This window comes from Sus scrofa, chromosome 1 (assembly GCF_054392235.1).
Source record: "Sus scrofa isolate SSC_HxYL_T2T_F1_AM1 chromosome 1, Sscrofa_HxYL_maternal_Yorkshire_Landrace_v2.0, whole genome shotgun sequence".
NCBI classification, from domain to species: Eukaryota; Metazoa; Chordata; class Mammalia; order Artiodactyla; family Suidae; genus Sus; species Sus scrofa.
In genome coordinates this window covers 12,647,599-12,791,777 of record NC_139383.1, presented here as the reverse complement: position 1 = coordinate 12,791,777, position 144,179 = coordinate 12,647,599, and the positions used below count along the sequence as shown (strand labels likewise).

The 144,179-nt window shown below is 37.5% G+C and overlaps 1 protein-coding gene across 1 annotated transcript; it reads left to right on the top strand.

Annotated features, from left to right (window-relative positions):
* The first annotated feature begins 60,462 nt into the window (after positions 1-60,462).
* On the top strand, positions 60,463-128,577 carry OPRM1 (opioid receptor mu 1). Its single transcript, NM_001001538.1, is given in 4 exon segments — positions 60,463-60,981; positions 107,851-108,203; positions 109,058-109,578; positions 128,100-128,577. Coding segments are annotated over 4 exon segments (1,206 nt in total). The 5' UTR covers positions 60,463-60,688; the 3' UTR covers positions 128,139-128,577.
* Positions 128,578-144,179: the final 15,602 nt, after the last annotated feature.

The window sequence follows — 144,179 nt, the reverse complement described above, 5'->3', positions numbered from 1 at the left end:
TTTCTTTTCCTTTTTTTTTTTTTTTGCCATTTCTTGGGCCCCTCCTGTGGCATGTGGAAGTTCCCAGGCTAGAGGTTGAATCAGAGCTGTAGCCACCAGCCTACACCACAGCCACAGCAACTCAGGATCCGAGCTGCATCTGCAACCTACACCACAGCTCACGGCAACGCTGGATCCTTAACCCACAGAGCGAGGCCAGGGATCGAACCCACAACCTCATGGTTCCTAGTCAGATCTGTTAACCACTGAGCACAACGGGAACTTCAAGAGCGTGAGTTTCTTAAAGAGTCTATAACAATGTGATTCCTTCCACAGCTAAGTCACTAGCTTTGTTTGTTTTTTGGGTTTTTTTTTTAATTTTTTTAGGTTTTTATTTTTCCATATAGTTGATTTACATTGTTCTGACAATTTCTGCTATATAAAAAAGTGACCCAGTCATACACACACATATATATGTGTGTGTATATACATATATATGTATATATACATTCTTTTTCTCACATTATCCTCCATCATGTACCATCACAAGTAACTAGATATAGTTCCCAGTGCTATACAGCAGGATCTCATTGTTTATCCACCCCAAATACAATAGTTTTCATCTAATAACCCCAAATTCCCAGTCCATCCCACTCCCTCCTGCTCCCTGCTGGCAACCACAAGTCTGTTCTCCAAGTCTGTAAATTTGTTTCTTTTCTGTAGACAGGTTCATCTGAGCCATTTATTAGATTCCAGGTATAAGTGATATCATATGGTATTTGTCTTTCTCTTTCTGACTTACTTCACTTAGTCTAAGAGTCTCTAGTTCCATCCTGTTGATGCAAATGGCATTATTTTGTTATTTTTTTATGGCTGAGTAATATTTAATTGTGTATATATACCACATCTTCTAAATCCGTTCATCTGTCAATGGACATTTAGGCTGTTTCCATGTCTGCAATGAACATAGGGGTCAGAATGGCTATCCTTAACAAGTCAACAAATAACAAATGCTGGAGGGGGTGTGGAGAAAATGGAACCCCCTACACTGTTGGGGTGAATGTAAATTGGTACAACTATTATGGAAAACACTATGGTGATACCTCAGAAAACTAAATATAGAACTACCATATGACCCAGCAGTCCCACTCCTGGGCATATATCTGGACAAAACTTTTGCAGGGTCACTGAATTTGACGGCTCTGGAAAAAGGAGAAGGGGAAGTTCAGAGGAAGTATCTTAAAATTAAATTCAGATATGAGGTGTAATGCTTGTATTTGAACGGATGTTTATTTGCATGGTTTCAGGAACTGATGGTAACTGAGGTAAGCTAAAAAAACAGTTAACATTTGGGTTTGCCGTTGGTCACTATGGAAGGCTTTCAAGTTTAAAAAGCCTGTTGGCCTCAGTTAATTAAATCCAAGGAGGCAGAGAGATGGCACTCTCATTAAATAGTCCCAACCAATGTGTCATGACTTGAGAACAACCACAGTGCACATGACAACAAGCCTATAAAATGTGAAACCTATCTCACCACTGAGTAAACTACATCTGCTTCTTGGGGGTTCAATATTGCTCAAAACTGGGGCTTAAGCAGGATGTTTAAAGTTAGTTTAATAAACTAGTTAATATTCATTTTAACTGAAAGGCATATAAATATTCACACTACAACAAGCTCCAATTTTTCTCCATTGTTATTTATTCCATGGGGAAGAATTTTATAGACAGCAAAAATTAACAGACACCTTCTCTGGTTCCCTGCCACAGACAATATAAAGAGCAGAAAATATGCTTTGATTAAATAACACAATGCAAATTGGAGACATTTACCTCCAGGACTCATGACCAGTTTATTTTATAGAGTATTGTTCTCCTTTTCTTTTTGAGCGTTGACTTTAACAAATAATGCTAGTGAGATTCTTTGCTCTATAATTCCATTTGATGAGATTTTGGCATAAGAAACTCTGAGTTCAATGTCTAGGAAGTGAGGAAAAAAATATAGAAAAAGTGTATAAACTATGAACTAAATATGTTTGCCACTCCCCACTTGAGTATTAATTTCTTTTAGAATAAGCGTTTTGTCCACTTCAGATGTAACTTTTTGTGATCCAGTAAATTTGAAAGAACAGATTTAAAAGGCTCTTAAGTAATGTTAACTTCATTATATTTTATATCATTATTGAAAATTACAGAAAAATATTCTCTGCTCCCTGAAAATTATTTGCTCTGAACACACACACACACACACACACACACAGACACACACACAGACACAGATATACACATACACACATACCACTTATACAGAGTGATATAAAATATTGATGAATAATTTGGTTATTTTCATTTTATAAAAATAAAAATTTATTTAAACAGATAATAAGAACATTTGAAGCACTTGCCCAGACATTTTAAAGCATAAGAAAACTATTCTATTTGCTAAAATAAGAAAGACACGATTACAATATTTTCAAGCTTTAATAAAAACCCTAAGTCATTGTCTGAATTTTCTCCTTTTACAGAAGTGTGTTTGAACTATTTTACACTGATAAGATTCTAAGAATTGTTGAGAACAAAGGATGCATATTAAGGTATGGTTGAATACCATCTTCCAGACTCAGCCAAGATGTTCAAACAGTCCTGGCTATCTGATAAGTAGCATTTTGTCTTGCAATTAGGATAATAGCAGCTATTACAATATATCATGTGATAATTCTGGGTTCTATGATGGTAAGAAAATGAAATTCAATTTCTGTAACTTTCTGTTCTTTTGGCATATTTATGTATGAATTTTCAATTATCTATTTCAAACCCTTAAAAGCATAAATGCTACATATATTAAACATTTCTTCATAACTCATTCTGCTCTTGTTTAAGGCCTTAAGCTCTGCATGTCAGCTATGTACCAGGCAGCTGTTGCTAGGATGTATCTGTTTCCATAGCAATAGATGAACTCTTCAGATGCATCTAGAATTCCTCTTCTTCTTTGCTATCCCTGTATCCCTTGTCAAATGTAAATGAGTGCAACAGAATCATTTGAAGTAATAATACTCTACACTTAATACTCATATATGTGCAGTATAGTGCAATGCAATATTGGCCTTTTTTCCCCCTTAAGCTCTGCTTTCCCAAGCTGTTTAGACTGTAGAAATCCCTATGACTTGAAGATTAACACTGTGTCAAATTAATAAAGATCAGGAACATTTTCTGCTAATGCACTTTTCATAAACATCAATTAATAGGAGAAAACAACTAGGTGCAAATTGAATTCTTTCTTCTTCAAAGAAAATAATTCAATAGGGAACCAAGTATGTTATAAAACTAATGGACATAATCACCGCCCCATGAATTTGAGCCAGTTCATTTTGGACTCGATCTCAAACTGCACACATAGGTTAAGATTGACCCTTTTGAAGGGTTTCCAATGTTCTCGAGTTTTTGATGTATGGTGGCACCATAGTTTCTCTGGCTATTGAAGAAGATTGTCATGTGATAACTCCATCTGGGTCTAGAATTGCCACTACAGGTCTTACTTTCTGATGCTGTTGCTCAGGAGCTTCAAAAATCAGTAGGTTTTGTAAATTCACTCAACCATCTAGCAAGGTCCTAAAGAAATAGAGAGAGAAGCAGTAGTGCTATCACAAGATTCTTTTCATTAGGCTCTACAAGTTCTGACAAGTGCTACACAGACGGAGAACTTTGCAACATCTGGGAGAAATAGAAAAAGTAAAGACAGCGGAGAGAGAAATCTCCACAAGTAATATTGGGGTGGATTCTCGGAACAAACCCTTGTTCTGGGAGCACACCCTCGATACTGGTTTTTACACAACTTCATTCTTTCTGAAAGTAAACATCACTTTCAGTGTCATGTTGCTGTTCAAACACCAGCTCTTCCTTCTGTTCAGGAAGCATTCCCACTTCTCTACCTGTCTATCTTCCCTAGAGGGAAACACAAGGCTCTTAAACGAACAACGTAAGCTTTTTCTCCAATTATCTATGACAAAGGAACATATAATGGTTATGTTAAATCCATCAACACTTATTTTTTTCATTATGTTTCCTAATGAAAATACACTGACTTTTGTAGTAATCACTATTACCTAAAGAGAAAATAAATAGAAACTTTGAAAATAATCTTCCTAATATATCTTTCATAAAATAGATTTAGAGATAAAAAATATGTTATCCCATTTATATAAATATCTTAGGAAAGAAGTTGGACCCTTGAAGTAATGTGTTATTAATGTAATGTGATGTCTTCGATGTTACTTTTATAAATGGAAGTTAAAAAAAACAAATTGTATTTAAAAATACATATTACCTACTTTTTAATTGCTGTGCAACAACTTCCACAAATAAGTACTAAACACATTAGAAATAGCAGCCTTGCAGTTCCCTGGTGGCTCAGCAGGTTCAGGTTCTGGTATTTTCACTGTCGTGGCTCAGGTTGCTGCTGTGGTGCAGGTTTGATCCCTGGCCCAGGAACTTCTGCGTGCTGCAGGTTTGGCCAAAAACAATAAAGAAACAGCATCCTCTTCCAATTCCACAATTGGATCTGACTCTTCTGTAAAATTAAAATATAGTTGCTGTACACTACTATATGAGCTACAGGTATCCAGTAAAATGATTCGCAATTTAAGGTTTATACTCCGTTTATATTATAATCAAATATTGGCTATATTCCTCAGGTTTGATTTTAAGATTATGAATGGCAGAGAACTAGGACGTGTCTTCTCTGGATGAGGATGAACTGCAACTGCTTAACAACAGCTGGGGACTCTTTCCACCAGCATTTGGCAACCTGGTGGTGTCTCGTGTCATGTCCATTTCTCTTCTGTCCTCATTGTGAGAAAACAGCGGAAGATAATTTTCAACACGGATTATATTCCTCACTAAGAATTCGATTAGAAAAAAAGGAACTAGCTCAAATAAATATCCATTTCAATAAATGTTTCTCATAGATTTACTCTGTATCAATTTTTACATTCAACATAGAAAAAGAAAAGAGTGATTTAGAAATCCTGAATTCAAATTACTTCCCCAAACATAAAGTTTCATTCATTCAGGTTTAATCATTCCTTAAACAAAATTGTAGACCTACTATAATTCAGACTTTAATTAATTTTTTTAGGTCATGTAGTTGAGTCATATATAGTCTCTGCCTTTGAGGAGTTTTGTTTAATACTTTTTAAAAGGTATTGGAATTTCTTCCATTTATTATGTTACCAAGAAGAAATCATTCTATACAAGATATTAGAAAGGTAATAAAACATTCTGTGCAAAAGGCATTTTGACACTTTAAAAATTACTGCGTCTTGATTTCGCCATTGAATCTGAACAAGAACCTTGCTGGGTAGAGTACTCTTGGTTATAGGTTTTTACTTTTTATCACTTTATTTTTTATTTTATTTTATTTTGTCTTTTTGCCATTTCTAGGGCTGCTACCGCAGCATATGGAAGTTCCTAGGCTAGGGGTTGAATCGGAGCTGTAGCAGCCGGCCTATGCCAGAGCCACAGCAATGTCTGAGTCTGCAACCTATACTACAGCTCACTGCAACACCAGATCCTTAACTCACTGAGAGAGGCCAGGGATTGAACCTGCAACCCCATGGTTCCTAGTCGGATTCATTAACCGCTGAGCCACGACGGGAACTCCAACTTTTTTATCACTTTAAATGTATTGTGCCACTCCCTTCTGGCCTGCAGAGTTTCTGCTGAAAAATCAGTTAATGACCTTATATGGGTTCCCTTGAATGTTTGCAGTAGTAATTATTAGTATGCTAAATATATAAGATAATATTTAATGAATATAACTTTTAACAACATTCTTTGTAATTTAATGTTACATTTATAATGAAAAGGAAAAAGGTAAAAGTTAGATAATTTATAACTGCTTTCACAAAGCCTTAAGATGGCCTTCTTGTTTCTCGAATTTGCTTTAATAAAATCATAAGCGTTTATGAAAAGAAGAATGTACAAGAATAGAGATTGGTTAAAATGATGAAATATCCATACAATGGATTTAATTCAGCCTTAATGTCATAAGATAGAAGTGTGTTTAGCAACTTCTAAACTTACAAAATTTGTTACGCAAATAAAATGATTACATTTCAATCCACTTTTAAAAACACATCAAAGTGATAACAAGGTAGTTATAGTGATAGCATTATAGGTGATTTTTCTTCATTTTATTTTCTAATTTTTATAATGAACACATACAGGATTTTCTGTTTTATAGAAATAAGTACCTTATCCCAGCACCAGATATTCTAAGAGTAAGAAGTCAAGACATCACAATGTTTCTCGTGCTAAATTACCAAAAAATTGCATCTCAACCTGATAAACAAGATACCGGAGTTGCTTTCAAATCCACAATACCTGGTCTGAATCCTAAAATAAAGTAAAAATAGTAGGGACATTTATATGAAAAATCCATCAAAACCACAACACAAACTCTTTTTTTTTTTTTTAATCATAAATTTGATGAGAACTAGACAACATGGAAGTTCCTGGGCAACATGTGTTTACAAATAAACCATGGAGTTCCCATCATAGCTGAGCGGTTAGTGAACCCAACGAGCAACCATATGGATGTGGGTTGGATTCCTGGCCTCACTTAGTGGGTTAAAGGTCTGGGGTTGCTATGAGTTGTGGTGTAGGTCACAGACACAGCTCAGATACAACATTGCTGTGGCTGTGGCATACGACAGTGGCTGCAGTTCTGATTGGCCCCCTAACCTGAGAACCTCCATATGCCACAGGTGTGGCCCTAAAAAAGACAAAAAGAGCAAATAAATAAATAAAAATAAAAATAAACCATGCACTGAAGGTGGTTTGTGTGAGCATAGCTATATTTGCAAGGATATGTCCCTATCTCAGCTAATAGAAATGGAATTTTATGAATGGTCATCCAGTTAAACATAAGATTTACATTTCTGTTGATGGTTTGTCTGAAGAAGTGCTCCATGAGAAATCTGATTGCAAAACGCTCTCATTATTTCATTTGAGAATGGCATAAATCGCCACTCCCAGAGCACAATTTCCGGCCTCAAAATCTTTTGATCTTGCTGTTTGCTTTGCCAGAAATAATCCTCCAAATTTTGCCTAGAGAGACTCTTTCTCTTCTTTAAACTCAAGCCTGTTTTGTTCACTTCTGTTATTCCCTAGTGCATGAACCAAGCCTGGTACATAGTTAGAGTTAAATAAATATTTGGTGAATGAATGAATTATTGAAATACTCATTCTCAATGTCTTTCATTTCAGGCAAAAGTGTTTGTGCCTGCCTCAAAATACCTTTAATATTGTGTTGGTATTTTTCATAAGCTACCTAAAACATGCTGCCTAAAACTATTATTTTGTTCTTAGATAGATTCCTCCCCTATAAATGGAAAGACTATGAGTGACTACTGTTTTAATTTTATTTAAAGGAATTTGTTTAAGAATTTTTTTAGGGCCACACCCATGGCAGTTCCCAGGCTAGGGGTTGAATCTGAGCTGCAGCTACCAGCCTATGCCACAGTCACGGCAATGCAGGATCTGAGCTGCATCCAAGACCTATACCACAGGTTGTGGCAATGCCAGACATTTAACCCACTGAGTGAGGCCAGGGATCAAACCTGCATCCTCATGAATACTAGTCAGATTCATAACCCAGTGAGCCACAACAAGAACAAGAGATAATCTTAAATTAACTTCTCCGGCAAAGCTGAAATTTTAATTTAAGTCCTTAACAGTATAATTGGCTAAGTGAGATGCTACGAAGGCTCTATCTTGGTTGCCTCTCTATACACATTAGATGTCTCAAAGATTAGGAAACGTTCTCCCTCAAGACCTCTTGCCCATTCAGAAGAACTACTACTTGGAAATACTGTAAGATTTTCTTTGCAGTTTCTCTTTGTGCTGCAATGTGGCAGCAAATGAAAAATCATGAAACAATATTTAGTTGACCAAAGCCTCAAATGGTAAGAGTCAGGCCACCAGAAACAGACTTAAGAATTATTGGATTGTTATGATCATTATACAACTATAGATGTGACAAATTCATTTGAGTAATAAAAAAAAAAAGAAATGAAGTCCTGCTGTACAGCACAGGAAACTATACCCAATCACTTGTGATGGAACATGATGAAAGATATTATGAGAAAAAGAATGCGTATATATGTATAACTGGGGCACTTTGCTGTACAGCAGAAATTGCCAGAACATTGTAAATCAACTATAATAAAGAAATAAAAATTTTTTAAGTTTTAAAAAAGAATTATATGGAGCATGATAATGTGAGAAATAAGAATATATACATGTATGTGTAACAGGGTCACCTTGCTGTACAGTAGAAAATTGACAGAACACTGTAAATTAGCTATAATGGCAAGAATAAAAATCATTATAAATGGAAAAAAAAGAATTAGATGTGTCGTATAAAGAATGGAAGAAATAGCAGGACAGGACACCAAAATATGATCATTCAATCATGAGGAACAATAGGCCCATCAAAGCTATGTACTGAAAAACCACAGACAAGTGAAAATTGCCTTGATGCTTTTCAAATAACTGGGCAAGGAAAGATGAAATCCTGAATTCATAGTCCCCTGTGAGCTACTGGCATACAACATGACAATCTTATTTTTCCTGAATATACTTGTGATTCCAAGCAAACATGATTTTCTATCTATCTCTCAAGAACATACTAGAACCACTCATTGGCACCAACTTGCCTGAAGCTAATTCCTCAATAAAACTTTTAGTTGGAATTTTCAGATGGATGGGAATAGAAACGATAACATAGAAGATCTGAAACATCAAGTTTTTCATATTTTTAATCAACACTTGAACACTAAGTAATCACTGATCTTCAGTCCCTTCTGTCTCTTACTTTTCATTCTATTATGAAAAAAGCATAAGTTTTGAGATCAAGTCTGAGTCCCAGTTATTCTGTTAACTAGATAGATGGATTACTGTAGATGTATTCTCAAATTATATAATTTTTTAAAAAAATACTACAGTTGATTTACAATGTTCTGTCAATTACTACTGTGTAGCAAAGTGACCCAGTTATAAATATGTATACATTCTTTTTCTCAAAATAACTTCCCTCAGGTTTCATCGCAAGTGATTGGCTAGAGTTCCCTGTGCTATACAGCAAGATCTCAAGTGTTTATCCCTCCAAACGCAATAGTTTGCATCTACTAACCCCAAACTCCCAGTGCATCCCAATACCTCCCCTCCCTCTTTGGCAACTACAAGTCTACAAGTCTATTCTCCATGTCTATGAATCTGTTTCTATGCTGTAGATAGTTTCGTTTGTGCCATATTTTAGATCTGGATATAAGTGATATATGACATATGATACCACATGATGGTATTTGTCTTTCTCTTTCTGACTTACTTCACTTAGTATGAGAATCTCTATTTCCATCCATGTTGCTGCAAGTGGCATTACTTTGTTCTTTTACAGCTGAGTAGTATTCCATTATGTAGATGTACCACATCTTCTGAATCCACTCATTTGTCAAGAGGCGTTTAGGTTTTTTTCCATGTCTTGGCTATTGTGAATAGCTCTGCAATGAACATAGGGGTACATGTATCTTTTTCAATGAACGTTTTTTTCTGGATATATGCCCAAGAGTGGGATTGCTGGATCATATGTTAGTTCTATATTTAGTTTAATGAGGTACCTCCATACTGTTTTCCATAGTGGTTGTACCAACTTACATTCCCACCAACAGTGTAAGAGGGTTCCCTTTTCTCCTCACCCCCTCCAGCATTTGTTATTTGTAGACATTAATAGCCATTCTGACTGGTGTGAAGTGATACTTCATTATAGTTTTGATTTCTATTTCTCAAATAATTAGTGATGATTATTTTTTCAAGTTATGTTGTTTTTATGAGAGTTTCGTGGAAAATGATTTTAAAACGGAGTATTTTTATGTTATTCCTTTAGGTTTATGTGTTTACATTTTAAAAGGGGAATTTGAGAACAAAACAGTAAGCTCAAACTTGCACTTTAAAAAATTACAAGATGAATGTGAGCAAAACTTGGCTGCAATAAATCCTTAAATTACATTTTTAAAGCAATCTGTTAAACATACTCCCATTGTTCCTGAAGAAAAACACAGTTTAAAGCACCTTGATTATCTGGCTATACATATTGGCTTGCCTGGGTTCCATAGTTTTTCCCATATTTATCTGTTTATAGAAATCTTTGCCCTCCTTTGATCCTTGGATAACTCTTCTTTGCAGATATCTGAGCAACATAGTATACACGTCCAGCTTGAAATTCATCCTTGACAATAAATATTATTCTTACAAATGTATTAATTTTTTACCATTCTCTGCCTCATACTCATAATGTGCATTGGAGAGGTCTTTCCTTATTTGGTCAACATCTTACAATTTATCATTTTAATGTTTGTGGTATTCACTGTGTACCTAGAACCAGGTTTAGCAATTTGTGTGCTCTGAAGAGGCCACTTCGGTATTGATATTATGCAGCGTGTTGCCAGGTGTAGCAAAACAAAATATAGGGGATCGAGTCAAACTTGAATTTCAGATGAATAACAAAAAATTTTTTCATGTGTGACGTCCCTAATTATATTCCACAGCATTCTTCCTAAGCATATTCCTGGACCAGGTCTAAAGGATATTCAGATCAATATAATATTCAGATTAATATATTATAATATTAATACTAATATAGCATTACTTCTCTCAGATAAACTAGAAAATAGAGCAATATAGTCTATTCATGATATTTTCTGAATTTGTTAAAAGCCACTGTATATATATATACAGTAAAGCCTAAAGCATTCTTAATTTTAACTGTAGAATTTTATTTTTAATTTTTATCTTTATTTTTTATTTTTATGATTTTTATTTTTTCCATTATAGTTGATTTACAGTTTATTGTGCACTTTGCATTCTGTCCTAAAAGAATGAATGGTAAGCCAAATATAGAGTAAATTGTGAGTAGAAAGAAATAATACAAACCAACTTAAGAAGGTAAACTCTTAAAAAGTACTTAAACCTACATCAGCAATATCCATGTAGATACAAGTATTTAATAAATTTTTCAATGCTCATTACCATTGCTTTTTTCATTTTTTAATCTATTAAATTTATCTCTAAGAGATCATTACCCAGCAGATACAAATTACATACTAGTTCTTCCACTATGCATAAGTAACACTTCTTTTTATAATTGTGGAATTCAAAGTCCTATAATTCCCAACTTTTATTTACCTTTAAAGATGTTTTATTGTAATTTATTCCCATGAATACTAGAGGCTTTAGATTTGTATCAGGTAATTTCACAACTATCTTTTCTGAAGTTTGGCTGAAGAGTTTATGGATTTCTCTTAAGCAAGTGATGAATTACTTGTCCTCAAATAAAGGTTGGCAAATGGATACAAATATAATTGTATCCATAGATTCACATAAAAACACCTGTTTATGTGTCTTTAGAAACTATATGAAGATCTCATAGAACTCAGAGAACTAAAGAGAGTTTTAAAAGTAATTCACAACTCAAAACATAATAATTCACAACTGAAGAGTGAAGAGCAGAGTTTGTGTTATCCTTCAGCATCTACTAGGAATGTACTCCAAACTGTTCATCGCTTATAGATAGATCAAATATAGAAAAATAGAGAAACATGATTAATAGACAGGTAGATAGGCAGATAGATGATAAATATATAGATAGAGCGAACGATTTTAAGGCTCTAATTTAACCCACAAAATGAGTCAGAACAATGATTGAAAACTGGTGGAAATGTTTCCTGGTCTAAGCTTTTTATTCATTTGGGGGTTGGTAACACTAAAACACACTGTAAATAAGAAGTCCATGTATTCTTGGGAACTGTGCCTCTTTACTCATAAGACGTGGCTTTCCTTAAATGCTTTGTCAACTTAATTTCACTGTAAATCCTGAAATGATGTGAGTTTTCTTACTCTAGAAATAGGAAATCCCTGATATTTCTATGAAATTGAATTCTCTGTGTGTCAGATTCTGTTCTATCCATACTAAAATGTCTGATGTCACCAGCATTGTGTAGACAATCACATGCTGTTATCTCTGGCAATTGGAAGTCTTACTGTCCAAAATTTGGAAAGATTGGAGTTCCCGTCATGGCTCAGTGGTTAACAAATCCGACTAGGAACCATGAGATTGCAGGTTCAGTCACTGCCCTTGCTCAGTGGGTTAAGGATCCAGCGTTGCTGTGAGCCATGGTGTAGGTCACAGACGTGGCCCGGATCCCGCGTTGCTGTGGCTCTGGTGTAGGCCGGCAGCTACAGCTCTGATTCAACCCCTAGCCCGGGAACCTCCACGTGCCACTGGAACAGCCCAAGAAAATGGCAAAAAGAAAAAAAATTTAAAAATTGGAAAAATGTTGGGCAAATACTTGATGAATTCTTTACTATTCAAAATCTTCTTATCCACTCTATGAAATCCAAGACTCAAGTACAATTGGATATCAAAATATTCCCTTTATACCTGAGATCTTTATTGAGCATTTCCTTAATCAAACGCAAGAAATACAGATTTGACTATTGGGATATATTGCTACAAACAAATCAATGTAAATATCTCCATGGTGCAAGACTTTATAAGGTACCCTAATGTAGTCATTACGAAAAGACTACATGTTGGGAAAAGAAATTTCCAAGTCTCCATAATAATAAAGATCAAGCTCAATGTCTACTGAATATTAATTATTTTATAGCACACACAATTTCAATCAAAATTACCTGGTTTTCATAGCACATATAATATGTTAAAATAATCAGGAATTTTAATAATAATAATAATCATTGGAATTACTATATTTCTAAAAAGCAATGAATTCCTATTATTTTTTAAATATACAACATATTTGCAGCCTAAAAAGTATGCATTCATTTATCTCCTATAAAAAACTGGTTTTTTGTTCCCAGCTTAACTGAAGTAATAGATGAACAGCTACTATGTATTGCCCACTGCTCCTGTAGAAACATTTGGAAATTGGTCAAAGTAAATGAATATTATTAAATTCTCCTAAAGAACTGAAGATGCTGTCTTACCTAAGGAAAACAAGATGTTGTTTTACCAATGCAAATGATAAATTTATTTTAAAAAGTTACCTTTAAATAATAACCCAAGTAAATGAAGCAGAAACCACAGAAAAAAAGAGTATATTATTTAGAACTAATTTTATTAGTTTTCAAATATTGGGATTTTGTTAGGCTAAACTGATGTGAATGATTCCTAAATTTATCACGGTGTAACAGAAAACCTTAAGTATAATGTGAGTTTTTTAGAATATACAAAGGCTTCCTTTGAGACTTGGTTACTGATTTTCTCATGTGTTATAAAGATGAGTTTATATTATCTTTCTTGGATATCGATTCTTTCTATATCTTTTAGGTCAGTTTTGTGAATTATTTTTAAATTGTCCATATCTTGTACTTTTTGAGATTTATCTACTTCTCCTTGTGATTAGAGCTTATGCTTCATAAGGTCAAAGACTTTGCCTTTTCTGCCATATGTAACTAATGCTAAAATTTTGTTAAATGAATGAAAGATAAATTACATAAACCATCTCAGCACTATGTGGAGAAAAATTGACACAATGATTCTAAATATATTATTGAATAATAAAGGTACAATATGGCTAAAATTTGATAAATATTAGAAACAGTGGGTTTCACAGACTAACAGACATATTACAAAGGTATAAAAATTGATTTCTTTTAAACTTGATCCACAGCCCATGCTACTTTTTATTCTTTACATATTATTTGAAAAAATAGCCTATGCAAAGCTGAATTGTTTCCTTCATCTGAAATAATAACACAGAAACTATAGCAATTGAAAAAAAATGAGACTAGATATGAACAGGTAAGTAGAATTATTGAAACAAAGTAGAAAGTCCAAAAACAATTCTACATATGTTTACGGAAATTAGGTATAAAAGATGTGGCACTGCAAATGGTATAAGAGCTAACAGTTAAATACTCACTACATGTCAGATATGATTATGAGTTCTTTACATAATTAAGTCACAACTGTTCATAATATACAAGGTATTTTTACTTGCATTTAATGGATTAGAAAACTGAGACGTAGAGAATTGGTAAGATTTGCCCAAGCTCAGAAAATTGATACATAACAGAGCCAAAACTTGAAACCAAAACTTGACGTGCTGCCTTTCCCATAAATAGATGGAAATAGATAAATTATAAAATGTTGTTGGAAAAATGAATTCAAGCCATGGGAAAAAAATGAAATTAAAATTAGATCATGGAGTTCCCATTATGGCACACCGGAAACGAATCCAACTAGGAACCATGTGGTTGCGGGTTCGATCCCTGGCCTTGCTCAGTGGGTCAAGGATCTGGCGTTGCCGTGGCTGTGGTGCAGACCAGTGGCTACAGCTCCGATTAGACCCCTAGTCTGGGAGCCTCCATATGCCGCAGGTGCGACCCTAAAAAGACAAAAGGACTAAATAAATAAATAAATAAATAAATAAATTTAGGTCATTTTCATACCTTATTAAAGACACTATCCACAAAGTTTAAAGAAAAATATAAAATTCAAAACTGTGGAATCATTTTGATAAAATGTAAGAAAATATATTTCTGTGCCTGAATTGAAGAACAAAGTTTTAAGTATAAAACTTACTTCTAGCTCTGGGCATGATGGAGTATTATATATCAAATTTATCCAGTACCCTCAAAAACAAAATACATAAAGCACCCATTTTCAAGCATGGGAGAGCTGTGATGCTTAAGAGAAGTGAAACACATGAAATGATCTCAGGTTCATCTTGGCTTCCTGCCTGGTGGCCATTGTCAAACCATGGCCTAGAGAAGTGATATCCCAGCAGGGAGGACCAGCCTCCCTGAGTGGAAGAAATAGAAATCAAGTTCCAGAGAGGCTGGGTGACTAGAAATAGTGAGGCAGGAGATTCACAGAAAAGTGGATTACAAAAGATTCATGTTTTGGTCAAATAATACTAAGTTGCTCATACCAAGGCAAGGCTGCAAGGCAGGTAAAGACAGATCCTGAAGATTGTAGGCTGAATGAGGTCCAGGAGATTACAATGTTGGCAGAGATTATAGCCTTGCCCATCCAAAGTGGAGAGAAGCGCTGAACACCTGACCTTCCACTGAAACTTCAAAAGAGCCACGCCTTGAAAGTAGGGCTAATTTGGAGAGAAATAAAGAAAGAGAAAGAGAGAGAAAGGAAGGAGGGAGAAAGAGAGAAAGGAGGGAGGGAGGGAGAGAGGGAGGGAGGAAAGAAAGAAAGAGAGAAAGAGAGAAGAAAGACAGAAAGACAGAAAGAAAGGGAGGAAGGATGGAAGGAAGGAAGGAAGGAGAAAGAAGAAAGAAAGAAAAAGAAAGAAAGAAAGAAAGAAAGAAAGAAAGAAAGAAAGAAAGAAAGAAAGAAAGAAGGAAGGAAGGAAGGAAGGAAGGAAGGAAGGAAGGAAGGAAGGAAGGAAGGAAGGAAAGAAAGAAAGAAAGAAAGAAAGAAAGAAAGAAAGAAAGAAAGAAAGAAAGAAAGAAAGAAAGAAAGAGGAAGGAAGGAAGAAACTTCCATGGCATGTGGAAGTTCCCAGGCTAGGGGTCAAATCAGAGTTATATCCACTGGCCTACACCACAGCCACATCAATGCAGGATCCAAGCCGTGTCCATGACCTACACCACAGCTCACAGCAATGCCCGATCCTTAACCCACTGGGCAAGGCCAGGGATAGAACTTGCGTCCACATGGATGCTAGTCAGATTCATTTCTGCTGAGCCATGACGGGAACTCCATAGAAAGCAATTTTGGACAAGTGTTGATGCAGACCATTAAGTAATACTGAAATAGTTATTACATAAAGTAATAAGTCTTATGGCTAAAAAATGAATTCCTTGGGTATCTGTCAAAAAAAAAATAAGCAAATCTTACAAAGAGATTATAAATCAGGCTGGTTTTATATTTCACCACAAGCACACTCAATTCTGGAAGCAAGGAAGCAGAGCTTTCTCTACCTCAGTACTATGATATTTTGGGTTGAATGAATCTTCGTTGTGAAGGGTTGTCCTATGAGATGCCAGGAGCACACTGTCCTCCCAACAAATATGACTCCAGATTCATGATGTCACTGCTATGGTTTCAATGTCTGTGTCCTCCTAAAATTCATATACTGAAATCCTAACCCCAAGGTGATAGTATTTGGATGTGGGGCCTTTGGGAGGTGATTAGATCAGGAGGATGGAGCCCTCATGCGTGGGATTTATGTCCTTATAAAAGAAGCCCAAGGGAGTTCCCGTCGTGGTGCAGTGGTTAACAAATCCGACTAGGAACCATGAGGTTGCGGGTTCGATCCCTGCCCTTGCTCCGTGGGTTAAGGATCTGGCGTTGCCGTGAGTTATGGTGTAGGTCACAGATATGGCTTGGATCCTGCGTTGCTGTGGCTCTGGCGTAGGCTGGCAACTACAGCTCTGATTAGACCCCCAGCCTGGGAACCTCCCATAGGCCGCAGGAGCAGCCCAAGAAATGGCAAAAAGACAAAAAAGACCAAAAAAAAAAAGCCCAGGAAAACGCACTCGCCCCAATTTACACATGAAGACACAGTGAGAAGATGCCATTCATGAATCAGAAAATAGTCCCTAATCAGACAACAAATCTGCCCATTTCTTGATCTTAGTCTTCCTATGCTCTAGAACGGAGAAATAAATGTTGTTATGAAGCCACCCAGCTTACAGTATTTTGTTACAGCAGCTCTAACAGAATAAGGCAACCCTTACGGTGGAGGATGAGATTAAAAAACCCCTTCAGTTCAAAACTACTAAGCTAGAGTATAAAGTGTAGAGGAAAAGTATGGCCTGAGAGTACTGTATCGAAGATGACATACACTGCAAAAAATGGAAAAACGAAACCACACATCTCCTTGATCATTCACTTGCTGATGGAACATTTAGGTTGTTTCCGTGTCTCAGCTATTGTGAATAGTTCTGCTATGAACATGCGGGTGCATAGCTCTTTTTGAATTGTAGTTTTGTCTGGATATACGCCCAGGAGTAGGATTTATTACATTTAGAATGGATAAGCAATGAAGTACTACTGTAGAGCCCAGAGAACTATATTCCATCTCTTGAGATAGAATATGATGGACAATAACACGAGAAAAAAAATACGTATATGTATGCATGATTGGCTCACTTTTCTGTATAGCCGAAATTGGCACAACATTGTAAACCAACTATACTTTAATTTAAAAAAACATTAAGAATTGTTTTTAAATGAAAGAACCATAGGAAGTCATTCTTGAATGACTTGAATCATTCTCTTAAAAAAATAAAATCAAATCAACAATAGAATCCAGGTGACCAAAAAATAGGGGCATAAGTCCAAGTCAAAAATCTGGTAGCTTATGATTATTGACTCCATTCTAATAATAAAGAATAAATCTCAACAAATAAATCTAAAATATGCGTAAATAAATCTAATATAAATCTAAACATGGGATATATGCCCACAAGAGATAAAAGCTATGAATTGGAAGAATCTAAAATAATACTTAAGCAAAAAATGTGATATGGTGACAGAAAACAAATTGAAGAATATGTGTAATTTCATCATAGTTCTTAAAGGAAATTCAATAGCTCTTATAATGAATAAATTAAGGATGAATGGTGTAAGCCAATTAGATATATTTATTAAAAGAGAAGAAATAAAGTTTATGAAAAGGGCAGATGTAGTAAATTATGTTGATGTTCTTATCTTTCAAAATAAGACATTAATAGATGCACCTATGGTGGTTATACAGAGATATAGTGTTAATTGTTATAAAGATATTTACCAGAAGAAGTAAAACTAGACTAGAAACCTTAGAGTCACATAGAAACTCACACATTCACTCTATTCCACATAAAACAAAACAGAAAAAGGAAGTCCATCTAGCAAAAACAGAGTCCAGGAAACATTCTAAACAGAAAAATACGTTTTTAAAATAAATACTAGTTACACCAGTTTTATTAAAAATTTTAAATGGAAGGAAAACTAATTTATTGAAACATAGATTCATACCAAGTTTAATAAGCCAAAACAAGCTATGTGCTCTATACAAGTAACACAATTAAAGTGCTTCAGATACATTAGAAGTAAAAGAATGAAAATATTAAATCAAGAAAGTGGAGTTCCCATCATGGCTCAGCGGTTAGCAAACCCAACTAGCATCCATGAAGAAGCAGGTTCGACCCCTGGCCTCGATCAGTGGGTTAAGGACCCAGCATTGCCGTGAGCTGTGGTGTAGGTGGCAGATGCAGTTTAGACCTGGCATTGCTGTGGCTGTGGCATAGGCTGGAGACTACAGCTCCAATTCCACCCTATCCTGGGAACCTCCATATGCCACGGGTGTGGCCCTAAAGAACAAAAAGACCAAAAAAAAAAAAAAACAACAACAAAAAAAAAAACGAATAACAAAAAGAATATTAAATTACAAAAATAACATCAACTAAGATTGAATTCACAATAAGTAATGTTAAATCAAAAAGGGCACTAAATTTACAAATTAATGTAAACAATGAAATCTATCCTTTCTAAAACGTGGAGTTTTAAAAAGCAAGGTATTACAAAATGTATTTACATTTATTTTAGTGTCTTTAAAAGAGTTTTATCTTCTTTGAATTAATAAAAAGAAAACTAGATTTTTTTTTTAGTTACACAAACTTTTGATACAGCATTCCTACACTGGGGACTCTGTCTTAAGACATAAAATCTCCATTATGAAAGGTTTTGTATTGTTTACTACAGCTGTGTTAGAAGATTGAAAATACAAGGCATGTATGTCCAAGAGTAAACGACTGCATAAATTATGGCATATCAAAACCATAAACTACTAGGAATTGTTAAAAAAAAAATGGTTCGCATAAAATCTATCAGAATGCCCTTTAAGTTGCAGTTTGCTCGGTAACAGACAATTCTTAAATGTATGCGCAACACAATATTCATGTCCTATGCGCGCTTGTTTCTGTTTGACTACTCATAGACCAACTTGTGGAGCATATAAATCAAACCATTAATATTGCTTGTTTCTGGTAGAGGCATTTTATAGAATTGGTAAAGTGACTTTATTTCTATAAGCAACTCAACGCTTTGATTTGTTATAAAGAGCATGTATTGCTTGGGCAGTTTAAAATATAAAATCTTGAGGCTTCAAAAAGCAAATTTAAAAAGACTGTTTCCTGAAAGACTTATTAATGTTATTCTAGATCAGGAAGTGATGATTTGGTTCTGAAGAGCCATGTGCATGTTTTTCTGTTTTCTAGGTTAAGGTAGGCAAAAGTCATCTGTAAAGGGCCAGATTGTAAATATCTTGGGCTTGTTGAGCCACATGGACTCTGCACAACTACTCAACTTTTAAACACAAGAAACCACAGGCGACAGGTGGACAAATGACAGTGGCTCAGTTCTAGTAAACTTTATCTATAGCTGCTAAAATCTAAATATCACTTAACTTGCATTGTGCCATAATATATTATTGTTCTTTTGATATTTTTTTCAACTATTTAAAAAAGGAAAAACGTCCTTGGCTCACAGTTGCCCCAAAACGCGTTTCGACCCTAATTTCCAACCTTGGTACGAAAGAGTAGAAGTGGAAGTGGAAATACACCTACTGGAATTGGGTCCTGCTGTCCAGGCCAGTGCCTTTGGGACCCTGGTGAGCCCAGTGCAGAACTTTACCCAAGATTAGAGGTCATCACTCCTATAGGACATGATACATGAATTTGGAAAAATAATATCTCTCCGTGTTCTTTCCTGGTAAAAATGTACTTGACTGTTTTACCAGATTTAACTCTATACTTAGAAGTCTCATCATTTCAAAAAATAAAAAAAAAAAAAAGTTAAAATCCTAAGGGAGTGAAATGCATCAGGCTATGTTATCTCTCATTGTGTGGAAATGTGAAAATGATTTTCTCCTAACACCTATACCCAGTAAATGGGAGATGTAATGGGGTAGAAAAGAGAAGGAAAGCCCCCTTGTAGATAATAGATTGCTACTGAGAAAGGCTGTGTGAGCGGTGATGGTGGGGTGCTGATCAGGCAGAGAGACGGTGCATGAGAGAAGGGCAGGGAGGTGGCAGTGAGCATGGGCTGGGAGAAAACAGCAAAAACAAATGTAAATAACAGTTGGCCCCAGAAGGCATCCTGATTTTTTTTATATATAGTGATTTTTATTTTTTTTTCTGTTATAGCTGGTTTACAGTCTTCTACCAATTTTCTACCATACAGCATGATGACCCAGTTACACATACATGTATACATTCTTTTTTCTCACATTATCATGCTCCATCATAAGTGACTAGACATGGTTCCCAGTGCTACACAGCAGTATCTCATTGCCTATCCATTCCAAAGGCAGTAGTCTGCATCTACTAACCCCAAGTTCCCAATCCATCCCACCCCGTTCCCCTCCCCCTTGGCAATCACAAGTCCATTCTCCAAGTCCATGATTTTCTTTTCTGTGGAAAGGTTCATTTGTATTGTATATTAGATTCCAGTTATAAATGATATCATATGTTATTTGTCTTTCTCTTTCTGATTTACTTCACTCAGTATGAGAGTCTCTAGTTCCATCCATGTTGCTGCAAATGGCATTATTTTGTTCTTTTTTACGGCCGAGTAGTATTCCATTGTGTGTGTGTGTGTGTGTGTGTGTGTGTGTGTGTGTGTGTGTATCACATCTTCTAATCCAATCCAATTAATCTTTGACGAAGTAGGCAAGAATAAAATGGGAAAAAGAAGTCTTTTCAGCAAGTATCGCTGGGAAACCTGGACAGCAGCGTGCAAATCAGTGAAACTAGAACACACCCTCACACCATGCACAGAAATAAACTCAAAATGGTTTAAAGACTTAAGTGTAAGACAAGACACCATCAAACTCCTGGAAGACATAGGCAAAACGTTCTCTGACATCAACCTTATGAGTTTTTTTCAGGTCAGTCTCCCAAAGGGGCAGAAATAAAAGCAAAAATAAACCAGTGGGACCTAATCAAACTGACAAGGTTTGCACAGCAAAAGAAACCAGAAAGAAAACAAAATGACAACTTAATGGGAGAAAATAGTTTCAAATGATGCAACTGAATTGTTTAAAAGGCATTTGAAGGAAGGAAAGGAGAAAGGCAAGAATCACTTCCATTGGAATTCAGATTTGTGGCAAGGATTTTGATGTTTTTTGGTCAGAGAACTAAACAGGGCATCACACATCGATGAAAACATAGGGCTGTAGAGTATGAGTTAGAGGCAAACCAGGATTTCATGAAGTAGGGATGATGAGAACTCTAGTAAGAAAGGAAAATGTTCAGTTTCCAAAAAGTTGAAAAGAATGTGTCAAAGTTACTAAAGGAGGTTCATTTTCTGTAGGATATTTAAAGTCCTAAATATTCTCATATGGTTTATTAACCTTCAAAGGGAGTGTGTGTGTGTGTGTGTGTGTGTGTGTGTGTGTGTATAAAACCTCTCAAGATTATCCCCGCAAAACACTTTTTGGAAAATATGACTTTGGCTGTAATCTTCTATGAAAAAACGTTGTCCTAAGCCAGTAAAAATCACCAGGAACTTACACGCACTGATGTAGATGGAGAAACAAAATTTTTAACAAGCAGTGCATCGATATACATCTAAGAGAATTGTCTTCCTGTGACATAGATTGTGGGATATTTTCTAAAAGCAAAGAATTAAAAATACCAAAGGGATTTCACATTCCAAAAGTTCATTTGTGTTGCTCTTAATAACTCAGAATGTACTTTCTCATAGAAACTGATAAAAATGGTGGCAAAGTTCCCAGCCATGCCTACCATTTTTTAAAATAAATTTGAAATACAGTTACTGATGATACAGTAAAACTTTAAAAAAATGCTGTTATTGAAACCATAGTAGTTAAATAAAAAAGAGATGCAGAGATCTATTTTTAAAACATTGTATTACATGCAGTGATTCTAGAAAAGAACAAGTGAAAGGAGGTATAAAAGTCAAAAAAAAAATTGTAAAGAAAATTTTTTTTGCCTGCTACAAGGCTGAGGTATTTGTTTTTATTTCTAACAGCTTTATTTTCTTTCAAATTACAAAAAAAATAACGAAATATGTAAAATAAAAAAACATTGAATAATATAAAATCATCTGTAATCTTACCACACAGTAATTTGGTTGAAATATATACTCCCAGACTCTTTTATTTGTCTACATACATATTTATTAGAAAGAGATTTTGCCTCACTGTATTCCCTTTAACTGTTTTTATTTGAGTAGAGCAAACTCAGAAAATGTGTTCAGAAAAAAATATTCATCTCAGTGATTTATTTACAAGATAAACACCCTATAATCACCACTCTACAGAAGATAAAGTATGTATCCCAGAGTCCCTTTGAACTCTCTCTCAGTTACCACCCCCTCCTCACATATAACATGATCCTGAGTTCTTTTTTGTTGCTGTTGTTATTTTGTTTTTCTTTTTATGGCCACACCTGCAGCATATGGAAGTTCCCGGGCTTGGGATCCAATCAGAGCCACAGCTGCAGGCCTACACCACAGCCACAGCAATGCCAGATCCCAGATTCATCGGCAACCTATGCTGCAGCTTGCAGCAACACCAGATCCTCAACCCACTGAGTGAGACCAGGGATTGAACCCACATCCTCATGGACACTATGTTGGGTTCTAACCTGCTGAACCACAGATGGAACTCTTGCCCTTGAGTTCTAACATAATAGTTACTTTGCAAGTTTTTGAAATTGCTGAAAAGAAAAGCCATAGCATATCTTCTAAGTATGACTCTTTTTTTTGTTTATGAGATTTGCCCATGTAATTATATCTTGCTGTAGTTTGTTTCCTTTGTTGATGAATAGAATATCACTATATGAATATACTGCTATTTAATTATCTATCTACTTTTCTTTTCAGGTTTTGGTTCTTTTACACTAATATCTGGTTAATACCCATCAGTGGAATAGCTAAATCATTGGGACTAGGTACATTCAAATTTAATAGATAATGATACAGTGTTGCAAATTGATTGATCTAATTTATATTTTTCCCACAATTTCCAGTGCTTCATATTTTTGTTTACAGTTGGTTTTGTCAGCTTGTTGGATTTAGCCATTCTGTATATGAATGGAATGTCATCATGTTTTAAGTTACATTTCTCTAATCACACTTTTTATATTTATTCAACATTTCTAGATCCTCTTTCCTGTGCAAGATGCTTGCCCATAATTTTACTAGGTCTTCTATCTTTTTATTTATATTTTATTTTAATAATTCTTATTATAGCCTGGATAAGCCCCATTCTATTTTTCAAACTATTTTTTTTTATTTTCACATTTTGGTGAGTTTATCAGGAAAAGCTAGGCTTATGCTGAGGGAATAAATAATCCCCAAAGATCAGTGAATTGACACACAAATGTTTAGATTTGCTGCTGGTCATTGAATTTGGGAACAGCTACTTTTTTCCACACAGTCCCTCAAGAGTCTAGCGTGACCAGTGTTCCATCATGTGGAATGTTGCTAGTTGCTAAGGAAAAAGAAAGAAACTGGAGAATCTCACACCAGAATCAATATTTGTTATTTCTGCTCATGTAACTTTATCCAGACTAGTAACTCATTCATACCTGACTATAAAGAGATGGCAGCAACAGTCTCCCTGATGCTCAGGAAGGAAAGAATGCAGTGTTGTTGAGAACTAGCAACCTATCATACCTGGACGTTTTCCTTCTTAATAATAGAGATCTACTTTCCCAAATTATTTGCACAATGGCACAAGAAAAAATAACATTTCTATAGCAAAATGGGATAAATGCTGGAGTACCGAGTCATGCCAGTGGCATGTATATGGTATTTGATGAAACAACTGTATTGCACTTTCTTTGTATTATTTATTTTAAAAAATGAGTTCAGTCATATAAAGCATGATGACTTTCTGAAAACCAGTCAAATTATAGGTTTTCAAAAATGCAAATGAGAAATTTGAACATGTTTCTATAAACACGTATTTTTGACATCAGATTTTGCGCTTGAAATGGTAAGATGCAGTTTCTGATCAAGGTTTTTATTTTCATTTTTATTTTTTGTCTTTTTGGGGCTGCATCTGCGGCATATGGAGGTTCCTAGGCTAGGGGTCCAGTCGGAGCTGTAGCCGCATCTGCGACCTACACCACAGCTCACAGCAACGCTGAAAGGTTAACCCACTGAGCAAGGCCAGGGATGGAACCTGCAACCTCATGGTTCCTAGTCGGATTCATTTCTGCTGCACCATGACAGGAACTCCGGATCGAGGTTTTTAAGTGATAATTATTTTCAAGTTCTTGATGGGATCATCGATAAAATTTTGTTCACAAGAAGTTTGCGGAAAAAATTAAATTACCACAGGAGAAATTATATTTGAAGATTCCAACAGCACTTCTTTTCCTTTCATTCACAAATTAATATTGAAATTGCTTATGAAAATGTGGATGGGTTTTGAAAACCAATTCAACATTGTCAACTCAAATATTTCAAATTACTGATTAAGATGTAATTTGCAGAATACACATGCCTTATTAGAGCAATACTCTACAGCTAGCATAAACAGCGTAAAAGGGACACATCAGCCACAAAGGGATAAAAGTATCCCATATGTGTGAAAACAGAAGTTCAGAGATGTGGGCAGGTATATCCCACCAAGAGCCCCTGTCTACCTTGATACATCACACCTAGGACTGCATGCATTAACCCTTGGACACTTAAGCACTGCTCCTCCTAGCAACCACAGAACTCTGGATCCTACTGGGCAGCAACATACCCAATAGGATATGTGGGCGCATACCCAATAGGATATGTGGGCAGCTGGCTACTAATGAATTTGTCAAGGTGGTTGATGCTGACCAGTGTGTAGCAGTGAAGTCATTAGTGCCAGATATTGCTCATCACCCGAAGAGAACTTGAGTGTGTCACAGCCCTGCTCCAAGGAGCTCCACGGGAGCTATATGCTAAGGCAGAGGCGACTGACCCTATGTGTTTGGTTAAGCTCCATATTGCTGGACTCTATGACTCTTTCCACAATATTTTGGGCACCACTTAACTAGACCAAAACAGGAGGTTATAATGACGTTCACCCAATTTAACACATGAGGAATCTGGGGCACAGAGAGATCAAGTGACTTACGCACAGTGACACAGATTGCTAAATGGAAGTCAGGCGTTGAAGCCGGAGAATTTGGCTCCGTAATTGGCATTCCACATTCTAAAGATACTCATTGATTTTTCTCAAGATGAAACAAAAATGTCACAGTTGAAAAAATGGGTATGCTATGTTGATATTAACTCTCCTCCAGGGTAGCCCTGTTATCTACAGATCATAATCTGCAGATTTGCATTTAAAAAATATTTCAAATAGCCTTTTGCAACATATCATGACTGATTCTTCTTTACTTAACAAAATGAACTGAGGAGAATTAGTTTGCTGATAAGTTTAACGTGTTAGAATGATATGGTGAATATTGTGGTAGTTACAATTGTAGTTTGTACAGAATTCTTTAATTTTTTTCAGTGTTTTAACATGGCAAATCATATCAACAAAAATGTGTTGGATACTTTTTTTCAGGGTGAACGAAGCGAGTAGAATTTTAGTTGTCGGAATTGACCATTCATTGAATTAGAGCTTGAGTGGGTACATTAATTTAGTAACTCAACTTCCCTATTCTCTCATCACAATAAAAAAGTCACACTGACACTAAGGAAATCACAAATCATCCGAAGTAATAACATTCTGAAAATTATTACTCAAGCATACTCTCAATTTATTGTCTAATACAAGATTTGACTAGTTAATATGATTACTTAAGCTCAATCGATAAAATATTACTGTAGATTTCCATAAAGCATGTAATTATATTATAGGAGCTATACTAACAGATTTAAATTAGTAAAAATAAATCTAGCAAATTTTTCCAACATTTAGAAATCAGAAAATCCACATGGCATTATCTTTCTAACTGAAGCAGATCTAATCATATTTTAATTTCAATCCAATACTCCAAAATGAAGAAAACATTACATAAACTAAGAATAGATTGAACTTGAGCAAGATCCAGCAGCAAAGTGTGCTACAAACAATATTATTCTGATACGGTTCTTGCCTTGTTCAATTTGTTCATTTTTGATATGATTTAGCTCCACAAATTGCAACTTAAAGGAAATAGGAAATAGTTTGTTATTTTGTTGTGTTTTCTGGGAGGTTTTATTCTTTCGGACTTCAGGTGCATAGAATTCGGGCAATCAGCCACAGTTTATGGCACATTACAGTATTTGCTCTTGCTATTCTTTTATAAGTTAATTTTCATCTGGTTTTTTTTCTGTTTTATTATTACTAAAGTGTAGTTGATTTAGAATGTTTCATCAAGTTCTGCTGTACAACAAAGTGACCCAATCACATACATTTTATTTGCTTCCCCCTTCCTCCTTTTTTTCATCTTGAATATCACATCTTCACCCCAGCCCATCTTACCACCACAAATTGTGTGGACACAATTTACAAAATGGCTTGGAGCTATTCAACTCTTTATGCTACTCCACAATTTTAATTCAAAATATTCTTGTGAGTAATCCATCCTGTACCCTATAGATACTTCAGTGTCCTTTTCTCTGTAGCATAGTATTCCGTTATTGACAATACCACATTTTAGCTATTCAGTCCTTGTCGATAGGCATTTAGGTTGCTTCCCATTTTTTTATTTTTCTAGCAATGCTGCAGATTTCTTTGTTTAATATAGAATGGTTTCCTCAGGAGTACATATCAAGAAATAGAGTTGAGTTCTGACCTATGTACATATACAAATTCACTGCAAATTGCTCTGCAGAATAATCAACTTACTTATATTTCAGAAGTAGGAAGATATTCAGTTTCCCAAACTTAACTTTGATGGCAAAAATCGGCATTTCACTGTTGTATTTTAATTTGAAATTTTCTCTCACTAATGAGTTTGAATAATCTTTACGGCCTTTTAGGTTTTCATGTTTCTTCCACGGAATATAATTAATCTAGTATATCTTTTCTTGGCTAATTAGCTGTTTTACTGTGTGTTTTTTTTTTCTAAAGTGAATTTCTTATATATTTAAGATTTTAATCATTTTTAGTTGTGTATTTTGCCAGAATCATCTCCAAGTCTATGCCTGTATGCTAATTTTGTCCATGATGATATGACCAAGAAATCTTTACTTGTGTTATATTCAAAGTCCCCAAATTTTGCCTTTATATTTATGATTTTTTCATACTTTATTTTTTAAGGTTTTGTTGAAGTCAAACATGCATAAAGAACATAAATTTTGAACACACAGTTTGATGAGTGTTTATGAATTCTTGTACATATTTTTTTCCAAGTTCTTGAATTGGGTGCTTTATTTTCTTCTTTTCACATTTTTGATTATTTATTTATAGTTATTTTATTCCATCTGCATGCCAAAGGTTCATATATGTAGTCTTGTCTTTATTTTTATTTTTTCACACTGTAGACTTCCTCTTTTACCAAATTTTTTGAAAGAATTTTATCTTTTATTTTATTTTTCTGCTGTTTTGATTTTCTTTTAATGAATAAACTAATTTTTATTGAATTTCAATCAGAATATGCCCAAATGTCTTCTTTCAGTCAGAAACTTGTTTTTCACTTTTGCTAATGTGGCTTTTTAATGAATCGAGTTCTTTAATTTAGGCAAATTTGTCAAATGTTTTATTTATTATCATTTTATAATTTTTTTTTAATTACTCCTCAAAGGTAATACAGTTTCAGCCTTCGTTTTTTTCTGTTTTCATTTTGCTTTTGACATTTAATGCATAAATCTACCTGAAGTCAATTTTCATATATGATATGACATCCAAGTTCAATTTGCCCCATTTCCAATCTACTTTCACAACATAGTCTATTAATTTTTTCTTATTTTACAATTCCGCTTCTCATATCTGTTGATTTATATCGATTTATCAATTTGTCTTTCCTAAGTCCAACACCTCATGGGCTAAATTAACTACCATATCTCCATAAAGCTTTGAAGACCAATAGGGCAGTTTTCTACCTCTCATCTTAAATACCTTTTTAAATTTCACACACACACACACACACACACACACACACACATGCATTCAAACCTTACTGGAATTTGAATATCAATTGTCTCCAACTAACAGACCAATTTGGGGAAAATCAACTCTTATAACCTAATAATTCAACATATTTCTCAACATATTTCTCAACATATTTTCTTGACTTTGCATCAGAAAATGCTTACAATTTTTTCTACACATGATTTGTATATCCTTTGTTAGACTTAAATCTAGGTAACTTATATGGTTAGTTTTACCTGACATGTAATTAATTTTTTAAACTTAATTTCTGCTGTATAGAAATGCAGTGATTTTTTAATATATTAACATTATATCAGCTCTGTTCATGAACTCTCTATTTCTTCTAATGGTTTGTAAGCATAAACTTTAGATTTTATATGAAAATAATAAAATATCTGCAAATAATTACATTTTTGTTTCTTCCTTTTTTTTTTTTTTTTTTTTTTTTTTTTTTGTCTTTTTGTCTTTTGTCTTTTGTTGTTGTTGTTGCTATTTCTTGGACCGCTCCTGCGGCATATGGAGGTTCCCAGGCTAGGGGTCGAATCGGAGCTGTAGCCACCGGCCTACGCCAGAGCCACAGCAACGCAGGATCCGAGCCGCGTCTGCAACCTACACCACAGCTCACGGCAACGCCGGACCGTTAACCCACTGAGCAAGGGCAGGGACCGAACCCGCAACCCCATGGTTCCTAGTCGGATTCGCTAACCACTGCGCCACGACAGGAACTCCTGTTTCTTCCTTTTTAATCTGCAAATCTTTTGTTTTGTTTTCTTATCCTGCAGTGGGTAATAGTAATCTTACTCCTGAAATGAAACAAATTTTTAAAATACTCTGTCATTCTTGGAGTTCTCATCGTGGCCCAGTGGTAACCACCTGACTAGTATCCATGAGGACAAGGTCTCAATGTAGGCTGAGGATCTGGCATTGCCACATGACCTGTGGTGTAGGTCACAGACACAGCCGGGATTCTGCGTTGCTGTGGCTGTGGCTTAGGCCTGCAGCTGCAGGCAGCTCCGATTCAACCCCTAGCTTGGGAACTTCCCTATGCCAGGACTTTGGCACTAAAAAGGGCGCGCACACACACACACACACACACACACACACACACACAATATTTGTTTTTGGTTTATGTTAGTAGCTTTTGTCAAGAAAAGGAAGACTCATTTTTATTTTGCTAAGACTTTTATCATGAGTGAATGCTAAATTTCATCAAAAGCTTTTTTATATGTATCAATATGACCATATGTATTTTTCTTTCTAATACCTTAATGTAGTAGAGGATATGCCTTCTTGGGATGAATTCAACTTGCTCATGATATGTTCTTCTTTCACTCATAGATTTTACTCACTAACATTTTGCTTGGGGATTTCACATCTTGTTGAGTGAGATGGGACTGTAATTTTGTCCAGTGTGGACTTTAAGTTTCTATTGGATTCAAAGAATGAATTAGGAGACATTTTCTCTTTTTCTATTCTTTGGAATAGTTTGCATAAGATTGCAATTCTCTGTTCCTTAAGAATTTATTAGAGCTAACCCATAAAGCTGTCTGGTGCAAGTGCTTACCTTGCAAAAAAAAGTTTTAACTGTAAGTCAATTTTGTTAAGAGTAAAGGAGTTCCTTTTTTTATTAGCAGCTATTTCTTTTATTAGAAGATATTTCTTTTTAATAAATTATAATAAATTATACTTGTGTTCATTTTGTCTCCCTAATCTTATTTTACTTTGCCTAACATTTTTCTTGCCAGAATTCTAAAGATATTCTTTTATTTTTCCACAAAAGAACCAAATTTAGTTTTTGTTGAGATTATGTCATCTTTCATCTATTTCATTTAATTCCTACAGTAACCTTTTTTATATACTCCTACTTTTAAAAAATCCTGTTGCATTAGGTTCTTCTCTATTAGGAAATTTCAACTGTATGATACAGTGTTATCAACTGCAGTCACTATTTTATACATTACATCTTCAGGCGTTATTCATCTTTAGCTAAGATTGGTTTTGTTCTTCTAACTTCTTAGGCTGACCTCTTAGTTCGTTCATTTCAATTTTCCTTTTCTTCTCATACAATATTTTCAATCCATCAATTTACCTTAAATAATGCTCTTTTTTACATTTCATTATTTCGCTGTGTAGTATTGATTCTTTTTAATTTTCTGCTTTATTTTCTTATTGTCCTTTTATTAAGTTTACATATGTAACATATACATGCATATACACATATGTGTGTCTATTTGATTGGTATTTTGTTGTTATTGTTTTTACTGTGTTCTACTAAGATTACACTACAGTCAAAGAATATCATGTGTTCCAAAGTCACTGAGATAGACTTTAGGACTTGTATTGGGTCAATTTCTATAAAATTTCCATGCATATTTGAGAAGATTGTTCATTCTCTTAACAGGTATGGTTTTATAATTGTACTTTTAAAATCCTAAATATGTTTTCTAAGTTCTTCCTTTGATTAACTTCTCAAAAACTGAATAAAATCTAGTAAGAGTAAATTTTGTCAGTATCTCCCAATAGGTCTCCAAATGTTTGCTTTAAATATTTTGAGGCCATTTTATTTCATACACTATATTAGAATCACTACATTTTTCCAGTGAACTGAATATTTTATCATTAAGACTTGCCCTTTATTTTTAATAATACATCATTTCTTTGTTTAACTTTTTTTATTACTCAAATGAATTTATCACATCTGTAGTTGTATAATGATCATAACAATCTGATTTCACAGGATTTCTATCCCACAGCCCAAGCACATCCCCCCACCCCCAAAACTGTCTCCTCCGGAGACCATAATTTTTCAATGTCTGTGAGTCAGCATCTGTTCTGCAAAGAAGTTCCGTCTGTCCTTATTTCAGATTCCACATGTCAGTGAAAGCATTTGATGTTGCTGTCTCCTTGTATGGCTGACTTCACTTAGCATGATAGTTTCTAGGTCCATCCATGTTGCTAAAAATGCCGGTATTTCGTTCGTTGTAATGGCTGAGTAATATTCCATTGTGTATGTGTACCACATCTTCTGGATCCACTCCTCTGTCAATGGACATTTAGGTTGTTTCCATGTCTTGGCTATTGTAAATAGCTCTGCAGTGAACATCAGAGTACATGTGTCTTTGCGAGTCGTGGTTTTCTCTGGATAGATGCCCAGGAGTGGGATTGCTGGATCAAATGGTAGTTCTACTTTTAGTTTTCTGAGGAATCTCCATACTGCTTTCCACAGTGGATGCACCAATTTACAATCCCACCAACAGTGTACTAGGGTTCCTTTTTCTCCACACCCTCTCCAGCACTTACTGTTTGTAGACTTTTGGATGATGGCCATTCTGGCTGGTGTAAGGTGGGTACCTCAGAGTGGTTTTGATTTGCATTTCTCTTAAGAATGAGTGATGTTGAACATCTTTTCATGTGTTTCTCGGCCATCTGTATGTCTTCTTTGGAAAACTGTCTGTTTAGATCTTCTGCCCATTTTTTGATGGGGATGTTTGTTTTTTTGGTATGGAGCTGCAGAAGTTGTTTGTAAATAATACATTATTTCTTAATGTCTTCTTTTCCTGATAGCTACCTAAGTACCTCAGCTTTCCTTTGGATACCATCTGTACGTATTTTCTGTATCTTTAAACTCTATCCATATCCTTAAGTTTTATATATGTCTCTTGGAAACCACATATAGGGTGTTGTTGGGTTTTTTTTTACTTATTTTGCTTCATTTTATTAAAATCACAGTATTTTAATTAATAAATTATTTCCTAGGTTATTAACATAATTACTAATATCTACCATTATACTTTGAGCTAATTTTAAGTTTTTCTTTTTTTCTCTATTTAATCGCATTTTCCTATCTATATCTTTTTTTTTTTTTTTAATTTTCCCACTGTACAGCAAGGGGATCAAGTTATCCTTACATGTATACATTACAATTACATTTTTTCCCCCACCCTTTGTTCTGTCGCAACATGAGTATCTAGACAAAGTTCTCAATGCTATTCAGCAGGATCTCCTTGTAAATCTATTCTAAGTTGTGTCTGATAAGCCCAAGCTCCCGATCCCTCCCACTCCCTCCCCCTCCCATCAGACAGCCACAAGTCTTTTCTCCAAGTCCATGATTTTCTTTTCTGAGAAGATGTTCATTTGTGCTGGATAGTAGATTCCAGTTATAAGTGATATCATATGGATCTATTTCTTATATCTGATTTTATTCCCTCTTATCTAATTGGAATGTATACAATCTATTACTATACTTACTAAGCTTCACATTTCTATATTGTAGTTTTTAACTCTTGAAAATAACCCAGGAGCTTGAAATACTTAAGTATAGATAGATCAACCTCCCCCACCTTTCCTGCTATTATTGCTCAACTCTAGTGCTATCATATTGGCCCAAATAAAGGAGACATCACTAGTGTTACTATTTTTCATGAATTTCTTTTCACATCATTCTTTCCTACATCACAAGTTCCTTCTGAAATCATTTCCCCACTTCTGCAGATTTATCCTTTAGAATTTAATTCAGTCTCTATTTCTGGTAGCTATTACTAATATTCAGCAATGCCTTCTCTTTCCTGATACCACATGGTCCCTATGTAATTAGGTAGGGATGTTTGACTAATTATTGGCTAAAGAAGTGAGAGGCTCTCCCCACACCTGCGAAAGATCTGCCAAAATGGAGTCAGAGGATGTAGTATATTAATTCCTAAGTAAAACATTTGGAAATACCTACTTCGGAAAACCCCAGAAGCACAGCAAAATTTGTCTGATTAAGAAATAATTTTTTTTCATGTGCCTGCTGGCCATTTGTATGACCTCTTTGGAGAGATGTCTGTTTATGTCTTCTGCCTATTTTTTATCCAGTCTCTTGGGATAAAACATGATGGAAGATAGTATGAGAAAATAAAGTATGCGTGTATGACTGGTTCGCTGTGCTGTACAGCAGAAATTGATACAACCCCATAATCAACTATACTCTAATATAAATAAAATTTTGAAGAAGAAATAATGTTTTAATGTTTTCAGCCACTGAGATATGAGGTCAATTTGTACCGGATCCTAACCTAGAGTAACTCTCCAGTAAAATATATTTTATGATGAACCACATTGTTGTTTATCTGAAGCAGCCTTTATTTCTTCTTTGTTACTGAAAAATAGTTTTGTTAGGTACATAAATGCTAAGTTGTCAAATACTGTTTCTCTGAACTTCACTTATATTATACTATTGGTTTTAGACTTCAAATTTTTTTCCCGCTGAAAAGTCTATTAACTGTCCAAATTTTATTCCTTGTGGATGACTTGCTTTTTCTCTGACGGTTTTTAAGATTTTTCTCTACACCATTGGTTTTCTGCTGTTTCACCACAATTTATGTAAGTATAAATCTCATTGTGTTTATCCAGATTGGTGAGTGCTTGGCTTTCTTATAAATCCATAAATTTGTTTCTTTAATCTATCAAATTTTCAGAGATTACCTTTTCAAGTAGTTCCATTTATACACTTTTTCCTATGCTCTTTTTCTGAACGTCCACTTAATTAGAGTAAACTTTCTCATTTTTTCCTCCCTATATCTTAAACTTTTTCATATTTTCCATCTCCTTGTGATGATCTCAGTAGTACCTTCAAGCATGTTTATTCTGTACTATGCTTTTAAGTTATTTTAGCATTTTTCTATTTCTAGAAGTTATATTTGGTTCTTTTTCATATGTGCCTATTTTCCTAGTACCTTTTGTTTGTTCATTTTATGTCACCTTTTACTTCTTTAAACATTTCATCTACAGTTACAATGTCTTTTCTATTTCAAGGATTCTTACTCTAAGTGAGTCTATCTGAATTCTTCTGTACTGACAGTTTGATAATTTCTGGAGTCGCAGTTTTTTTCTCTCACAAGATGGTTTAAAACCTATTTAAAGCCCTCAGTGCTGCAAATGAGTAGTCAACTGTCAGACTAATTTTTTCCTTTGTAGACAACATATACTCTCTCTATTGACTTTTTAAGATATTTTCTGTATTCTTAGAGTTATTAAATATTATCAGAATATGTTTGGACCACTTAATTTTTCATCTTTCCTACAAAGAATTTAATAAGCCCTTTTCAATCTATAGATACAAATTTAGCTTCAACTCAGGAATTTTTTTTTTTCCTTTTTAAATAATGCATATCCTTTACCTGTCATTCTCTTTCCTTTCACAATTATTCACATGTTAGGTTCCTGGACCTATCAAGCAAATCTTTCATCTTATCCCTCATAAATGTTATCTCCTTGTCCATACTCTGAGTTTGGAGGTAATTTATGCTCTTTGATCTCAAAGGCTTTTAATTCTGGTCTCAACAGTGGCAATGTGTTCCCTCAGTTCATCTACTGAATGGAATCTATTTGGATAAGTATAATTCCCAACTCCAGGAAAATCTCTTGTGTGTTGCATTTATGTGTGAATCCACAAGACCTGAAGGATTTTCTTCCAATTTTTCATTTGCCTACAAAATCAATTCTCCTATACCAAGAGTATTAAACCTATTTGTTTTCATTGAGGACCATTATTCCAGCTGTTAGAGCCCCTTGGGTGAGACGTATCATTCTTTACTCAATCGTCACAGAAGCTGAAAAGCAAAATGCCTGTAATGAGGAATATGGCAGGCTTCCTGCCAATGCACCTGCAAGAGGCTTCCCTTACCCTCAGAGTCTTGAACTCTACGGCCTCAAGGACAGGAATGACTTGGTCCTTCAGCTCTGCTGATGATCTGAGTCATCAGAAGAACAGGCTCCCTAGTTGTTAAGCCCTACCCATTCTCTGCTTTTCAGGGCTTACCCCACAACTTCTGTACTAACTTATCACATACCCAATAACTTCTTGCCATTCTCTGGTTTGAGCTTAACCCCAGCCTGCGGACATTCACCAGTTCTGTTTCCAAAAGCTCAATTACATGGACTAAGTAGTAGTTTCTCTAGAGACACAGGGCTGAGAAAATTCTGGGTGCTATCACTGTTATTTCAAAAGCTAATTCCCATTCCACAAAATGAAATATTTATCCCCCAGGGGAGCCAAAGAAGCTAAAGAGCATGTTGAAATCATGTGCCCATTATCACTTCTGAATTCTTCTGCTGATCATTCCATTAGACAATTTAGTAACTCAAAGCCAGATGTTTTTTATCCCCAAGTGAAAAGTCCTACATTTGGTTGAAAATTACAAATACACCGCAGTGCAGAAAATGACATTCTGAAATTGGCCAGAGGGTTTTATTGAACATCAGAGCACTTAAAGCCTTTCTGAACTAGCACCACAAATTTATCTTTTATAAATATATTCTCTGTATCATTATGTGTTTCATGACGTTTCAATACTTACTGTTCTGGCCAGTGAAACTTTGTTTCCATACAGTTCTGGCATAAGGTAAATGAAGTTATGGCTCAAAAATAGATTACAATCCTTTCTTTCTTTCTTTCTTTTTTTTATTTTTTTTGGTTATGGGGAAGACAAATCACATTTCTTTGTCACTCCTCCATGGTTTCCCTCATCAGGTCATTTCCCCTCTTTTTTTTTTTTTATAATGTTGGATGTTCTGTTTGTTTTCGTTCGTTTTGGTTTTTTTTTTAATTTTTTAAATTATTTCCCCAACACATTTTTTTTCTACTGTACAGAATGGTGACACAGTTACACATACTATTTGCTTTTTAAAAATACAGTTAAGTAGGCTATTTTAAAACTCTAGCTTCTGCTAGCGATTTTTTTTTTTTACTTACCACTTGAATAATTGAATGATTATCTTTTTAAAAAGTTTATTTTTATTTATTTATTTATTTATTTAATTTATTGTCTTTTTAGGGCTAAACCTGAGGCATATGGAAGTTCTCAGGCTAGGCATTGAATCAGAGCTACTGGCCTATGCCACAGCCACAACAATGAAGGATCTGAGTTTCATCAGCAACCTACACCACAGCTCACAGCAACACCAATTCTTAACCCCCTGAGCAAGGCCAGGGATCGAACCCACATCCTCATGGATAGTAGTTGGGTTCATTATTGCCAAGCCACGATGAGAACTCCTAAAAATAAGTTTAAATGTATAATATATCCACAACTCTTAGTACTTAGGAATTTGAGATCTTCCTCTACTTCTGTGGATTTTCACTGATAAATGAGGAATAAGTCAGGAAAAAAAAAAAAGCTTTGTTGATAAATATGTGTTGACAAGAATTCTGGAGGGGCGCGGCAGAATGATAATACAGTAAGAGTAATTCATAGTCACCCAAAGAACAGGGAAACATCCTAAGAGGAGCTGCGTGACTTCAACGAGTCAGTGGGGGTAGATCACAGTTTCTATCTCAAGTATGAAATCATATCATCTGAAATAATAAGGCCAGAGGGTGTGTTTAAAACTTTCACAATGACAAAAATGTATTTCAGCCCATAGAGAGTTTAATAAGGACCCACCCTGAATCTATCCCCCACAGATATGGAAGTTGGGGAGAGCCACTCGGCCACATATATATTAGATCTCTGGCAACATTAATTCAGGACAATTTCAACCATAATTTTTGGGCACAACAGCAGAGTTTGTAGCAATAGGACAGAGCATCAGGATTGGATCACTCTTGTGTGGAAAAGCAGAAGCTCAGAACTTCAATACGCTTCCCCATGCCTAGTCCATTAGCTCTACTCAATGGATTATTTCACAATATTGCATTTCTCTTCAAAACTCCAACATCTTCTCCCCCTAATATCATTCAAAAAACAAAAACAGAAGCACTCAGGAGATAACGCCCTCATCTAATTCCATCAAATCCACCAAGATAAAATATCTGTTCTTGGTACACTGCTTCCTTCCCAAACAGTAAGTGAACAGTCTTTCTCTTAGATAAAGGCAATCCCTACAACCATTTTTCTGAATCTTAGCTCCTGAAATTCCCTATTTCATCTCCCCCACCATAAGTTTTCTCCATTCACTGAATTTTTCTCATGATACAACAAACACATGACATCATCCTGCTTTTAGCAATCCTCTTGCAACCCTACATACCTCCAATTTTGAATACTTTTCTCTGCTCTCTTTAGTGGCAAAGAAAGAAATAAAACCAGTGTTATCCTCATTGTCTCCATTATTTCATCACCCACTCTCTCTTGACCTTATCATTTCAGGTTTTTATCTTCACCACTCTACTGAAACTAATCTTCTTCTTGGCCAATAATGACATTCACATGGTCGGAGTCAATGGTTATGGTTGGTCCTCTACTCACAACCATCTCTCAGGAGCGTTTGACCCAGCAGTTCATATGTGCCTCTTTCAAACACTTCTTTTCCTGGACTTAAAGGTATCATCTTTTCCTGATTTTCTGTGCTCCCTCTGGTCATTTCTTCTTGGGCTCCTTTGTTTGGATTCTACCCATCTTCCTGACGTCTGGGTGCTGGCCTACTTGAGGGCTGCGTCTTGGACAACGTCTATTCTCTGACTGTAGTCGTTTCTGGATGATGTCATCCAGTACCATAGGTTACTGTCACCCATACGGTGGTGCCTCCGATAATTATGCTGCAACTCCAGAATTCCCTCTGATGCTCATCCAGCTTACATGGCATTTCTCTTCGATGTCTCATAGTCACATTAATAAGGATATCTAATAGCTAAACTCTTATTTCCCCTTCTTAAATTGATTTTCCCTGACTTGTTCTCAACTCTAAGTGTTATCCTTCTTAGCCCAGACGTCCTAGCCAATAAACATAGAAAATCTTGATTCTTTCATTTATCTCCCATCACACCAGACGTCCATCAAAAAATCCTGTCATCTCTGACTCCAATATTGGCTTACTTCTCAAAATGTTAGTTCAAGGCCACAATTTCTCTCATCTGGACAACAGAACCACACTCTAACTGTTCTCTTTTCTTCTTTTGCCTTTTCACATCCATGTTCTCACTTCCTATTGTTGTGTAACAAACTTGACTTGAAAACGACAAAAACTTTATTGTTCTCTATGGTTTTGTGTTACGACTTGGACCAGCTAAGCAATTATTTGGTTGGTCTCACTTGGGGTCTTTGACACAGTTGCAGTTGGAAAGTGATTAGAACACTGAAAAACCTGCACTTCTCTCTTTCCATATGGTCTCAGGGTTGGTCCTTGTTGGAACCCAGAGTAAACCACTCCAAACATGCCTCCATGGCATACTGATCATTTTGGGTTTTTTTTTTTTTTTTCGTTCTCAACCTGTTTAATATGTAAAACAGAAATAACAGTAGGCAGAGGTTTGGTTTTAATACATTCTCAGAGTGCTGGCCATCCAGAGCGTTATTCTAAACAGCTGAATTATCTAACTTTTGACTCAAAGAATTTACATTTTGAAAATACCTAATTTCATGGGATTATGGAGACTAATTTAACATGAGAATTAAATATAGAAATTTAAAGGTTCCAAGCTAACAGGAGGGTAAGGACTAATGTGACAGCAATCATAAAGTTTTTTCCCTTGTAACAGAAGTGTTAATACTTTAACATAAATTATCCATTCATCATGGTGTTTAAAAACAGTCAAGCCTAAGTAAATTCTTCGTACCATCAAGAAGATACACACACTGAAAACCTGCTTAAACTTCAAATTTTTTTCATTTGACAGTTCTCGGCCAGGGCCACACACATTTACAGGGAGCTTTTGCTTCTCAAGCTTAATGCAAGTCTGGCCATTGTTTTATGTAAAAATGAAACTAAATTTAAAATCTCACCAAACTAGGAATCTGCTGTAGAAAATCAGTGAAGACACCAGAGTAGCTCAAGCCAGTGGTTCTCAAACTACCTGGAAGACTTGTCAAACAGCTGCACGCTTGCCCCAGCGCTGGAGCTTTGAACTCAGGAGGATCGAGCAGGACCTGAGTGCCTGCATTTGTAGCAGGTTCCCTGGGGACACGGATGCTGCTAAACCCCAGGTGAGAACCACTGGCTAAAACACCTGTAAAAACTTAGCACCATCTCCATCTCTGCTCAGCAGTGGACAGTACCAGCTCTGTCAGTTGCCCTGCAGGGACAGTGGAGGTGGCCCCCAGGAGTAACACCGTTTGCTATTTCCTATGGTCAGAGGAGTCCTGGGCTCTCTGGGTCCCAGGGAGCAACTTCTCTGCCAGCATGCAATGTAGTTTACCACTAAAGCCATATACAGCGCATTTGAAATGTTTATTGTCCCTTACCCTAAGGGACAGAAGGAAGTCAAAAGAAAGGAAAAGGCACGGTAATTAGGTAATTAAGTCGTCCTTGGAAATGATGAGGTTTCTTTTTCTTTCAAATAACTTCACTTTAATGTAACCTCAAGCCCAAACCTTCTGGGAGGTGAGCAGTCTTGGTGGCTCTGGGCGAGGGAGGAGGCAGGCTGAGCTCTGGGAGGGATGGGTGGAGTGCTGGGTCTAAAAGCAGGGTTTTGGCCTTGAGCAGTCTGAAGACAAAAAGACTCCTCCAGTTCTAGAAGGAAGGTACCATACTGATCATTTTGAATTAAAGTTTCTTAAGAAATGGCCAAGAAAAGAAGGACACTCTGACCCTCCTAAGATAGGAAATTCAGGCTAAGGTGCTTGTATAAATGAGAGCTGTTACTTTTTTTTAAATTGTTATTTCCCCAATACAATTTTTTTTTCCTGCTGTACAGCATGGTGACTCAGTTACACATATATGTACACATTCTTTTTTCTCCAATTATCATGCTCCATCATAAGTGACTGGACAGAGTTCTCAGTGCTATGCAGCAGGATCTCATTGCTAATCCATTCCAAAAGCAACAGTTTGCATCTATTAACCCCAAGCTTCCAATCCATCCTACTCCCTCCCCCTCCCCTTTGGCAACCACAGGTCTGTTCTCCAAGTCTATGAGTTTCTTTTCTGTGGAAAGTTTCATTTGTGCCATATGTTAGACAGGTGACTAGATCAAGAAGATGTGGTATATACACATAATGGAATACTACTCAGCCATTAAAAAGAACAAAATAATGCCATTTGCAGCAACATGGATGGAACTAGAGACTCTCATACTAAGTGGAGTAAGTCAGAAAGAGAAAGGCAAATACCATATGGTAAAACTTGTTACTTCTTTAATTTATTACCCCAAGCTCAAACCTTATTTATATTCTTCAGTAAATGGGCAACTAAAACTTAAGTTTTATTGTCTTGCCAATTTTTCAGAATTTTTTTGCTTCTCTGTCTAAAAGTGCAAAAGTTCCCTGTTTGGCCACTTCTTAGGTTTTGTCTCTATGGACCCTCCATGTGCATGAATTAAAATTTATTTCTTTTTCTCCAATTAATCTGCCTTGTGTCAATGTTATTATGAGTCCAGCCACAAGAATTCAAGAGGGATAGAGAGGGAAATTTCTCCCCCCTCCAACATCCCCTTGCAATCTCTTTAGCATGATAAACAGGCTGATTACACGGTATGTACACGGTACACGGTATGTAAAGGTTCCCAAAGTGACTGTGCTCTTAAAAGGTAGACCTGGGGCTCGTACAGCATCGCTTTTGTACATTTTATTGCTTAACCTAAGTCAAAGGTTGGTTCAGATTCATTGTGGTGGGAGAGGACTACACAAGGATGTGACTTCTGGGAAATATAGCCTCTTGTGAGCCATCTTTGGAAGTTACCTGTCATGTTCTCTAGGTGATTCTTTTAAAATAGAAATCATGTCATATAACTCTTCTCACAATGCTCCAAAATTTTTCCATCACACTCAAAATGGATTTCAAAGTCCTTCATATGACCTACCAGATCCTGCATGATCCTGTTCCTGGGTACCTTTCTATGTTATTTACCATCACTCTCTGGAAATGCCAAACAAGTGTACCGGTATTCTAAATTATCTGGAAAATTGGTCCTTATGTCCTAATTCATCTTACATGTATAGTCTCCGATGGGCTTTAGGAAATGCACATCTGAACAAATTCACAGGTGCAAGACAAGTGGATAAAAAATAAGCATTGTCCTACAGAACCAAGAGATTCAAAAATATCATTTCTATTACCTTCTAGGGTTTTGTTGCCTGTAAAGGCCACCACATTTATCACACCTCCTGAACATTGCATTAACAGGCAGAGCGGGAATTCTTTTTCTAGTTTTCAATTTAAGAACCTACAGTAACTTAGAGAGATGTACTATGTGGTGGAGCCAGACCATATATTCAACTTCTCTAATTACTTGCTCAGTGTTTCAGCTACTTTCTCCTAATAAAAGACCAAATAGAAGAAATTCTGAGTATCATACTCTCACAAAAGAATAGATAAACTACATCAATTTATGCTTGTAGTATGCAGTCATATCTCCTCAATTCAGTTACTGGATAAAAATGATATTGCAAGGTGTTCCTTGGCATTTTATTTTCTTTATTGTAGACAAATAAAGACACATGTGTTCAGAGACACATGAATGCAAATTATACTTTTCACAGAGCTACTCTTTTTAACGTGAGCCAGAGGGAGCGGATGTTCTCCTTATCCTGGTATTCATTCATTTATCCACACAATCACTCTTTCCTTCATTTGCTTGTTCAACTATATCTTTAAAGGCTCGGCAGCCCCTGTTTATGCAATGCTTTTGTAGCTGGTGCCAACACTGCCAAATAAATAAAAGATGGGCTCTCGCTGAAATAAGTTTGAGGCCCAGCCGATGAGAAAGAAAGACATAGCAATGCAAGAACAAAGCAAGAAATTTAGCCACAATGCAAAAATAACAACAGTAAATGTGGGTGTGTGAAAGATTTTTAAAAGTTCATGTAAAAAAGAAGTTCGTTACTTCTTATGGGAAGGTCTCAAATTATTACTGATCCTGGACATAGACTGCTTCTCATACCACATCCGGGAACTGATGCTTCTCAACTGTTACTAGAAAAGCTATTCCTTACAAATATTTGAAGGACGGTAGAAGCTAGAGCTATTCATTTGGACAACTTTTCACCAACTTACTTGATCTAAATATTTGTAATATGTTATCAGTCTGGCTAACACCAGTGAAGTCTAGTTAGAGAATAAACTTCAAAACTTGCCTCATTTTGCAGACAAATGCCATAGTCACCATGCTTAGCATTAAAGGTTGGAGACAACAGCCCATATATTTTCATCGTTAGCTTCAGAAATCTAAAAATGCTGTGCTGATTCCCACAGACAACCAGAGCAACCTCTCCTGTAGAATTTCTACTTCAAGCCATGTTGGGAAGCTTTTGAATATAAATAGAAGTTTTAGGAGCCGAGTGGAGCTTATTTCCAAAGCAGTGTACTCCTAGATGTCCTTATCCATCAACAGCTTTGTGAATGGCCTGTCCATTTTATGAGAACCGGTGGGGACATACATCCCTGGTCTCAGTATCAGGCAGAGTTGTGCGTCTACAGAGCACCTAATTATTGAACTTTATGAAACACAGAACTGCCTGTGTTCCTTTTTTAAGCAAATGTATAATATATCATGGTTTATGATGGATGGTTAATTCTGGGTCATCTGGGCTGAGGCACAGTGCCCAGTTATGTGGTCAAACATCATTCTGAATATTCCATGAGGATGTTTTTGGATAAGATTAAATTTAAATCAGAAGACTGAGTACAGAAGATTGTCCTCCATAATGTGTGTGGGCCTCGTCCAATCAGTTGAAGGACTGAATAGCACAAAATGCTGACCTCCCCTGAGCAAGAGGGAATTCTGCCAGTACGTGGTCTTCTGACTTAAACTTCACTGTTTTCTTCTGGGTCTCCAGCTTGCCAACCCGCCCTACAGCTTTTGGGCTTGCCAGCCTCCATAACCATGTGAGCCAATCCTTAAAATAAATACATATTATTGATTATAAATATATATTATATCTATTTCTTGAGTACATATAACCTTCCAGGTTTTTTGCAAAGAAGTAAACAATATAAACAAGATCCTTGTCCTCACAGTACTTATGGTTTAGACCTGTGCTAATCAATAAATATAATAGCTGCTAGACACATTCAGCTACGGACCACTTATAAAGTGGCCAGTCCAAATTGAAATGTGCTGTAAGTATAAAATACATATTGGATTTCAAACACTGACTAAAAAAAGTTAAATGTTTCAAAGCTTTTATTGATTACATGTTGAAATGATAATAGGTTAGAGATATTGGGGGAAAGAAATTTTTAAAGACACCACCTAGTATAACCATTTCTACACATTCACATAGAGAAAGGTAACCCTAGCAGAAAGAGAGCAGGAAAATGATGACATAAACTATTTATCCTGAGATGTGGTCTCCAGAAGCCAGGCAGTAGAGACAAAAGAAACCTGGTAGCAGCAGTGCATGCTGGGAGTTGTAGTTTTTATGCTTTACAGTAATTCAGAGTATAAAAGGAAATTGGGAGCTCAAGAACAAGGAAATTATTATGAGCCCTAAAACCAGCTAAAATAGAGGATCTGGAGTTCCCGTCGTGGCGCAGTGGTTAACGAATCCGACTAGGAACCATGAGGTTGCGGGTTCGATCCCTGCCCTTGCTCAGTGGATCGAGGTTCTGGCGTTGCTGTGAGCTGTGGTTTAGGTCGCAGACGCGGCTCGGATCCTGCATTGCTGTGGCTCTGGCGTAGGCTGGCAGCTGCGGCTCCGATTCAACCCCTAGCCCAGGAACCTCCATATGCCGCAGGAGCGGCCCAAGAAGTGGCAAAAAGACAAAAAAAAAAAAACTGTGTGTGTGTGTGTGTGTGTGACAGAGAGAGACTGGGTCACTTTGCTTACAGCAGAAATGGACAGAACACTGGAAACCAACTACAATGGAAAAAATAAATAAATAGATAAATAAATAAAATAGAGGATCTTCTAAATAAAATAAATTAAATACAAAAATGAACATTTTTTTCTTAGAGAATCTATTTTTGAGAAAAAATATATGCACACTCTTATATACATATTTCATTTGTTCTATTTCTCTAATAAAATGGTGCACACTTTGTACACTGCACATTCCTTTGACTTTAACAGACTTTCTTATCATTAATGTTTGTTTGGCTGACTTCTCTTATCAAGTTCATTTTATCTAATGAAAGAGAAACACAGTCCCTGACAGGTAAGATCCAGCCTGGTATTCCTATCTAGGCATTGGTGCTCTCCTATGGAACATCATTTCAGAGAACATCAGTGTCACGCAATGCCAGTCTGTGACGCTGGTGGATCAAGACAAGGACAAGAACGTACCCTGTCTGAATACAAACAGAAATACTAACATTGTCCAAACCACAAATATATCTAAACATCCGTCTGTCTTGGCTGATAGGAATGCCTACCGTTTTAGCCTCTGTCTAGTCTTTTCTTCAGGTATGTTAAGATTTAATTAAGACAATTATTCCCACTCTCTGTCAGCATACAATTCAGAACAAAGTCTCCTTTCTCAACCTTATCCAAAATCAATAAACTCAAGCCTCTTAAAAAGTTATTTGCAAAACTCTTCTACTGTAATGACTCACAAATCTTGATGGTGTGAATTTTCCCTTTCTGAATCAAGCAATAAACTCAATTTGTTCAACCGTAAGTATACTTCTTATAGTCTTTGGCTAAAGAGCATTGGCAGATTATTATGTATCATAATTGCCTTAAATTATTTCCAAAACAAATCAAGGCAGCTACACAGAATCTGAAATTTAAAAATGCCAATAATAGTTTTGAATTCTAAACACATTCTCAATGCTACATTGACTGATTTCAATGTTTACTTTAGTATCTTATGGTGAAAATCCAATATTGAATATCATAAGCTCTCTGAAAATTGCCACTTGGGAGTATTAAATTAATCCCAAGTAGCTATTGCTTCCTTTTCCTGAAGAAAACTGAGGATTTATAACCTGTATAATTCTAATTCTTGTGAGTATCTGTAGCAAATACTTTTTAAGTGCTGCTGTTAATGAAGCTACCAAATGAAAAAAAAATTGGGGCACAGAAAAGAGTACAGAAGATAATACGACAAACAAATGCAAATGTATAAAATAACAACAACAACAAACAAACAACAAAAAAAACTCCTCTGGGAGGTCCCACCATGGCTTAGCGGAAACGAATCTGACGAGCATCCATGAGGATGCAGATTTGATGCCTGACTTCGCTCAGAGGGTTAAGGATCTGGCATTGCCATGAGCTGTGGTAAAGGTTGCAGACACCGCTTGGATACCACATTGCTATAGCTGTGGTGTAGGCCAACAGCTGCAGCTCTGATTCAGCCCCTAGCCTAGGAACCTCCATATGCCGCAAAATAAAAGTCAAAAAAAAAAAAGAAAAGAAAAAAAAAAACCAATTATTAGTATTAACACAATTTTACAAAACAACTATCCAACCAAGAATACCCTTTGAATTTAACAAGAAGAGTTTTGATTCAGATTCCTATAAAATTACGGTAATTCACATGATGTGTGTAGCTATGGAATGCTTCCATTCTCTGACTATAGAAAACTAAGCACTATCAGACCAAAGACAGAGAGTTTTATCTTAAATTTAACTTTAAGATATGCTTTTCCTACAATTTTACAGCAAAAGGGCCAAACTCACAAGATACTTCCAGCAAATGTGAGACTTCTTCTGTGCTTTTCCCACACATGGGTGAGTTATAGATAGGTAAAGAGTAGGTAAATAAGCATAAATGAAGAAATGAGCAATGTCCCCAGTTGCAAGGGAACAGTTTAGAAACTAGTCTAATTATTCAATATAAAAACGTGTAAAGATAAGTAAAAGGACTATTTTTTTTAATTTAGTAGTTTCCATCCAAGAATGCCAAGCATATTCCATTCATTCTTACTGAACACAATGAGGCTGACCTTAATTATTTTAATTTTAAAGATGAAGAAATTAAATTTTATGGAAGTTAAACATCTTACCCAAGTATACGCACCTGGTAAGTATCAGAGCTAACATTTAAGTCCAGTTTTTCCAAACCCAAAGCTGATGTTTCCAAAGATACAGCATCATGATCAGTCATAGAAGGGAATGTTTCCGAATGTACGCTATGAACCAAACTGCCAAAGTTCAATACCTAATTCCATTCCATATTAACCTGTGAATGTGGGCAGGTTATTTCTTCCGTTCTATCTCCGTTTTTTCATCTATAAAATGGAGATAATGATAATATTTATCTCAGAGGATTTTTATGAGAATTTAATGAGTCTAAACAGTGCTTGGACCATGTACCTCAGTGAATGACAACCATTAGCATACTAACCTTCTTTTAAAAAGAATGGTTCTTTTTTATTTGGTAAGGTCACCCTTTTATTAAAAGTGTTCTTAGTAACTAGTGAGCAAGGACATGTCACAGTCAAATCATTCTAAACCATTTTTTTTTTTTTTCCTTTTTTGGTCATCCCACAGCATATAGAGTTTCCAGGCCAGGGGTCAGATCTGAGCCACAGTTGCGACCTAACCCACAGCTGTAGAAACGTAGAAATGAGGAAATGCTGGATCCTTAATCCACTGTGCCAAACTGGAAACTGAACCTGTGTCATAGCACTCCCAAGATGCCGCTAAGCACATGGCACCACTGTGGGAACTCCCACCCTAAACCACTTTTGAGCTTATATCTGAACACGGACAACCAGGTTTTAATTTCAAAATTCTGACAAAATTGTCTTTGGCCCCTCAAAGACAATTTATGTATTTGCTTGTAATTCAAGTGTTCCCTACCCCCGCACCCCAAGAAGTCTTTGTTTATCTTCCTGTAAAGAGAAGAATAGTGGACTAAATCTATCATCACTAAAGCTGGGAAAGTTTCCAGGTTCATTTGGAGAATAGTCCGCAGAGCTTAGGGAAGTGTGATTTGTCACAATATCATAAGCTTGCACTAAGTCTGCCTTTAAAAACTCCCTAGGAAAACGGAAAGCCAACAGGAAGGAGCAGCTGGTTCAGCAGGCTTCTCCATTCATTGTTCATTAATGACTTTGCCCATACTAATTACCCCTTTCTCCTATAAACAAGCAAATTCAGACAAGTAGCAGAACTGGGTTGCTCTAAGATGACAGACAAGGGCTCCTGTCTTTTATATAATTTAGCCCTTTGTCCTTGTGGTTGTTACATGCAATCAATGTCATTCTAGGAGAAGGACTAGTGCTTACATCCCATCAAAATCCTTCCCGGAAACCGGAGCATAGAACTCTGGAATCCTCTCATTTTGTGGCAGAAAAGCAGCAGTACAAAGTACACTACCAAAACAGCAAGTCCAAAGGAGGTAAAGTTGATTTGCTTTGTTGTAGAAAGCCTTTCCACTGAATTTGCTGAAAAAGTGGGAGAAAGGGCCACTTACCCTTCCTTTTGAATATTATGCATTCTGCTTTGTCCCTGTGATGGAAGCATAGAGAAACGAAGGACAGCAAACACAAAAAAGTCAATAATGTTGAGGATAAAATGATACTGGCAGGTGCATATCCATGTTTTCCTGGAGTAGCTAGGGAATAACGTGATATTCATGGCATAGTATGGCTTAAGAGAAATTATTTCAGAGTTTCTGTGGTTATTTCTTAATTTTATTATACACTCAGAAGCTTATAAACACAGCGAAAGCGGGGCTCTTAGCTATGGGAATTAAATATTTAGAAAATCAGCTAAAAACAAAAAAAAAACTTCAACAGACTAAAAGTTTCACAAAAGCGTTGTTTTCCAATATAAACATAAACTACCTAACAACTGTCTGTGTGCTTGTGTGTGTGTGTGTGCACGCGCGCACTCATACATGGTCACACACACAAAGAATTTAAGGCCAAGAAATCTGAATTGAAATAGTACATATGGCTCAGTTATCTGGATCCTACAAGAAAAAGTAAAAAGGATTCTGACCACAATCACTTTTATAATTGTGTTAGTTTCCATTTGGATCATGTGTAGACTGTTTTATAATAGTTTTTTCTTCTCAAGAAAAATTTTTGGCAGCCACTGAAATGAAGAACAAAAGAAGCCTATTTTTTTCTTCACAAATGGAACTACTAATACAGATGGTGCTATTAAAATTAGGCCAAAGCAATGGTCACAGAAAAGTGAAATTTAAATTCAAATTTTTTTTTAAAGTTCATTCATAATGAAAAAGAGTAATCAAGATAAGGCAACCTTCCAAATAATTTAGGCAATACTTCAATCATCCACAAAATAATGTTAGTTATTGAATTTCTGCTTCCAAATATAAAAACTTAAATACCTCCTCATTTTTTTTTTTTTCTTATGCCATGGAATTGTCAGGTTCCTCTGCTCTGCACTATCTCTCCCTCAGTCCTGGGTCTTTTTGAACAAACACGGCCTTGTGATAGCTCTGACCCTGGGCTCATTTAACGAGCGATTCCAGAAAGACTCCTGCCGATTGCCTCAGAGGTCAGTCTTGATCACAATCAAGAGTCAGGTGGCAGTGTACAGCAGGTTTTATTTATGCCTTCAGAGAGGGCAGGCCGCCCTGGGGTAGGGACTGGGCCTGGCTGCAACTGGGTCTCTTATATTCCTAAATCGAGGACCTCTGCAGGGACCTCTATTTTCTTGCACTAGGCCCACTGATTTCCTGTCCACCCACCCCCACCCCCACCCATCCCCCGCCCCGTGCCATATGTTGTTTAGACCTCTATATTGGGGGAGCGAGTTTTGATCCTCTCATTGGTTCTGGGTGAGGATGCCTTATTTGCATAGGGAATAGGTTATATAAAGGCAGGTGAGGAATGGACCACATTCCTTCACAAGCAGGGAGTGAGCAGCCCAGGCTGGTCAAGGTGGGGGAAGGGGCCTTACAATGTGACACGGCCAGAGGCTTTGGGGTTTAATTTCCTTGAAAGGGGCTTGAAGCAATGTAAGGCAATCTCCATCTCAAGTTCTAAGTGGAGAAAAGGAATGATTTCATCTTTAGCATTTGTGTGATGTGACCAACTCCAAAGAGCAATGGAACTGATTATTTACAATTATTGCTTTAGCAAATGGTTTAATATAGGCTAAATAATAAAAAACATAATAAGCTAGGATTTTTTTTAAAGGCAGGCTTGAATATTTGACAAGCCTGAAATAATCTAAACCAAGTGGAACTCAACAGGAGAAACATTTGTCTTCTAACTGATGTCATGATGAAACCTTTCCATAAATTAAAAATTGTCAACTTGTACTGCCCACACTGGAGCAGCAGAGAGATGATCAACCTTGGAGGTAGCACATAGATCATCAATAGTAGTCTAGATCGTCATTAGATAAACTGCTTTCCTCTCCGAGTTTTTGAGTAGACTAAGGCTGAAAATACAAATGTGCAGAGCTCCCACTGTTGGCAGAACATGGCAATATAATAACATCTGCTTTCCAGAGCCCTTCTTAAATATTATACTTCCAAATGGTTAGAGTGTCAAATAATACCACATTCTAGGACCTGTGAGCCTAGCCTGGGGTCTTATATTCAGGGTGGAGCTAGATGTTTTAATTATATTTCATTCATTAGTTTTTTTTTCTTTAAACGTATTCATCTTCAGCAATGTTTAAAAATAAAAACAGGAGTTTTTGCTGTGGTGCCACAAGATTGGTGGCATCTCTGCAAAACGGGGATGCATACAATGATAAGCACTGATAAACTAACTGTATGTGTGGGATCCTAAATACAAAAATATGTATATAATATCTTAAAGGAAATGTAATGTCTATTTAAGGTAAAGTGACTTATATTTTGCCCATGCTGAATTTAGAAAATAGCCCAGCTAAGCAGAGACTTCAGTATGAGTTATGATCTTGGATATATTATTGCTAGGCTATCTGAGCACCGATGTCCTTCAATTTATATAGTATATGCATTTCTGAAGAGTTTTCTGGGGTTTTTAATTTTTTAAGTGAAGCAATTTCCCAATTACTATAATTTACACTGTGTAACCCCATGCAAAAATGAATTAAAATTTCCCAAATAAAAAAAAGCTACAAACAATAATGGAATTTAATAAAGTGGCAAGTAGAAAAGTTAGCATACCAATATCCTACATATATATATAAATACATATAAACATAACCAAATAGAAGATACAATGGAAAAAAGATATACATTTGCAAAGGCAAAAAATATAATAGCAATAATATAAAATACCTAGGCTAAACTTTAAGAAAAAATAGAGACAGTATTATGAGGAAATCTATAACACACTCTTAAATGATGAAAAAAATAAATGTAAACAAATGAAAGTATATACCATATACTGAGATGGGAAGAATCAACATCATAAATAGATCAATTTTCCTTAAGGTAATTTAGAAATTTAATACAATACCACTGAAAATCAATCAGATTTTTCTTTTCTAGAACTAGACAAGTTAAAGTTCATTTGAAAAGACAAGGAAAAATACTGAAAAAGAAGTGGAGGAGTCTCTAGTTTTATCAGTTATCTAAATACACTATAAAGTCTCATAACAGTATGGAATCTATTGCATAAAAATACAGAAAGACTAATGGAACAGAATAAAACATTCAGGAATAAATCCAGTTGCATATATATATGCACACACACACACATACACACACATATAAAATAATACAATAAAAATGGCATCTCAAGTCTGAGGAGAAAGATAATCTTTATAGTAAGTGGAATTACAGTATCTGAATAGCCACATGGAAAAAAAAATAAACATTGGGTCCATTTCTTATGCTATAAATAAGAATAAATTCCAAATGTAGATTGTAAAAAATAGAACATGTTATACTAGATGTAAATATGGCTAGATTCCTCTGGGAAAAAAAGGTAGTGGGAAAATTTGACTACCTACTACCTAAAGTCCAGAAGTAACACAGGATAATACAGATAAATTTGAATACATAAAATAAAAGATATTTTTGAGTGGCAAGAGATACCATGAGCAAATAAAAAATACAAATGACAAAAAAAAATTAGCTAAAGTGTTAATATCCTTAATATATAAAGAGTTCCTAAAATAAAGAAAAAAAGACTAATGGCTTTATCTTTTTTAATGAAATAGGGAACTCAAGAAATCTTAAGGAAAATGGCTCAACTCTAAGAAAAGATGTTTAATGTCACTAATAAGACACATAAAATTAGGATTATACTGATATATTATTTCTCCTCTACTAAACTGGCAAAAATCCAAAAGGTCAAAACCATACTCTGTTGTTAAATCAATGAAGAATCATCACGCATAGATTTCAGTTCAAGCTGCAAAATATAAATTCCTATAGAGAGAAATTAAATAATATCTAGCAAAATAACATATGTACTTAACCTTTGACCCAGCAAAAACTCCAGGAGACTGTATAAGCCACACTGACAAAAAAAATGTGAAAAGCACAGAGCTTTTAATTTCACTAGTTTTGCAATATCAGAAGTCTAAAAACTCAATGGATTTACTGGACTTATCAAATGCCCATTAAAGGAGGACTAGTTGGATAAACTATGGTACAATCACATAAAGGAGTCACTTACAGCCATAAAAAGGAATGAATAATATCTCTACATATTACTCTGTGCTGTGACCAAGGAAACTTACTAAAGTAGCAGATAACAAAATCAAGATGTAAAAAGTATAAGTTATGAGGAGAAAAAAAAATGTATGATGTACTAACAATTATCCATGAATGGAAGTAAGGCACAATATATATAAACAGTTATAACATATAACCATGATTTTTAAAATTATGGAGAGAACAAAAATTTTTAAATGATTACTTTTAAATCAGAGAGGAAAACAAAGGGCTGGTGGGTAGAACAACAAGCACATGAAAAAAATGCTCAACATCACCAATTATTAGAGAACTGCAAATTCAAACTACCATGAGGTACCACCTCACACCAGTGAGAATGGCTATCATTAATAAGTCCACAAATAACAAATGCTGGAGGCGATGTGGAGAAAAGGGAACCCTCCTGCACTGTTGGTGGGAATGTAAGCTGGTACAACCACTATGGAGAACATATGGAGCTGCCTCACAAAACTAAATATAGAAGTATTATATGACCCAGCAATCCCACTCTTGGGCATATATCCAGACAAAATTTTCTGGAAAAAGGCACATGCACCTGCATGTTCACTACAGCACTATTCACAATAGCCAAGACATGGAAACAACCTAAATGTCCATCGACAGATGAATGGATTAAGAAGATGTGGTGTATATACACAATGGAATACTACTCAGCCATAAAAAAGAACAAAATAATGCTATTTGCAGCAACATGGATGGAACTAGAGACTCTCATAAATGAAGTAAGTCAGAAAGAGAAAGACAAATACCATATGATATCACTTATATTTGAGATCTAATATACGGCACAAATGAACTTTTCCATAGGGGAAAAAAAAAAAAACTCATGAATTTGGAGAACAGACTTGTGGTTGCCAAGGGGGAGAGGGAAGGAGTGGGATGGACTGGGAATTTGGGGTTAATAGATGCAAACTATCGCCTTTGGAATGGATAAGCATTGAGATCCTGGTGTGTAGCACTGGGAACTCTATCTAGTCACTTACAGTGGAGCCTGATAATGTGAGAAAAAAGAACGTGTATATGTTTGTGTGACTGGGTCACTTCGCTGTACAGCAGAAAATTGACAGAACGCTGTAAACCAGCTATAATGGAAAAAAAGAAAATCATTATTACAAAATTATTACCTTTAAATCAGAGAGGAAAACAAAGGGGTGGTGGGTAGAAAGTAGCCAAATTTCTTTAGAATGCACTTGACATTGTATACTTCAAACTAATAATTTAACTGGCTGATAATGCATAGTTTAATAAGCTTTAGAACTGTATTGAAAGGATTTATACTGAAAGTCATTTCCTTTTCTTTCTTTTTTTTTTTTTTTTCGGTCTTTTTGTCTTTTTGTCTTTTTCGAGGGCAGCGCCCTGGCATATGGAGGTTCCCAGGCTAGGGGTCTAATCAGAGCTGTAGCCACTGGACTATGCCACAGCAACGGCAACAGCAAATCTGATCCGAGCCGCGTCTGCAACCTACACCACGGCTCACCGCGACGCGGGATCCCAGTGAGGCCAGGGATCAAACCCGCAACCTCATGGTTGCTAGTCAGATTCGTTTCCACTGTGCCACAACAGGAACTCCCCTGAAAGTCATCTTCAACCCTGGACATTCTAATGCAATTTTTTGAGTTTGTAAATTCTAATTCAACTTTTGTATCAAAACATTAAAGTATTTTCTACAAGTAGATGTAACTAACAGATATTTTGTTACATGTGAAAGCAGAACATGTGTATATTGTATTTTCACTGTGAAAGTGCTCTGTTGTCCAGTGGAGAAGGAGATTGAGTCTGTGGAGAGTTTCTTGAGTAGAAATCAGGTTATCATAAAAAATTTTTTAAAAGATCTTTAGAAATATAAATTAATAACTTTGTGAGAAAATTAAAATATTATTAGTTTATTCGTTCAATGTCTATCATTTTAAGATCTCAAATAGAAAAAAAAATGTTCTATTTCTTTGTCTTTTTTTTTTTTTAGGGCTGTACCCATGGCATATGGAGGTTCCCAGGCTAGGGGTTGAATTGCAGCTACAGCTGCCGGCCTACGCAGCAGTCACAGCAACATGGGATCCAACCCATGTCTGTGACCTACACCACAGGTCACAGCAACACTGGATCCTTAACCCACTGAGCAAGGCCAGGGATCAAACCTCGTCCTCATGGAGGCTAGTCGGATTCGTTCCTGCTGAGCCATGATGGGAACTTCAAAATGCTCTATTATAAGAAAGATATTTATTGCTGTAGAGCACAGGGAAACATATCTAATCACCTGTAATGGAACATGATAGAGGATGGTGTGAAAAAAAAGAATGTATATAAATGTATACCTGGGTCACTTTGCTGTACAGCAAAAACTGACAGAATATTGCAAATCAGCTATAATAATTTTTTTAAAAAGAATGTATTTAGGCTTATGAATCACTTAAATTGTATGCTTGGATGAATGATTTGAAAGAGTTGATTGAGTTGGACTCAGAGACAAAAATCTGTAGACTCTTAAAAGAACCAGGTTCAGAGTTCCTGCTGTGGCTCAGCAGGTTAAGGACCCAATGTTGTCTCTGTGAGGATGCATGTTCTATCCCTGGCCTGGGTCAGTGGATTAAGGATCTTGCATTGCTGCAAAGTGCTGCATAGATTGCAAATATGGTGTTGTGATGGCTGTGGCATAGGACCCAGCAGCAGCTCTGATTTGACCCCTAGCCTGGGAACTTCCACATGCCACAGGCGCAGCTGTAAAAAGAAAAAAAAAAAAAATCAGATTCTTTAGGGTTAATTCTATGCTATTAATTACAGTGTAATAATTCCAATAATTCTTCTTGCTAATCTCCAGGCCACATACAACAAATATCAAAAGCCAAAAGATAAAAGATAAATTATTTCATACACAAGCAGTCCTGCAAAAACACTTTGAAGTTGATTCTCAAATTTTTATTCTACAGAGGAAGAAACCCCATATCAGGAAGCGTGAGTAATCTAGTTAAGTCACAAGGAAGTAAAGAGCAGAGCCTGGATTTTGAGTTGTTTCCTAATTTAAAGCCCTGGGCTTTTGTCCATTCTATCCCAGATATCTCCACCTTAGGCTTATCAAGTTGAGGCAGTTGTGAAATTTTTTTCTTGTTTATTTTTATTTTTGCCATGCAAATAAAGGTATCTGTTCCATTTCACTGAATGTTTATGCAACAGTATAGAGAGATCAAGAATAATATTTTATTAAAATGCATTGACAGTCTCATAGATAGCAGATAAGATCTGTAAACAAATATATAAAATATTCTTCTATTGAAACCTTGCTGCCTCCTTTTTTCTGAGCAAAGCTAGTAATAATTTTTTTTTTTTTTTGTCTTTTTGCCTTTTCTAGGGCCACACCCGCGGCATATGGAGGTTCCCAGTCTAGGGGTCTAATTGGAGCTGTAGCTGCCAAGCCTACGCCAGAGTCACAGCAACACGGGATCCGAGCAATGCCGGATCCCTAACCCACTGAGCAAGGCCAGGGATCGAACCCGCAACCTCATGGATTCTCTAACTACTGAGCCACGACGGGAACTCCTAGTAATAGTTTTATGCATAGTATTTTTGTCTGTACTCCTCGCTAATAGCTGTTAATCATGTGTTCCATTAACAGCCACTCTCCAAAAACTCAGGACTAAGCTCTTAAAATAAGTGTGGGATGAAGGCAATTATATGAATAACTAAAGCAAATATAGTTTGAAATTCAAGGAAAAGGAGAGACTCTTGGCACTTGCCTACTACCCATCCCATATTATTGAATGCTTTGCTTCAAAGGAAATATTTTTATGAAAAAAAAGTATAAGTTTTATAGCAATGTTAAATCTTAACTGATAGATGTTTTTCTTTTTCAAATATGAAAAATAGAGTAAGCAAAAAATATCCAAAAAATGACAGATATTTCTAGTATACAGATAACATAACCAGGCTCAATTTTGGTTAGAATCCATGTTATATGCAATAAATGGGCTTCTAATGAGCCCATTGACTCATTTATTTACAGTCTACCTCCTGTCAAAAGAGACTTGAGGTTTCATGCAGACTTGAGACACCTCTGTCAGGAAATGTGCAATTATGGAGAAAAAAGAGAACACCCTATAGAACAACCAAGATGTAATGAAAGCTGGAATTTGACGTCTTTTCACAATGTATTCAAGTAGCTTTATTTTTTGCTATAAAAGCTCTTTTCTGGGTTTCTCAAGGCTGTCTTGATATTGGAAAGAGAAATTAAATTTGTCCTGCTTTTTCCCAAATTGTATATTGAATAGATGGGAGACGCTAAAAGACACAGATGTTAATACAATTTAAGGGCCAGAAAATCCTGCATTCAAAATTGAGATAGTAATTCTGTTTTTGTGAAACTTGAGAAAGAGTAATAGAAAACATCCACATTTCAGTTAAAAATATATTGTTGAACCACAAAGCTCAAATTCCTACTCCATAGACTACTTACACTTTTTATAAAATAATATGGATAACAAATATTGTTTCTGGAAAAGGATAGGTGTGATTGGGTTGCTCTTTGACAGTAATTGTAAAGTCCCATGGCTAGTCCATATTTCTGTACATTTAAGTCCTGGCTGTTGACAGAATATACTGAGTTAAAAGGGATAAAAATGTTATCATGAAAGTATGCATAAGATGGTTTTGTTTGTAAACCCTGCCACTTAAAAATCACTCATTTTATTTTAGTTGATTTTACTGTCTTAGTCAGTTTGGGCTGCTATAAAAAAATACCATAAACTGAATGGCTTATAAATGACAAAAATGCATTTCTCACAGTTATGGAAGCTGGTGCCCAGATGTTTGGGTTCTGGTGAGGGGCCTTCTTCCGGGTTGCAGATGACTGCCGTCTTCTCATTGTACAGTTACATAGTGGAACGCGAGACAGGAAGTCCTCTGGGATTTCCTCATAAAGGGTTAAAACCCACTCGTGAAGCTTTCACCCTCACGACCTAATTACCTCCCAGAGACCCGCATCCTCTGACACCGTCCCATCGGCAGTTAGAACTTCAGGGTATGAATTGGAGGAGCACACCCGCATTCAGTCCATAGCATTGAAGAAATATGCTCAGTTAGAATAGATTTACAAGGAGATCCTGCTGAATAGCATTGAGAACTTTGTCTAGATACTCATGTTGCAACAGAAGAAAGGGTGGGGGAAAAAATGTAATTGCAATGTATACATGTAAGGATAACCTGACCCCCTTGCTGTACTGTGGGAAAATAAAAAAAATATATATTAAAAAAAGAAATATGCTCATTATTTTTAAAATAAACTAAAGCATAATTTATGTACATATATATTTATTACACAGAGAGAGCAAGGAGGGGACTCCACCTTGTAGTGATTGAACTGCCCTCAGGAATCTTACTGTACAACACAGAAAGCTGAGTGAGTAAATAAAGTATATAAAGGAGGAAGTATGGGGTTCCCAGGTGGTCCAGTGGGTTAAGGATCTGGCGTTGCCACCGCTGTGACTCGGGTCACTGCTAGTGGTGTGGGTTTAATCCCTAGCCTGGGATCTTCTGCAGGCTGAAGGCATTACCAAAAATAAATAAATAAATAAATAAAATAGGAAGCATGCATACAGAAGATGACTGAATCATCATTCTAAAAGATCTTATTGGAAGGGAATCGTGGACCAGTTCTGATTAAATGTAATTTAAAAATAAAAAATTGTAATGTTATATTCAGATCCTTTTCATACAACCATGAATTTATAGGAGAAGAAAAACATGACTCACGGGGCATAGAAGGTAAATTTCTGTAATCAAAAATAACAGCATATATCTTTTTAAGTCCCAGCACGAGTCCAAAGTAGATCGTTAATAAATATTTGTTGGAGTTCCCGTTATGGTGAAGTGGAAAGAATCTGACTAGTATCCATGAGGACACAGGTTTGATCCCTGGCCTCCCTCAGTGGGTTAAGGATCCAGCACTGGCGTGAGCTTCGGGGTAGTTCTCAGACATTGTCTCATACCCAGCCTTGCTGTGGCTATGGTATAGGCCAGCAACTGCAGCTCCATTTCAATCCCTAGCCTGGGAACTTCTATGTGCCGCTGGTACAGCCCTAAAAAAAAAAGCAAAAAATAAAAATAAAAAATAAATAAATATTTGTTGAATGACTTGGACCAGGTTAAGAAATTTGGCCAATACTAGACCTAAGGAGAGTCAAGAGAGCAATATGACTTCAAAAGCAAAAATGAATGAACTTTCCAAAACCTGTGTTGATAGAAACAGGGAGTTTATTTTTATTTTTTTTTTTTTTTGTCTTTTGTCTTTTGTTGTTGTTGTTGTTGTTGTTGTTGCTATTTCTTGGGCCGCTCCCGCGGCATATGGAGGTTCCCAGGCTAGGGGTTGAATCGGAGCTATAGCCACCGGCCTACACCAGAGCCACAGCAACGCCAGATCGTTCACCCACTGAGCAAGGGCAGGGACCGAACCCGCAACCTCATGGTTCCTAGTCGGATTTGTTAACCACTGCGCCACGACGGGAACTCCTAGAAACAGGGAGTTTATAATTTGCTCAGTGTGTACTGATTGGGCCATTCTTGGGACACTGTTTTAAGAGCAGATAAGCAAACTATAATGTGACTAGAAAAGAGGCCAGGCTACTGAAAGCACTCAAAACTATGTCTTATGAGGGACAACCTAAGAGACTTCCCGTCATGGTTCAGTGGAAACAAATCTGACTAGCATCCATGAGGACAGAAGTTTGATCCCTGGCCTCACTCAGTGGGTTAAGGATCCGGCATTGCCATAAGCTGTGGTGTAGGTTGTAGACCCAGCTCCTATCTGGCAGTTGTTGTGACTGTGGTGTAGGCCAGCGGCTACAGCTCTGATTTGATCCCTAGCCTGGGAACCTCCATGTGCTACAGGTGGGACCCAAAAAATAAAATAAAATAAAATAGAAAACCTAAGGAAGCTAACATTTAACCTACAGAAGAGACTACTCAGTTATTTTCAAATATATGGAGTATAATCATAATGAGTTATTTATTAAATAACTACTATTGCATTGTGAATCTCATTTAATCTTGCTAAAAGTCATATAAGGTATTATCCTTACTTTTTTCCTCACTGATAACAAAACTGTCATTCAGTCAGGTAAAGAAACATATCCAAATTCCTACATTTAAAAAGTTTTAAAAGTTAAAAATCTAAAGTTCACAAAATGATTTGACTTCAAGTCCAGGCTTATGATACTGTTCTTATTTGTCTTTCACGTAAAGTAGCTTTGACTTGTTCTGTGTGTATTCTCAAGAGATTGAATAATGGCAAACAGATTTCAGCCCACCATGGCTGAATTAATGTATTAGTTTATAAGAGAATATGTACAAAGGTAGTTGTATTAATCTTTAGGAGATCTTTGTAGCATTTGATTGCTGAAATTATACCCTTTAACATAAAAGGATAAAAATAATACTGAACATTGATGAAATCACCTTTGATTAATAGAGTTTACTGGTGTTATCTGTTTCCTCGACAAATGATAAAAATAATATTGGAATTGGGAATTCCCGTTGTGGCGCAGAGGAAAGGGATCCAACTACGAACCATGAGGTTGCGGGTTCAATCCCTGGACTCGCTCAGTGGGTTAGGGATCCAGCGTTGCAGTGAGCTGTGGTGTAGGTCGCAGATGTGGCTCAGATCCAGCGTTGCTGCGGCTGTGGCATAGGCTGGCAGCTGTCGCTCCAATTCGACCCCTAGCCTGGGAACTTCCATATTGCACAGGCGCAGCCCTAAAATGACAAAAGACAAAAATAATAATAACAATAGTAATACTAATAATGGAATTAAATGTTCTTTCCAAGCTCCCTATCTCACCTCTTGTCCCTGCTCCCCAAGAATATAACTTTATACAAATAACCAGGGAGATTTAATGATAATTTTTATTGTTAAATGATATATACATAGACAAACATATCCAGGTACAGAAATGAGAATTACTTCAGAGTTTAGTGTTAACTTTATCAAAAAAATAAAAAATTAAAAAATAAGACAAAACCTTGATCCTGAAGTGAAAGCATTTGTGGATTTAGAAGTGAAATATCAAATTTTAAAATGTATCAATATTCCTCAACCTTGTGTGAGCCTTTCCAGTTCCAGAAGTCTATAGAGTTTCTCCTGGTTTGTCTACACTAGAAAACATTGAAATAATGCAAATACTGGTTTTTCTCAGTCTTCTACTGAGAAGCACATGTAGGAAATCTGGTGATAAAACCATAATTAATAATTCCAAAGCTATGAGATTTACACATGGAATGCCGCTGTTATCTTTCTTTGACCTTCCTGGATGCCACAGCTCTGATTTCTGTAGCCAGTTCTTGTGTCTTTTCCTCACCAAGATAGAAATCAAATGCGAATAAATCTTCCACTCCAGGAGAAATAAGAGAATATGGAGTATAGATTTCCTCTCTCAAAGTTTGTTTCTCTTTTCTTTTGCAGAGAAGGAATCACTCCGGATTCAAGCAGGTTTGAAGGGTTGGATATTCTCATTTAGTCCTAAGAAACACATAATGACCTGTTCGCGGACCGGTGGGTCTGAGGTAAGGAGGGCTAAAGAGGGTTTTGTGTACCCTGCCCCGAATGACTGCTTGGACAGCAGGAATGGAAGGGTGCCGGGGTGGAGAGTTAGGGTTTCATCGGCCAGTGTCTTTCCTCTCATGTTGCCCTGAGAAAAAGGCACTGGAAAAACGGTGATGTCAGCTCCCTTTCTTATGCTTTCCAGTCGCCAAAAATTCTGTTTATCTCACTCCCCACCCCTTCCCTCCAACTCCCTTCCTGGTTCTGCTCCCCCCGCACCCCCCCCCCTTAGACAAGTGCGAGTGCTGAGTGCAGAGACCAACTCGTTGGATCGCTTTGCGCAAAATCCACTTCTCTCTCCTCCCTCCTCTCCAGCCTCCGGATCCCGCACAGCCCTCCCTCCCCTCCCCCGAGCGGTGTGGGGTTAGGGATGCGCCTGTGTACTTCTAAGATGGGAGGGGGCAACAAGCAGAAGATAATGTCAGAAGCTTAGCTCTCCTTCTGCCTGACGCTCCTCTCTGGCTCCGCCTGGGTTGGCTTCTGTAAGAAGTAGCAGGAGCCGTGGCGGGGGCTGGAGGAAGCGGCTGAGGCGCGTGGAACCCGAAAAGCCCGGGTGATCGCGGTTACCTCACTGCGTGGTCCCAGCCGCCCAGCCGTCAGCACCATGGACAGCAGCGCTGACCCCCGAAACGCCAGCAATTGCACTGATCCCTTCTCGCCCTCTTCAATGTGCTCCCCAGTACCTAGCCCCAGCTCCTGGGTCAACTTCTCCCACTTAGAAGGCAACCTGTCCGACCCATGCATTCGGAACCGCACCGAGCTGGGCGGGAGCGACAGCCTGTGCCCTCCGACCGGCAGTCCTTCCATGGTCACGGCCATCACCATCATGGCCCTCTACTCCATCGTGTGCGTGGTGGGTCTCTTCGGAAACTTCCTGGTCATGTATGTGATTGTCAGGTAAGGAAGGCGACAGGGCTCCGAGTGGAGATTTCAGAGGCGGATAGTGGCATAAAGGGACATCTGGGTCCCCCCAGGCAGAGTTTTTGGCGGGAGGATGAGGGAAAGGAGGTGAACAGGGGAAAACGTGGAGGCGACAGTAGTTAGCGTGGTTGCTGCTTGAGTACAAGACCTACTTTTCTCTGCGTCCCTCCACTGAGAAAGAATCCAAAATCTCAGGAACAGAGAAGTTGCTTTGGTAAAATCTATAACGCTCTGGGGGAGGGGGAGAACGCTCGATATCTTACAGCTTGCTTCATCCACAGAAGCTGCAGAAACAGTCATTTGTGAACAGTGGAAGAGAAATTCTAGTTATTCTACCCCCAGCTGGGGGAGGGGGAGAGGGGGCAGGTTTCCTTCTCAGTTCTTTTCGGAGATGAACGTTGGCAACTTTCCCACCCCTGCTGCTGGTTCCAGTGTATTTTGCTGCACCGCGGCCCCACCCCCCCTCCCTGATCAGCCCTTACCTCACTCTTCCATCCTAGAGGCACACTCATAGAGGAAGTTTTCCTGGTGTCTTTCCACCGTAAACAGTGTTGTTTTGCTGTAACAAACATGATAGCCGTGTTGCCTAGTCGAGTTTGCAGTTGGCAGCTGCAAATCTGTTAGGGGAGTCACAAACCGAATCAGGAATGGTTAGGTGGTTCAGAACTGTGGGACATGACAGTTTTTCAATGCCTCCAAAAGTTGAAATGAGTTAGAGGTAACCAAAAGCATCATAATTCTGGATTATAAACTATTACATAGAAAGTTGTAATGGTTGCTCCGGAAAAATGAGACAATGCTTTATTCAGTGAAATTATTTTAAGAGTTTGTGACCCCCTTTCTATTCCAGATGCCTCAGGTTTATGTGGCAAAGTGTATGCAAACTCTCGATATTAAGAGTCATGTAGATTGTGTTAGTGTTGATGCATATATTCAAATCCTACATGTTAATATTGAATACTATATTTTTACTTTTGTTAAAATTGATAATTATTTTAACACTGAAAATCACTCCTAACTTAGGGGTTTCTTCCTACTAGGGGTTCTATGTACGTAGTGAACATGGCATTTTCATATTTGACTGCAATATTGGCTTCATCTATTCGGCAGGAATTGCAATTGCAATGGAGCTTTCTAAACATTTAATAATGATTTTCTCCTTTATGTTTGCATTATCAAGGTGCAGCAAGTGGCTTGTAATCAATTCTTTCTACATATATCTTTGATTTATCTAATTAATGATCGTTAAGAGTAAAACTAATTTTCATGATCTTTGAATGAGGATTAAGATAAGTAATGTGTCTGAGAAAAGAGCACCATCTATTGAGAAGAAAGCTAACAACAGAAGGAAAAATGCAAGAAAAGAATCAATGAAAGAATTTATTTTAAATAAAATATTTACTTCATGTAATTCAATACAAAGATTCATATCAAAGATATAAACTATCTAATTTTGCATTTATCATAATAAAAGTATAATTAAAGGCACATATCATGAAGGGAAAGTATATTTCAAATTCATACAAACATAAGCTTATAGGGCTGGAAGGGAAACTAGAGCTTACCTATGCTAAGGAAGTAAATTTTGGCACAGAAAATATAAATGATTTCTCCAAGGACAGATAATTCATTAGTTCAACACCACTGACTCACTCTTAGACAATATAATTTTCTGTTTATTAAAGTGGCAAATCATGATTTGAGTCAATTCAACTAAAAGAGTGACAGAGTAGGTTTAGGTAGTCATGTAGAAATAATAAATTAATCCAAATATGTGTCTGGAATCCTGGAGAATAAAAGATGGAGAGAAATTTCCAAAGCCTCTAGAAATCCTGCCATCTCAAATACAATATTTTATGCCCTTTTTTTGTTCTCTTGGTATTTTCCTTCTTCATTTTTCTCCCCTCTCGTTTATGCTTTTCTATAAAGAACGTCAATAGAGCAGCAGTTGGCTGTGAAATAAGCAGATTGGTTTTAGTCTAGTGTTTAAGAGATTACTAGTTGGGTGAGTTTGTTTTAAAGGTTTTACCTCTGAACTTCTTATGACTTGGAAAAGGATGATAACATTGTCTTTTACTAAGAACATGATATTATGCTTTACTTTTCTATATTGAAAGTTCTAATGAAATGCAGTACAGTTTGAAAGGTCACCCCAAACACCCACCTGTGGCAAATCCAGTGTCTAATTCCAAGGTCAGGCAATGCTCTGGGAATATGACCGTGAAACAGAAAAATAGTTTTGTGACCAATAAAGTGATGAGAAAGCCTCTGAGGAGTGAAGAAAATATAGTTATTTAGCCAAGAGTATTTAACTGGACTGTTTCCAGGTGGTGGTGTTTTCACAGCAGAATGATCAGTTCAGGCATGTTATTGCCCCTGTTAAAATGCTGCATCTATTAAAACATTAAGGAGAAATGTTTACTTCCTGCTATTATCTAAAATCCAGCAAATACTTTGGAATTACAGTTACAGTTTTCTGACCAGATTGAGATAATATTTATTAGAATGTCTTGGCACATGGAGTGAACCATGAGGCTTGGATGACTATGGCAACACAAACAACAAAAATAACTGGTAACACAGATGTCACGAATGATTAAGGATGTTCTGTTCTGTGTCTTAATTTCATCATCATATCTTCATCAGCAACATAATTAAATAGTATAACTTAAGTGACATTCCTACACAGGGCTGTTCTAAGGAACACAGGGAGGAAAGAGATACTGCCATATGATCTCAAGATTTAAAATCCAGATAATAACAATAGAATGTTGTAACTATTCATCATCTGAAAGCTATTTGGGGTTTTAAAGAAAAAAAAATACTTGCAGGATAACTACGTTATAAAAATTACCACAAATATTCTGGAAAATGGGGTCATAAGCATATTACAAAATGTGGCAAGCACTTCAAATGGGATGAGAGTTTATTATTGTCTAGAATGGTTTAAAGATAAAATCAATCAAAGCATGGCCAGCAGGAGTATTTCACTTATTGAAAATATTTGACCAAAGTATAGAAGAAATCCTAACTGTAAAAATTAACATAGTCCCAGACATATTAATTTTGAGAATTTTCTTTTTCCAAAAAAGATGTGCCCATGTAGTCATGAATATGGTCTATGTAGACATTGTTCAAAAAAGTAAAGGATTAGAAGTTATAAGATCTCTCTAAACTGCTAAGCCATCCTTTCATAGAAAGTTCCAATGAAGAATGCCACATGATAAGATCTTCTTTTTTAATATTATTTCTTAATTTGATGAGATAAATTCTCAATATGACTAGCTATCAGAGAAGACCATTTAAATAGATGGAAGATGTTAATGTCTTTTATTTCACTAAAAATTATTTCTAATTTTAAAACATGCCATGTGAGCATGTATTAATTGTTATTAGGTATTTGATTCAGATTTAAAGTACAAAATGACCACTAGAGAGAGCTTCTAGCTTCACTATCACAAGTCGAATTGTAACTGCTGTTTCCCATACAGATGCCAGTTCTGGCAGGAACACCTCTTATTCATTGTGTCCTGACCACACTAAATTGCTTCTCATTTCCCCTGTTGTAGGCTCTGTCTCTGTCATTTGCATAGAGTTATCACTGAATTTCTTTTCCTTCTCTCCTTTCACAAATGAGCTATCTTATACTTTATGAAGTACTACCAACATAAAGGAATGTATAGAAAATAATATAATTCTACACCTTTAAACATTATATATGTAATTAAAATGTTTATACACATATAACTCTAGTAATATATATCATATGTTTTATATTATATAACATTATTTATATACATAATGCATAAGTATATAATATATATATTTATATAAATAATTTTATATAATACATAATCAATATACATAAAACATATGATATACGTAAAAAGCTGCCTTTCTTCCCCTCTTATACTCCCTCGCCAGAGACTATCACTATGGCAAATTTGGTGGTTATTATTCATATGCACATTGTTGAAACTTTGTTTCACATGTGTTTATAATCTTTTAAACATGTTCTTCAAACTGTATATATTATCTATATTTTACGTTAATGTTGATACGTGTAATTTCACTTTTCGCCCAGAGCTACTCTAGTTCCAGCAAATCAGAGAAAGAAACAAGATGCCAAACAAAACAGCATAAAGGCAAACAAACAAAAACACAGGCCATTACCTCTCCTGACTACTTTTAACTTATCTCTAAATATGGGTCTAAAATTATTGCAAAAATTTCTTTGTTTCCCAAACCCACATTTTCCCAGTACTTATCTACAATATTCAGGGAAAAAAAATTGTCAGCAATTGCTGCAACAAGTATATCTGTTCATAAATAAATCCCAGGCACAATTTCTCTACTTCTAATAAATAAATAAAAATAATTAGTTTCTGACTACTTCAAAATGTCATTCAAGGAGTTCTCTGTGCCTCAGCAGGTTAAGGATCCAGATTTATCACTGCTGAAGCTCTAGTTACAGCTGTGGCACAGGTTCAGTCTCTGGTCAAGGAACTTCCACATGTCGTGGATGCTGCCAAAAAAAAAAAAAGCTGTCATTCAAGATAAATGCTGACAATATTTACTCTGGGGTTTTGTATATCTCAGAGGACCCCTTATACATAAAAGCTGAAAATATTATTTCTTCTAGTATTCCACTTTAGTTATGAATTGAAATCAAATTGTTTCAGTCAACAGGAAAAGATAAACTTGTTTCGATAAATAATATAAAACAATATAGCCTATTAAAATATATTAATGATAAATATGAAGACTAAATGTCATGTGGGATTTTAAAATGAGAGGATTTCATATTTTAACCTCACAAAGTTTAATGTATATTTAACTCAAATAATGATTTAAGACAGTAATCTCCAAACATGTTTTTTCAGTGTAGACACTTACTTTAAGAACTTGGAAGCCAATATACAAATTAGATCAAAGAAGTTCTGTTTCTGATTAATCAAGTGTTGAAGCCTAAGAACACAGTTCAACTGTCACCCCCACCCACCCTCCATCGCTATTTTTTTGTTTGTTTGTTTGTTTTTCTTGAGCTGCTCCCGCGGCACATGGAGGTTCCCCAGGCTAGGGGTTCAATTGTAGCTGTAGCCACGGGCCTAACACCAGAGCCACAGCCACGTGGGATCCGAGCCACGTCTGCGACCCACACCACAGCCCACAGCAACACCGGATCCTCAACCCACTGAGCAAGTCCAGGGCTCGAACCCGCAACCTCATGGTTCCTAGTCGGAGTCGTTAACCACTGCCCACAACCGGAACTCCTCCATCGCTGTTCTTAAAGCACCTATATGGAATTTGAAGGGCTCCCTCTGGTGATATTTTAAAACAACGGTTTCCATCTGCTTCAGACCCTTCTTATATCCTACCTTCTGCTCACCTTTGACTTTAGTGATTGGTATGGCAGTCGTTTTCACCCAGATATAACTTGATAACCTTGTGCCTTAGCTGCATCTATATCCCTCATCTTCTGCCTTGGATCCTCCCAGACTCCAGCGCCCTCTGCAGGAATCAGCTTGGCACTTACGTGTGAGGAAGTGTGAGGCAGTTGCTACCTCTGGAACAACCCTTGGCTGGGGAAGTGGGAGTCCATGGACAAAAGGTTCCCTCTTCTTCCTTCTCCCCTTAGGGGCACAGTTCTGCATGAGCACAAAGCACATTGGAAGGGCGGAGCCAAATTTTGAGCATTTCAAGGATATGCTTGTGTTTCCTCCTTTCCTGTTCCAGTGTTTTCTTCCCCACTTCTGTTCCTTGCAATCAGTTTCCAAAATGAATCACCTTCATACACGCTCTTGTCTCAAACATTGCAAAACTCATTATTCCTTTTACTTTATAACTGACTACAATGCACTGGCACCATAAAATCTGATTAATGCGTACAGATTTGCAGACTCATTAAGTATAATTTTTCTTAACAATTAGAAATTCTCAAGAAAAATATCTAAGTAGCCTCAATTAGAACTACCAAGATAGTTTACAAGCTAAGATCTTCCTTTTTATTTTTTTCCTGCCTTGAGATTCAGGAGAGGTCTTAGTTCGCTTTGCTTAATGGATAGGGAGTAGGCAACAGCCATGTAGAGTATTGAGTTATTTCCTCTTCTTTTTTTTTTTTTTTTTTTTTTTTTGGTCTGTTGTCTTTTTAGGGCGGCACATAGAGAACTCATTCTATTCTAGATATCGGTTTCTGTCTAGGCAAGAATACTGTCAACTACAGGTTGTTTTTCCCTTTAATCACATTTTAGCTTATCAGTTGCCTGTAAGTAGGTGTCCTAAAGTGATTCAAATAGTAACCGTTTGGATTTACTAACAAGTATTAATGTAATTTAAAGTTTGAATAAATTAAACCAACCTGATCCTTTCACTGTTTTCAAACATGCTGGATATTCCTTTTTTCATACTTTTTTCTTTGCTTTTCCTATTTCCCCCATCACCTCTCAAAACCCTTCCTGTTCTAAGTCCCAATTTAAATCCATTCCTCTTCGTAGCCTCCTCAAAGTACTCTAACAACTAATTTTCCTGGCATGTAATCCATAATACATGCTACTGTTATAAAAAATCTGTGCATGCCCTCATGGCTTTTCAAAATGTCAGATAATCCTTAAAAACTTGATCTGAAGTTGTAGAACTCTCTGTGCTAGCTAAGAAATGCAACATTTCAAAGTTGAACAATAGAATGGTAAATCTTTAAAATATTGTGTAATTCAGTTTTCACTGAATTACAACTGACCTGAGATTATTCAAATGTAAAACCTACTTCAGACCATTCCCTCAGTTTACAGCTTTGGTCATGCATATTTAGCCTTTATGTCTTGAGTCATGAAAACTGATCTGTACCAGTGGATGATATCAGCAAATAATAAATTCAAATAAAACATATATACATATATATATATATATATACACACATATGCATCTGCACACAAGTCCACAAACATTGGCTATGAAATAGAGTGTTACTCTTATAATTTAAAGGCAGAAAGTAGAATTTTAAAGGGTGAAAAATGAAAAGTTGCTACAGTCAATTCTCATTAACTATGGTAGTTATGTTATATACACTCACGCTGGCGACTGAATTAGACTGAAAAGACTGCAGTTTGGGGGAGGTTCCTATGAGCCTCCAGTCATGACATTTTTATCAACTAATTAATACATAATGTTCTCTTATGTGTATTTGTGTTTGAAGGCATCTTATTTAACATGTATTGTTGATTCATTAAACTCTGAACTCATAACCAACAGCACTAGGACCAACACCTGCAGGAAGCTTATCTGAGACGCCTGCTTTCTTCATTAGGCACCTCCCAGCCGTCTTGTGCTGAGGATAAGACACAATACTTCAGCACTACACCTAGGATCATTTTAAGCTATGAAATCACCAACAAAAATATATATTACTGCACTATAGTCATACAATCACAACCATTGCTGGATACTTATATTCAACAATCTTTGGAATAATTTGTAAGCCACAAAACTCTAGTTTTTCAATAAGAAACTAAACTGCCTACAATGGAATGGCTCCAGCAGTGTGAATTAGCCTTGCCCCTCAACACTGAGAAGAGTGAGAATGCACATATAAAGTAGGGATGCAGTCTGCAACCCGAAAACCCAAAAACCTATTTTATACCAAGATGTTTTCATGAATCAGTGTAAAGTTTGGATTTAAATGACTCCAAGGTAAGACTATCACCTCTAATTTTAACTGTATTTAGATGTACATATAACTCATACCCATCAGATGAAGAGGGGTCACTTCTCAGTCTAGACCAGAGGGTGACAAATGTTTACTATAAAGGGACAGAAAGTAAATATATTAGGCTTTGCAACTACATGGTCCCTGTCATAACTATGCCGCTCTGCCATTCTAGCCCAAAAGTGGCCGTCGATGAAATGTAAATGAAAGGACATGACTATATTCCCACAAAACTTTATGTAGGCACTGAAATTTGAATGTAACCTGCCTTGAAATATTATTTTTCTTTTGACTCTTTTCAACCATTTGAAAACATCTAATTACATTCTTTGATTATTCTAATTGTGAAGATGTGAAAGGCAGGCATGTGAAAGCTTAGCTCCAAAACTATTTCTCATTAGCGATAAAAAAATATTGATTTTCTCACTAGCATTTTTAAATAATGTTCGTAATCTTTTAGTTGACTTTTATGAAAATCCATGCATTTGATTATCAGAAAACTAATTGTGTCGTATATTCTTTTGTTAACTCATTTTATACGAATGAAATGATTCTTTATTCAATACAAAAAAATTCTAACTTGCATTTTGGTTTACTTGATTATATAAGGCAGGTTATTTCACAATAAGTATTACCAAATTACTTCCTTATGACAGCCTCAGGTTAAAAACAACTAAGCTAATTATTATACACACAGAAAATTAAAATACAAATAAAAGTGCAAAACCATTCTTGGCTGACAGGGGCTGTGAAAAGCAACAGTGAGCCAGATTTGGCCCCAAGCTGTCATTTGCCAAACTCTGGTACAGATGTGCTAAATAAAATGTATATTCTTGCAGTGGTCATAAAAAGAAAATATCTCTTTATTTGGCAAATTCGATTACACATTGTTGTTTACTAGATAGAAACAATGCATTTTGTAAAAATAACCTAGTACTAACTTGCAGCAGTTTTCAACCTGAGAAAAAAAGAGTTTGACACAAATCAGATTTTTATGACCGGAGGACATTGCTTTTCTGAAACCGAGGATGAAGTTGGCTTTAAAGAGTAAACACTCGGGATCCTATATCCATCTCACCCCAGTTGCCCATTTGCAACCCCCGCCTCTCCATCTGACCCAAACAATCCACAATAGTCATTACCACTCTTAACCAGTGATTAGGGAGTAAATGCTTAGAAAATAGCAGTTCTGAAAAATTTCTATTAGATATGCTTTGTGGTTATCTTAAATCAGGGCAATTTTCTAGGCTTTCTCACAGTATTTTCATCTTCAGTCATTTGAAGCTTTCAGGAAAAATTGAAACTGTCATCTGTAAATTCACATTAACTTCTTAGCAAATATAAAAGCTGTCCTCAAAGACACCTGTGCCTGCACACACACACCACCATGCACCCAGACGGTGACTGACAGCTCCACTTCCCCCCACCTCTCTTTAGGCCCATTGACACACAAAAGCTCATTGCTTGGATTTTTTTTTCTCTTCTTTCTGACTTATGTAACTTGCTCATTTAAAAACAAAAACAAAAACAAAAATTAAAAAAAAAACCACTTTGCTTTCTTCACCTCTCAAAAATCACTCTGAAAAATATTATTCCCTGTGTTTTAGAAATAAGACAGTCGAACTGGATAGAAAGGACTAGGGTAAGCCTAGAAGTTCTGTGATATTCGTAATCCCCTGGCTTCTTGCTCATGGTTTCGATCAACAATTTCCTAAAACTCACTGATATCTCCTCCCTGCCTGATTTTAGTTCAGTCCCCGTGTATATAAAATGATTGCTCCTTTGATCACTTGTGCTCAGAGAAAACTTTCTAGCATGTACAGGAATTCTTTAGATCAGCCAGATAGACACCAGGTACAAGTTTGCAAGAAGAGCCAAAGTAGGGAGAGTTTTTAACTGGATGATAAATAATCCAGCTGAAGAATGCTATAGTTCCCAAAAGCTCTTAGATTAGATTTGGGTCTAAATCCTATCAAGGAACCAGACAGAGTAAAATGAATAATAAAGTTTGATTTTGCTTCCAATTAATCCACGGAACATCAGAGCTGTTGTATAAATCCTTGCAATGCACGTAGACACAGAAAAGGAGAAGAGCTCCCAGATCTTCCATTCCAGGGCTTCTCAATCTTGGGTGCACATTAGAATCACCTTGAAAGTCTTTTAAAGAGGGAAAAAAGAGCAATCCCCTGGAGGTTCAGTGGATTAAGGATCTGGTAGTTGTCACTGCTGTGACTCAGGCTGCTGTGGTGGCACGGTTTGATCCCTGGGCGGAGTGTATGTCATGGGCACAGCAAAAACGAAGGAAGGAAGGAAGCGGGGGCGGGGGGAGAGAAGGAAAGAGAGGAGGGAAGAAAGAAAGAAAGAAAGAAAGAAAGAAAGAAAGAAAGAAAGAAAGAAAGAAAGAAAGAAAGAGAGAAAGAAAGAGAGAGAGAAAGAAAGAAAGAGAGAAAGAAAGAGAAAGAAAGAAAGAAAGAAAGAAAGAAAGAAAGAAAGAAAGAAAGAAAGAAAGAAAGAAAGAAAGAAAGAAAGAAAGAAAAAGAAAGAAAGAAAGAGAGAAAGAGAGAAAGAAAGAAAGGAGAAGGGAGGGAGGGAGGGAGGAGCAGAACCCACTTCTACCTAAGTGTAATTAAATTAGAATCTCATATTGGACATTATAGCATTCTGAAATACAGCTTATACTTTGGGGATCACAATTTCTGCAGAGGCAAAGCAAGGCATTGCATGTGTGTCACTGTCACCATTCTTTGATTAGGTCCAATGCACTGGATCATTCTAATATCATTACATGATAATGTAAAGAGAATTCTAAGGACAAATAACTGCAATGGACTTCGCTCCCTTTTGACATCTTTCTATTACTATCCAATAAATTTAGTAGAAACTAAAGACACAAACTATTCTTTTTTGGAAAAAGTACTTCTTTTCACTAAAATATTTCACATGTAGACTGGTGTTGTAGTCAAAACGTCTAAAGCAGAATCTACATGCAAATGCTGACTGCATGTGATGAAACTCCTTTTTACTCAGCGGAGTAGTTTACTTGAATGAGAAGAAATAACGTATAATAACGGTGTCCTCTGAACACTAGCTTTGGAAATTTGGGCATTTAAAGTACCCTCCCTGTGAAAAGCCCTGGCTTCTGTTATGAGTCTGACTCACTAATCACAGCAAAATTGGCCCCAAAGACCGAGTTCTTCATGGAGGATGTCTTAATGACAGACCAGTGAATCTGCGTGAGTGAATGTCTTTTCCTAACACCTTCGTAATGGATTTTTCCAGGACTTGCAAGGTAATGCCTGTCCTTTTAAAAACAGAGTAGTAAACTCTATAAATAAAGCAAGCACAAAGTGGAAAATAACATCCTTGAGGCTTGCCGTGTCCCTGAGAACTGAAAGTATAGTATTCTAGGTATAGAACCTGTGGGGAACGAAGAGATCAATGAGAGAAAATGCCTTCTTTGCTTCCAAGCATTTTTTCACTGAAACATTGAGTCCAGTGCCAGTGAAAGGTTGAGCATTTTGTGGGGGAGTATTAAATGTTAATTGAAAAATGCTGCTGGCAGTATAACCTGAACATCAGAACCTCATTGTGCCTGCCAAGAAGAACAAAGGAAATTATTACCAACATTATAATTTCATACTTACTCAACCCCCATCAGCTCTGAAGAGGAAATCACATGGGTTGAATGAAATTACATATGAGCGTGCTTCTGATGATGTGATCCAAGGCCACTAAAATACAAGGTCCTCTTTAAAGCAGACATTTAGATCCTTCAAACAGTATTTCCTTCTGATGAGAAAAGGAAGCTTATTTAACTTCTTTGCAAAACAAGCAAAGCATACATTTAAAGAATAAAGGGAATACCGTAAAATTGTAGAGAACCTTATTTTTTCATTACATTGAACAATTTGATTCTTATAAAATTTTTGTGAGTATAGACAGGGAAAAATTGTTAACCAAACTGACACTAAATAAGATGAAACTGGAGCTCATTTATTTGTTTGTTGCATTTGTTGAACACCGTATACAAATCAGTTTCCCAGTAGCTCCAAGTGAGCAAAACAGACCAGTCCTATCTCTTTCCAAAAGTACAGTCTACTGGAGAAGAAAATTAAGCCATTCCACCAGTTGATAAATGCCAAGCGTAGGACTATGCCTGGTGTTCTTCAACTACAATGTAAGACAAACACTATTCCCACGGTTTGTTACAATTACTGCAGATGATTTTCCTCCATCACCAAGACCAGCAATGAAATAACTTTTAAGTCTTCATTTAATTTTCCAAATTTTATTAAAGGTATTATTTATGTCTCAGAGACAAGCTAGAAAAAAGTGAGTGTAGAGTGCCTTGATTAATTTTCACAGAACAATGAAAGAGAATCCTATTAATCAGGATTTGCAAGTATTTCTCAGAGCAGATTTTATAAACATCCCACAAGTACTAAGGATAATGCAATGGAATAGTAGAGTCTGGAAAGAGTATGATTCAAAGGAAGAAAATTTCAAGAACCATGGCTCTAGGACATTCATTAGTGTGTCACTGCACTGAAATAATGGCAATTCATTCATTCAGGAGTAGCTTGATTTGGAAGTCAGACCCCAAACTTCTGTTCTTTAAAATTACTATCCATTTTGGAATTTAGGAAACAAGTATCAAAGGAAAAATTGATGCCATCTTTTGACAAAGGATTATCACCCTAAAAAAAGTAGAAATATCCTGCCTAGAAACAAATGTCACATTTCAACAAAGAACATTGGTACATTGGTGCATGAGGCAATGCCACAAGCATATATTAAAACACACAAACACATAATTTCCACAAGAGTACTATTTTCTCAACACATTAGAAACTCAAAAATAATAGCATATGAATGAATTAGTTAACATGCCCATCTACATTCCCTGCTTTAATTGCCTTTTTTATTTTTTATTATGATTTACAATTTTCTGACAATTTCTGTTGTACAGCAAAGAGACTCAGTCATACGTATATGCATATACATTCTTCCTCTTACATTATCCTCCATCATGTTCCATCACAAGTGATTAGATTTATAGTTTCCTGTGTTATACAGCAGGATCTTATGGCCCATTCACATCAAATGCAAGAGTTTCACCTACTAACTCCAGATTTCCAATCCATCCTACTCCTTCCACCTCCCCCTTGTCAAATACGAGTCTGTCCTACATGTCCATGATCTTTTCTGTTTTGTAGATAGCTCATTTGTGCCATATTTTAGACTCCACATGCAAGTAATACCATGTGGTTCCCGTCTTTTTTACTTATTTCACTCAGGATGAGAGTCTAGTTCCATCCATGTTGCTGCAAATGGCATTATTTGTCCTTTTTAATGGCTGAGTAATATTCCATTGTATATATGCATCACTTCTTCTTCATTCATTCATCCATCGATGGGCATTTAGTTTGCTTCCATGTCTTGGATATTGTGAATTGTGCTGCAATGAACACATGGGTGTATGCATCTTTTTCAATGAAATTTTTGTCTGGATATTGCCCAGGAGTGGGTTTCCTGGGTCATATGGTAGTTCTATATTTAGTTTTCTGTGGTATTTCTATACTGTTTTCCGCAGCAGTTGTACCAATTTACATTCCCACCAACACGGTAGGAGGGTTCCCTGTTCTCCACATCTTCTCTAGCATCTGCTATTTGTTGATTTCTTAATGATGGCCGCTCTAATTGGTGTGAGGTGGTACTTCATTGTAGCTTTGATTTGCATTTCTCTAGTAAGTAGTGATGGTGAGCATTTTTTCATGTGCCTGCTGGCTATTTGTATGTCTTCCTTGATGAAAATATCTATTTAGGTTTCTGCCCATTTTTCAATTTCGTTGATGTTTTTGTTGTTGTTGAGTTATATAAGTTGTTTGTATATTTTGGAGATTAAATCTTTGTTGGTTGAGTCATTTGCAAAAATTTTCTCCCATTCTCTGGGTTGTCTTTCCATTTGTTTAATGGTTTCCTTTGCTGGGCAGAAGGTTTTGAGTTTAATTAGGTCCCATTGGTTTATTTGTGTCTTTATTATCTTTATTTTAGGAGGTGGATCAAACAAGATGTTGCTGTGATTTATGTCAAAGAGCATTCTGCCTATGTTTTTCTTTAGGAGTTTTATAGTCTCTGGCCTTACATTTAGGTCTTCAATCCATTTTGAGTTTATTTTTGTGTATGGTACAAGACAATGTTCGAATTTCATTCTCTTACTTGCAGTTGCCCAGTTTTCCCGGCACCATTGATTGAAAAGACCATCTTTTCTCCACTATATGGTCCTGCCTCCTTTGTCATAGATTAATTGACCATAGGTATTTGGGTTTATTTCTGGACTTTATATCCTGTTCCATTGATCTATATTTCTGTTTTTGTGCCAGTACCATGCTGTCTTGATGACCATAACCTTGTAGTAGAGTCTGAAGTCAGGGAGCCTGATTCCTCCAGTTCGTTTTTTGTTTGTTTTTTTTTGTTTTTGTTTTCGTTTTTTCCTTTTCAGTATTGCTTTGGCTATTCAAGGTCTTTTGTGTTTCCATACAAATTTTAAAATAGTTTGTTCTAGTTCAGTTAAGATTATAATTGGTAATTTGATAGGGATTGCATTGAATCTGAAGATTGCCTTAGGTAGTATTGTCATTTTGACTGTATTGATTCTTCCAATCCAAGAGCATGTTTTATTTGTCCATCTATTTGTGTCTTCTTTGATTTCTTTCATCAGTATCCCATAGTTTTCAGAGTATAGGTCTTTTGTCTCTTTAAAACATACTTTAGGAGTTTTCCTTCTGGCTTAGTGGGTTAAGGACCCAACATCATTCCTGTGAGAATGCAGGCTCTATTCCTGGCCTCACTCAGTCTTTTGAGGATCTGGTGTTGTTCCAAGCTGCAGGGTAGGTTGCGGGTATGGCTCGGATCTGGTGTTGCCATGGTTGTGGCTTAGGCTGACAGCTGCAGCTCCAATTCAATCCCTGGCCTGGAAACTTCCATTTGCCACAGGTGGGGCAGTAAAAAGAAAAAAGTAAAGATATATAACCTGCATCAAAAAAATTTACTCTCTTTGCTTTGGTGTAGCTGAGGTATTTTGTCTACACAGTTGTTTGAAGTTGATACTTGAAACATAATGTATTGGTCAACTTTGTAGTTAAAATAGATGAAGATATGGAGTTTAACATGGTAAATAATTTGATAGTGGAGATGACTGGTCAAGGAAAATAGCCTCCATTTTAGAACATTCATAGGCTCTCACGTATTGCTGATCTTTTGTTTGCTTGTTTGCTTTCTATGGCTGCACCTCAGGCATATGGAATCAGAGCTGCAGCTTCTGGCCACAGCCACAGCCACAGCAACGTGGGATCCAAGCCAATTCTGCAACCAACACCACAGCTCACGGCAACACCAGATCCTTAACCCATTTGGTGAGGCCAGGGATTGACTCCACATCCTCATGGATACTAGTCAGGTTCATTACCACTGGGCTACAACAGGAACTTCAACATTGCTTATTGTTAGCATACATGAGAAAACATTTTTAAAAAGTTAATACGAGAAAAATAAGAGTAATGCTTTTATAAGTATAAACATTTAGCATGTGTCTCATCATAGTAGCTGCCTCATTAAATTTGAAACCCATGAGGAGTATCACTATCATCATCTTAGCTAACATTTATTGAAAATTACAACACACTAGATTATATGCCAATAATCCTTAAATATACTATTCCTAAAATTTTTCATCTTTACACCAACCATTTAAGGAAAATATTAGTGTTTTCCAAGTATTATGGGAGAAGAAAATAGAGCTCGGAAAATTTAAGTAACAAGCCCAAATTTGTCCAGCTATTAAATTTTCATAGTAAGAATCTTGAATCAAGATTTTTATCACCTTGAAACTCAAGGTCTTTCAAAACTGTTATGTTCACTTGCATCAGGGTGAGATTTTCCAAGCTAGTTACTGAGGTTTTATTAGGATTGCTGATTAGCCTACAATCTTACCTTCTATAGCATACTTCCTACAAGGTTCCCTAACTGACAACCTGTTCTTGACTTTTTCTTTATTGATAGGCTGTGCTCCCATTGAAATGAGAATGAAGAAAATGAGAAACCTGTCTTTTTACAGGTCAAAATTCTAGAGTTTCTGCTTCATATTAGGCTGTGACATTTTGAATTGAACTTATGTCTCTGGGTTAACTGGATACAGGTCTCTAATTGTGTCTGCCATTCAACCTGGAAAAAAATAGACTCCATTAATTATTTGTGGAACTTCTAATTACAAAACCTCAATTTTGATATAAAGGTGCTCTCATACTTTAGCCCCAGCAGCATAATTTTATTCTGCGAACATCATATGCTAATAATTCATATCAACAAACCGATCAGCAGACAGCCAGTGTGCCAGACGCAATGCTGAGGGCTACAGATCGAGCTAGGCTCTCTGCTCTATTATTCAGCCAAAAACCATGCCATTTTCATATTTCCCTTTATTTCAGCAATTCCTTTTCACATTTTGGGGGAAAAAATGAAATTTCCAATTTGGAAAATTCTAGGCTCCTCGAGGATGAGAATATGTTGTTTTTGTTTTGTTTTTTTAACATTCTTGTATCCCTGAACTTCACAGAGTAACAAATGGTAATGGGACACAATGTAACTGAAATGTTTCAGTACAGTGAATTATACTGATTATACTGTTATGTTAATGCTCTATTTATTTCAGCCCTCTGTGTTTAAGTGCCCCATTTCTGGTTTGCAAAAATAAGAACTTTTAGAGCACTGTTCCCCTGAACGTTAAAGTGAAATTCTTATAACCCAGGTAGCTTTTGTTTAATTGGGGAGCAAAAATATTTTCCACATTCAGGTTGAGAACCTGAGTCCATGGAGTTCTTGCCTTTTAATTCTTCAACTACAGTGTTTCAAGGAACCTAGATGGGAGAGGGATTGTAAAAATATAATAGTGGTTGAGAAAAATTGGACCTGGAAGAATGAATTCTGGAAGAATCTGAGAAGAATCAATCTGGAAGAAATTTTACACCTTTACTCAAGCATTTTGCTAAAGCATTTGCCTAATTAAATTCAAAGAAAAACATCCTACTCCATGCTTTTTTCTCCCTACTGAGAAGAACACCAGATGGACAGACTAGGGGCAAGTCAGCTGGAATTACTGCCAAGTGAAAGTGGCCAGACATGTCAGCGTTACTCAGAGAGCCCAAGTGAGGTCGAGGGATGCCTAAAGCACTGAAATTCCCCCTTCTCACTCATAGCTCTCACCTATCGCTCTTCCTTTGCTTCACAAATGCTTATGGTCACCTATGAAAAGTATAGAAATCTATCCTTTTCAACTTCCATGACAAACTTTTCCCATAGACTCTACTCCAGTTCATTTCACTTTCCATGCTTTAAAAGCAGATGGGAGAACATGAGGTACCCAGGGAGACTACCAGTCCGTGGAATTTTGCCTCTTGCCTCAACACAATAGACTGAAAGATGACCAACACTGGGAAAAGAATTCTCAGTGGTGAGGGTTCCCCCACCCCAAAAAATCAAATAGATGTATGCCTCCCCAGGAGAAGAAGGATGAGGTGACAATAGCTATAATATTGAGAACAGCAGAGGGGGGCTTGCCCAGAAATAGAAAGAGAGAAATCACTAAGGAGTCCAGATCCATCTTAGAGCTGTATCACATTAGACGGCTAAAGGAACTTTTCTGGCCTTTGGTATGGACAAAACATTTCCCAGACATTTTTTTCACAAATGTAAACAATTTATTTTTTATTTTTTAAAATTTTATTGGGGTACAGTTAATTTGCAATGTAGTGTTAGCTTCAGGTTTACAGCAAAGTGAATCGGTTATACACATACATACATCCCATTCTTTTTCCCCTATAGGTTATTACATGACATTGAGCAGACTTCCCTGTGCTGTACAGTAGGTCCTTGTTAGTTATCTATTTTATATACAGTGGTGTATATGTTTAATCTCATGCTCTCAATTTATCTCCCCCCTCCCACGGTTTGCCCGTCAGTGGCCCTATGTTTGATTTCAAAATCTGTGAGTGTGTATTTGTCTTTTAAATAAGTCCTTTTGGGAGTTCCCGTCATGGCTAAGGGGTTAACGAATCCGACTAGGAACCATGAGGTTGCGGGTTCGATCCCTGGCCTTGCTCAGTGGGTTAACGATCCAGCATTGCCATGAGCTGTGGTGTAGGCTGCAGACTCGGCTTGGATCCCACGTTGCTGTGGCTCTGGCGTAGACTGGTGGCTACGGCTCCGATTAGACCCCTAGCTTGGGAATCTCCATATGCCGTGAAAGCGGCCCAAGAGGTAGCAAAATAAATAAATAAATAAATAAGTCCTTTTGTATCACTTTTATGAGATTCCAGATATAAGTGATATCACCGATATTTCAAAGTACAACATTGTGGCCAAGAGAAAGAAGCCCTACTTCACAAAATAGAAAATAAACTGGTAAAATTTGATAATTACTCACAGTCAAATTGTAGTAAAATTTGCCAGCTTTAATGTATTTAACAGAGGTTTGTATCTGTTTCTGGAAAACAGATACATGATAGGCTAATTAGAGAAGCTAGATTTACATTTATTTCTGGAAAATCGATGAGATGATGTATTTGGGGTCGACCCTCTACTAATCCTATCCTACCATCAGAGACAAAAATCTTTGGTATCATGGGACAGGCATATGAGGCCTGAGAAGCAAATTTAATATTTCTATGGGCACTCTCCATGCAATAAAACAAACGTGAATAATTGCAACTTTCCTGAAACTTAAATACAGATTAAGTACTTCTCTCAACATTGCCATAGCACCCATCATCTTGCCATAACATCTAACATGCTGTTTTGAAAACACTTCGTTCTGGTTTCTCACCAGACTGAAGGGGGCTCCAAGATGTATCTCCACTGAGAACCATGGCCCAGCACATCACTTAGCAAAAATAAAAATTTTAAAATGTGTTGGAGTTCTCCTGCGGCGCAACAGGTTAAGAATCGGGCATTGTCACTGCAGCAGCTTGGTCACTGTCGGTGGCATGGGTTCAATCCCTGGCCCAGGGAACTTCCACATGCCATGGGTGCAGCCAAAGTAAGTTGTTAATTAATTAAGTTAATAAAAAGAGGTGCTAAATAAATGTACGTTTGACTCAGTATTGACACTAGAGGATTTTCTGATGAAAAAGTCATTCTGAAAATATAAATAAGTTTATGGAAATTAAAAATATGCTGATAATTCTTATGATGTCTATTTCATACATAAAGCCTAATTTAATTATTAAAATAGGAGAAATTTGAAACTTTGATCAGAGAGCTAGAATATTAAACATAAAATATTATCAAAGTTTGTCTCTACCTATTAAGCTTATGATAATTTGCATTTTACCTTGCATTTATTTTATTTTATTTTTTGCTTTTTAGGGCCATGCCCACAGCATGTGGAGGTTCTCAGGCTAGGGGTCTAATCAGAGCTGTAGCTGCTGGCCTATGCCACAGTCACAGCAACCAAGAATCTGTGCCACGTCTGTGATCTACATCACAGCTCAGGGCAATGTCGGATCCTTAACCCATTGAGTAAGGCCAGGGATCGAACCTGCATCTTCATGGATACTAATCAGTTTCATTAACCGCTGAGCCACGATGGGAATTCCTATATTTTATCTTTTATAGTCTTCAGGTTCTAAAAAAGTAAAAATGCAATGGTATGATGAGGAAAACACAATTAATAACATGAAAATAAAAGAGAAAATTTCAAAAGTAATAGATGATCCTGAAAAGTAATAAAATATTGCGTTAGAGGGCTTTTTCACTGAATCATAAATCAAGGTCATGTGCAGACTTTTCCTAATAAAAATATTGTTACATTCATTAATTCATGACTAAAAATATTGTTAGTTCCCAAGTGATTCTGTTCCAAGTTAGATACAATTCTATACTGATTTAACAACCTTCCTTGCACCTTAAGCCTAAAACGTCAAATTTTGAAAAACTAATGGGACTTATTTGCTTTGCCAAATTATTGATTTATTCATGAATCATATTTTCTCTTAACAAGTGCTATCAGATTCTCCACAGGGGAAGGAAAATAGCATCCAAAAGAAAAATCTCTCTGCCTGAAAATGCTTTGCTAAAAATCTCAACAAATTGCTTTTTGTTTCCTAGAAAAATCCCAAGTCAGCATGATAGCTAAGTTATAAAAGATTATATAATTCTTGGATAGAAAACAGTTACTATAAACACACGATTTTTTATAAGCCAAAATCTACAGGCACTAATTGCATTCCTTTATTTTTCCTTCAATTGGTCCTGAAAGATTTTGGACAGCTACTGTTGCAGTAATTAATTGAATGCCAAAATATTTAGAAATCAGCAGGTGCTATGACACATTAAAAGGGATAAACAGAGAATGCTCATCAACAGTTTCAACAAATGGAATTTGAAATTAAGTCTTCTTTATGGATCTTAATTAAATCTCTGTTGCAAAACTCAGGAGCAATGAGAACATTCTTCTTTCAACTCCCTACACAGTATCCTGATACATAATTCTTTCCAACATGCTGTGCAACTATCAGAAATCACTAATGGTTTTATCTACAGGACACACACACACACAATTAAAAATCCAACTTATCCAGGTATTTTGCCTGCATAGCAACAACCACTCAAGTATTTCAAATGTACAATGTTAAGCATTTTTGTCCACGGCAACTGTTCTAAACCTAAGTTCACTTTAAAATCGAGACAATAATCGTAGTTTTAGCTACTAATAGGATTATTGTGAGCACTAGTTTACACAAATATGTATAAATGTTTGTAAACCTTACTGCAATTTATGAAAATTATTTATAATACAGATAGTTTATATTTCATGGTGCATATTGTAGCAGTGTAATGTAATAGCAAGAACATAAATTATAACAAATAGATATGGATTTAAATATTGCTCTGCCACTCTTATTCTTCAGCAAGTTATTTAACCTGAATAAACATTGGTTTACTCATCTACAAAAGAAGTGATCATATGCAGCTTATAAGTAAGAAAATTCAGGTAAACTGCTTACACAGTACCTAACACCAAGTAAGTGACTGTCATAAAAGCAATCGCTGTAAGTAAATTGTAAGTAAATGTTGGCTGTAATTGTAACACTCAAAAAATAACACCTATCGCCCTCATCATTTAGTTTGTTTTAATGGTAATTTTCAGTGGTATTATAATCATTTCTTTACAGCTGTGGAAATTGAAGCTCAATCACTTGGCCAAGGTCCTTGTACAGTAATTCCAAGTCGAGTGTTCTTCCTACTAGGTTTTGTTGCTTTTACTCCTAAGAAGCCACACTGGGAGAAAATTTTAAAAATCAAGGTAGAGAGAGGCAAGAGGGCCAGAGGAGTAACAGGATGTGTTCACCCTCTCCCACAGACACATCAAAAAAACACATCTACATGTAAAATGATTTGCACAGAACATCAACTGAATGCTGGCAGAAAAACCTAAAACTCCAAAAAGGGCAAGAAACTCTTGCCGTAACTGGGTAGAACAAAAGAAAAAAAGAGAGAAAGAAAAGGAATCAGGATGGGACTAACACTCGTCTGAGTGAGTTGTGAAGGAGAAAGGGAACTCACACCCTGGGAAGCCACCTGACTGACGAAAGATCGGTGCAGTTGGAGGAAATTCCAAAAAGCCAAGAAAAGCGCAGCAACTGGACTGAGAACCAAACAGCAGAGTGAGAGGTGCACAGACCGTCTGAACCACTGGCACAGACACCACAGCCTGAGACACTCTGGTGAGGGCTGGGTGCTGAGACTTAGGTTCTGGAGGTCAGTCTCTGGGAGCGGGCTGGAGTGGGCAGTGTGGACACAGCCTAAGGGACTAGGGAGTGGTGCACTGCGGGCAGTGGGAGTGATACGCTAAGGGCTGGTGAGTGGAAAGCCAGGGCAGAGGGAATCTGGGAGAAGGTCCCCACCTGCAGGAGAGACAAGGTGCCATTGCTGGGAGGGGAGAGGAGGACGGGCAGGCCGCCATAGAAAACTCCTGGCCCACATGATCTCTGAGAGTAGAGAGTTCCACGCACAACACCACCCCTCCCCCCACAGCCAGGAGCCCCGGCAAGCCCTGCTGCATGCTCCTGGTACCCATGCCCCAGCCCCACAGAGCCAGCCTCACCATGCACATTCCCGGCACCTTTCCCCACCCATGTAGAGCCAGACCCGCCATCCCTGCTGTGTGCCCCCACCACCCGCAACCCACACGAGCAGACCAACACACTCCGGTTCCCCTCCCCCACCTGTGCTGAGCCAGCCGGGCCGAGCACTCCCAGCGCCCATGCCCCACCAAGGAGGAGGCAGAACCATCGACGCCACCACAAATGCCCAGCACCCACACCCCACCTGTGCAGAGTGGGACCTGCTGGTCCTGCCACATGCCCCTGGCACCTGTGCCCCGCCAGCACAGAGCCAGCCCTGCCAGCCCCACTGCACACACTCCCAGTGCCATTCCCAGCCTGGGCAGAACTCCCCCCACTGGCCTGCCCTGGACTGTGCCAAACTACACTTTGGCTTCCCCAGATTCACAGAAAAAGAAAAACACAGGCACGATGAAGAAGCTCAGAAAGCATTCCCAGTTAAAGCAACAGGAGAATTCACCTAAGGCAGTCAGCAATGAAACAGACCTCTGCAGTCTGACAGACTTTGAGTTCAAAAGGAAGATAGTGAAAATACTGAAGGAATTGAGAGAGGATATGAACAGTAATGCAGATTCTCTCAGAAAGGAATTAGAAACTATAAGGAGGAGCCAAGAAAAACTAGAAAACTCACTTGCAGAGATACAAACAGAGCTAAAGGCAATAAAGACCAGAATGAATAATGCAGAGGAATGAATTAGTGACGTGGAAGATAGAATAATGGAAATCACCCAAACAGGACAGCAGACAGAAAACCAAACGAAAAAACATGAAAGCAAAGTGAGAGACCTATGGGATAATATAAAGCAGGTCAATCTACGCATAATAGGAACTCCAGAGGAAGAAGAAAAAGAAAAGGGGATTGAAAATATATTTGAAGAAATTATGGCTGAAAACTTTCCAAATCTAAAGGAAACTGATATCAAGACACAGGAAGAACAAAGGGCCCCAAACAAATTGAACCCAAACAGGCCCACACCAAGACATATTATAATAAAAATGGTAAAAGTTAAAGGTAAAGAGAGGATCCCAAAGGCAGCAAGAGAAAAGCAAAACGTTAATTATAAGGGAACCCCAATAGGGCTATCAGCCGATTTCTCTACAGAAACACCATGGGCCAGAGGGATTAGCAAGGTATATTTAAAGTGCTGAAATGAAAAAATCTGCAACCTAGAATACTCTATCCAGCAATAATATCATTCAAAATAGAAGAGGAAATAAAGAATTTCCCCAACAAACAAAAGCTAAATGAGTACAGCAATATAAAACCCATTCTAAAAGAAATACTGAAAGGGCTTCTCTAAATTAAAAAAAAAAAAAAGAAGAAGAAGTAGGAAGAAATAGGATGGAGGAAACCACAGTTGGAAAGCAGTCACTTAAATAAGCCAGCGTACAGATCCAAACATGAAGATGTTAATAAAAAAAATAAAATAAAGACATCAAATTCATACAATGTGGGCAAGGGAAGTAAGAAAAAAATAGATTCCTTTTTTTATTTTAATGATGTGTTTGAGCTTATATGATTATCAGGCTAAAGTAAGCAGATATGGGAAGGGGTTAATATACTTTAAAAAAAGGGCAACCACAAATCGAAACCAAACAATACATTCACAAAAACTAAAAAGAAAAGTAGTCAAGCATAAAATTAATGCAAACCATCCAACCCAAAAAAGAAAAGAAGAAAAGAGAAACATAAAATCAACTGGAAAACACGGTTTGAAATGGCAATAAATATGTATCTATCAATAATCACCTTGGAGTTCCCGTTGTGGTGCAGTGGTTTATGAATCTGGCTGGGAACCATGAGGTTGCAGGTTCTGTCCCTGGCCTTGCTCAGTGGGTTAAGGATCCAGCATTGCCGTGAGCTGTGGTGCTGTGGCTTTGGCGTAGGCCGGCGGCTGCAGCTCCAGTTGGACCCCTGGCCTGGGAACCTCCATATGACATGGGCGTGGCCTTAGAAAAGGCAAAAGCACACTAAAATAAATAAATAAATAAATAATCACCTTAAATGTCAATGGACCGAATGCTCCAATCAAAAGAGGCAGAGTGGCAGATTGAATAAAAAAGCAAAGACCTTCAATCTGCTGTCTACAAGAAACTCACCTTAGAGCAAAGGTCACATATAGATTGACAGTGAGGGGTTGGAAAAAGTTATTTCATGCCAACGGACAAGACAGGACAGCAGGAGTTGCAATACTCATATCAGACTTTAAAACGAAGGCCATAAAGAAAGACAAAGCAGGACAATATTTAATGGGTAAAGGATCCATTCAAGAAGATATTACAATCGTCACTATATATGCCCCTAATATAGGAGCACCCAGATACCTCCTACAAATACTAACAGACTTAAAAGGAGAAATTGATGGGAATACAATCATAGTAGGAGACTTTAACACCCCACTCACAACAATGGATAGATCCTCTAGACAGAAAATCAATAAAGCAACAGAGATCCTAAGGGACACAATAGAAAAGTTAGACTTAATCAACATTTTCAGGATATTATATCCAAAAAAATCAGAATACACATTCTTCTCAAGTGCACATGGAACATTCTAAAGAATTGATCACATATTGGGGCACGAAGCTAACCTTAACAAATTTAAGAGTATAGAAATTATTTCAAGTATCTTCTCTGAGCACAATGGCATGAAACTAGAAATCAACCACACAGAAAGAAATGAGAAAAAAACATGGAGACTAAACAATATGCCACTAAAACACCAATGGGTCAATGAGGAAATCAAGAAGGAAATTAAAAAATACCTCGAGACAAATGATAATGAAGACACAACTATTCAGAATCTATGGGACACCACAAAAGCAATGCTCAGAGGGAAGGCAATACAGGAGCCTTCAAAAAAGAGGAAAAATCTCAAATTGACAACTTAACCCACCACCTAAATGAATTAGAAAAAGAACAAGAAAAACCTAAAGTCAGCAGAGGGAAGGAAATCATAAAGATCAAAGAGGAAATCCATAAAATAGAGATTCAAAACACAATAGACAAAATCAATCAAACCAAGAGCTGGTTCTTTGAAAAGGTAAACAAAATTGACAAACCTCTGGCTAGATTCACCAAGAAGAGGAGAGAAAAAATCCAAATAAACAAAATAAGAAATGAAAAAGGAGAAATCACAACAGATACTACAGAAATACAAAAAACCATGAGAGAATACTATGAACAACTGTATACCAACAAATTTGACAACCTAGAAGAAACAGACAACTTTCTAGAGACTTACAGCCTGCCAAAACTGAATCAAGAAGAAATAAATAAACTGAACACACTGATCACTAGAAATGAAATTGAATATGTCCTAAAAACACTCCCTACAAATAAAAGTCCAGGACCAGATGGCTTCACAGGCGAATTCTACCAAACATTCAAAGAGGATCTGATACCCATCCTCCTTAAACTTTTTCAAAAGGTTGAAGAAGAAGGAACACTCCCAAAGACATTCTATGATGCCACCATCACCCTGATTCCAAAACCAGACAAAGATACCACCAAAAAAGAAAACTATCAGCCAATATCTTTGATGAATATAGACACAAAAATTCTCAACAAAATTTTAGCCAACCGAATCCAACAACACATCAAAAAGATGGTACACCATGACCAGGTTGGGTTCATCCCAGGGTCACAAGGATGGTTCAACATACACAAATCAGTCAAGGTCATACCCCACATTAACAAAAGAAAAGTCAAAAACCACATGATCATCTCAATAGATGCAGAAGAAGCATTTGACAAAGTCCAACATCCGTTCATGATCAAAACTCTCACTAAAGTGGGTATAGAGGGAACATTCCTTAACATAATCAAAGCCATTTATGACAAATCCACACCAAATATAATACTCAATGGAGAAGAGCTGAAAGTCTTCCCCCTAAAATCTGGAACAAGACAAGAATGCCCTCTCTTGCCACTGTTATTCAACGTAGTATTGGAAGTCCTAGCCACAGCAATCAGACAAACAAAAGAAATAAAAGGCATCCAAATAGGAAGAGAAGAGGTAAAATTGTCACTGTATGCAGATGACATGATACTATATATATAAAAGGACTCAACCCCAAAACTACTTGAACTGATCAACAAATTCAGCAAAGTAGCAGGATATAAGATTAACATTCAGAAATCAGTCGCATTTCTGTGTACTAACAATGAAATATTAGAAAAGGAATACAAAAATACAATACCCTTTAAAACTGCACCCCCAAAAAATCAAATACCTGGGTATAGACCTCACCAAGGAGGTGAAAGACTTATATGCTGAGAACTATAAAACATTAATCAAATAAATTAAAGAAGACGTAAAGAAATGGAAAGATATTCCATGCTCCTGGGTTGGAAAAAATATTGTAAAAATGTCCATACTACCCAAAGCAATCTACAGAGTCAATGCAATCGCTATCAAATTACCCATGACATTTTTCAAAGAACTAGAACAAACAATACAAAAATTTATATGGAACCACAAAAGACCCAGAATTGCCAAAGCAATTCTGAAGAACAAAAACAAAGCAGGGGGCATAACTCTCCCAGACTTCAGGCAATATTAAAGCCACAGTCATCAAGACAGTGTGGTACTGGTACCAAAACAGGCATACAGACCAATGGAACAGAATAGAGAACCCAGAAATAAACCCTGACACCTATGGTCAATTAATCTTTGACAAAGGAGGCAAGAGCATAAAATGGGAAAAAGTCTTTTCAGCAAGAATTGCTGGGAAACCCGGGCAGCTGCATGCAAATGAATGAAACTAGAACACATCCTCACACCATGCACAAAAATACTCAAAATGGCTGAAAGACTTAAATATAAGACAAGACACCATCAAACTCCTGGGAGAGAACATAGGCAAAACATTCTCTGACATCAACCTCATGAATATTTTCTCAGGTCATTCTCCCAAGGCAAAAGAAATAAGAGCAAAAATAAACCAATGGGACCTAATCAAACTGACAAGCTTTTGCACAGCAAAAGAACGCAAAAAGAAAACGAAAAGACAACTTACAGAATGGGAGAAAATAGTTTCAAATGATGCAACTGATAAGTGCTTAATCTCTAAAATATACAAGCAACTTATACAACTCAACAGCAAAAAAGCCAACAACACAGTAGAAAAATGGGCAAAAGACCTGAACAGACAATTCTCCAAGGAAGAGATACAGATGGCCAGCAAGCACATGAAAAAATGCTCAACATCCCTGATTACTAGAGAAATTCAAATCAAAACTACCATGAGATACCACCTCACACCAGTCAGAATGGCCATCATTAAAAAGTCCACAAATAACAATTTCTGGAGGGGGTGTGGAGAAAAGGGAACTCTCCTGCACTGTTGGTGGGAATGTAAGCTGGTACAACCACTATGGAAAACAGTATGAAGGTATCTTAGGAAACTATGCATAGAACTCCCATATGACCCAGCAGTCCCACTCTTGGGCATATATCTGGACAAAACTTTCTTTAAAAAAGACACATGCACCCACATGTTCATTGCAGCACTATTCACAAGAGCCAAGACATGGAAACAACCCAAATGTCCATCGACAGATGATTGGATTAGGAAGATGTGGTATATATACACACAATGGAATACTATATAGCCATAAAAAAGAATGGCATAATGCCATTTGCAGCAACATGGATGGAACTAGAGAGTCTCATACTGAGTGAAGTAAGTCAGAAAGAGAAATATAAATACCATATGATATCACTGATAACTGGAATCTAATATACAGCACAAATGAACCTTTCAACAGGAAAGAAAATCATGGATTTGGAGAATAGACTTGTGGTTGCCTGGGGGAGGGGAGGGAGTGGGATGGATTGGGAGCTTGGGGTTAATGGATGCAAACTATTGCTTTCGGAGTGCATTAGCAATGAGATCCTGCTGTTAAGTTTGAGAGCTATGTCTAGTCACTTATGACGGAACATGATAATGACAGAAAAAATAATGTAAGTGTATATGTGTAACTGGGTCACTATGCTGTACAGCAGGATAAAAAATATTGTTGGGGAAATACAATAATAAAAAACAATGTGATAAAAAAAATAATAAATAAATAAATAAAATAAAAATCAAGGTAAAATTAGTTACCCACTACTATGCAGCCTCAGAGCATTTTAATGAGATTAGACTTGCTCCTAAGATTAAATAAATAATTTCTATGACTCAAGAATTGCCAGGAATGAATAGTCCTACCTTGTTCCTTAATCTCCTAACACTTAGGATTTTATTTAAGGGAATATTATAGAGTTTTTAAAATTCAAATTATCTCTAAAAGACCTTGAAAATACACATGATAATTATAAACCAGTTCACTACAATTGAGCAAGCAGGTCTTTGCTTTGATGACTACTAGACCTAAAGATGCACAGTCCACAGTTCCTAAGGGATAGAATGAATAATAGGTGAAAGAAGTTAAGCTAGGGCATTGTGAGAACCCAGCTAAAAATACAGTGCATGGTTGTAAGCTCTGAAGGAGGACAACATCCCTCGAAAAAGAGGAGATATTATCTAATGTGAGCTCTCACATCCCCCAGTTCCACCTTGAATAGATTCTGCCTGCTACTTATAAACACTGAGTGAATGTATTTGCCAAGATTCCAGCAGTGTAGACAGTCGTTGTAGCTACATTGCACTCTAAGTGGCCTGGATCCATTTGTGGACATCTTTGGAGAATTTCTAATGCTTCCCTCCAATTGCTGATTGCCGTTTGCCCACTGCTGCTGGCACCTCCTGATGCAAATACACTTGGCCATCAATGCTCAACAGCCAGAAGCCACCAGAAATACACTGGAGACAAACGAAATTAGCCTTAGTAAAATTTCTGCAGCAGGGGAGGAAGAACACCACAGGGATTTTATGTTTGGTGATTTAGAAGATGATGCAAGGAAGCAGGGGTCTGTCTAGAAAGGGTGGTGTCTCAAAGCAAGAGGAAGTTGACATGTGGGCATCAAAGATTTCTTTAGCCTAGGAGGCAGCATTAACAGATTAGGACTAGAGTTGTCATCAAATAAGAAGCAGTTAACCAGGAGAGAGAGATGTTTGGTGTTTTTATGGTTATGGGTGATTTGGGTTTTCACTCTGATCAACCATGGTTATAGCCTCCACTTTTTTTTGTCTTGTCCAATCACAGTCATAAAGAGTTCTCGTGTGAGGTTGATATTCTGCAGAATTATGTTCCTCAAAGGACTATCACAAGCTGGCAGTTAGCAATGAGGCTTGCTCCCCAAAGCTGTCAGGGGCTTTCTCTTTCTCACAATTACTCAACCTCACTACTTCTACGTGCCACTCCCTATTTCCTTCTGGCAAGAGTGGGGGAGGGAATAAAAATGAGGATCGGTGTGGGAATAATAAGATGACATGAGATGGGAAGCTATGACTTATACTAATGGGGCGAGGAATCCCTTAAGAACATGAGATAAACAGGAATTTCATGTTTAAAGAAACGATATAGATGGAGCATTCGGATCAGGAGAATTGATCCTATTTCTCAGGCAAGCAGGTAGTAGAGTATAGACTGAGCCTGTCCCTATACACCACAAGCTTACAGACAAAACAACAAAACAGATAATACTAATATAATCTACATACTAAAATATCATGCACAAGCATACGAACGGAAATGTATTCTCCAGTTCATTAATAGCATAAATTTTGCCCAGTACTCAAGCTAAAAGTGAGCACAAAACCATCTTTCATTTTCAGGATGATTGAGAATAGTTACAAGACTTTACTTCTGGCCCCTGAACACCTTTCGGAAATCATTTTTGAAAGAACACAAGTAAAATCAAGAAATCCATGAAGAGCCATATATAATTCTTTAAATGACCCAGAAATTCTTGGTAAGCAATGTGAATGCTTAAGTGATCCTATCAATGTCACTCCAACTTTCTCTGATGTTTGAACCAACTGAGAAATAACAAGCTGAATCAGCAGACAGAGAAAAAAGGTTAGCTTTAGTACTAATAAATACTTTGCTGAGGTGATACAGTTGTGCAGCAATAAATGGCTTCTTAATTATAACCCCAGAAAGAAATACACTAACCCAGCTAGTCGTAGGCTTGGACCACCAGGAACCTCTGCATAAGGGGACCCTCTAAAATTTGGAATCTGGAGCAGTGAGATGTAATATGCATTTCCTTTGAGTAGCTGAATCTCAGAAAAAGACAGGAAAGGGGGCACAGCTGTACATAACCAACTCTTTATCCTAAACTATTAACTAGATATGCCACTCCTTTCGAAAAGAGTGAATGATGGAACAGAGAGAGATCAATAGAGTTAGAGTTATAACTTTACTCTCAGATTATGAATTCAGAAGAAAGGGGGTTCTTTCACTTCAGATAAACTAAAATGCTGAAAGAAAGCTTGGGACAGAGAATAGACAGGTATGAGCCTCGGGTTGGGGAGGCACCCCTGGGGGTTCCATTTCGGGGTGGATTCTCACAGTGGTTGGCATTCATGTGGGTTGACCCTTGTGTGTTTTCCAGTCTAGAGTCTGGACAGAAGCAACAATGTCCATTTAAAAGCTGGGGCAATGCTTGGAGCAGAGATGCTAGGCTGTAGCTGGAGACCAGCATTGTTCTGGAGGACTGGAAGGTAGATACCAGGGTACTATGTCAACCTCAAACCCATCCCATCTTCATTCTTATTGAAAACACTATGATACACACGTCTCGGGTGCTGATTTCAACTCCTGTCCCCAGTCAGCCAATAATCTACCAAGGAATATTAACTTCAAGGGTCATCACAAAATCAGTGGTCATTATATGGTTAATGTGTGACTACACCATGAAAGGGATGGGGAAGTGTGCACAACAAACAGAAGAACTTCTACGTGAGGAAACAGAATTAAAAAGTAATCAGATAAGGACTTTAAGTTACATTTAATGTCTTCAGAGAGATGGAGAGTATTGTTTCCGTGACACATGAAGAAGCCATAAGGAAATAATAAGAGGTGTTTTTTAACAAGCAAAGCATAGCAGCTAAGGACCCAAATAACGTGAGCTCAAATGCTGACTCCAACAATTGCTAGTCAGGGGCCCCTTGAGCAAGTTACTTAACCAATCTGTGTCTTAGTTTGTTCACATATGTAATGGAGATAATCATAATACCTCTCTAATTATTTAGCAAGTGTAAAACACTCAGAGCATAGCCAACACGTAAGTGTTTGTTACATAAGGAACCAAGTCCTGAAAATAACAATAATAATATCTGGCCTTCAATATTCCATGGATGACACAGAAAGAGGGAAGGTGAAGAGTACGTCACTGATCTCAAAGAGTGTGGTAAATGGGATAGAAATGAAAAGTATGAAGGAAACAAATAAGATATCAGCAGTACAGACAGAGAAAAGCTGTCTATGAGAAGTAAACAAGAGAGGGAATGGAAGAGAGGCGATATTTGAAGAAATAATAGTCCCACATTTTCCATAGCTAAAAGTGATGAGACTTCAAATTGGAGAGGCTCTCTTCGTGGCAAGCACAATCAATCTCAAAAAACTTCTCATCATATATTCATGAGATTTGAGAACAAAAAAGAGATAAAGTTGCAAGAAAAAGAAGGGAAGAGAATTCATTATAAGGGAATAGAATCAGAGATTTTCATCAAGACCATTGGAAGAAAGAAGAAGATTAATGGGAATAAAGTGGGTAAAAGCCACTGTGAATGTCAAGCCAAAGTAGATATTTCAGAGGTTACTCCCTCAACATGCAAGAGAAGCATGTTATTTAGAGGTATTAAAATAAAGACTTGATACTAAAAATGACCACGGGAGTAATAAGAAAGAGATGGGAGACAGGAACTGGCATTTTCCATCGCAGGGATGAAATTATATTCAGGTGTTTCTTTGATAAAGATTAAATATATTAATTTAGACAACCAAATAAAATAAGAATGTTTGAGTGTCTGCTATGTGCTGGGCTTGGAAGAGTAAAAAGATTCGAACCTTGTCTCTAAGGGATTCCTGTCCATTAGCGGGAGGCAGCATGAATCAGTGAACAAGCCTGGGGTGAGCCCAAAGCTGTCACTTCTACTTTACAACTCTGGGCAAGGTGGCTGATCACTGAGGCTTAGTTTGCTCATCTGTAAAATGGGGTGATGAAATGCCTCTCCTTTCAATTTTATAAATTTGCTTAATCCAATGCCAGGACTGAAGCTGGTATTAATTAATGTTACTTTTCTCATGTATAAGATGTTTAAAGCAATATTAGCCAAAATGCTATCCCCGAGTGGTTGAGTTTCAGATTTTTTTTCTTTGTGCCTTTTAAAATTATTTTCAAAATAAGCATGCATATTTTTTTAAAAAAATTAAAAATACATTCTGAAAAATCTACATTTTAAATTATTAAAACTAAACTTCAGAAATTTTTAATAACCTCACAATAAGAAAAGTCTTTATGAAAAATGTATGCACACACACACAGGCACACATCATCAAGGAGGTTAAGATTTGATACTTTTAAGGGACAGAAAAAAATAATGAATAACGTTAAACAGTAGCAGTCTGAAAAGAGATTATTTACAGTATATTTTTTTAATCTCTGACAAGTCATAAGAAACATGTGATCCAAAAAGATGGGTGGAAAATAAAAACAAATTAATAGGAGCAACATAATTGACCAAGGAATATACAAAATTCTTTTCAACCTCTAGGGTAATTATAAAATATTAATTGTAATGGTAATGATATATTATATATCACTCATTAAAGTGGTAGAAATTTTAAAGTTTTTTAACCTCAAATACTGGGAGGGTGCAGGAACCAGAAATTGTCACATGCAACAGGTGAGAATACAAAGACTTTGCCCGGCAATTAGGGAGACTGTCTCTAAACTGAAGACATGCATCCTCTATGATCCAGCTGTGCCAGGGCTAATGGAGCTCTGCACTTGAACAGCAGAGGTCAGCCACAGAACCATCCAGGCTGTCCTGTTAATAATACTGAAACATGAGTTACAGAAATGCCAGTCGCCAACAAGGACACACAAAATGAGACATATTCATATAAAATACTGCCAGAACAGCTGCTAAAAAATGAATTCGATCTCAGATATTAAAATGGAGAGCCCTCGAAATCATCTTGCTAACTAAAATAGCAAAGAAACTCAAAAATGATACATGTAACAGGGTACTACTTGAGCTAAGGAAATAAGAAATGCAGCATTGTGCATGTTCTAAGGGTACCTGCTTATGCACATAATTATGGTAAAAACTGTGTGAACAAGCCACACTCATAAGAGTGTATGTGTATATTATGAGGTTGAAAAAAAGAAAGGCATATGAAAATAACGGGGGCTAAGAGGGATCTTGAGCTTTCTTTGGAACTTGTGTTACCATAAATTAATTTAAAGATTGAATAGAAAAAAGACAGGTTTGACACAATACCTGTTGTTTTAAGCATTACTGTCCTATAGAAGATATCATAAATGCATTGCTAAGGTTAAAAACAAAATAACTGGAGGAAGAAGAAGAGAAAGAGAGAAGAAGAAAAGCAACAGAAAAAAAATTAAAAAGGAAAGCATTAGCAGCCTCAGCAATAGTAGTCATGAAGGGAAGAATTTAGAGAGGCCACATCCCTGGGCCCCAGATGCATCATGAATGAGAGAGTGTTAAATTGTGCTCACTAGTGATATTTCAGTCTAGCTGAATTTCAGTCCCATTTTACATTGTCGTACCCTAGAACTAGCTGTTACCTAGAACTCCAAAATCTCCCCTTTAAGGATCCCCACTGCTCTTAGATGAGCTCCTCTTAACTCTCCTGGCCCTGAACCTGGTACCTCCTGCCATACTGAGCTCTCTATCCATCATCCTAACCACTTGTTTAGCAAGCTACAACTCTCAAATGAGGAATGAGGACTTCACACCACCTAGCAAGCGTTTCTTTACTACATTTATTTTCCTGCTCTCCTCTCTGCTAGACCTCCCACTTTCCCTAACTTTTTTCTTTTTTAGGGCCACACCCAAGGCACATGGAGGTTCCCAGGCTAGGGGTCGAATCAGAGCTACAGCTACTGGCCTATACCACAGCTCATGCCAACGCCAAATCCTGAACCCACTGAGCGAGGCCAGGGATCAAACCCGTAACCCCGTGGTTCCTAGTCAGATTCATTTCCGCTGTGCCACGACAGGAACTCCTCACTTTCCTTACCTTTTCGCCTTCTCTAGGGGATGCCCCAGGCTTTTACCTAATGTATGTATTCAACAAATACTTTTGTGTACCTATGCAATAGAATTGACAGTAAATATGGTTTTTTTCCTAGAAACTGTGAAAACGAAAACCAGAAATAGAAGTAACAAAATGGGGAATGAGATTGAGAGGGATTTCACTACATATCCATATACATATACATATACATATATCTTTATATATCTTTATATATAAAGAGAGAGAGAGAAAATCTGCAAAACTTTCCTTCATCGGTTGCCATGTTTTCAGTCGTGTTGCTAGTGATAGTTAAGAAGCGACTAGTCACTCTACACGTGCTATGATCCGCCTCCTTTCAGTGTCTCCAGGACCCTGCTGGCACGAGGATCCTCTGTTCCCCCTGCTTCATCAATTCCCCATTGGTGCAACATGATGCAGTGGCACCCACACCCTCTCTTGGATGTCCGATCAAGTTTTAAAATAAACCCTTTCTTGAAGTCACTCTTTCTGTTCCTATTCTTAGCAACCTATTCCTACATCATCTGCTTCCCTCACTCCCCATTTACTTGTTGACCTTTAATCTATGTATCTTCCAGCCCCACCACACCATGGCACTTGTCAAGACCACTAATGATGGGTTTTTTGCTAGTGCCAAAGGACATATTTCTGTCCTCCTTTTACTCAGTCTCTGCCACATTCAGCAAAATTGACCACTCTAGACGCCATGGTACTCTTTCCTCTCTTGGTTTCCTTAACTCCAACTCTGGATTTCATGTCCAATTCTCTGACTCTTTCTTACTTCCTCCACCTGTACTAGGCTCTTAACCTGAGCCCATTCTTCTTCCTTATACTTTCTTCTCAGATGTTCTTCCTCTGTTCCGGCGTTATATATACTACCCATGTGCTAACTACGCCCAGGATCACACCTCCGGCTCTGTCTTGTCTTCTAGTCTCCATACTCCAACCACTTCTGTAATTGCTTCATCAGCTATCTAATAAGCGCTCCATAAAATGAGAACCTGAAGTACCACCCAGTGCTTATTGTCCTTTTTAATAATTCCTTTTTACCCTACAGCTCTTGTGTCTTTGGAACTAGACTCTGCAAAAGAGCCCAGAGAGGATGAAAAATAAAAATCTTGACTATATGGTCCATAGAAGGGTTTCGAAAGCCGTAGATTGATAAGAAAATGGTGTTTTCCCTGCCACACAGAGGAGAGAGAACTTTCTGGGCTGAAGGAAGGCCATTTGGAGGGATAGGAAGAAGAAAACAGAAGGTTCAGCCCTTAGAATGGGACCCTGTCCTTAACACTTGCCCACCTCATTCCTGGGGAAAACTCTTTTTTTTAATTTATTTTATTGAAGTATAGTTGATTTGCAATGTTTTAATTTCTTCTGTACAGCAAAGTGATTCAGTTATACAAACATATACATTTTTTAATATTCTTTTCCATTATGGTTTATCTCAGGATTTTTAATATAGTTCCCCTGTGTCATACACCAGGATCTTGTCATTTCTCCATTTTATATATAATAGTTTGCATCTGCTAATCCCAAAATCCTATTCCATTTTCCCCAACCTCACTTCCCCCATGGCAACCACAAGTCTGTTCTCTATGTGAGTCTCTGTTTTGTGAATAAGTTCTTCCGTATCATTTTTCAGATTTCATGTATCAGTAATATCATATTGTATTTGTCTTTCTCTTTCTGACTTACTACACTTACTTTAATAATCTCTGTTGCTGCAAATGGAATTATTTCATTCTTTTTAATGGCCAAGTAGTATTCCATTGTATATAGAGACCACTTCTTTTTTATGCATTCATCTGTAAATGGACATTTAGTTTGTTTTGATGTCTTGGCTATTGTGAAAAATGTTGCTGTGAACATAGAGACTCACTTATCTCTTTGAATTATCAATTTGTCCAGATAAATGCCCATGAGTGGGATTGCTGGATCACATAGCAACCCTATTTTTAGTTTTTTGAGGAATCTTCATACTGTTTTCCATAAGCGGCCTATTTTATTTATATTTATTTATTTTTATTTTAGTTTTAGTTTTTTGAGGGATGTTTTCCATAAGTGGCTCATCTTATTTATATTTATATTTATTTATTTATGCACCTATTTATATTCCCAGGGAAAAATTTATTGGAGTATAAATTTAAAATATTATTGTTAATACACAATAAGAGATTTGACGTCATACCTGGCTGGAATTCTGCAATGAATTTTGTGAGCTGCCTCACAAAGTATCCCAAGGCACCGTTGTATAGCTGCAGTAGAGGAGAAATGGTGTCAAGGCAGAGCTAGGCAAAGAGAAGAACTGAGATGGTCTTACAATACAGCCTTCAGCATCTGCCCATGCAGAACGCACAGATACACACGACCTGATTATACTGCCATTGTACGTAAGGGACTCATGCATCCAAGTATTTTGGTACCCACCGAGGGTCCTGGAACCAATCCCTCAGGAATACTGATAGCTCTATATGGAGACCTTAAAGCAGGGCATAGGAGATAATTGGAGTTGAGAACTATTGTGCCATCTAGAGGCAGCCCTATTATATGCAGTAAGTGAGGCCGAAAGTCCAGAGCAGAAATCAGAGAGGTTATGGCTTTGAATCTCAGGAAGAGCTCTCTGTGACTAGAAACTGAGATGCGGCCAGGGGTGAGTTCAGGAATATGTGAGGTGAAACTTAAAGCTCATATACTTTGGTGTGTTCTTTAAGAAAATGATATAAGCTTACAAATAAAAAAAAAATTTTGGCCACACCTGTGTCCTGTGTAAGTTCCTAAACCAAGGATCCTACCACACCACAACAGCAACCCAAGCTGCTGCAGTGACAATGCCAGGTCCTCAACCTGCTCACCACAGGAGAGCTCCCCCCCCAAAAAAAACTGTAATTAAAACAAATAATTAAATTGAAAAATCATAAAAGGTACAAAATTCTAAAAGCTAAAAAATACAAATATAACAAAAACCAGAAAAATAATTTTTATTAGTTAGCTTCCTGCCATACCACTATAACACTGTCCTAAATTTTAGGCTGTATATTTTTCAAGTGCCTCATTAACCAATAACACTTTTGTATTATCATTTTTATGGGAAAGAAGAAAAATAATTTAATTTTTCCTCTAGCATAGGTGATCAGAATCTATTTATTTTTATGGATACTGTTGAAAAATTACTTTCCATCCTACAAATTTATATTGGAAATTGTAGAGTAAATTTTTAAGATTGTCAAATTTGTGGAAATTTCTATCAATTTTTTTTCTTATGCGAGTTATAAGATTTATAAGGAAATTATCATACAAGTAAGATGTGATCTAATATTTTAGGATACATAAAATATATGATTTCATATATAGACATACTCATAGCTGTAGTATTACTAAAAACTTGCACTTTCAAAAGCAAGAATTCTGATAAATTCTATTTCAAACAATTGCCATCAGGAATTATAGTCTATGAATGGTTGCATTTTGCATTGTATAATCAAAATATGATAGAAAATAATTATTTTGTTAAATATTGATAAAAATCAAATTCCTCATTTACAAAAACATGCGTCTTAGAGCTGAGAAAATTTTTCTATAGACTAGTTTCTGGCTCTGACATTTAAACTCAGTTCTCTCCCATATATATTCTGATGCATCATGTATAACATTCATATACTCTCTCTTTCTCTCCCTTTTTCTCTTCCTTCAACATTCTCCACATTTTGCATCATACAAAAAGGCAAGCTTATTTGCTTGATTGGAATTACCATTAGACGTTGAAGACATAAATAAATTGCTCCATCTCAACTGCAAACATATATTCAGGTGCTTAATGGTCATTTTTCTTTTGTTGCACAACATACTACACTCAAAATTGAACTTTACACCAATACCAAATCTGCTTTTCCTCTCCTTCTTCTCTGTTAAATAATGATATTCCCACCTGTCCATTCTCGCCTGCTAGAGTTTTGGAATTGTGTATCAGCCTTCTCCTTTCCTCCCTATTTCTAATTTTGTCTTAAGTACTTCAACTGTACATTGTTACTTCTTCTCCAACTGATTATTTTGCTGTAACTGATTGGGATGATGGTGAAGGTAGTGTGGTAGGTAGAGGGTGAGAAATAAGCATGCTTGGGGAAGCATTGCATTGGGGAAACCAATGGCAGATTGAAAATGTCCCAGAGAGTTGGAAATATAGTTATGGAACTTGAGAAAGAGAGGCTGTGAGTCAACTATGTAGAATCGATAGATTTAAATCATGGTTTGTGAGAGAGTAGAGCAAAGGAAATGGATCAAACTCCGTTCACCTTTTAAAAATATGATTCTGTGACAACATTCAGTATAATGAAATAATATCTCAAAATGTCCAAGATATTCCCAGCATGGGCATCTTTGAAAAGAAATGAAAAAGCTTTGCATGCCTACCTTGTTTTAGCTACCCAGTGGGTTGAGTAATCAGCAAAGCACATCCAGAAATACATATGGCTCACAAGACAGTTACAGCACAGAAGGTACATTTTAATTTTAAATGGAGCCTAGGGAAATAGGGGAAAAGGTCTCAAACATTTGTACATCTCTCTATGCCTATGTTCTTCCTCCATGAAAGAAGGCTATCTGAACATGTCGTCTTGAAAGCCCCTTTCAGGTCTTACTTCTCATCATTCCATGCAATGACCAAAAGTCATGACCAAAGTTCTTTTTAATCTGACAACAAATTGACAAGACAAAAAGGAATATTCCCTTTTGACTTTTACTTCAAAAGCCACTGCTTCCCTTAAAAAGTTTGTTTCATCTTACCACAAAAAATAAAATAATCCAAACCATTATTCTTATGTGAATTCAGTTCCATTTACCCACCTTGTGCTGGGTTCTGCGTTGAATGGATAGTTCAATTATATTTTTTAACTTTTCTGTTCATGCTCTTTTATATTTGTTTTAAGTGATTATATGCACAACATCATCACCAAAATCATAGGTGAAATCTTACATCTATTGCACTAATTGTAGAAAATAATAATTCTACTGATCATCTACGCCCTCTAAACGTTTGTCACCTATAGCATATACTTGAACTTCTTCAAAAAGCAATTTTCTAATATTGCCATTGGTAAAATTGTTTTATTATATTTGAAGTTTTCTCTTTTGTTCCCCCAATATTAAAGAAATAACTGGGGATACATCATTATTAGATGTTAGTGGTAATGCACACTTGATCCCTTTTTATGTTCAAAACTTTCAGATCCAAAAATCAGATCTTAGAACTCTCATATTTGAAAGCTAAAGTATTTCTAAAATTTAAAAACCCAACCTTTAGCATAAAAAAAAATTGGTTATCTGTGAAGCAAAAGGTTAAGGGATATGTTCTAATGATATTGTCCAGTAATTTGGTCTAGAGAGACATAAATCTATATTTCAGGAAACAAAAATCAAGTCACAAACAAGAAATCTCTTCCAATTATAACGGTGTATATACATCAGAGGATCTACCACGGTAGTATTTTTCTATAATACATACATGTTTTTTATCACAGAGTACAGGAATCAAGGAAAAAAACATTATTTTTCATATAAACTTCTCATGAGATAAATGTTATTCACGTCTAAAGTCACATTTTCAGAAATCAAATAAAGCTGGAAATAAGCACTTCCAAAAAGCATAATGCCAAAAATGGTCAAGCAAAATCTCTTGGCCGTACTTCCTTTCCTCTGCACTGAGGTGTGGCCCCGTTCTCCACCTCAGTTTCCCACCCTAACAGGAGGATTTTAAGGGCCTTTCAAAAATGCATGCAGTAAAATAAGAGAAATGAAGAAGAAAACAGACAAGTAGGAAGCCAAATGAGAATGAAATGATGAGATTCGTGGGAGACATAGTACAACTGAAATGTATTAGATTCTGGTGTCATTAGAATTCTATGCAATTTTTTTTTTTTTTTCGTCTTTTTGCCTTTTCTAGGGCTGCTCTCGCGGCATATGGAGGTTCCCAGGCTAGGGGTCGAATCGGAGCTGTAGCCGCCGGCCTACACCAGAGCCACAGCAACGTGGGATCCGAGCCACATCTGCGACCTACACCACAGCTCATGGCAACGCGAGGTCCTTAACGCACTAAGCAAGGCCAGGGATCGAACCTGCAACCTCATGGTTCCTAGTCGGATGCGTCAACCACTGCGCCACTACGGGAACTCCCTATGCAATTATTAAAAGGAGCCACACATTTTACTCAGATTTTCTTTTTCAAACACCAAATGTAAACATGAAAATACCATCAGATGTTCTTTTCACATTTTCTATTTATAAAGTCCCTCCATTTCTTCAAGAAAGCAGGTTTTTGTCCTTGTTCCATCTGAAGGATATTTTTTTTTCACCAACTGTCTTCAATGAGGTAGGAAGTAGGAAGAAATTAAGACTATAGAGAACAAAAGAAGAAGAAGTAGGTGTGGATGAGGAGGGAGTACAGAGATGAAAGAGGCAATTGACCTTTGGAAGGAGGTGCCTCTCTTTAATTTCCCTTAAACCTCTCTCTGTCTACTCTTTTGAGGCAAATTAGCAAACAGTGGACACTTTCTTGTTTGCAGGGCTGAGGTCTGAGATGATTGCTCTCTTCTTTTGCTACTACAAACTCCTTGGAAAATTGGTGTTTGACCACTGAACACTTTGAAATGAATGTAAATGAAACGTTTTAGAATATTGTATAGCAAAGTGAGAAATCCCCTGTTCCCTCCTTTATTAAGCTAATAGAGAACAGAACAGAAAAGAACAAACTAATATGTGCTCTCTTTCTGTTAATACCTAATGAGTGTGTATCCCTGGTTTTGGTTTTGGTTATTTTCAATCTCTATCGCTGTCACACACACACAAATTTGCCTGATATATCAGAATGAATGTATGATGAAGGAGAAATTCAGGTAGGTACTCACACAACCAACTTCTTCAACTAAACAATAACCTGAAAAGTAGAACATGCGCCTTTATGTCATTGGATTTATCCAATTAATCATGAGTATTCAGAGATGACACTCTAAAGAGGTTTTTCCCTCCCGTTAAAAAATGTGAACTTCTCTAAGTGAGGGTAAGTGGACATAAAAGTCATGGCAGATGAGAAAAAGTATCTTTCCAAGCACAATGCTGAACATATAAAAGGGGCTCATTGAATCCTTACTGAGTTAGATATCTTCCGTCTCCACTGATAACAGAGAAGAAAAAAAAGGAAAAACTCCATTTGGTAAAAACATCAAAGGGCAGAAAACCAGTCCAAAAAGAGGCAAAAAATCTTCTGTACATCCCAGCTCCTCCAATTGTGAACTCCCAAAACAGGTGGCAGAGCCCTGTGAAGGGCCTGACTGGGGAATAAATTGACAAGCTGGATTCTAGAATATGTTCTTCCTTGTTTCAAGTATCCCTGGTCAGTTTTATTTCTGGCCCAAGATAGAGTCCTCACAATTCAAGATTTAACATATAGGAGTTCCCGTCATGGCTCAGTGGTTAACGAATCTGACTAGGAACCTTGAGGTTGCAGGTTCGATCCCTGACCTTGCTCAGTGGGTTAAAGATCCGGCATTGCCGTGAGCTGTGGTGTAGGTTGCAGATGCGGCTCAGATCCCGCGTTGCTGTGGCTGTGGTGTAGACCGGCAGCTACAGCTCCAATTCGACCCCTAGCCTAGGAATCTCCATATGCCGTGGGAGCAGCCCAAGAAATGGCAAAAAGACAAAAAAAACAAAAACAAAACAAAACAAAAAAAAAAGATTTAACATGTAAACAAAATAGAACAACAACAAAAGATTTGCAAAGCCCATCCCCTGGGTATACAAGAGTAGTTTACTAGGTATAGCGTCATTTACCACAAAGTGCTGAAAAACTCACTGATATTTTGGAAAGTTGTAACTATTGAGGAAATGACATGAAGAATGGGTCTGAAGATAAATAGGACTTATCCTATAACCACAAAAAAGAAAGGATATTTACAAACAAAAGTTTTATGTGGGTCACAGGAGAATAGGTGAGCTGCCAAGGAAATGGGGTTCATATGTGTCTTCCCCAACACAGAATCTAGAAGCTCCATAAACTCACTCTAATGGTTCAAGTGTTGAAGAGGTTCTGAGAAGAATGCATTTTTTTAATTGCATTTTCAGTCATTGAAATCCATATAGCAAATAAGCTAGGCAACCATTTAGAACAAATTTTTAAAATTCATGCTAGGAAAGTTTTGATGGGATAACTAGGAAGGAAAAAATAGCTTGGTCTGCTACTTGGAGGAGAAGACCCAATTCAGTGAGAACAGCAGGATCAGTTAAGGTCAGGAGGGCCCTGTAATCCGGGTGAGACAGGCTGAGAAAATGTCATATAACCCTCCCAGTTCCTTTTGCCCACTCTGCCACTAAATTCATTGATGACACAGTAAGAGGTAATAAGCACAAAGATCCGAAAAAGGATTGTGTGTTGATATCCAGAAGGTCTATCCAGATAAAGTGAACAGAGAAGGTGATCTTTCGCCCCCCCTCTTTGGCATCCTTGCTAACTCTGTCTGCTCTTATAACTGGGAGTGTGACTCTGATCATTCACATAGCTTTCCTAGAGCGATGTTCACACCGCCACCTCGGAACAGAACAGAATGAAAAGCTCGTGTTTGCTGGACAGCAGGATCCTTTTTCCGATCAGACTATCCCTTCAGGCTAAAGTCTTTGGAGATATGCTGGAGGCAACTGGAATCCCCAAACCTTTAGTCTTGTATAATTAATCCTCTTTCACATATTTAGGAAACTGCTGAACCCTCTTTTTATATGTTGCTTTGATTCAAAGTGTGAGTAATCGGAATAAGAATGCTGGTTATCTTTAGAGGAAGGCTCTTTGGATAAATTGAGAAAATGAAATACAATTGCTCCTGTAACATGCCAATTGAAATAGCTTTTATAGATAAAGTTTCAATTTTCCTTTTGTGATTAATGTAGGACCCTAACCTAATTTTGTTTCACAAACATCTCATTCTGGGGAAGGAAAGGATTACTTTTTTTACATCAATAAGTACCTAGTCCTAAAATGAGCCTGAGGAAAAGGTTAGAAGTATGATGAGTCATAAACTGACAATAAAGAACTTGATTATTTAACATAAAACATTCTACTAAAGATATATGAAATATAAGGTCTGCTGGCTGGGAAGGTGGCTAATGCAATTGAGCATGTCTTTGCTTCACCAAGTCTATAATCTATGGTGTAGTTAGCAAGGTTTCAGGAGGGTTATTCTTTTCTGCTTTGGAGGGGAAATTTCTGCTCATAAACAACATTAAAATTTTTTAAGCTTCTTGAGCACAAGGTCAGTTATTCTAACATCTTAAAAGTCATATTTTTAAATTTGTTTTTGTACTTTCAAGGAACTTTTCCAAGTTATTTTTATGTTTGCCACAGAGTCCTCACTAAAATCAAATCCATTTATCTCCTCAAGTTCAATGGCTTTCTCTATCTTCTCTCTTTTACATCCTTTAAGGAAGTCAAACTTCTAAAGCAAGTCAAAAGTCCCCAATCTGAAAATGGGGAGCCTTTTTGGCAGTAATGCAACTTTTGGTGTTACAGCAGATGAGACTGGTGTCAGAATTTTAGAGGTCAAGAAATAATTTGAGCCTATCAGCCCTAAGGAAGTTTTTGAAAAAAAAAAATCTCTTTTTATAATCTCAGCTTCTTGCTGCTAAAAAAAAAAGAAAAAAAAAACTTTTAGGACAATAAATTGGCCCTTAACAAATATTACAGAGTCTGTAATATCACCCCCTCTAACCAACAGCTATCTAGTACTGAATGAGTTAGACTCTTAATTTCATGTGACTGAAAAGCAATTAACACAAGCTCAGCTTTAGGAAGAATTTCCTCCACGATGTAAATAAAAATTTCAAGGTAAACCTGTCTTTAGGTATGAGTTTCTCTCTCATGCACTCAGATCTACCTACTCTTGGTTAAATCCATTTTCAGACAAGCTCTTCCAACAACTACATACCTTACATCCTCTCGAGTTAAATTATTTAAGAATAATACACTCTTTCCCCAGATCATTGGCTCTAATTGAAACACGACACCAATGCTGAACACTCTTCATGCCTCGAACTAGCATTAAAGTGCATTGCAAAGCACATGGACTGAGAGTGGGAAAAAGAGGGCTCCTTAGAGTGAACTTGAGGTCCCGTTACTGACAGTAAATACATGTGAAATGTTAAATATATTTGACAGTTTGACAATATATTTGCAAGATATTCTTCTACCATCAGATATAATTTGTTAGTGTGTCACCATACATGTTTATCTCTTCTACTTGGTAGTTCTAATTTCTGCAGCTTTGAGGACTTATAACACACCTAAATACTTACCTCAAAGACAGAAAGAACACATGTTCATGCAAATACTTGTAAACGAATGTTCGTAACTTCTACTTTGTACCATCTAAAAAGTGGATGCAAAGCAATCCCCATTAATAGATGAATGGATAAAAAGTTATCGCATATTTATACAATGGAATACCACCTGGCAATAAAAAAGTGCCATGTCCAGTGCTGCAGGGCAATGAGAATCCTGAAAGAGGGATGGCTCGGAATAACAAAACACACAAGACTCTTTTACATTTAGAGAGTGGGGGGTCCAGGAGGCACTCTGTTTCCGGGAACAAAGGCACTGGGCTTTAGCCCACAGGACTTTTATTAAGGAAGCTGCCTTATGTAGATTAGTGAGCAGGACCAGGCAGAGGCAATGACAAAGCTACCTCTTAGTGAATAACAAAGGAAACTATTAGCACCGGTGCATCCCTCTAAGGCATAGTGCAGCTGCTCCTAGAATAGCATAGTTTATGCATAACTCCCTAATTTTGTCTTTGAAGGAGACCCTGTACTTTAGAACTCTGCATCAGCAGATACTTGCCTTCCACAGAGTTCAGCTGTTCAGCGGTCTCCAACAAAAAAGAATGAATTATTGATATATGCAACAACATGAATAAATCTCAAAGAGTGAAAGAAGCTAGACCAAAAAAAAAAAAAAAGTACATACTGAATGGTTCTATTTACGTAAAATTCCAGAAAATGTAAACATCTATAAGACAGCAGACCCAGATCAGTGACTGCCTAGAGAGCAGGGAGAGAGGGGGTCAAGGGAGAGAGGGGGTCAAGGGAGAGAGGGGCAAGATGGAATTAAAAAGCTGCACAAGGAAACTTTGGAGCGTTACCGATACGTCCATTATCTTGATCAAGAGTTGGCGGGTTTATCGCTATAAAGGAACAGATAATAAATATTTTAGACTTTACAAGCCACATAGTCTCCATGGCAACTACTCAACTCTGCCATTGCATCAACAGAACAGCCATAGATGAAAAGGAATTCAATGAGTGTGAGGGTGTGCCAAGAGAACTATTTATAAAAGCAAGTAGCAGTAGCAGTCTAACTTCACTCAGTATGATTAATTTCTAGGTCCATCCATGTTGCTGCAAATAAGACAATGAAAGACAAATACCATACGATATCACATGTATGTGGGATCTAAATAAAAGGAAACAAATGGACTTATTTGCAGAACAGAAACAGATTCACAAACTTTGAAAAACTTATGGTTACCAAAGGGAACTGGTGGGGGGGTTTGGGATTGGCATATGCACACCGAGGTATATAGAATGATTGGCCAACCTGCTGTACAGCACAGAGAACCCCACCCAGGATTCCGTGATAATCTATGTGGCGAAAGAATCTGAAAGAGAATAGATGTGTGTACATGTATAACTGAATCAATTTGTTGTACAGCAGATATTATCACAACTTTGAAGATAAACTATACTTCAACAAAACTTTTTCTTAAATTGGGGGGGGAAGTTGGGAAAACCATGAGAAAAAAAACAAGTAGCAGTGTAACTGAGTGTGCAGACTAATCCTGATCTTGATTATGGTGATGGTTTCAAAAGTGTGTACATATAGCAAAATTTCTCAAATTGTACATTTGAATGATATGCCTCCGTAAAGTTATTAAATAATAAAATCAAAAAACACCTTAGTTTCCCCATCACAGACTGGATCAAGTTTAATCTTCTCACCATGCTACATAATCCCCTCTATGTGCTGGTCTCTTGATTCCTCCTCCGTCAGATCTATTGTTGCTCCTGGTGGGATTTTACTCTTGCAGGGCCAAATACGCATCCTACCATCTCAACTCTGTGCCTTTGTCTGGACTTCTTTCAGTCTTCAATAATCTACTCCTACCCCTACCAACTGTGCATCTACACGCCCAAGACACCTTCCTTCTTTCGTCATCTTACCTTTACTACGCTCTGTCTCCTCTCTGTGCTCCCATAACGGCTCATATATTTGTGTGTGAGGACACGCATATGCGAATACACAACCACATATGCACACTCTCGCACAATTACATTGCTCCATAATTTTAACTCTATACCTTTAAATTTTCTCTTACGCATATAGAAATAAAAAGCATTATTACCCCACATTTGAATACTTGACTGAGTGCTCCCTGTGTCTATTATACCTAAGAGTAGCTGGCATGGCAGCTACTCTTATCATCATTTTATAAATAATATAACCGATAGGGAAGGAAATTATATATTTAGCCCATAGGTACATGGTTATACATGATCAATCTAGAGCGAGAAAATAGTTCTTCAATGTCTAATCTAAAATGCTTTCCACTAATCCTTATGCTTGTTTTTGCGTTGGTTTCAGCGAGGGGGTTGTTTTGTTGTTTTTTGTTTTGTTTTGTTTGAAAGCTTAACTGTATTTCACACTTATTTTTTTTTTTTTTTGACTGTTCTGCTGCTCTTCTTCCGTCACCTAGATACACCAAAATGAAGACTGCCACCAACATCTATATTTTCAACCTTGCTCTGGCGGATGCCTTAGCCACCAGTACCCTGCCCTTCCAGAGTGTCAATTACCTAATGGGAACGTGGCCGTTTGGAACCATCCTCTGCAAGATCGTGATCTCCATAGATTACTACAATATGTTCACCAGCATATTCACCCTCTGTACCATGAGCGTGGATCGCTACATCGCCGTCTGCCATCCCGTCAAGGCCCTGGACTTCCGCACTCCCCGCAACGCCAAAATCATCAACGTCTGCAACTGGATCCTCTCTTCAGCCATTGGTCTGCCTGTGATGTTCATGGCAACAACAAAGTACCGGAATGGTGAGGGATGCAGCAGGCCTGAGGGATGGTGACTCCATAGACAGATATATTGATGACGTCCTGAGCCAAGTAAAATTTATGGAGTGGTCCAAAGCCAGAGTCAAACTGTAATGTTAATGATTCTTCCTAGCAAAATACTTTTGAATATTTTGAGATAAAAATTTCTCAATTTACTTAAATTTCAAATTTTTCTAGGAAATATTTTAAAGAGAAAATAATCCATAATTTAATAGTTCCTAATTTCTTTGCACTTACTTCATCAAAATGATGGGAAAATAGGAGTTCCCGCTGTGGCTTAATGAATTAAGAATCTAACTGCAAGGGCTTGGGTCCCTGAGGAGGTGCGGCTTCGATCCCTGTCCCCGGTGCAGTGCCTTAAAAGATTCCTGGGATTCAATCCCTGGCCCAGGAACTTCCATACACCATATATGCAACCATTAAAAAAGGGGGGGAGGTTGGGAAAATAAGAACATAGCTCTTTCGAAAGTAATTAAATTTTAAACCCAAAGAGGATTAAGTGGAAGCTTGTTTTAAAATCTCAGGTGGCTGCTTACATGACAAATTTATCTTTTTAAGATTTTATATCAGAATGATGAACCAACCGTCAAAAAGTGGAAATCCATCAGCTGGAAATTCCTATAGAGTTTGGACAGTGATTATAGACTTTTCTATAGACTTTGGACAGAGCTGAGTCTCCTCCACAACTTCTTTAAATCTCCCCTTCCTTGCTTATGTAGGAATAACCACAGGTTAGCTCAGGTCAAGGCTATAAATAAGAGAGCAAAATGGCAATGTTAATACCTAATAACATAATTAAATGTTGCTAACTCTTGCTTATAATTCTTTTCTACTAGGTTCCATAGATTGTACACTAACATTCTCTCACCCAACCTGGTACTGGGAAAACCTGCTGAAAATCTGTGTTTTCATCTTTGCCTTCATCATGCCTGTCCTCATCATTACAGTGTGTTATGGGCTGATGATCTTACGCCTCAAGAGTGTTCGCATGCTCTCTGGCTCCAAAGAAAAGGATAGAAACCTGCGAAGAATCACCAGGATGGTGCTGGTGGTTGTGGCTGTGTTCATTGTCTGCTGGACTCCCATTCACATTTACGTCATCATTAAAGCCTTGATTACAATCCCAGAAACTACTTTCCAGACTGTGTCCTGGCACTTCTGCATTGCTCTAGGTTATACCAACAGCTGCCTGAACCCAGTCCTTTATGCATTTCTGGATGAAAACTTCAAACGATGCTTCAGAGAGTTCTGTATCCCAACCTCCTCCACCATTGAGCAGCAAAACTCCGCTCGAATCCGTCAAAACACCAGAGACCACCCCTCCACGGCCAACACGGTGGACAGGACCAACCATCAGGTACACAGCTTCTAGAATTGGGTATACTTACTAGGGGAGACATAAAAATTATGGAGCTTTTTAAAATCCAAGATTTTAATCCATTAGAAGTGGCTCAGTAACCAGGGGATTAGAGTCAGTATAAGGACGGAAAGAGGCAGAGAGCAAATTATAATTATTGTGACAGAGAGGCACTTCATTGTATAAACTGAGCTGTAGATATTGGGTACATATTCATTTGATATAGAGACATACCAATTAGAAATCCATAAATCTGGGAGTTTCCATCGTGGCTCTGTGGTAACTAACCCAACTAGTATCCATGACGATGCGGGTTCGATCCCAGGCCTTGCTCAGGGGGTTAAGGATCTGGTGTTGCTGTGAGCTATGGTGTAGATTGCAGACACAGCTCAGGTCTGATGTTTCTGCGGCTGTGGTGCAGGCTGGCAGCTGCAGTTCCAATTGACCCCTAGCCTGAGAACTTCCTTATGCCACAGGTGCAGCCATAAAAAGACTAAATTTTTAAAATTTTTTAAAGAAATCCATAAAGCTGCTAAAAATCTGTATCTTAACAGCCTTTTCTTCTATGCAAAAATAATGACCTCAGATAACTGAAAATGACCCTAATCTAGAATTTTTCCCATTTGCCCCAGTGTGAGAGAGTGCATGCATATCACTCCCAAAGTCACTGTCACTTCTCAAAAGCCAGTCCTGCTCTGCTTCTGCGGTGACAGAGAAAGCGACAGCACTTTCCCCACTGCAGTGATGGGTACAAGATGTTCCTAGCAACTCAGTGTCACAGCAAAAGAGAAAAGGAAATGAAATGACTGGCCCTTAACTTTGTTAAGTCATTGATTTATAAACTTTTTAGATCTGAACACCAACCATATGATGTAATTGTTAGAACTAAATCAGATTTATAACAGACATTGTATCAGTTGAGGTTAATATCATGAGCAGTGATTATCGTTGGAAGATCAATTCCTACGAGCAGAAGTGTAAAGATGGGAGACTGCCAAGATTTACACACAACAGTACAATTACATGAGAAATCAAAAAAAGAGGAGAGAGAAAAATCTGTCTCTAAGTTAATATTGCCTCGTTAAGCCACTGGTTTGGAAAATTTAGAGTCTGACCTGTAATGTAAATCAGTCACTTAATTATTAATATGAATTCAAGTAAGTAATTTTCCAAATAAGAGTGCCAGCATTTCCAAATCACTGCCTGTGTAATTTTATAACACAGAATTCAAATTTAAACTCCCCGTGAAAGTAAATCCTCGTGTCAGAACCTTAGATAAAGTTTCTTAGATCAGGGACCTGAACTCTGGGGACAGATGGCTCCCTAGAAATGACCAGGAAGTCAAACTGAGGAGCCAGAGGACCCTTGGGGTTCAGCTGCTTCCTCTTTGCTTTCTCTTCATCACACTCCACCCTGCTGTGTCCTGTCACCCCCCCGCTACCGTCACCGGACCCAGCCCAGGCTCACCCCTTGTAATTGACCACAGGACTAATGTAATAGGGCCCAGAAGGATCTGCCATGGGGGACATCCATCTTGATTCCCTTGATATTGAATAATGCTGAAATGAACCCAGGAACTGGAAAGCCCTGGGGAGTATGAAGTAATGATGGCAGAGCTCCTTCCTCCAAAGGGAAATTATTAACGTATTATATCTCACTTCCAATTCCATTTCAGAAATGAAAGCCAGAAAGAAATGTTTTTCTACTCTGCTCCTTCTTTTTTTTTTTTTTTTTCATATCAAGACCTCTAAACCTACTCCTTTGACTAAGCAGCTCTCCTTCTCAATGGCTATGGAAATCTTGTCAATAACTTAAACAGGGTAGGAATTTAAACAGGTTTTTCTCTGACTTGAGGATAATGCAGTAAAGAATGCAACGTAAAATTTCTAGTCCTAAACTAAGGTTATCATAAGGTTTTACATTGGAGCAATATATTTCTTTGGAGCAAAATGATGGCCATTTTAAAGGATCGGTTCTTTCTCCTAAAGCACCTAATCATACCTCCCTCCTTTCAGGCACCTTAGAGTGTGGGTCTTGGTATTGTACCCTGGACCACTGCTGAGTCTCTTGTCACATCTGATTCTCCCAGTATCCTTCACTTGCCTTGCTCTCCTGGAAATACAGTCCCAGCCTGACTGGTGGAGCGTTTTTCCTGAACTCAGCCTGCCTGTCCTTCAGTTGCCCCAACACTGCCCTTGACTGCCCTCCAAATCCAGCATTTTCACATTAGTATGGTCCTTGCACAGCCAGGGAGAGGAGAAAGGAAGTAATTGGGGAAGCTCTGTTCTAAGTAACTAAAAGGTTTGTTTTAAAAATACATCCAATTAGGGCTTATCTTCAATGCTGCCTCTATGAAGCAGGATCAGTGTCAGATAACAGCAGAAACACATTAGCCCTGGAATTGGCTGCTTTCCCAAAATGCCCAGCTGGGAGAGCTGGACAGAGAAGAACAGCTGCCAGGAAAAGAGGAAAAGACACCCTGACATATTTGAAAATTAAGATGAATAAGATAACTCAAAGATCCCCTTCATTAATCTCCACTGATGTGTCATCGTTACACCCAGACATCTAGAACATTTCAGAAACCTTCTATATGTCTAGAGGACGTAGCTGAGTAGTTGTACAAATTCAGTATCTGACAAAGAGGCTTTGATTTATTTTTATTTTTATTTTTTAAGTCATGAGCCATCATGTTAGGAAACAAAGCCAAGCAGATTTACATTAACTTTCTAACCACTTTCTAACTGTTTGAAGTCTGTGCTGTTGTAAATGTTTATGTCCTGCCTGCATAGTTTTGTTTTCTCCAAGAAATATGTTGTACTATATATGTCACATCTCAAGCACATTAGTCGACTTCATAGTCTGCAGATCAGAGATCCAATATCAAACCTTCCCAGGGTGTCTGCATTCTGACAGCTCTACATATAACGCAAAGTCAAGTGGAGAGTTGGCAGTTACCAAGGTAATTTGATAAGCCATTGGAAAATTCTGTGCCCAGAATAAACCTTGAGTCATACTCACACAGTCAAGGGCTACTCGGACAGTATTTGCTGCATAACAAATCTGTCCAAAATGTAGAGCCTTAAGGCAATCATTGATTCAACTCACAAGCCTATAGATCAGTAATCTGGGCTGGGCTGGGCTAGGCAGTTCTTCCCATATTAGCTGGGCACACTCTGTGGTCAGCAGCAGCTGCTCTATTAGCAGTCAGCCAACTGATCTAGAATGGCCATAGCAAGAATGGCCAGCTCCACATGGGTCATCATTTTCCACCATCTGTGTTATCCCAGGCTTGTTGTCATGGTGATCACAGGTTCCAGATTTAAGGGTGGGAAATCAGACTCCACTTATGGATAGTAGGAGCTACGGTCCCTTTGCAAAGGGTGTGGATGTGGGGAGGGGAGTCCCTGTGGCCACTTGTGCTAACCATCTACAGGAGGCACACGCTATGTGGGACAGGCAAGCCACAGCTTCCAGAGAGCACAAGGCAAACTGCCTTTCTCTTTCTGATGCCTCCAGTATCTGCCTAACACAGGGTCTGGCACATTCGAAGCACTCCAAAAAGGAATTCCCATTGTAGCTCAGCGAGTGAAGAACCAACCATGCCCATGAGGATGTGGGTCTGGTCCCTGGCTTCACTGAGTGGGTTAAGGATCTGCCAATGCTGTAGCTGTGGTGTAGGCTGGCAGCTACAGCTCCAATTTGACCCCTTGCCTGGGAATTTCCATATGCCACAGGTGCGGCCCTAGAAAGAAAGAAAATAAATAAATAAATGTACTCCAAAAATGTATATTGAATAAATGAATGATCAGTGGGTTCTTGATATTTCAGGGGATATGCGGGTGGTAGGAACGACCCCTTTCTTGAACCTGATGGACAAGCTAAAGGATCGTGTAACACTCTGACATTATTCCAGGCCCACCATTCAGTAAGAGGAAATACTCAAAGGAGAGAGTCTTCATTTGTTTTTCTCCTCCAGCCTTTAGTCCTCTGATCATAAGTTACACTTTTCAAAATTTTTCTACAATGTTGTAAGTCAACTATACTCCAATCAAATTATCTTTTAAAAAAAAAATCATATGACAAATTTTTTTTTCCTTACATTTGGGCTTGTCTTCTATTTTAAGTGCTATTCATGTGGAGGTCAAGAACCAGACTCAGTGCCCAAAAGAGGTCATGCCAAGGCTCAGTATGGAAAAACTACCAAAAGATGGTTTCCTGTACTTTGTGCATTCTGGGGCCCAGCCCACTGCCCCAGCTGTAGTGCTCCGTGCCTGATGTATGTTCAGCTTGGTGTCTTTATGTTTTCTAGATCTTTGGTAGGGAGACTTAACATTCATTTCCCATCTGCTCTCAATGCAATTTCATTTCTTTGTACCTGTACCTGCTTGTTGATGTCCTCAGTGGACTCCGCTGGGCTTCAAAACACTTCCAGCATTTGCTCAAATCAGGCCAGGTCCAGCTCAGATCTGAGATCCTGGCCACTACTGACCTACCTTCCTTGCTTAGTTTCCACCACAACCACAGTCGATAAGACATTGTTTTGTTTTCACACTTAGATTATTTTGTTAATGTTTAACATTATATGGGAAAAGAAAATTATTGTGTCAGTTGGATTATTATTTGAAGACTTTGATAATGGTCTCTAATACTTGTATGACAGCATGCAGATTAAAATGTGCTTTTATATGTATTATCGCATTTCCTATTATAACCCTGTTGGGTAAATATGAAAAAATAAATGTTCAAGGAGTTTGAATGATTATACAAGATCAAAGCGCCAGTAAGAGACTGGACCCAAACATCTGAACGTCTAATATGAATCCAAAGCTTTTTTCTGCTATCCCACAAAATCAGTAAGTCTTATAGGACAAAATCATATAACATTGATAAAGCTAACACTATGGTACCTCCGGCTAACTTCACATCAGTATGATAAGCCCATTCCTAGAGCCTCAGGTTACTATTTTTAAAGCAGTTTCTTGACACTTTAAACAAAGTAGCAGGTCGAGAAATGAGGAAATGCTTTGTATTTGTATTAACTACAAAACTAAAAGCAGAAGACTAAGTTTTCAACTCAACCACATCAGTATCAAAAATTGGCTCAGTTTTTTTCCAAGACATCTGTGGAGAGCCAATTTGAGAAGGAAATGCATTTCTATTCCATGACAAAAGCCCCAAATGCAAATAGCTCACAAAATTACTGTGCTTGACCACATTAATGCATATTTTGTGAATGAGGCCAAAGTGACTATTCTTTCAATTCTTTGGCTTAAAAAGAAAACAGTTTCCATTATGAGAGAGAGAGATAGCATACACACGTGTGATATGGGTAGGCCTCTATTCACATGTGGTACTAGAGTATATTTAAGATTAATACTTTTCATAAATAGCAGAACGACTTGGTATGCTTCTTTAAAGTGGCTACAATCTGGGTGGGGAAAATATGGCTGACTTGGAAATATGTTTGTTTTCACAAAATATTTGGCTTTAAGACTATTAGCAAAGTTCCCTTGTGGCACAATGGGTTAAGGATCTGGCATTGTCACTACAGCAGCTCAGGTTGCTGCTGCGGCACAGGCTCAACCCCTGGCCTGATAACCTCCTCACGCCTCAGGCCAACAAAAAGGACTCTTAGTAATAACAGTGATTGACCAGTTCTGTATCCGGCATATCTTCCTTAATCTATGAGGTTTGGATTATCATCTCTATAGTCGAGGAAATCAGTATTTAAAGAATGAACTTGCCCAAGGTCATAGTTAAAAAGTAGTGGCTGAGGAATAAATCCAGTTGAATTTGATATTGCAACCTAGGCTTTTAATTAATGTGCCATACTGTCTCAGTGATGGTTCTTAGAAAAAAATTTTAGCATTTATATTCTGTCAGTTTGAAGGCCATGAGGTCTTTATGTAGGCTTGTTTACATGTATTCATAGTGTATTTGCATATCTGTGTGTAACAGTAAATATTCAAATATATTAAGAACATCATGGAAAATTAGAACTTCACTAATGGGGAACATGGTTGTCATTATATGAGCTCAAATTATTTGACTTAAATCTTTGGCCATCGGTAAAGTCATATTGACTCTCACTGAATGATACCATTTGCTTTTACACAAGTTAAATTTTTTTATCAGTGACAGAGAAGTTTATTTAGTATTTTCATAAACTGACCTGTAGGATCAGGTGCAATCACATTTATCCTACTAGAGAAGGCAGCTTGGCCAGGGATTGGGGGTGGGGTGCCAGAGGGACCAGGATAGGGAGTCAGGTGAATGTTCTGTCACACTCTGTCTAACCAACATGTGATGAAGAAAGTCCCTTTATCTTACAAAAACTTGGTTTTTCTCAGCAGTCACATTAATAGGTTGAACCAGAAGATTAGTCTGTATAACAGAACTGCAGGTGAATACTAATGTATGAATTAGCTAGACTTCTTCCTGACCGAATACTCTGAACTGGGTTTTAAAGATTGGAGTAACTAAAGCAATTTACTGCCGCATTTTCTTGTTGTTCCAATTAATGTAACTAACTGCTAAAATAAAGCAACATGCTTTTCTCCAAAACGCTAACTCAAAATAATATGTCATGAATTTAACCTTAAGCAGTAAATTGCCATTTTATAATCATTTATCATGAAAAAGTTCTCACACTAACGTTTAGTGTTTTGGAACAAGTCAATATTTTCTATCTTACAGAGCTTATAATTACGAGACATGGGTACTCTTTTAATCTTCTCAGCACGTGTATTCTTCTATGTTTATGAATTTGAAATACAGTTTTCAAGTATTTTTTTTTGCTTTTGCATTTTTTTCTCACATCAAACAACACCATTGGAAAGAAGACGACCTATCATAAAATAGTCACTAGCTTTTGAATATCATTCTGATTGTGATCATCTATCTTTTGGTCAGCTTCAATAAGTATTTACAAATTGCTACAATTTTGCAAAAATTATAAATTATTTTGGGGGTGACCTTGTGAGAACTATAAATTTCTAAAATAAAATATGCCAATTTTTCTTCGCTAATTATTATTTCTAAATATTTAAATATTATTGATAATTATTGATCTCCTTCTAATTATTAATTAATTTATTATTATTATTTAATGAAGAATCAGAGCTTCAGCTTTTGTCGCCTTCTGCCTTTACGTTCAAGAATTTCATTCTTATATGGTAGAGTTCCTAGATTTGAAATAAATAGGAACTTTCCATGATGAAAAGAAATAGTAGGGAGTTCCCGTCGTGGCGCAGTGTTTAACGAATCCGACTAGGAACCATGAGGTTACGGGTTCGATCCCTGGCCTTGCTCAGTGGGTTAAGGATCCAGCGTTGCTGTGAGCTGTGGTGTAGGTTGCAGAAGCGGCTTGGATCTGGCATTGCTGTGGCTCTGGAGTAGGCTGGTGGCTATAGCTCTGATTAGACCCCTAGCCTGGGAACCTCCATATGCTGCGGGAAGAGGCAAAAAGACAAAAAGAAAGAAAGAAAGAAAGAAAAAGAAAAAAAAGAAAATAAATATTACAGCCGTATTTTCTATGACTTCTACTTTTACTGCAATAAAATTCCATATATATATATGTATACATATAGATAGATAAGGGGAGGCTAGAAACAGGACTCATTTTGAATGCTAAATAATTGTAATAGTACTTTTTTTTTTTTTTTTTTTTTTTGGCTTTTTTAGGGCTGGACCTGCAGCATATGGAAGTTCCCAGGCTAGGGGTAGACTCAGAGCTACAGCTGCTGGCCTAAGCCACAGCCACAGCCACAGCAACACAAGATCTGAGCCACATCTGCAACCTACATCACAGCTCATGGCAATGCCAGGGCCTTAACCCACGGAGCAAGGCCAAGGATCGAACCCTCGTCCTCATGGATAGTAGTCAGTTTCCTTTCCACTGAGCCACAATGGGAACTCCATATAATAGTACTTTTTCAAAGCATGAATAGTTTTCCTAATGCTTGTCCAAAAAATTTTAATGCCCGCTTTCAAGACCTTATGTGAGTTTGGCCATTCTCATTGCCAGGATGTATGCTGAAGGAATGAATAGTAACCATACCTGGGTGAGAGATAAGTAGATTTAATTTAGTGCTTGTTGCTTCACTGTGAATGAAAGGAATGAACCACTTCTTCATTCTATAAAAGCTGCCCTGTTAGGAACACATGCAAATAATTAGCCCGATAAATTAGCTCCAAGTAATTACAAATATCCAATAAATATAAGCTGGAAGTTTCATTATAATTTAAAGTACTAGCCCTCTCGGTCCGAAAATGAGTATGTAGAAAAATAATTCATGTTATTTATCTCTATGGAGTGTAGTATTTATTAGGAAGGCTATTCTGCTTTCCATATAAACACCAGAAAGTCTAGGGATACTGGAAATCTACAAAGTCTATCAAGCCCTAGTTGTTTCCTTTTTTTCTACATACATTATTAAATCTTCATAAAGGTTAAGAAAAAATATTTCTTGTATATTACATATATGATCCAAGTCCCCATATGATATGTCTAAGTCCCTTAAAGTACAAGAAATGAATGATTTTTTCTCGTGATAAAATAGGTTCTTCTAAGACTTCTGATATGAAAGCCAAAAAGTAAAGTATATGGAAATTTACATTAATAAATAAGAATATCTAGGCCAATTTAAAAGAAGCTGACATTGAGAAAATGCAGTGAATAGTGGATATGAAATGGAATATGGTCACTATGTGTTTGACAATGCAATCACCTATTTAACTCCTTCCGTGATTTACCAACTTAAAAAGAGTATCTCACTCTTGCTGGTCTTTCTTCTTCTCCACTAGGTCAGCTAACATGTCCATCAACTTTTTAAAAATACTGTCTTTGAGCTGCTCTTTGGAAATAAACGAGATGTATGTCACTCACAGAACCCTAAAATGCTGCAGATAGAGGCTTGCAGAATGCCTGACATGCACTTTAACAACTGAAAATTTTTCTAGCTATTTCAGAAATTCAGTGGAATAAATAGCCTTTCGAATGACTACACTATGAGTAAATATTAACATCTAAGTCCCAACAATGGAATTGGATTTATCAAGCGGATGCAAAATGCTCACAGATTTTAAGATATTGGAACTGAGAAAGAAGATAGATTATCTAACCCAAACTTCCTCACCTTTCCAATGGGGAAATTGTGGGCCGGAAATACATATTTTTATTGCATGCTTTTTTTCTAAATATAAAATATATAATTGTGAGAGTCTTTTCAAATATGCAGTTTCCAAATACAGTTTTTTTAAAAATTGTGACTAAGAAAAAAGATAGATAATTCTATTTTATATAAATTCTAGTATATGTAAAGTTAAGCTATCAACAGGTAAGAGGAAACTCTATAACTAGATAAGAATAACAGATATATTACAAAATCTTTAAAATTTGGATGGCTCATACATTTAGTTGGATCCTACCAATGACCAGCTGAATGTCCTTGGGCAAGTTTCTGAAACTCTCTGTATTTCAATTTCCTTGTATGTAAGAAGGGTTATAATTATAATGGCTAATATTGAGTTTTGATGTGAATGTCATGTATAATTGTCTATGCAAAATACACAGAACGGTGCCAGGCAACTGGCTAATATTGCTGGTCTAAGCTACTCAATGAAGTTTTACTGTTTTCATTTCCTTTCTCTTTCCCCCAAGAAGCTGACTTACAGCTCTTACCACAAAAATTTTAAAGGAACGAACTAATGCAGCTAAAAGGGATCATAAATTTGGTCTAACCCTGGCCTTGCAACGTATATCCCTCCCCAAAAGAGAATTACCTGGCCCAAGCTGTCACTAGCGCCAAGGCTGAGAAGGCTTGGGATCAGAACAAATGACTCTCTCATAAGTTACTTAGTTTTTACAAGTTTCTATCCAGTTCTTACAGAATACTGCTACAGCCAAGTGCTAATACATGGTCCGTGAAGAAATAGCTCTTTAGACAATTGTTCATAAATATTCTATAACTTTTATCTGTCATAGGGATAATATTGTGAATTAGCATTTGAAAAGCTTTGAAAAGCCCTGCTATGTGTGTATATGTGAGTGTGTGTGCTCGTGCTGCATTTAGTTCTATAATATGTACTTGCATTTTGTTTTTTAAGCTAAAGTTCTCAAACTTATCTGAGCACATGCTCAGTTTTTCAAGACCTCACAAAATGAAGTTCTCACTACACATTTCAAAAAGTTCACGGGAGATTACTGGTCCCAATTAGGCACAAATCTGTCCCAAATTCGATGTTTTCCAAGAATAAGTGGAAATGTCCCATAATTCCAAGTATTAACCAAGGTTCTAAAATTGATTATTGATCTCTTATTCTCACTCATTCAAAATATGTGGTCTAAATACAAAGGAGATATTAAAACTTCCTTTTTTAGGTTTTCACTTTTATTTTGCTTTGTTTTGAAGTTTGTCGCTTTCTGGTTGCAATCTTAAAGGGAGAAAAAGTCTGTGCAGCCTTGGGATGTGTTTTCACTGACTTAAACTACATATTGCTAAGAATAAGCCTTATTATTGACACATTCTTTTGTTGTAAATGAAACATCTTCGAAAAAATAGGTTTCTTTTTAAAGTGATGTATATTCAACTGTAGGAAACATACCGCAGTTTTAATAATTACAGTCTTCCTTGTGAAAGAATGCATGATTAGAAGCCAAGCGTCCTGGGTTCTAGGGGAAGGCTGCTGATAACCAGCTATGTGAGCTTGGCATACCATGCTACTGGCTACTTAAGGGACCTCTTCACAAGCAGGAGTTTCCCAACTCCTTTTTTTTTTCTAAGTGACTTTAAAAAAAAAAATTTTTTAGGGTTCCTGTTGTGGCTCAATGGTAATGAATGCACGTAGTGTCCATGAGGACATATATTCAATCCCCGGCCTAGTTCCATGGGTTATGGATCCAGCATTGCTGTGAGCTGCAGTGTAGGTCACAGACGCAGCTCAGATCTGGTGTTGCTTTGACTGTGGTGTAGGCCAGCAGCTACAGCTCCAACTCTACCTCTAGCCTAAGAACTTCCATATGCCACAGATGCAGCCTTAAAAAGAAAAACAAATTTTTATTGAAGTATAGTTCATTTACAATGTTGTATTTGTTTCAGGTACATAGCAAAGTGATTCAGTCCTACATATACATGTATCCATTTTTATTCATATTCTTTTCCCTTAGAGGTTATTACAAAATACTGAGTACAGTTCCCTGTGCTATGTAATAGGTCCTTTTGATTACCTATTTTGTATGGTAAAATATATGTGTATATGATAATCTCATCCTTCTAATTTATCCTTCTCCCCCCCCACCTTTTCCCCTTTGGTAATCAGAAGTTTGTTTTCTATGACTATGGGTCTATTTCTATACAAGTTCATTTGCATCGTTTTTTTAGATTCTGCCTACAAATGATATCATATGATATTTGTCTTTGTCTGGCTTACTTCACCTAGTATGTAATCTCTAAGTCCACCCGTGTTGCTGCAAATGATATTATTTCATTCTTTTTATGGCTGAGTAATATTCCATTGTTTAAATACACCACATCTTCTTCATCCATTCATCTGTCCATGGAAATTTAGGTTACTTGGATATTGTAAATAGTGTTGCAATGAACGCTGGAGGGCAAATATCTTTTTGAATTATGGTTTTCTCCATATATATGTCCAGGAGTGGTATGGAGTTTCCTTAAAAAACTAAAAATAGAAACTACCATAGAATCCTTCAATTCCCACCATCTTTTGATGGCCAATGAATTAGGGCTCATTTCTGGGCCTGATTAATTTCTCCATTCACACGCTGGAGGCTAGTTTCTCCTAATGGACAAGAAAAGTGACCGCTAAGCCTTCCTTTTGTGCAATAATTTACTATATTCATATTGAAAGCAGAAGGAAGCATATGGCATATTGAGCCTGGATCCTTTCTGCTACCAGGTTATCCCACCTCTCCTTAAATTTTTCTCTACTGAAATGCTATCCCTTGTTATACTCTGGATCCCAATATGTCTGATTCTGGCAATGGAACTTGGAGGAAGGGATGAGTTCTCCATTATTTAGGTAAAAGGAAATACTCGCCTATGAGTCATCCATTCCCAAAGTTTTGTGTGTGTGTGTGGCTCTGTTTTTACGGCTTCTGTAATGAATGGGGTTTTGAAGTCCATTACTGACTGAAACTGATCAGCTTCAGAAATACCCAAGTCTATTATTGGCTTCGATTGCAACTTTGGATGGCATCGCAAATAATAGAAAATGGAAGTAGAAGAGAGTGCTGCAAAGAGCAAAAATAAAAATATTAAACCGGCTTTCCTCAACCAATACTCTGGGGCATGTCAGTTCACCTCTCAGGACCTCTATCTCCTCCTATAGATTAATGAAATTGAAAAAGGCAATCTCTTAAATGCCTTCCAGGGATAGGAAGTACATGCCAATTGCTTTATGGAGAGAGATTAAAAGTGCCTTAAATAAGCTTCAGTTTGAATCTAAAAGCTTTTCAAAACTTTATTTTTCAAAATAGGCTAAAAAGTAGCTCAAGGGGCTTTACTTCTTGACTTCTCAGGAAAATAACAATTTAAAAGGCTGATGACAAAATTGGAAAGGTGATGGTAGATTAAAATATTCTATCTATGTCAAGTCTACTGAATTCATAGCCATACCATGGTTATTGTCAGGAATGAAGCCTGGTCTTAAAAAATGGCAGGGAGTTGCAAGTTTCCAAAGGAAATATCTCAGCAAGTGAGCAGGTCCACTTGTTAAGCCATGGGTGCCAAAAAAAAAAAAAAAAAAAAAAAAAAAAAAAAAAAAAAAAAAATTGTGACTCAGTAGATCAGAGAAAACAGTTTACCACTCCCAGCATAGCAAACAGCAGGAACATCAGCACAGGAGAACTGGTTTCCTTGCCCCCATGACCCATGGGGTGACACAATAGACGCTGACTGTCAGTAGGCACACAGTTGACTGTCAGTACGCACAACTGAGGACCCCAGAGCTAAGACTTCAGCACCTTTTGTCACAAGGAGTAAACAAACCAATCTTCCTCCTCTGGAAGCAAGCAGTCATGAAGTGGTCGTGCTGTGGTCTTCATGGGGTTTGGCAGCAAAGGGTCTTAACTGACTATGCGACTATAGAAAGAGCTGAGACACACAGAAGATGGTAAGGCCTTGCCGTTCAGCTCCATCAGCAAGACAGTACAAGGACACTTGGTGAACTGTCTCTCCTAGTAATTCGCCCGTCAGCTCGACCTATTTGTGGATGAACTCAATTCTCATATGAATATGCCACCCCATTAGAAATTCAGGTTAGACATACTGACAAGGGCTAAGGCCAAACCTGTTTCATTTATTTCAATTAATACTCGCTTACAGTTATTAGCCGTAGAATCCCTATCGACAAGATCATGTTCATACTTTTGACCTCAGCCATGTACTCCAGGATCTCAGACTTCACTAAGTCCCTGAGAGGACTAAGAGGTAGCTTCTTTCTCAAAATATGCATGGATTGCACCTCTGTACTGTTAGGATTAATTCAAACACAATAAGAGTGTTTGGCAACTGTACCAACCAGAATGTGAAGGCCAATCAATGACTCATTTACAATCAGGGAATTCAGCCTGACCTGTTGATCGCTTATGGCTTGGTCCATCTGATTGGACATATCCCTGACCTATCTCTAGAATGTGGATACTGATGATGCGAGGGAACAGTACGCACCCCACTGCATGGGACACAGGGACCCACGTATCCTTCAGGTAGAACAACCTTCTTTACTTGAGGGCCTAAGGAAGGGAACATGGTCTAGGGAGTGGCTTCATTGCCAGTAATTACTGGGAGTCGAAGATGGGCCAAACCTCCTCTGCCTCCATGCCTAATTAATAGATATCCCGAGACCATCTCTCTCCCATGTGGCAAACATAACTAAAGGGACATGTTACTCCAGTTCCGGATTTCTTAACAAACTCGATTGGATCACCCTTGCTTCAATTTGGATAATCCATAGGAGCAGGTGATTGAATAGTCATGGCCTTGATAGCCATATAGGGCACAACCCAAGGGCACTCAGGTGCAGGAGAAGCTTGTGAATAAGTAGGAGCTTGAATGAAACAAGACTGCATCTCTCTGTGTATGTTTGCATATGTATAAGGGTTTCACATGTAGGAGCTGCCTTTGATAACATCAAGTGCCAGTAGAATAACTCAGGATCAGCCAAGCCCACACGAGTTTTTCTGACCTTACAGCACACAGACAGGGTGATAAATACTGCAGTAATCGGTTTGCCAATCAGAGCCATTTCTTGTCTCATTGGACCATGTAATTGCTTTGCCAGACTGCAGGGCTGGAACTTGGAGACAAAGAGAACATTAACCATCCCTCCCACACCAGCACCTTCAAAGCCTAAGATATTCCCTCCCCAGTGGAAAGTGGGTAGTGGTACCAGGGAGCCGCAAGGGACACTCCTGGTGAAGGCTGCCTCCTTTTATGGAAATCTGTAATTCCAAAAAGCTCCAGGGCTGGGCTGTGTCACACTGCCTCCAGTGTCACCTGCTGCTTATAACCTCCCCAGCCAAATCTGACAGATTATCTGATTAACTTGAAGATTCAGATTGTAATGCATACAGAGATTAGGCACAAGTTGTCTCCCATACCTAAATAGTACAATTAAGCACTCTGAACTATGTTTCTGGTAATGGGGAGTCATCATGCAAAGAATTTTTTTTTTTCTGCCTCTAGAATCCACTTCTGAGTCAGTCTACCCAAGATTTTGACATGGGTACCTGGTCCCTGTACCTGACCAAAATTAGTAAACTTTCCTGGGCTTTCATATGAGTTAGCATCTGCTAATTTCATTGGAGCTTATCGACATAATATCATCAATGAAGTAGGACCAAGTCACTTACAAAGAGAAACTTCCGTGTTTTGACCCATCCATTGGTGACAAATAGCAGAAGAATTCAAGTAGTATGGCTGCAGCATAGTAACCATGTTTTGGCGGCTTAACTAGGTAAAGAATCTTAAACTTCTGGTGCCAAAGGGATAGAGAAAAGGACATGACCAAAGTCAAAAAAAGCATTCCAGTTACCATCATAGGCAACTGATTCAGCTATAGTCACAATGTCTGGGAAAAACAGAACTGCAGGGGCAACAACGGAGTCCAGTTGGCGATTATCTTTGTCAGATCCCATTAGCATCTTTCATTGGCTGCATAGCACAGGGCTACTTTATTGAAATATTTCATTTTTCATAAGCCCTGTTGCATTTAAGTCCTGAATTGGGTTGTGGTTTCCTTTTCTCCTCCTGGAATTCTCAAGGATTTCTTTTACAACATGTGGAAGGACACCAGAAGCCGAGGTATGACCTCCTGGGCATAGGTCCACCATCGCCTATGGAAGGACACCAGAAGCCGAGGTATGACCTCCTGGGCATAGGTCCACCATCGCCTCTCTGTAAGTGGCTCCTCCAGATCAGGACTATCTCCCCTGGACAAAGAAGCATTCACAGAACAAACACATAAATTACCAATACCAATTACATGCTCAGCCTCGGGAGCAGCAGGTGTGGCGCATGGCAAGGGTCCAAACAGCTCCACCAAAAGGTTACAGTCACTTCTTCCCCCACGTTATCACTGAACGTGTGGTTCTTACCCCTCAAGAGAACCTAGTGCATTAGTCATTTAAGCACAGATGTCAAATAAAAAGACATGAACGTTTGTGCTTTCCCCCACGCTTACCTTTCTCCCCTGCCCTCATTGTGCCTTCCTTGGGGTATAAGATCTTTTATTCCTCCTGGGAGTGAAGATAGCCACCCCCACCCCACCCCAGTGCCCTTTATCCTTAAAGACTTTCGTATTAGGATACAGACACATAGGATCAAGCAGTAGAAGTTCTGAAGGAGCAATTTGCTCTAAGGCAGCCCCATGTTGTTCCTCAATTAGAGGGAAATTGAGCTCCACAAAGAAATCTGGTTCTATAGCATCATGCAGAATTTTATCTGCCTGAACAAGTAACTGCCTCCATGGAGGCCACCGTATCCTGACATCTGGACTGTATTTCTTTGCTGGTCATACCATCGGTCTCCACTTTGACAACCCTCATGGTAGTAAGCATATCTACATTGCCTTACTCTTTGGAGCAGGTTGGATTTTCCCATCCCGGGTTTGTCTTGGGTTGCAGACACTTTGCCTGGTTTAGGGAGCACTACCTTTATTCTGGGCGTACATCAGCACAGCTTCGAGCACAGGGCCTCTCAGTGCAGGGCCTCTCAACACAGGAGTGGGGCGATTCTGGAGGGAGTGGGGCGATCTTAAAAATGCATCAGCCGTTCTCTGCATGAGGGATCATGATCATGCTCTCATTCTGGCCACGATAGACTCAGTCTAGAGCAGCTTCAGCCCTCAGGCTTTGAATAGCTTCCTTCATGGGATCCCATGAGACTTTATCAACCTTGAGAAAATCTCCTGGGGTTGGCCAAAATGCAGTCACTGAAATGTAAATTCGCAGTAGTATTTTAGAATATGTTTATGTCCCAATTAAATAATCTGCACAGTAGCTTACATGATGGGGTCCCATGTAAGACAGCCTACGTAGTTTATTCACCCACTAAGAGCATAACCTTCCCTGCCCTTCATTAGCTACAAGTCTAACAGCGGCTTAGTCTGTTGATCAAAGAGCCCCTGAACTTCCTTCCTCTCCCTCTCACTAAGGGTCTGTAAGTTGGTACCCCTTGTAGGGGTATATCGCCCTCTAAATGTTTCCGGTTGTGACTTAAGCCTGGATGCAGTTGTGCTTTCCTCCCTGGTGGAGCCCAGAGTGTTCTCCTGGTTCCATAGTGCACAGAAGAGCAAGCAGCTACCATGACACCACTTAAGCAACTGGTTAGATTTTATCCCTCACCTTTCCATCTCCATCATCAACTCAACTCATGTTTGTCAACTGGTAGGTCAGGGCAGACCATTCACTCTCTCCTTATGCACCACAGGGGCCACAATATTTGCCACCAATTCCCAAGGAGTTCCTTAACATCCTCTAATCTCATCCATGAGCCCTTGCCTTTGCTCCCTAAAAAGTCGTCATTTATCTCAGCACCCTGTTTGTTGTACCAGTTTGGGAAGACATTCACCCTCTTAGAAGATGGCAAGAAGTGAAAAAGACTCCAAAGGATATGGCTGAATAAGCAAGCAGGTTGTCTTGCCACAAGCCATATGTGCCGTGAGTGGACAAAAATACGTACTTGGTTGTTAGTCACAGAACACTGAACATCAGAAGCTTGGTAGAGCCTCCTCACTCCCGGCTCCCACAGGGTGATGCAATGGGACCAGATGGTGGCTGCATAGACAATGGGTTGTGTCACAGTTAAGGAACCCAGAAGCAAAATCACAACCCCTTTTGCAGCAAGCAATGCACAAACCTCCCAGGAGCAAGCAGTCACACAGTGATCAACACAGTGGTCACCTCAACCTACTTATTGCCTCTGTTCGGAGTCTGAGATCGGTTAAGGCTTACAGTTTGGCACAATCAGCAAAGATGAACAGGAACTTCCATGGCTCATGGCAGACTGCCTCTCCCATGGGCAATAGTAGTCACTCTATTCCTTATTCTTAGGAAATGTATATTGAAATAGAGATAGGTTTAGCATTGAATAGTTCAATAATATAATTTTGTATGTGTGTGTATGTGGATAAAAAAGTAAGAACCACTGGTAAAGCAAATGGGATACAATGTCAACAGCAGGTGAAGCTGGGTGAAGGGTACACAGTGTTCTTTGTACCATTCTTATTCTTGCACTTTTCCTGAAGTTTGAAATTTACCAAAATAAAGTTAAAGAAAAAAAAATTGTCATCCTTCTACGCTTACTACACAAACATCTCCTTTTTTCTCTACAAAAATTATAGCTATGACAGCAATGATTATTTGTTCATTATAAAACTTGTTTCAGGCACATCCTCCTCCTCCCTTACTTGAAAACATCAAATCACATTTTTGTGTGTGAGCAAATGTCATGTTATTGCTCAACAATATTGCTTTACAGTGAAGGTGGGGGTGGAGGAATCGCTGAACTTTAATTCAGTTGCTTCAGAAAGAAATCCATTGATTTGGAGAGTTGGATGAAAAGTAAAATTTCATTATCTAGAAATTTGTGCGGAACAGATGCAGAAGATGAAAGATCCTACAAAGAAAGGTGTTTCTTTTCTTTTGAAATTTTGGGCAGATTATGAATACTTTGAGGCTAAGAAGGGAAGAGGGTCAAGGATGTGGGAATCAAAGATTTGGGGTTAAAATCTATTTTTTTCAGAGAAGCTTTCAATAATATTTCATTGACGTCTACTGTACATTTTATTCTTTAGTGTATAAAATGCAATACCTTGTTCATAATGACCCAGGAGATTAAATGATGTCTTGACATTTAGGGAAAACTCTCAGAGTTGCTGGTGAAAGTATACATGACGGTTCCCAGTAGAGTTCTGATACAGAGAAGATGCCCAATGACTGTATAGGGCAATCCAATCTGAAATATTCACTGTCTTTGCTCTTTCTCTTCTTTCAGCTAGAAAATCTGGAAGCAGAAACTGCTCCATTGCCCTAACCAGGTGTCATGCCATTCAGATCCTCAATGAGCTAAGACAGCCACCATCTACGTGGAAGCAGGTTGCCATGAGAATGTGTGGGAGGCACTATTTTCCTAGGAAAGTGCCTGCTCTGAGTCATCAAATCTGTTTCCTCTCTGGCCGCTCTGCTCTGCACATGAGAGGGACATCCAAACTAAATCAAGCACTAGGAAGGAAAGAACTAATCCACATGGAGTTTGCCTGTGCACATAATCTCAAGGAAGATGACCCATGGGACCGAAACATGCTGTGGTATGTGCGTTGAGGTCATCCTCAAAGATGGCCCTTCTGTATGTAATGTGCTGTTTTCAAGCAAATGTTTACGTCCTCATCAAAGAAAAAATGTCAGTTGTTAAATTCACCATAGTAACTTGTAAAGGCTACCTCTGATCGAAGCATCTTATGTGGAAATCCAAGACTTTGCAGTCTTCTGTAAGAGAATACGTGGCTCTATTTTTGACCTTTAATGTTAACCTTAAAACCATCTCCAGTTAAGACATGACTTCCACCTTCATTTCTTGGTTTTGTATTTAAAAAAAAAAAGAGTGATATCTCTTACATTGCTCTATTATTGCAAGAGAAGGAATTAACACAAAAGGCAATCTGAAACTCAGAAATATGTCATCTGGGGAAGAGTTGATTCTTGTGCCATGCAAGTACTTCCTGAGAGTCATAATGGGAGATTCTCCTCTCAAGCTTTCAGTAGTTTGCTCCCAAGTTTTAACTGTGCAATTCCCCTGCTCCTATCCCAATATTCAAAAAAGCTAATAGTGGGTCAATGAACACATAACTTTATCCATGCAGAGAGTCAAGCACTAAAATGTTCTCTCTGTTTCTCAATGGTTTCTCCATCCTGCATGCTCCCTTTACACCATATTTTCTCTTTTTCAATGCTGCTCAGAATACTTATGCCTTTTGAGTCAGCACGATAAAATGACAGATGTGTTTTGTTGATTTTTGAAACGGTTTAAACTTTTTAAAAAAATATGGATCCAATGAGTTTAATCTCAAAATGGAAAGACTCAAATGACCACAGAGGAAAATGGGTCATCTCCTTTTCACTCCTGTGTAGTTACTTGGACAAGAAATATTAACAATGACCCAAGAATATTTTCCTGACAATTATGTTGCTATAATGTCATCACCAAAATGTGGGTCTTTTTGATCTTTGCTGAATGTCAAGATTTCCTTTGTAAAATGTCAGTCTTCTAAGTAGTTTCTCTAGGACAGTGCTTCTCTTTGACTGGTTTTCTTTGGTATGGAATATAGTTTGAGATTTAGCAATCACCCATCTTACTTGATCTAGACAGGCAAGAGAGGCAGACGGTCCATGCTAGAAAGCGCTTCACTTCGATCTTTTGTCTGTATTGATTAAATGAATCACGTGCATTGTAGCTTTCTAGGAAGACAAAGAAGAAAACAGAGTGCCAGCTTCCCTTATAAGAATATCCCTGAGTCTACAAGCTGCCAGTAGACTCAAACTTACAATTTGAATTTTATTCTTCAATCTAACAAGGCACAAATATACACCAGATACCCAAGAGCAATGGTAGCTGTTGTGGATCAGCATAAGTTAATTTACTGTCTCATATCCAATTGGCTATAATTATGTGGACCCAATCCATGTATCTGCTGGATTAGAAAAAAAAAAAAGTCCACGATAAGTGTTTTAATGTTTCCTTTTAATGAAGTCTTATATTTGCCTTTAATAATCTCAGTTTCCAAATATAATGTCCCAGGATGGATATGCAAAATTTTTTTTACATTTTCTGATCAAAGTAATTAAAACCAGGGTCTTAAAAATATTTAGAAAGTCTAACAAATGCATTTGTGTAAATACATTTACATGTCTATGTATATACACAACTAGAGCTTCCACAAGTAAAAGGGACTCAATAAAGGAGAATGAAATGTTTGTGTATAAGTCATGGGAGAGGAAAGTTCTGGTTTTTAATGGACCGTAATCACGTGAGTTTTCTCAAGGGATGACATCGTACTGCTTTCCACTTATAAGGCTGTTTCTCAGGAATCGTTATTTCTGCTTGATGGCCCGGTCTTAGTTAAGATATGTTAAAGTAATTAATAAATTAGTGTGTTTTCAATATTTTTCATTCAAAACCATTTTTAGCATACATTCGCTAGAACTACCTTGCAATGTCACGGTGAATAGAGACATAACAGCCCAAACTTGGATGAGCTGAAGCTGAAATCTGATGAAATCTGGTGAAGAAAATTTAATGTTCTGTTTCGCTCCTTCTTCTCTTATTCCCGTATTTCAGCCTTGTCCTTACACATGGAATTTCTTGCTAGTCTGGCCACCCAGCAATGCAGACGGTAGATGTGAAGGGGAAGCTTTGCTTCTTTGATTTCTTTCTTTTTTTTAATTATTTAAAACATACTTGAATCAGTTACCTATACCCATCGAAATGAAAACATCACAGCGGTAACTTAAAAATCTTTTCCTGCAATACCACATTTCGTGAGAAACAGTTTTAGTCACATTTTTAACTTTTTTATCTCTAGAAGTTTTGCTGACGTCTGGTTGATATGTAAGGTTGGGACTGTTTCTGCTGTTCAACAAAGTGACTCATTTACACATGTACACACATCCCTTCTCGTTCAGATTCTTTTCCCACATAGATGATCGCGGAACACTGGATAGTTTTCTGGGCTACATAGCAGGTGCCCACTGGCCCATCATTCCACACACCTTAGCTACATATGCCAGTCCCACACCCCCACTCCCTCCCTCCACGACCACCTGTCCTCTTTGGTAACCATAAGTTTTTCAAATCTGTGAGTCTTTGTTTCCGTCCTGCAAATAAGTTCGTTTGTATCCATTTTTAGATTCCACAGTGTAAGAGATGTCATATGGTGTTTGTCTTTCACTGTCTGACTAACTTCACTTGGTAGGACAATCTCTAGGTCCCTCCGTGCTGCTGCAAATGGCATGACTTCATTCTTTTTTCTGGCTGTGGGAAGTCTAATCTCCAGTGGGTAAAGGCCTTTCCTCCTTCACTCTCTGCCTTCACTGTTTTTTCGTACTGCCTCCTTCTCTCCTTGCCAATCACTAGAGAGGAAAGAAGAGGGAGATGAGACCCAGCTGGCGCAAAAGTGAGTCACAGAGACTTTACTGCTGATACCCCTGCTGGGGGCATCCTTGGAAGGGATTTCATCAAGCTTTTGCTTTGAACCTTTTGCTGTAATATTCTGGATCCACCTGAACAATCTGATGGTGTCAAATAAAAGCGTTTAGTGGAGAGGCAGTAAGTGTGAACTTCTAGGTCACCTGGATCTAAGTCTGAAAACACACTGTGGCATTTTTTGGCTTTGTGGCTTTGAGCAATGCTTTTCAGCCCTTCGGCTCTTCAGTCTTCTCTTAAAATAGGGCCTAGGAGTTCTCGCGGTGGCTCAGCGGTAACGAACCCAGTTAGTATCCATGATGATGCGGGTTTGATCCCTGGCCTTGCTCAGTGGGTTAAGGATCTGGCGTTGCCCTGAGCTGCTGTGTAGGTTGCAGATGAAGCTTAGATACTCTGTTGCTGTGGCTGTGATATAGGCTGGTGCTGCAGTTCTGATTTGACCCCTAGACTGGAAATTTCCATATGCTGTAGCTGCTGCTCTAAAAAGACAAAAAAAAAGTAAGGCCTGTAAAAGCACCCTTATTGGTTTATGGTCAGGATTACATGAGATAATGATACAAAAAGTTTGGTTCGCCATGTAACAGATGCTCCCTCTCTGCAGTGAAAATTAAATGGAAACTATCAATGTCAAAAAAAAAAAAAAGAGAGAGGGAGAAACTTGCTGAATTCACTGGGAACCACCTCTGATCACCCTTAGCACAAACCCTTAGAGGGACCTCTTTTGAGAAAGCAGGAAGCACCTCAAGCAGAACTTCCTATGATAGAATGGCATTCCAAATGTGCCATCAGAAGAAACAGGACTCTTAATTTGGCCACTTGAAATACTTCTTCACACTGAAATAGACAGTTGGTGGTTTTAAAATAGACTCATCTGAAAAACAGCTTTGAGTTGGTAAGAGGATATTCATTTCCTTAGGTAAGATAACACGTGTTGCTAAAACTGATATCTATTCCCTTGCAAATGTCATTATTATCAATATATAAAACTGATATCTATTCACTTGCAAATGTCATCACACTTAGCTTATTTAGTATCACACCCCTAACAAAATTCAATTTGCAGCATTATCACAGGAGCCCCTTTATACTTCAGAATCCAGGCAAAAGTTGAAATTCAGAAGTACAGATACAAAACATAGTAGGGAAAGGCCACTAAGGTACAAAGAAAATACCTCTGAAAAGGTTCTCTCTGACCAGGTTTATCACGAAGACCCCAAAGTTTCCAAGTCCTTACTTAAGCATATTTACATGTTTGAAAGATCTTGTTGCTCACGCTTGGATTAAATGTTTCATTCAAAACACATAGAAAAGATAAAATGTGTGCAGCATCTCTCATACAATAAAGGTAATCAATTTATATAGATGTCTCCTTGGTCTACCAACAATTAGCAAGATGAGATGACCCACAAGTCTTTTTTCCAACTTCAGCCATGAATACTACAGAAGCTGCTATTTCCAGATTCTGGAGCATTCTAGCCGGAGCAAATTAAGTATAGGACATGGGAGCCTCAACTTCTTAGCTCCTTTACTGGCCACACATGCTCCTGCCCTGGCTGTGCAATTCCAGGGGTTGGTCATGATCAAAAACACTATCCCTGGAGTTCCTGTCATGGCACAGTGGGTTAAGAACTCAACTAGTATCCATGAGGATGTGGGTTCTATCCCTGGCCTCACTAGTTAAAGGAGCTGATGTTGCCGTGAGCTGTGGTATAGTTTGCAGACGAAGCTCAGATCTGGCGTCGCTGTGGCTGTGGTGTGCACTGCAGCTGTAGCTCCAGTTTGACCCCTTGCCTGGGAACTTACACATGCCACAGGTATGTCCCACCCCCCAAAAAGAACAAAACCACTATCATAGAACCTCCACCAGCAGAGTGTCTTGTAGAATCCTTCCTGCTGTTACAGAAACCTCAAAAATTTTGCCTAGATTCTCAACACAATTTTTTTTTTTTCATGAGCCGTATCACTTTGGGTTAGGGAGGATATGGGAGCAAAGATGAACCTTTATTAGTACTTGTCTTAGGCATGGTATTTTCCCTGCTGGGAGAGGCTTCAGGACTCACAGTCACAGAGCGCAGCATTCAGATTCTATTTAAGACTATTGTAATCAGGACCTTGGGGCCTAAAGTGACAAGTGAATTAAAAGGCCTAACTTCGAGACCTCCAGCCAGGAGCCAGTAGAATTTAATTAGAAATAATTTTAACCCATAGTCCTTGTTTTCCACTGAGATCAAATTACTAAAACTGCAAGGAAATATGTACACAACAAACTGTTCAAAATTAGGCAGCGCCAAATGTCAAAAATCTTAGTGTGCTACCGTGTGTGGCAAATACTCCAGCTCTTGTTATGTCATGCCACGGTGTTTCTGCAATGAGTCAAATTCAACCTAATTCGACCAGTATTATTGTTTCTTTGGCACTTGGGTTACAAACATAAGGACCACTGACACTGAGATTTTAGGACTCTGAAAAGGGGGTCTAGAGTGGATTGAAAGTGCACTCTGTAACAACAGTACTTTTCAAACAACATTGGATAGCTACATATGCATTTTAAAGGAATGTTAAGAACTCAGTAATCATTAAAATTAATATATCAATCTTTGAAAGCCTCTCTTGATTCAAATATATAAAAAGGTGATTCTAGACCCTGGGTACATATTCAGAGAAAGATTCAATTTTCTGGGTTCTTTCCCATCACACTTCTGATACATATCTAATAATATGCCTTTCAACTCACTTTGCCTTTCCTATAAGCTTACAGTAAATGAGAACTCCATTAAAATCTGCATCTGGAATTGTTCTTAAACTTTACCAATTTAGAAAGAAGTTGGCAGAGTTATTCTTCTGCACTTTGAGAGAAATTCAGGTTTGCATTTCATAGAAAACCCACCTGGAGACTAATGCTTGGAGTTCTAAGACTCTCATGTCCCAGACCCCAAACCTAGATAAAACTGTTCAACAGGCGTTCCCATTGTGGTTCAGAGGTTCCAAACCCAACTAGTATCCATGAGAATGCAGATTTGATCCCTGGCCTCGCTCAGTGCATTAAGGATCCGACATTGCTGTGAGCTGTGGTATATGTAGGTTGTAGATGCGGCTTAGATCCCATATTGCTGTGGCGGTGGTGTAGGCCAGGAGCTGCAGCTCCGATCTGACCCCTAGCCTTGGAAATTCCATATGCCACAGCTGTGACCCTGAAAAGCGAAACAACAACAACAAGAAAAACAGTTCTGGAGTCTCGTGTGATACAGTGAATGAGCTTTTTCCTTCTCTCCCAAACTCCAAACTTAGCAAATCTCTGATCCTTTCGGATCTAAAACAGCTCCTCATATATTTGAAGACAAAATAAAACTCTACAGCAATAGATTAAGATATTCCTAAAACATACTGCTAGGTGTGACATGCTGTGAAAGGTTTATTATTTATTTGGGAAAAGTGAGTTAAGAATCAAATAGAACCAACATGATATAAAGAAGGAAGGGGAGATTTTTAATTTTTATGGTTGATTTACAGTGTTCTGTCAATTTCTGCTATATGGCATAGGAACACAGTTTATATATATGTGTATGTGTGTGTGTGTATATATATATATATCATTTTTGATCATACTACCATTAGAATTACTTGGCGTCACATGTCCCTGCCATTCAAAGAAAGTGGTTATCTCCTTTATACAAAGAGATTATCTCTCAAAAGTGCTCAGATGTTTTACAGAGCAGGCAGCAATCCGTTCAAAGTTGCAAAGCTTCTACAGAATCCCTTAAACCAGAAACAAGAGGTACTGAAACCACATTTGAGTTCCAGGAGCTACACTGTATAGTTGTATAGCTCTGTATTTCTGGAAACCTCTGTTCTTGTGGCAATAGCACCAACAGCCCTGTATCAGTGTAAAAATGGCCCAATATTTATCACAACATCCCCCAGATGTTCAATGTAAGTATAAATATGTTTGTATTTTTCAGATGGTTTATCTTCAGTTTTGGTTTTAGAAGAATGGTTCTGGGTATTTGGGTTACGTGTATATATCTCATGAAAGGAGATACAATTTTCACATTAACTAAATTTGCCTCTGTACATCCCAACGATTATGCTTTTTAATGGTTCGTTGTCATTCAAAGCTATCTCATGAACCAAATATACTTTGCTTTTTACCCTACAATCATGGGCAAGAAATTTAAATCAGTGCAATCAAAAAAAAAAAAAAAAGATGCAGGTGGCTACTACCTGTGTTCCAACCTATAGCACCCCATTCTTAGCAATATTTGCATTGCCCATAAGGAAAAATGCACATTTGATCAGTAATTTCAGAGAAGGAACACAGAGGTTCTTTTGGAGACAGCGAAGAAAATTCATCTTGGTGGATTGTCACATGCCCTGTAATAGGAATGTTTAGCAACAGAAATTTCCTAGGACAAGTTGATTTTAAACATTACATACAAGTTTCTTCTTCTTACCTTGCAACCCAATTTTTGAGAGAACCTAAATCTTGAGAACAGGCTTTCATATTCACTACCAAATCTCTTTAAAAATGAAATTTCTGTTGTTTTGTTTCAAAGCCATAAATGATTACATCATTAGCATCACCCAGTCATGTTAGAAACTTCTTAATGAATAAATAGGATTAGAAAACCCCAAATGGGAAAACACCCAAGGGAGATATAAGAAGGGAAGGGACAGGAGTTCCCACTGTGGCTCAGTGAGTTAAGAACCCAACATAGTGTCTATGAGGATCCAGGTTCGATTCCTGGCATCACTCAGTGGGTTAAGGTTCCGGGGCTGCCCTGGGTCATAGATGCAGCTCAGATCTGGCATTGCTATGGCTGTGGCGTAGGCCAGTAACTGCAGCTCTGATTTGACTCCTAGCCTGGGAACCTCCATATGCGGCAGGTGCAACCCTAAAAAGAAAAAGAAAAAAGAAAGGGAAGCAACAGAATAAAGGAGATAACTATTTTCCTAAGAGTCCAGAGGAAATTGAGCTTACCCCGAGTGACATGACTTAGCTGCATCAATTTCAGCACGGTAAAATTATTTTAATTAACAAAGACCAGAGAAGAGGGAGAAGAGATGACATTTGTGTGACCTGATGACTGTGATTTCACCGTCCTCAGTAGAGGACAAAACCAGTGAATCTCTGGGAAGAACAGCAATTGTTTTGTTCCTATTTTGAGGAGGGCAGAAGTGACCCAACACTATATGACACTTGTTTCATCCATATGTCCCCTAGACTTTTCTCTCTCTGGTTCCCTCAGAGAAGAGTTTTTGGGTTCCAAAGATACTTTTTAGATTCCATATCAAGTTGTGGCCATAATGTCACCACCCCACACTGCTGTGACACCAAAACAACCAAGCCTAGAGGTGGTGGCTCTTCTGGGCTGCAAATGCCTGGGTAGATTTGTACCCAGGATCTTCTAATCAGGAAGGTCCACTTATAGGCATAACGTCTTCATTAAGCCCTCAAAGGATCTCCAGTCAGAGGTAAACCCATGGATCCCACCAGTATTTGAGGGACACGTAGAGTTCCTATTTTCTCCAAGTCAGAAAATACAATGAAGTTTCTGTTTTGGAACAAAACATTGCAAGGCAGCATGAAATTCTGTAGTTTTCCTGGCAGAGTAGTACGTATGATTTTTCTCTTGCCGTGGTCTAGACATCAACGCTCTGAAATCGATGCACATTATTGTCTAAGCTTCTGACACTCAGAGACCTCCAAAAGAGCAGAAGTCCCATTTATGGAGTGAACCTGAATACATTGACCAGTTAGGTGACTCAGAATGCCTACTCCTCACATGATGACTCTTGGAGACTTTTGTGTTGGTTGGTTGGCTGGCTAGCTGGTTGGATTGGGGGATTTTGTTGCCGCTTTCGAGATTTTTCCCATCTCCCTAGAATATTGTCATCACACACATACCTGCTCCTCTAGTCTACGGAGTGGGTTTCCCCCTGTAATGATCAGTGTAGGAGGTCGGCACCCCTGGTGCAAAGTGGAACCTTGAGACATACCTTTGCCTGTGGCCTGAGATCAGCAGGGGGGCCACTTCCATTTGTTTCTCCAAATGATGCCCCCACCATCATTTTGACTTGAGGGTAGGTCAGAACTCAATCTCCAATATCCTGTCCAGCCCAAGAAAGCCATGCGCTGATTCTCTGACATTCTGCATCTCTGCAGGTGGTAAACCTGACTGCTATTGCCTGCTCCTCTCTCCACAGGGGTCCTTTCAGAAAACAGAAAAATAACAATGTCTTCCTGTGACTTTCTTTGACTGTGAGACAATTTGTTCCCTTCTGCCCCTGGCTCACCCAGCACTCCCGTCTCAGTGGGAAGCTGCTACTGATCACTGCTGTATTAACTCAAAGCTCATTTGCTTTATGGAAATTCATGGCCCTTATTTCTCAAGGGAATGGAGAAAACCAATAGGCCTCCTACCAGCTGGGTACTTTCCATGCAAGCTACTGCAACTGTGTAAATTAGGTCCAAATAACATTATTTTCAGGACTTATAAACTCAGTATTGCAAATAGGAGAACCCAGCAAGTGTTCTTAGGATCCCCTTACTGCTTGGGAACCAATCACATAACTTCTATGTGGACTGCAGAAAAAATAACAATAGTAAGGACAACTTGTGTTTAAATGAAAAACTACCAATGATGTTGTTTGCATACACCCCATCTATTCAGCAGCAGAGGACGGGTTAGGGAAGTTCATCCAGATGACGTGATTCCTTTTTCACTTTTACTGTGAAATCCTTCCTTCTCCAAGAATGCACTAAATCATAACCAAATTCACAAACCCATCTCTGTAGGAAATTGGGAGATCGATTTGGTTAGTTTTCTTATTGATCCTAAAGATCATTGAAGCAAACTTGCTAGTTGCTAAGTGGCTGGTTTTTAACTTAGAGCAATTAAAGACACCATGAGAAAAAGAGGCTGCCTTATCCTTCCTGCACAGCTGAGGGAGAGAAGGAAATGCTTAGTAACAGCCATGCCATCACTGACAAAAACTAAAAACTACAAGTGTTTCCTCTAGCTCTGTTTTTGTAAGGCACACAGATATCTTCGTAAATAATAGGAAACTGACAATAGGTTGGACCTATAAACTAAGTCAATTAAACTCTATTATGTTAAAAGAGTATAGTTTGGCCTGAATCTGTGCTTCATAATATTTGAACCCTAAGAAGTTCATGTCAACATTACATAACACTGGAGACTCCCACGTACAAATATAATCTGAGTTTGAGTGCACTCTGTTTCAGAAAATCCATAATGGGAAAGAACTAAAATGTGGAGTTCTCTAGGCGGGCAGCAGGTTAAGGATCCAGCATTTCTGTAGTTGTCACTGCTGTGGCATGGGTTCAATCACTGGCCCAGAAACTTTCATATGTGGTAGGTGCAGCAAAAAAAAACCAAAAAAACAAACAAACAAACAAAAAAACACTAAAAAAATCAGTCATACTTTCACATTGTATTTTATTTCTAATAAAAAATCTACATTCATTTTTAAAATAGTTCTAGGCATTTTCTCAAACATATTTATTTAGTTCATGGCCTGATAAACATGTGACTTCCCAACTGCTGGAAATAACTCTACAGCATTTGAGGATGAGAAGATCCTGTAATTTTTAAATAACTAGTTTAGATGAAGTTTCTGTTATCCATCAGGTACTTTACATCATACAGCATCCTTTAAAATAACTACCACTGGCACACACGCACACCCCAACACAACACACACACACACACACACACACACACACACACACACACACACACACACATGCCCTACAGCAAAAGGAAGCCTTGGAAATTATATGGTAATTGTAATCAAAATAGAAAGCAATCAATAAAATGAAGTTTATCAAGAACATAGCCCCTTATTTGAAAATTCAGAATCAATAAATTCCTTGTAAACTCTTTTATATTTATACTCTGGAAATAAACTTAACGTGAAAATTAGAAAATGCTTTCAACAACACATTATCTTGTTAAACCTCAATTTGAACTTTATGCTATTGTCTCCAACCAAACCATCAATTTCGTTGAAAAGTTTGAATGATCATAAATCCTGAATCCATAAAATTCAATGCTGCAGTTTATAATTTAATACTCCCACCATAAAAATTCCTGCTCTATGAATATCTGAGTATAAATTCCCATTAATCTAATGAGAATTAAATTAGAAATACTGGTGTTTATACACATATTTCCATTATATGTCCCATTATGTGAGAATATATATCTTAATACAGATGAAATATATAAAGGTAATATATACATTGATATAAATTTACCCATATATTTATATAGGCATATAAATTCCCATTAATCTAAGGGGAATTAAGAGATACCAGTTTCCACTAACTCATTTTTCCCTTGGTAACACATTTTCTGAACTTTTCATCTACTAACATAATTCCGGAAACTTAAAATGACAAGTACCTTATTTTCATTTTGTTCCGTTAAATGAAAAAAAAGAAACCATTTTGCAAGTGGAGCTTTAAAAGAAAAAAAGAAATCAAAAATCTACTCTATCAAATGTAGCAAATAGAGGAACTGAAAAAAAATGTATGAATCTAAACATTAGGCGCTCTGTCACTTATTACATTTTTCATAACATTATTGACACATTTTCACTTTCTAAAGATAGTTTCCATTAGAAAAGAAAAGATTGCTGCATGCTTTTAATTTCAGTTGAAATTCAGGTAACTAAAAACACTTAGTTTATAAAAGTAACCATAATAATTTCCTTGGGAAAAAATATTATAAAGGATATGTTTAATTAAATGAGATTCTCTGTGGTTGACTTCAAATATTTTTTAAAATAATCCTTGCTTACAAACTGCTTTTTTCTTCCCAGCAATAGAAACGGCAGCAAAAGTGTTACTTCCTGTTTCTATAGCTTAAAGTCAAACCTAGCATAAGCAATCAACTCTGGGCATTGATCTCATTCAAGTGGCTCCCACTCAGATCTGAGAAGAGCAGTATTGATCATTTTCCTTGAAAGTATTGGAGGTGAAAAGGAAAGAAACAGATCTGCTGTTCTGCCTATGCATTCAGCTTCCCTGCTGCAATTAAATATCTAAAGAACAAGTAGAAATGCCAACAAGTAACATAAAAAGAAAGCCTAGAATTGTTCATGTTTTACAGATTTCGTATCCAAGTAAAGGAAATCATAGCAACGTCTTTGGAAACACAGCATAATATCCATGTATTTAACAACAAACACAACGTCCTTTCTGTATGTATTTTCCAGATTCTCCTGTACAACTGCCTTCATCACAATAGGCTAAAAGTATTGCCTGGCATCCGTATTTCAACTCTCTGCCCCTGCCAGGAAAATAGGGACAAACAAATACATTGTTGATCGCACTCACACACAAAGAGCAACGTTTTAAATACATACAACATCCTTTTCACTTTGGTGTCTGGTGGTTTTTCTTTAGCTTTGTGTTTGTATTTTGGCTTGAATGAGTGTGTTAGTCCCATCATCATGTGGTTTTCCGTGTTGAAAAGCAAATATGTTCACTTGCAGTAAAGACTAAGCTATCATTTCACGCTAAGTGCACAGTTCCAGGTAGGACAGGATGATCAACAGCAGCTTTCAAAAGAATGAGCCATCAGATACAGCGGTCTCATGTGCAGCTCATACATCAGACAGTGAGCATGTCCACAAATGAATTTTACATTATTCCTGTTTGACCGTTTAAGATATTTGTATGTAAAAACATAAACTTTTGCACTGCATTTCTCTTGTGTCAAAATACACAAACATTTTGGGCTATATTGTGATTTTCTTGCATGTAATGTATAATGCTATACATGATCAATAAAGAAAACCTGATAGTAATAAAAATCTAGATTTTTTTCTTGTCTTTCTCATTCACACTACAACTGATATGTTTAAAAAGAATACTCTCCAGATAAATGTTCCAACGTACATCATCAGACTAACAGATGACTTTGATACTGAATAAATACTTCAAATGAAGGAAAGAAGTGGGCTTTTTTTCTCTTCATGAATTATTTCTACTTTTAGAGTGAAGCGTCCCTAAACCTGACTTCATGACTCCTTCAGCTAGAACTGCCAACCAAACGAGGCAAAGAGAAAAAAATCCTCTGCCATAAAGTCCCTATTTGAAAATAAACATAGCTACATTTTCTTCTAGTCCACTTTTTAAAAATGAATTTGATACCTTAAGCAATGGAATTCTTTACAAGAAATAAGACGTTCAATACAGTGAAATTTAGAGCATACTTTAAGTAGTTAAGTAGGATTTTTTTAATGTAGAAGCAATCTTGATGGGAAAACACTTTATGGTAAGAAAAAAACTATTTCAAAATAACATTGGATAGCTTCAGATTACATGGTTAAAAGAGTCGTAATCATGAGCCTTTTGAAATGGAAAACCTATGTCCAAATCCCAATACATGCAAGTATCTTCTGTGCATCGCTTTGCTAGATGCAACTTTCTCATTCACAATTCTGTTCTCCTACTCAGCACCTCTGAATGGTGTCCCATTACCTAATAATGAAAGTCCAATCCCTCTGCATGTCATCCAAGGTCCTTCACACTTTGTGTGAATACATCACAATTTATTTGTCCATTCAGCTATTGATGGGTAGTTGGGTTGTTTCAAGTCTGAGGCTATGATAAACAATACTATATAGTATATACACCTCTTCCGGTACACACATATGTGCATTTCTCCTGGGCATGTACCAGGATGGAATTATTTGGTAGACGAATACCAAATGGTTTTCTAAATTAACTTCACAAACTTACTTTCCCTTTAGTAATGTTTGAGTTCTAGAACTACCCAACATTGCCAATATTTGAAATTGAAAAATTTAACAATTTTAGCCATCTCGGTGGTAAACAGTGATATATAACCATAGGTTTAATTGCTTTCCTTTAATAGTAATTATGTTGAGCATATTTTTTGAGAATATACTTTATTTACAATGTTGTGCTAATTTCTGTTGCATAGCAAAGGGGCTTAGTTATACACATATATATGTTCTTTTTTTAATATATTCTTTTCCATTATGGTCTATCTCAGGAGACTGGATATAATTCCCTGTGTGATACAGTAGGACCTTATTGTTTATCCATTCTAAATGTAATTGTTTGCATCTAGTAACCCCAAACTCCTAGTCCATCCCTCTTCCTCCTTCCTCCCCCTTGGCAGCTACAAGTCTGTTCTCCATGTCCATGGGTCTGTTTCTGTTTTGTAGATAGGCTCATTTGTGTCCCTAGGTTAGATTCCACATACAAGTGATATCATATGGTATTTATCTTTCTCTTTCTGACTTATTTCACTTAGTATGATAATTTCTAGCTGCATCTGTGTTGCTGCAAAGAGACTTTTACCCTTCTTTATGGCTGAGTAGTATTTCATTGTGTATATGTACCACATTTTCTTAATCCACTCATCTATTGATGGACATCTAGGTTGTTCACAAGTCTTGGATATTGTGAACAGTGCTTCAGTGAGTACTGGGGTGAATGAATCCTTTCGAATCATTCTTTCATCCAGGGATATGCCCAGGAATGAGACTGCTGGATCATATGGTAGTCTATTTTTAATTTTCTGAGGAACCTCCATGCTGTTTTCCAGAGTGGTCACACTAACTTACATTCCCACCAACAGTGTAGGAGGGTTCCCTTTTCTATGTTTAGCATCTTATCATATCCTTATGGGCATTTGGAAATTCTCCTTTGTGAAATGACTGTATAAATTTTTGCCTATTCTTTATTGGGCTGTATGTTATTTTATGCTGACTTATAGTTCTTTATATTCTCTGGCAGTAAGATCTTGTTCAATAGATGTAGTGGAAGTATCTTTCCCCACTCTACAGCTTGACTTTTTATTCTTTTACAGGCATATTAGGATGCATGAAGGTTCTAGATTTTAATATAGTCCAACTTATCAAGGACGGTGGTTTTTTATCTCCTGTTTAAGATATCTTTGCCTAGTGCCAAATGAAGGAGATAGTCTCCTATATTTTTCTAGAAGCCTTTACCTTTCATAGTCTATAATCCTTCTGAAAGTTATTTATTTGTATTAATTGAACAGAGCACAGTATTCACTGTTGTGTTCTTAGGGACATCCAATTGATACACCATCACTGATTGAAAAGACTAGTCCCCCTCGCCTTGCAGTGTACTTAAGCTACAATTCAGGTAGCCTTGTATGTATGAGTCTGTTTATATTCAATCTGGTCCATGGGCCTATTTTAGATACCGTAAACTTACAATGAGTCTTGACTATCTAACAACATAAGGCCTCCAACTTTTTCCTTCATCCTCAAGATTGGCTTTGCTATTCTTGGCTCTTTATGTTCCCATATGATCTTAGAGTCAGCTTGTAAATGTCTAAAGAAAAAGCCAAAGGGATTTTGATTAATATAAAGTATTGCCTTCTGGGAATGGTTTATGACTGGGGTACAGGGTTTGAGAGCTGAATGATAGATGAAGCTTTAAGTCAGGCTAAAGCCAAATTTTAAGGTACCTGGATGTTATTTAAGAAATGTTTGTTTTATTCAGTGGCCAGTGGGAGACATCAGAAAACTGCAAACAAGGAAGTCAGATGATTAGATTTGGCATTTTTGAAAGATCACCAAGAAGAAGCATCCATACCCAACTTCATCCACCTACCTTGAAAGTAGGGTTATGTTCATACCCAGATGCTGAGAAATGACTTTTTCTTTCAGGAACCTGAAATCAGAGAAGTCGTTCATGCCCAGGGCGGTGAGGGGACGTCCTCTCCATGTGTTGGAGTAAACCACCCCAGCAACCTGCTCTTTTGTGCTGCACCAACATTCAGCCCAAACCTTAGCTTGAGAGGCGGGAGAAGCAAGTTACCCTCTATGAACCAGTTTGTA